The sequence below is a fragment of the Maylandia zebra genome, linkage group LG17, assembly GCF_041146795.1.
Source record: "Maylandia zebra isolate NMK-2024a linkage group LG17, Mzebra_GT3a, whole genome shotgun sequence".
Taxonomy (NCBI): Eukaryota; Metazoa; Chordata; class Actinopteri; order Cichliformes; family Cichlidae; genus Maylandia; species Maylandia zebra.
Genome location: NC_135183.1, coordinates 34,766,425 through 34,900,942, shown reverse-complemented (window position 1 = coordinate 34,900,942; position 134,518 = coordinate 34,766,425). Strand labels below are relative to the sequence as shown.

At 41.5% G+C, this 134,518-nt stretch overlaps 5 protein-coding genes, 1 long non-coding RNA gene and 1 other non-coding gene across 15 annotated transcripts; 2 read left to right on the top strand and 5 right to left on the bottom strand.

The window, feature by feature from the left end:
• Window positions 1-18,631: 18,631 nt before the first annotated feature.
• LOC143413196 (uncharacterized) lies at window positions 18,632-40,219 on the bottom strand. Its single transcript, XR_013093815.1, has 5 exons — window positions 40,085-40,219; window positions 39,192-39,406; window positions 24,065-24,146; window positions 20,814-20,995; window positions 18,632-19,652 (listed from the first exon to the last, which is right to left on the bottom strand). It is a non-coding gene; the product is annotated as an uncharacterized LOC143413196 (long non-coding RNA).
• Window positions 40,220-41,977: 1,758 nt separating this feature from the next.
• brd1a (bromodomain containing 1a) lies at window positions 41,978-60,162 on the bottom strand. 8 transcript variants are annotated; one of them, XM_004553945.3, is made up of 13 exons: window positions 60,068-60,162; window positions 56,669-58,070; window positions 56,423-56,591; window positions 55,965-56,096; window positions 55,712-55,840; window positions 54,029-54,341; window positions 53,603-53,923; window positions 48,368-48,949; window positions 47,833-47,974; window positions 47,509-47,642; window positions 45,103-45,212; window positions 44,538-44,692; window positions 41,978-43,820 (listed from the first exon to the last, which is right to left on the bottom strand). In XM_004553945.3, the coding sequence occupies exons 2-13, from the start codon at window positions 58,051-58,053 to the stop codon at window positions 43,637-43,639; spliced, it is 3,756 nt and encodes a 1,251-aa protein (XP_004554002.2). In that variant the 5' UTR covers window positions 58,054-58,070; window positions 60,068-60,162; the 3' UTR covers window positions 41,978-43,636. The 8 variants fall into 8 exon arrangements, with proteins under 8 accessions (XP_004554002.2, XP_004554003.2, XP_004554001.2 ...); XM_004553946.5 differs by lacking the exon at window positions 60,068-60,162 and adding an exon at window positions 59,296-59,772; XM_004553944.3 differs by lacking the exon at window positions 60,068-60,162 and adding an exon at window positions 58,954-59,274.
• Window positions 54,545-54,617, bottom strand: trnak-cuu (transfer RNA lysine (anticodon CUU)). The gene has a single exon. It is a non-coding gene; the product is annotated as a tRNA-Lys (tRNA).
• On the top strand, window positions 60,153-67,653 carry zbed4 (zinc finger, BED-type containing 4). 2 transcript variants are annotated; one of them, XM_076875865.1, is made up of 2 exons: window positions 60,153-60,281; window positions 62,862-67,653. In XM_076875865.1, exon 2 carries the CDS (start codon window positions 63,046-63,048, stop codon window positions 66,826-66,828), a length of 3,783 nt encoding a protein of 1,260 aa, XP_076731980.1. In that variant the 5' UTR covers window positions 60,153-60,281; window positions 62,862-63,045; the 3' UTR covers window positions 66,829-67,653. The 2 variants fall into 2 exon arrangements, with proteins under 2 accessions (XP_076731980.1, XP_076731981.1); XM_076875866.1 differs by lacking the exon at window positions 60,153-60,281 and having other exon boundaries at window positions 62,834-63,087; window positions 63,286-67,653.
• Window positions 67,654-67,749: 96 nt separating this feature from the next.
• Window positions 67,750-73,224, bottom strand: alg12 (ALG12 alpha-1,6-mannosyltransferase). The gene is made up of 9 exons (XM_076875869.1): window positions 73,036-73,224; window positions 70,724-70,856; window positions 70,445-70,618; window positions 70,150-70,344; window positions 69,952-70,054; window positions 69,259-69,483; window positions 68,927-69,096; window positions 68,712-68,787; window positions 67,750-68,280 (listed from the first exon to the last, which is right to left on the bottom strand). The coding sequence occupies exons 1-9, from the start codon at window positions 73,192-73,194 to the stop codon at window positions 68,043-68,045; spliced, it is 1,473 nt and encodes a 490-aa protein (XP_076731984.1). The 5' UTR covers window positions 73,195-73,224; the 3' UTR covers window positions 67,750-68,042.
• Window positions 73,225-73,479: 255 nt separating this feature from the next.
• Window positions 73,480-81,613, top strand: creld2 (CRELD disulfide isomerase 2). The gene is made up of 10 exons (XM_004553950.3): window positions 73,480-73,883; window positions 74,044-74,126; window positions 74,349-74,459; window positions 74,619-74,710; window positions 74,920-75,096; window positions 75,847-75,945; window positions 80,117-80,200; window positions 80,367-80,462; window positions 80,965-81,105; window positions 81,260-81,613. The coding sequence occupies exons 1-10, from the start codon at window positions 73,740-73,742 to the stop codon at window positions 81,316-81,318; spliced, it is 1,086 nt and encodes a 361-aa protein (XP_004554007.2). The 5' UTR covers window positions 73,480-73,739; the 3' UTR covers window positions 81,319-81,613.
• Window positions 81,614-128,881: 47,268 nt separating this feature from the next.
• pim3 (Pim-3 proto-oncogene, serine/threonine kinase) lies at window positions 128,882-133,780 on the bottom strand. The gene is made up of 6 exons (XM_004553951.6): window positions 133,267-133,780; window positions 132,937-133,046; window positions 132,725-132,775; window positions 132,195-132,558; window positions 131,270-131,446; window positions 128,882-130,855 (listed from the first exon to the last, which is right to left on the bottom strand). Exons 1-6 carry the CDS (start codon window positions 133,352-133,354, stop codon window positions 130,653-130,655), a joined length of 993 nt encoding a protein of 330 aa, XP_004554008.1. The 5' UTR covers window positions 133,355-133,780; the 3' UTR covers window positions 128,882-130,652.
• Between the last annotated feature and the right edge of the window lie 738 nt (window positions 133,781-134,518).

Sequence of the window (134,518 nt, the reverse complement as noted above, 5' to 3'; positions counted from 1 at the left end):
AGGATGCAGGGAGGTCCGGGGAAATACACAAGAAGAGACGCAGGGAGACCGAGGGGAAACAACACAGACGAACCAGCGATTACTAAGACAGAAAATACAACTTAAATACACTCAGAACACAGGGAGATTACACACAGGTGGGAGACACAGCTGGGAGTGATTAACATGACGAGACCAGGGAGGCAAACTGAAAACACTCACATAAGACGCAGACCTTCACAATAAAACAGGAACCCACGGGGGGAACAGGGTAAACACCAATTAGAGAACAGAACCAAAATTGCGAAGAGAAAACACAAAACGCTGGGTCAAAAGGACCCAGGATCATGACAACCACTGCTTTGTCTTTGATTTCATTCCAGCAGCAAAAGGTGCCTCGCTGCAATACCCATCTGTAATGCAAATGAAATTACAAGGTTTATTTCAAGGCACAGTTACTTGAAAAACTCTCCTAACAAATGCATTTGCATTTGAAAGTAGTAAAAAAAAGACAATAGCAAACACTCAGGTGTTTGCACTGTTTTCCTATATATTAAACCAATGCCTGCACTATTACTGTGATGGACAGACAAACAAAGGCATGAATGGAGTCCAATCAATGCTCCCTCCCAAATACACACACACACACACACACACACACACACACACACACACAACTTGATTATGGAGAGGGCATTCATCACACCACATTAGCACATTTTCTGTTATGTTTTTTTGTACATCTGTAGAGCAGAGTACAGGATTTGGAAGAGACAGGGCTTAAATAAACAAATCTATCAGATGCTATCTTTCTGTTTTATGTACTGCACCAAATTTTTCCTTCAGTTTTGTGGGGGTTTTGTACTTGTGTCACCTAGAGAAGCATAAAGCTCATGAGAATGAGGAAACAAAAGCTCCTGTCAGTGAGGATCTGTTTGTATGTCCTGAACGAGCAGCACACTCTTATCTGAGCTCAGCAAAAGTTCCCATCGATTGGCCCGCTGATTGTGCGTCTGTCAGCCTACCTGTCCACTCCTCCCTCCCACCTTCTCCCCCGCTGGCCTCTCTCCTCCATCCATCCTCCTAACTCCTCCTCCTCCTCTCTGCCCAAGGCCTCATTGATCAGTCGTGCCCTGGCTCCTGCCCGCTGATCAGTCAGCTTGATGTCTTTTGTGTCTGGGTGAAGTGAATAAACTATTGGGCCAATCGAACGGGAAGCAAGGGGCCAAGAGAGTCGGTGCTTGGCCCCTTGAATGAGAGACTGAGAGGAAGGTGAGAGGAAGAAATGAAGGTGGGGATAGAGAGATGAAGCGGAGGGCAGGAGAGGTGAAGAGACAAGGATGAAGGGATGAACTGCCTCCCTTCTGAGATCAGAGAAATGGCACAAAAAAGGGTGGAAATTGAAGAAGTATAGGATAACGGATAAAGGGATGGAAGGCAGCATCCCAACCCACAGGGCCCCTAAGTTCAGAAAGCTCAGCAGTCCTCTTCCACCAAATTGAAAGCAGAACATCCATCTCCAATCCACACACTGATGACAAGCTCCTCAGATAAACACTACGAGTGGCAACCAATCCTTCTTGAGACTGTCAGCGTCCCCGAGGCTCTTCAGAGCTGTGGACATACAGAATAATTGCATTCATGATGCTGCATAAATTAGGCACCACCATAGGTGAGTGGAAAAGGCCTGACCACGAGGACCACAAATTTCTGAGCCTTCAAGGCTCAGATATGCCAGATTGACACTAAATACCAGGATAAGCAATCATTTCCATTTCATCCCTGTCAATAAGCATTTGATAAAGGGGGTAAAACAGGAGGAGGGTATTTGTTATTATAATGAGTGAGGCTTTTATGATCATATCTTGTAGCAAGGTGACAGAAGATTGCACTGATGGATGCACAGATAGATGATGCATTTGTGGGGTAATACGGACACTCGGTGGAAGAAAATATTGGCGCTTATCAAAATAAATGGTATCCCGAAGCGCTGTGTGAAGGCATCAAGCATATATTCACATCCGGAAAGTTCCAAGAATTTCTGCTGGCAAAAAAAGGCAATACAATGATTGTTTTCGTTTAAATATTCCCCAAAGAGAAAAAAAATATCCAAGCTAAAAAAAATCTAAGGCACGCAAATAACTTGAGCACAAAATCCACATCGTTTTTAGCCAACTCATAATTGTGGCTTGCAATGACAGCTGATGCATTTTTAATCCCTCTTATAAAAACTGAAGACACAAACAAACATTTACCCTCTTTGGAAGCCCCTGGTTTGCTTGGGAATTGGTGCATTTTCTTTCTGTCCTCCATGTTTTCAGTCAATCGGTCTTTAGATAAAAAGAGCTTAGAAAGATTATCCCCCTGGCTTGAATGCCATTATCATTAATCAGTGTGTTATTGACTGCTCTGTCCTTTCCTGTTTCAAGTTCAGGCCTCCCTTAATCCACAGATTTTGCCCAGAAGACACACACTCAACTCTGGGAGGCTCAGTGCAGCTTGAACCATGCCCACCCTCGCAGGCACGAATCGATTTGCGGCGAGGCTTCTCCTGCCTTCCAATCAAAATGACCAAACATTGTGACTGGAGATGTAAATTCCCCCCTTATGGTGTCTGGAGGCTCATTTAGAAAATCTGTTACAAAGGCTAAAAGACTTTGAAGTCCTTATGTAACATTCAAATATATTATTGCAGACTGTGCAAAAACCGCACACATACATCTTTTAATGTTAATTAATACAAAATGAGCATCCTCAAATATTTTCAGTAAATACTTTTAAGTTAACTTTCAGTTATCTCTTGTGTTGTTTCCTATTTCATTTATCATTTAGCTTGATTTACCTCCTACCTCTCCTTGCTGTGTTTGATTAATTCATTGCATACATTTAGTCTTTCTCCTTGTTGTCTGTCACACTGTCTTTCACCACTCCCTGCTTGCCCCTTTGAATTCCCCAAGTTTACTTTCCCTGTTTGGGCCACTAAAATTGGGGCTTTAATTTTTCTTTAGAATTTACTGCCTGCACACAGCCTTTGTTATGCTCTTTTCATTCAGTTTTATCAAATGTTTTTCCAGTTTTTTCTACCTCCAATCTCAATCACACAACATAATTCTTTGTACAAATATCCATCTTTGTGAGGTTAAATGCAACGCATGTTAAAAATCAACTGAAATTACATTGTACTGATGTCCAGTGCTAGAGCTAATCTCTGCTTACACAGGCGTGCCAGACAAAACCAGTAGTAGAGTACTGCTTACTGTACAACAATGATGCGCAAAACCAATTTAAACAAGAATACAGTACTGCCCAAAAGTCTCGAGTCATTTCTTTACTTACTTTGCTGAAAAAATGGGAGACAGATGCAGCAATTTATTGAAACATGGAAATACAGTGTATAAGTCAAAACAGAGTTTGTTCAGTTCTAACAAGGGTAAATGTAAATTTTTTGAACCACCACCTTTATTCTTCAACATTCCAAGACAAGCTTTCTTTTCATTTCTTTAATTTGTCTTCAGCAGTAGTTCTCCAGGCTTCTGCAAAGACATTGAAAACTCTTATTTGGATGTTGGCTGCCTTTTGTTGCATTTTCTGTCGAGATGATCCCACACTGCTTCAATAATGATAAGTTCCAGGCTCTGATAGACTGATAGTGTTCCACTGTGTATTTTTCAGCAAGCACTGGGAAGATATGTGTGATCATTGTCATGCTAAAAAATTGATGTTTCAATCAGACACTTTTAGAAGTGGTATTAACCCTTTAAGACCTACCATAGAACCAAGTCCGCCAGAGATTATATTATATTTTTACATGTTGTGGAGCCATTTTTGGGAGCATTTCAAGTTGATATACATCAATACAACCATTATAGCCCAAATTGTAATAATATGTATGCATTAAGTGTATAGTAATTACATAAATTGCAAAAAAGTGCAATAAACTACCAAAAAATTGAAAATCGTTTTTGTTTTTTTAACATATATTTCTAATTAGAGAAATTTAAGAGGCTTATCCCTCAAAACTGTAAATACAAAAAAGTTGCACAAAATAGTTTCCCACCACAGGAAATTAATTTTAAGTGTCTTCATATTTTTATTTTTGAAATACACCAATTTTTATATACTGCAGGAAAAACGAAAATAAATATTATAATGCAAATTTGCAAAAAAAACAGCATATGCATCAAAATAAACTATTTCCAGCAGTGCAATTTGAGTCCTAAGCATCCCAGAAACGATACAGTTTCCCTTCCTTAAGAATGGCTTCTTGACAGCGACCAATGAGTCCATTTCTGATTAGGCGTCAGTGAACAGTAGATGGATCAGCTGGAGGGTCAGATTCATCTCTTAGTTCCTGTGCCATGTCTTTGCTGATTTCTTTCCTATTTCTTAAGCATATTACTTAAAAATATCATTTATCTGCTATAGATAGTTTTTTAGACCTGTCACTTCTTTGGTCTTCCACTTGTCCAGTTTCCTCAAATTTTTTTAAGTACACACTGCACACCGTTCCGAGATAGCTCTCTGGAAATCCCTTTTCAGTTGTAAAAATACAATTTTATGCCAAACTGTGTGGTAGTTGGCATTTTTTTAAAGAATGGGAACAAATTAAGCGATTCATTTTTACTCTCAATCCCTTAAGATACAACTTTAAACAGCTTTTTTGCTAAGTTCTCTGTTATGTTAGATACAACACTGATTCATCCCGTGACTTAGATTCCTTTTTAATGCTTTAATGATACAAAGGTTATTGCTAATTCGCTTAGAAAAACAACACAAACATTTTATTGAAAATGGTCAGATAGAACCTCTGGACTGAAAATTAGAGAAAACTTTTGCAAAGACTTTGATTTGTGGTTACCTAGGCAAACACAAACCACATTAAAGTACCAGGAACTTATATAATCCACAGGGGAATGGATGACAGTCATAATCAGCACTAAACAAAGTGCACTTGAGTGAGGCGTTGAACTCGCAGCGGCTCACCAGCTGCGCATTGTGCTACAGTTTAACCTAAAAATGTAAAACACACAGTCACGGGCAATCCCAGGCGCTTCCCAGTCATATCACGGGAATTGATGTTGCCAGGCATGTTTGTGCTGGAGTACAAATCATGCTGTCAGTTTCAGTGCGCCTGTCAAAGAAGCAAGACATCAACACAGCCAGACGGGGACGACAGGAAACACACTGACACAGTATGAGTCAATGGGGAGGGAAGTAGCCTTGAGCGACGATTGGAGAAGCGTGTGTGTTTGTGTATTAAAGGAGCTCGTGTGCAAGCATTGATGTGGTTTCAGTTGTGCCGGACTGGCTGTAGGGGGTATTTATCTGTGCGAGCACATATATCACCTACAGTTCACAGTGTTGTGTATCCATCAGTAAATATGAGCCGTGTCTGATCAATAACCTCAACCGAAGAAAAGCTTAAGGCTTTACTTTATTAACTTTGCCCAGTTGAAATCCTGTGCCTCCCTTGTGTTCCAGTGTGCCTGCTCGCATATTTTATGTCCGCAAACATGTCTGTGTGAGGATGTGTGCAGGCGTGTTTGCTTACAGGCAAGGCGTGTTAGCTTAACTGTGTTTGTGTGCGCCGTTGTTTACGTTGTTTAACACGCGTTGGGTGAGGCTGTGTGCGTTTCAGGCTTTCGCCCGCTCCCTGCTGTTGAATACAGCTATTTACAGACTGCACTTTACTGACACATACAGCCTGGTAAAATAGATGGAGATAATCTATGCAAATGTAACACAGTCTTTTCTCAATCAAAAGCTATTTAGCTGCCTGTGTATCTTCCTGTACGTGTTCATTGAGAACAGTTCCCAGAGGGCTTCTAGTGAAGCTGGTTTGGTAATATGAGGCTGATTAAAAACATTACAAATTGGTTTGTTTAGTTGCAGGAACGCCAGACAAATTGGTGTTCTTTTAATGTCACAAGCTGTTTTTTTTTCATGTTGTTGTTGTGAGTCACAGAATGTGTACCTGCAAAAGCAAAAAGGATCCCAGGTAGGCAGAGTAAAACAGTCAAATAGATGCTGTAGTCAACAGTTCTGTATGGGGGACTTTGTGTAAGGCAAAAAGTGTTGCTTAAAGTGACAAATCCATAGATAATTCGACAGCTTTGCAGCCCATTTTAACCAGCAGGCTTGCTTTGCATACCTGCTCTTTTATAGAAACACCTTGTTAACTGTCGAAAACACTTTCGACAGAGGAGGAGTTGGCCGTCCGACTGCGGTCTGGAGTGTGGGGCCTCCCTGCTGCTGCGGAGTCGGGGCGGTCTGCCTCCCCCCACCGCAGGGAAAAGGGTAACACCACCTGGGTCTGGGTGCAGTTCCCTCTCCAGGGGCAAGGGTACCTAGACCCGGTTTGTAGAGTACGCTTGGAGAGTGTGATCGTGTGTACGTGTGATCTCTTTATGTCTGTCTCCACGTTGGTTGAGTGTGGAGTAAGTGCATATGAGAGCATGAGGGTGGGAATGGATGTTTGTATCTGTGTGTGCCTGTATTTCTGTGTCTATATGTCAGGTTGGGTGTCAGGCGCCACCTCTCTGGGGACATCTTAGGCCCTCCAAGGTTTGGAGGCCTATCTCCCCCTACCACCACTTCCCCTGCCAGTGGCGGACTCCCTCAGACATCGGTGCGTTGGTGGTTCTTTGTGTCCGGGGGTGGGCGTCCAGGTACACACCGGCTCACTCCTTGGCGGCCGCTTATCGGGGCCTGGAGCCTGGGGCTCGCTCGGGCCACTTCGGAGGTGGGGTGCCCCCGGCCTCTCGGCCTGGGGCTCGGTCACTCAGGCACGGCTGGCTGCCGGCGGAGCTCACGGGCGCGTCACTGCAACTCCCCCTGGCTTCTGCTCCGCGGCTGCTGAGTGAGCCCTCATCTGGGACTCTCCTCAGCTCTTTCTGGGACAGTGGCGCGGCTGCCCCTCTGTTGGTCTTCCTTGGTCTCTTGTGTTCTGGGGGCCTCTGGATGTCTGGAGTTTTGATCTCCTCCATACCTGCTTCATGCCCTGGAGGACGGGGCTGTGCCCCCCCCCCCCACACACCCTCTAGCAGATCATTACATGAAGGAACCTTTTAAAAAAACAAGCGCGTCCATGCTCACAGGTGTACACACGGGTGATCACACCCACAAACTACACCCTTTTTGGCTCCTACCTCAAAGCACACTGTGTTCTGTTGATCTTATGTGCTGCACAATAATGTTTGATATTTAGTATTTACTGTGATATTCCCATATATCATTGTGATGTTGTTTATTCTATTACTCTTGTTCTCTTCTGCTTGTTTTCTTTTTTTTCTCAGCAGGTGATCCAGGTGATTGATATATGCATTTTTTTTTCTCTGCCCGTTCTGTTGGTTTTTGTTTTTTGCCCTTCTCCCCCGTCCCTCTTCTCAGCTGTTTCTCTTTCCCTCTTTCTTTCTCCCCTTCTTTCCCCCAGTCAAGTCTGTCCCGTATTCAGTAAGTGAAAATAAAATAAACAATAAAAGGTGAATCAAATGGACCATTATGGCAAGGCTGGGATGGTCAGTTTGGTAAAGTAAATCCGTTGGGCATCTTTCTTTGCCTTTAGACAACAATTCTGATGGCAAAAGAGCCAAACGGGACAGGCAAAAAAAAAAAAAAAAAAAAAAAACTGTCGAAAACACTTATCAGCCACCTTATTATGTTTGTTCCTCATTAACGCAAATATTTAATCAGCCAACCTGCTGAAGTTAAAACTGAATGTGTAAAAAAGTACTTCAGAAACTGCTGATCTTAAGGGATTTCCCCACACAACCATCTCTCTGGGTGAAAATGCGTTGCTGGTGTTCAGAGATCAGATGAGCTTCCTGCTTTTAAGAACCTAATAGTAAACCACTCGTTACAACTAAGGTATGCACACAGTAAGAGAATTTCTGAATGATGAACACATCAAACCTTGTAGCAGATGGGCTACAGCAGCAGAAGACCACACTGGTGCCACCCCTATCACCTATGAGCAGGAAGCTGAGGCTATAGTTCACATTGCCTCGCTAAAATTGGACAATAGAAGACCGGAAAAACAGCGTCTGATCTGGAGTTTAATTTCTGCTGGGGACATTCACATGGTAGATTTCATATTCATCATTTGGCATAAACAAAATAAAAAGCATGAATCCAGACTGCTTTCTTGGTTTAGGTTGTTGCACGTGGTGTAATTTCTAGACACATTTTAGGCCTTTTAGTACCAACTGAGCAATGTTGAAACACCACAGCCTACCTGAGTATTGTTGCTGACGATGCCCATCCTTTTATGAACACAGGAGGATGTCACAAAACTCGAATCATCTCAAACTGGTGTCTTGAACCTTTGGGGAATTCTGAGGAATGTTTCCAGCAGCTTTGAAAGCAGGCATTCAAACTGGTCTTAAAGTTACACAGTGTTACAGACGGGCTCTGAGCTTGATTTTGGTTTTTTACTTCCAAGTGTAAGCAGGTCTAATAATCCCAATAAGTAAGTCAGCAAGTAGACGATGAACACATTGAAGCATTTAGCTCCTAAAGTGCCAGATCATTTTCCTATGGATTACGTGAGACCAAAACAGAGTAAAAAGAGTAATGGCTTTAGACATATTTATCAAACCACCTGGACCACAATGACAAATAAATGATAAAATGCCCATGCACTTCAGTAGATGGCTGTCTGGTAACACATTAGCTGTAAAAGCACCGCTTTAAAAGGTGTTCAGTGCTATAGAGCAGCTTTACAGCTTGTTTAATTGCTCATGGGTCTCCACAAATCAACAGATGCATTTTGAAGAGGACAAATTTGTATTTCACTCTTACATGCAATGTGGAGGTTGAAAGACATAGTAGCTGTCCCTGTTTTCAGTGCTGGCCATGAAGGAACCCTTGTCAGGTACAATGGAGGATATAGTAAAGATTATAATTGGTTAATATGTAACATAGAAAGACTACCTTAGGTATCCTTTTCACAGAAATAGCATATAGGCCTGTTAGTAGTGTTTTCTCTCTTCCAAATGAAAAATGAAGAGGAACTCTGGATTTAAAAAGAATTTTTAAATACATACAACTGACTTGGGATATTAGGCCTGTCCGTCATCTCTTACGCTGGACCTAAATTAGAAAAAGATCACTGTTTAGTCCCATATGGCATATGAATACTGCTGGACTAATGCATAATAAAGCTGCCTCATGCCTTGTGATATTTTCATTAACAACAGCGTGTGATTTAATCAGCTAAAGTCAATGAAAAGCTATTCTGTTTTTAACATATTGCTCATAGCTGTTATGGATTTGGTGTTTTTATTCAATAAACATTTGATCGTGATGATACGGCTTTAACCCTAAGTGGTAGTGGTTCTGTAGAGCAGTTTTCTAAAGTAACCTCTATACATGTAGTGATTCGTTTAGTTTGCACTATTTTTAATTTTCATTAACTGTCATAGTCATCCTGAAAGATTTTTATTGATTGAGGTTCAATGTGTTGCTCAAGGGCAATCTGACAACATCCATGGCTGCTGATGGATACGTACTGCGTAACAGGATAGTTTTTAACTACCACAACGCCCTTCCGCATGTCCATGTCTTCCTTGTCTTTGCCGCAGTCCCCTCTCTGTCTGAAACCCATCAACACCATTCCTTTATGCACGCAAAAATTATTATTTTTTCATCCTACTTTCTGTACAGATTTCCTCTAGTTAACACATGGCTGAGTTCAGAGCCAAAAACCTGCCTCTCCCAAAAAGACCCCCACCTCCCCTCGCCCTGCTGTTCTCGTCTCCCTCTCTCCTTCCCCACCTCTACTATCTCTCCGTCTCCTTGCCCTCCTCCTTCACTCTCCCCCTCTCCTCCCTTCCTGCTACGAACTCCAAAGTCTCCTAATTCCTGTCATGCTAATTGGAGCTGACAGACACAGCTAATTATGCGCAGATAATCTGCTGCATCTGACTAATTATAATTCCCATTAGCTGCCGATAATGCTCATTAGATTAACTTTCTCCAGGAGAAATTGGAAATAATAGGCCTGGCTCTACGCTGCATCTTTCTGGTAATCAAGAGTAGGGGTGCATGTGGCAGGGAGGACCAGTGTTTGTCAAGGAGACGAGCTGTTTGTTCTCAATGGCCATGGTAGAAATGGATGCACCGTCTGATCCAAATGATATCTGATACATCTTGACTGCTGCTGCTGAAGCTGAGAGTGTTACAGAATAACAACATGTGTGCCTGTGTAAGGTCAGAGAAGAACAAGTGCACAAGAACATATATTTCTTTTCAGATATATAATCTTTAAGACACTGAAAATGTTTATAGAACACATCTGCCTTACTTGCTAAAGCTTCTTACTGATGAATCAAGTGATGCAGAGTAAGAAGTCTGTGTAGCACTGCTGGTAATGTCACTGCCACTGGTAATCATAACATAGTTGTACACATCTGTGATGATCCGTGAAAGTTCAAGACGGAAACTAGCTGGCTGCAGTCCATTAGCCCCTCTGCATCATGACTACTATAAACCACCAATCACACGCACTTCCCCATGAACAGGGAAAACTGTTTATTTCTTGCCCACTCAGTTTACCGCTGGGTGAGCCACCCTCACATTTGCTGCATGATATGGCAATTATTCTTCTTTGGTTCACTCAACACCAGTTATCATCTGCTTACATGTGCTTTTATGTACTTCGAAGAGGGATATTATTTACCCCTTGGAAAGTCATGCACCAGCATCAGCATGCAAACTGTAAAAGCAGGTCTATTCACTGCTGCAGCTTTAGTGGTGCCATCAGTTACACACAACACGTTCTCACTCCCAAAGCGTAACATTTTACGCTAGGTGACAAATTGTCAACATATTACGTTTTCGGCTACCCACCACGTTCCTAAATGACGACCTCGGGAAAATGACGACATATGAGAACCGCCTGGACTCAATCTACACATGTTCGCTCTTTTTCTTCAAATCGTGGGCTGCATTGACCTGACGTGTAGTTACATTTCTCTTAAGATGCACGTCAGGTTACGTGAAAGGTTACGCGTAGTGTTAAAAGGAGTTAATTCTTACGTCGTAAGTTATGATGTCGGTTTACCACTGAAGCATAATTCAGGTATCACTGTATCACTCCCTGCATTTATGTAGTGAAAAGAAGACCTATACAGTTTTTTTTAACCAGTTGCCCATAAAATCTAAAGTGTTAAAAATATAAGAATTTTTTTTAACTAATTTTATCTGCTTTTGGTTCATTTCAGTTCAATTTGAAAGTTTTTGCCTATTTGCCTCTGCTCCCTATTGCACCACACCTCTCTACTGCTCTGCAATGAATGTATCATGGAGATAAAAGATGCACACAGATGAAGTGGACAAAAGGTGAAAGCAACCCAGTAAGAGCACTAAAAGACCTGGTGCCAGGAGAATAACCTCCTCCTAAACATCAGCAAGACTGAGGAGCTAATCGTGGACTTCACTACAAAGCAGGCGAGGAATTACAAACCCCTCATCATCAGTGGCCCGCCAGTGGAGAGAGTGGACAGTTTCCGATACCTGGGTGTCCACATCACTCAGGACCTGTCATGGTCCTGCCACATCAACACCCTGGTTAAGAAAGCCCATCAGCGTCTCTTCTTCCTCAGAAGACTTAGAGACTTCCATCTGCCACTGAAGGTGCTCAAGAACTTCTGCTCCTGCACCATCGAGAGCGTCCTGACGGCAAACATCTGCACCTGGTTTGGGAACAGCACCAAGCAGGACAGACGAGATTAGCAAAGAGTGGTGCGCTCAGCCGAACGCATCATTCAATCAGAGCTCCCTGACCTGCTGTCCATCTACACCAAGCGGTGCAAGTCCAAAGCTAGGAAGATTATGATGGACCTCTCCCATCCCAACAATGGACTCTTCTCACTGTTGAGGTCTGGGAAGCACTTCCGCTCCCTTAAGGCCAAAACAGAGAGAATGAGGAGGAGCTTCTTCCCCCAGGCTATTCGGGGCCTGAACCAGGTGTAGGACTGGACTCTCCCAAACACGTCACTATAAGACTGGACTCTCACACACGTCACCACACGCACCACCACACATTTCCTATAATCCTATAATTCCTATAATTTATAATCTTTATAATCTCTTCTGCTATTTGCACATTCTTTACTGTAAATTCCTAAGTTAATTTGTAAATTCTGTAGTAAACTGTAAATTGTAAATATTGTAAAACTTGTAAAGCTTTTTCTTCTGTCATTTAATGGTCGGGCATTGTACAGCTACAAGCATTTCACCCCCATGTCATACTGTGTATGGTTGTGTGTGTGTGACAAATAAAATTTGAATTTGAATTTGATTTGAAGGTTCCCAAGAACTGTTATACTGTGTATGTGGGGACACATACATGGTGTATCTGAAAATCACGCCAAAATATCTGAATATGAGTTGGTTTGACTGGTATGCTAGCTTGTTTCTGGTCTGAAATGCTTCAGTTTTAGTAAAACATCCAGCTGCCCTGTCTGATAGCAAAGTGTACTAACAATGTTAAATTTTTTGTTGAATTATCAATCTGTCATAATTCTGGATTCATACATTGGTTTCTTTTGCCTTACAGTGGTTTCTGTTATACTGATGCATCACTATACATGGAGATATTTTCTTTACTTTTACAGCTGATGAAATAACGCGTTGTTTGAATTAAATCTCAACAAGAGGATGCTATTGAGTTGGCATCAATGCCTTTGGAGTACAAGAAATAGAGAAATCCTCTGTTATGGTTGCTAAAGCTATGAGAGCAATTGGACACAGAAACCAAATGTAATTTATTGATGCAGTGTGGGGCCGAGGAGCCCAAAGCCTGGGGAACACACAGGCCCTAAAACCCACAAATGGGATATTGATCGCTTTGAAAGGCGAGAAGAAAAAAAAAGTTGTATTTAACCATGAAGGGCTCACTTACTCTATCGAGTGGTTAACATTCTCTCTTTCTGCCTCTCTTTTTCTCCCATAGCAATTTACACACACATACATTCAACAGAGTATGTTCCTATGACAACCCATCAATCTGCCCATCGGGAGCTGACAGCACCTCGGGGTGTATAAGATTCTATAGTGAACCTTTGTCTACTGTACTCTTCACTGGTATGGGACAAAGGGAGAGCTCAGTATCCTTTGCTCCAGTTGTGTGTATTCATCTCCTTACTCAGCCCCTGGGGACAGCTATAATCCACTATGTGTGTCTGCTGCCCACATGCCCGCTCGCCTCTGGATGTGCACTCACATTTGCAGTGTCCTGATTTTGATTATTTTCCCCAAAACAAGTACACATAATAAGAAAATAAGCATCAAACAATGAGGAAAAAGAACATCCACTTTGTGCGAACTACTGCCAGCTACAAGCAAGATCTGTTGGCTAATCGCAAGCTTTGCTGCATTGCTCGCTGCCATATATTTTAAAACACAAGTCAGGGCTGAAACCATAGCAACAATGCTTAAGCAACAAGGGAAACAAAACCACACTTATTATCTGCATGAAAATGTTCAAACCTACCGAAACTCTGCTGTCTCCCTGTACATGTGCAGAGAAATGCCTCTAAGTGGTGTTTTCCGGAGGGGGGGTAAAAAACAAAACTAAAGAAACAGGGTAAACAATAAAAGTGTGATTACAGGACTGCTAAGTCAGAGCTTAAAAAAGGAAAGAAAGAAACAGCACACAAAAGGAGTTCAATTTCATTTTGTATTTCATGTTTGGGTAGCTTCAGGCTGTCCAGGTTTCTGTGGTGCAAAACAAAAACAGATCTTGAAAGCCATCCGGCACATAACTTCTACTTTGAAGTGAAGATAAAAAACAAACTACACTTATTCACCTTAACATGTCATGTGGTCACAAAAGTCATGTTTTTCTTACCTAAAACAGATGAAGCCATGCCATACGTGAAAAAGAAAGTTTCTACAGGAAGTTCACCCTTACTGTTGCCATAGGAATTAAGAGGTAGCAGAAATATATTGCTAATCAAATGCACTTGATTAACTGATCAACAGGAAGTGTGAGCACCTCTATAAAAGGAGAGGTATCTGCAGTTTGTAGGTCTTGCAGAAACCCTAGCATGTCCATTATTACAGCCAAGAAGTTCCTTGGAGCCGCAGCCCTAATCTACCACAGTACACACGGCTACACGTCCCTACAACCTGGTCTTGAATGCAGTAGCTAACGTCATCTGCACAGGGATCCAACAGGCCAAGCACCAGATGAGATCACAGCTGGGTGATGCCTTTATCGAGGCAGGGTCCAAACCTCCATATCAGCTCAAGTGCTGAACAGGCTTACTAGCCTTGGCTGGTGATTGGAAGCTACAAGTGGACCTGGGGAACCAACAAAAGTTTTTGGAGTATATCACCACAGCAACACTTAGATCAGTCTTGTTTTTATCATCTGTCTCTCCCAAGCAAGTGTTGCTCTTGGGACTCACAATGCTCTTGGAAGACTGGTTTCAGGAAGCCCATGAATGAGAAAGAAGGCAAAATACCAGGAGCTTGTTGAGATCTGCAGGGGGAATGAGTGGACGGCCCACTGTGAACCCACTGAGTTAGGCTGCAGGGTGTTCCCGGGCAGTTTCTACGCTGCACACTTGGTACCAGAGGGTTGCATGAAAGCCAAAAACATCAAAGCTGCAGAGAGAGCTTCCAGGTAGCTGTGGATCAAAAGAGAGGGGAACCATGGTGTAGAACGCTACTTGGACTCAAGCCGGGACCTGATCGACTCTGGTTGGGTCACCCAGGTGAGGGTGTCTGAAGATCAAAGACCTAAAACACCTGATAACCCTGGGATCTTCACTGATGATGTGTCCAAGCTGCCCATCTGCGCAGATGGTGTTTTTTTTTAAACTTCTTTAAACTAGGAGTGTGTTAACACAATGCCAAACTCTCCCAGGAGTTGAAATCCCAGAAAATCCACTATACAGGGAGTGCAGAATTATTAGGCAAATGAGTATTTTGTCCACATCATCCTCTTCATGCATGTTGTCTTACTCCAAGCTGTATAGGCTCGAAAGCCTACTACCAATTAAGCATATTAGGTGATGTGAATCTCTGTAATGAGAAGGGGTGTGGTCTAATGACATCAACACCCTATATCAGGTGTGCATAATTATTAGGCAACTTCCTTTCCTTTGGCAAAATGGGTCAAAAGAAGGACTTGACAGGCTCAGAAAAGTCAAAAATAGTGAGATATCTTGCAGAGGGATGCAGCAGTCTCAAAATTGCAAAGCTTCTGAAGCGTGATCATCGAACAATCAAGCGTTTCATTCAAAATAGTCAACAGGGTCGCAAGAAGCGTGTGGAAAAACCAATGTGCAAAATAACTGCCCATGAACTGAGAAAAGTCAAGCATGCAGCTGCCAAGATGCCACTTGCCACCAGTTTGGCCATATTTCAGAGCTGCAACATCACTGGAGTGCCCAAAAGCACAAGGTGTGCAATACTCAGAGACATGGCCAAGGTAAGAAAGGCTGAAAGACGACCACCACTGAACAAGATACACAAGCTGAAACGTCAAGACTGGGCCAAGAAATATCTCAAGACTGGTTTTTCTAAGGTTTTATGGACTGATGAAATGAGAGTGAGTCTTGATGGGCCAGATGGATGGGCCCGTGGCTGGATTGGTAAAGGGCAGAGAGCTCCAGTCCGACTCAGACGCCAGCAAGGTGGAGGTGGAGTACTGGTTTGGGCTGGTATCATCAAAGATGAGCTTGTGGGGCCTTTTCGGGTTGAGGATGGAGTCAAGCTCAACTCCCAGTCCTACTGCCAGTTTCTGGAAGACACCTTCTTCAAGCAGTGGTACAGGAAGAAGTCTGCATCCTTCAAGAAAAACATGATTTTCATGCAGGACAATGCTCCATCACACGCGTCCAAGTACTCCACAGCGTGGCTGGCAAGAAAGGGTATAAACGAAGAAAAACTAATGACATGGCCACCTTGTTCACCTGATCTTGAACCCCATTGAGAACCTGTGGTCCATCATCAAATGTGAGATTTACAAGGAGGGAAAACAGTACACCTCTCTGAACAGTGTCTGGGAGGCTGTGGTTGCTGCTGCACGCAATGTTGATGGTGAACAGATCAAAACACTGACAGAATCCATGGATGGCAGGCTTTTGAGTGTCCTTGCAAAGAAAGGTGGCTATATTGGTCGCTGATTTGTTTTTGTTTTGTTTTTGAATGTCAGAAATGTATATTTGTGAATGTGGAGATGTTATATTGGTTTCACTGGTAAAAATAAATAATTGAAATGGGTATATATTTGTTTTTTGTTAAGTTGCCTAATAATTATGCACAGTAATAGTCACCTGCACACACAGATATCCCCCTAAAATAGCTAAAACTAAAAACAAACTGAAAACTACTTCCAAGAACATTCAGCTTTGATATTAATGAGTTTTTTGGGTTCATTGAGAACATGGTTGTTGTTCAATAATAAAATTATTCCTCAAAAATACAACTTGCCTAATAATTCTGCACTCCCTGTAAGATAAATTTTCTGGGATGTCCAGAGAAACTGCAATGGATACTTTAATCCTTCTGTTGGGAAACTGTATTATTTCTCAGTTTCAGAATTTGAGGTTCTCTTTTTGTATCGTTTTCAAGTAGGTACACAGTTGAAATTTTTGTTGAACTCTTTTGAACTGGGTTATGAAACAAATATCTGCCGAGTCCTCACGACTAGACCTTTCCGTTCCACCTTTTTTGACTGACCGCCTTTGTGTCCAAGATGGTTTTTTTTAATCAGCAGTTTGAGGGCAAGCAGCTCATTCTCCAATATCATCCCAAAATTCAACGCACAATTACCAATGTTCAAATCTTCTATATTTTTCACCACAGAATTATGAAAAAAAAGCACATCAAGTTTGACACAGAAAATTTCTAATTTTCACAAATATGAAACACTAATTTAAGTCTTTTAGGTCTGACATAAGTATCTGGGCTTAATCAGCTCACTGAAAAAGGCAAGACTGTAAATTAACAGGGCAGATTTCCCTAATGGAGTACCGGATCACAACAGCTATTTCAGCATTGCTTAGTACAGAAACAGATGTGTCAACTTGCATTTGAAAGGCTATGATACTGTAGCACTCTTTAGCATCTTGTTTTTCACCAACATTCCCATCCAGACTGATAAGAGTGCAGGAGGAAGTGAGATGTAAGCGTCTTAGTCAATTTCATGGAACATGTGATGGATTCTGTTGTTTCCTGTAAAAATGGCTAAACTCACTGTGTGTGTGTGTGTGTGTGTGTGTGTGTGTGTGTGTGTGTGTGTGAGTGAGTGAGAGAGAGAGAGAGAGAGAGAGAGAGATTTGGAGAAGGAGTGTGTATGAAAGGAAGAAAGGATTTTGCTTTGTTGATCATACAAAAACACTAATAAAGCAACTCGTTTTCAAATGAGTGGAGGTCTGGTGAGAAAGATAACCGCTGCACTGAATGTGTTTTGTTTACATCTTCATCAAACCAGCCAAAAGTGTCCTGTGGATGAGGAAGTCACATCCCCACAGACATGCAATATGTGCATGTGGATCATTTTTTAATGTTTGAACTGAGAAATTCCTTTTTTCTTTTAACAGATCGCTGTCATTTAGAAGCATCAAAGACTAAAGCGATGTCTTGAAATTTCTCAACTTAAAATAGTCCAAACCAAGAGGTAATCGGTTTAAGGCTTCTAATACACTTTTAACAATGTTGCAATGTTCCCTGGGAGCCCAGGATCGCATGAAATCATTGTCATGTCCCCAAAACAAGCAATTAACATATCGATGAGGTGAACAGAGAGAGAGAGCAGTTTTGAATCGACGCAACAATGGCGGAAAGTTTTGAAGAAAACATCTTATTACAGCTGTGTCATGTTGCCACTTTCATTTTCTTTGCTGCGTTCTCACAATGCACAATGTTCTAACTACACAAGTACAACCGTGACTTCCATTTACCTCGCACTAAACCAAACACACATAAACAAAGTACTCTGTTTTCAGCAGGAATGATTGGGTCGGCTTCAGACCCCAAGTGGGAACAGAATGTGAAGCTTTGTAATAAGGTGTTAATACCCATCAATTCGTATTTATGAATAATAATAAATATTATTATTATCATATTTATTAATTTTGCCCATTCCAGCAAGAGAAGCAGGAGCCTATCACAGCTGTCATGAAGTGGGAGCTACGGCACACATAGAGACAAAGAACTTCCAATCAATTTATAATATAACATATACAGATGAAAGTAAAATTATTAGCCCCCCATGAACATTTCATTTAAGCATTTATTAAATCGCTGTTAAACAGAATGAGGAATTTGAAAAAAAAAAAAAAAAAAGGTTTTCTAAACATCCTAATTTTATTTTGGATGTTTGCGTTATTTACTTTGCACACGGAGACAAAATGACCACACAAAACTAGTATTTAGAAAAATTTTCTAAAGTAAGCTGCCATGTTTAGTGCTAATAATTTTATCATCTGTATGCAGCAAGCCAGAGTACCTGGAGAGAGCCCGCTCAGATAAGCCCCATCTTGGATTCAAACCCAGGTCTTTCTTGTTTTGAGGTGCTAACCACCGTACCACTCTGTGGGTTAATGTGGAAACAGAAAAATACTGGAACCACATGGAGCACAAAGCCCAGTCCTCAGCATGAAAATCACAGAACCAACAGCAGAACAAACGTATTCACATTTAATACTGCGACTGTAAAGAAAACACTGTTTACTGCATGTTTCAAATCTGGATAAAACATGCAAACGCACCAGTGTGGTCATTTAAGTTTAGAAGTATTCCAAAGATTACAAGCAGAAGGCCAATACAGTGACCAACAGAGAGGCCGCACTGCTAACAGACTGAAATACCAAACTATTGACAGGAAATGCAGAGAAGGTTTGCAGACAGAAAAATTGACATTTGGTCAGAGAATCAGCAGACACATTCACAATCCACTTATGTGGCATTCCTATTCTCATAACTGCCAGATTAGAAGTATTTAACTACTGTGTATCTCGTTGTGGCTGCAATTAAAAGCTACACAGCAACACTTTAAAACGCAGCAATCATTTTCACATCCCCTTAAAGAATAGAGCATGAATTCAGCTTTTATATGTGCTACACCATGAGTTCCAGTTGCTGGTCATCACAGGGGTGGTATCTGAGCCTGTCGTATAGGGGAAACTGTCAGTTTATCAGCAGGGAGGGTCCTCTGTGTTCACGCATGATTCACATCTAATGAGTATTCCCGTCTCTGCCTGGCTCTCGTCCACAGTCGCTGCGTAGTCGGCACACTGCGCTAATGAGAGGTACAATAACCACCTTGAGAGGTGCTTAGCGGCTCTAACGACGAGGCTGACAGAGTGCCGCAATAAGAGGACAGAGAGCAGGCCGTGGGAGTGAAGGACTCTAGCCATCAAATCTAAGTAGACCCCCAGCCCCTTGGTGTTGTGCAGCACGCTTTCAGTCAAACGTGCATACATGCATGGACGTGCAAGCACTCAATGTCAAACTTGCTCTTCATCAAGAAGGCCATTTAATTTTTCCTCAATCTGTCCTCTCAACACTCCATCTTCCTCTTCTCTTCATATTTCTTCTTTACTATCAACTTGAATGTAACAAGAACCGTTTCACACTGTCCAGTCAATCTGTCTCTTTTGATGTGTTCCTCTTCCATTTGCCTCATCTCCTGATCTGGATCCTGGCAGGGAATGCTGCAGGAGAGACATGGAAATTTTCAAAAGGAAGCTCAACTGTCTAAAATTAACTTCCAGCAAGAGAGAAAGGACCATAGCGTCCTATGTGCTTGAGCAGACAGAAGGTTAATAACACGAGCCCTGCTGTGGCAAAGGAGAAAAAGAACATAGAGCAGGTAGGAGGGATGGAAAGTGCTGATCCTCCACTTCCTCCATCTAAGACACAGGGGGAGGGGCATGGACGTAATTAGAGCCCTGGATATATGATGGGTTCTATGTACATCATCACCTCCCTTTTTTCTCTGTGGCACCTCATATCCCAGAATACACGCTGAGATGGGGCGGCAAATCACAAATTTGCAAATGCGTGCGATTTCAAACCAAAGCTACAATCGCAAACTGATGAATTTGTTTTACTTCATGTTTTTTTCAGTGCACTCTCTGATTAGGACATCAAATACTGGCATGTTGACAGAAGCTGCAGGCATCACACAAAAGGTGTTCTTTGGCATCAGTGTGATGACGCGCTCGCTGCGATGATCTGTTTTGAAGAAGCCTCATTAGGAAGCACAGGCGCAACAACTCTGTGATAGGCTCCGGGGCAGACAACTCTTTGGGCCGTTATTGCCACGGTGTACCAGCAGCATCTCTCTCTCTCTCACACACACACACACACACACACACACACACACACACACACACACACACACACACTGTAAATGCAAAAATAGCACACAGCAGAAATCAGTAATATCGAAAGTATCCAGCTTTTGATCAGCACCATGGACAGCAACTGCAGTCTGAGACTGGGAGCATGGACACATTTGAATAAGCCTATGCTACAAATTCATGTTATCTTCTTAAGCTAGGCCCCACAAGCCCAGAACAGATTGAACCTTGCAAGAAAGAAGGAGCCAGGTCAGAAAGTATAAGTAATATATTTCCCAGCATGCCCCTACATCATCAAAACTTTTCAGAAAAGGTGCCTATTTTAATCAATGGAGTCGAAAATGACCAAGTAAAATATATATATACTGCATAAAAAACTAGGTTTTGGTTCAGAAAATAGAACCAAGACTTAAACATATAAATCAATTCAATTTTTCACAACAGCAGTCACCTGAAGGCACTTTACATTGGAAGCTAAAGACTCCACAGTAACACAGAGAACAAACTCACTTTTAACAGGAAGAAACCTCTGACAGAAGCAGGTATAGGGAGGGGCAGTCATCTGCTGATATAGTGGAGAAGTCCCTGTCAAAGTCATGTTGACTGATCCCCTCCTGGCTTCTGTGCCTTGATGTGCTGTCCTGGCTGCATGCTTTAAGTTTCATAAAGTTTCCATGCATTGCTTGCAACACCTGCGGTAGTTTAAGAAAATGTAAGTATCGGTTCTGGTGACATGCCTAATATGGAGTGTGTTCTAAAAGTTCTTGATAAAAGATTACAATTGTTTTAACATTTTTGAAAATTTATTTTTAACATACTTGAAGTGTGGTAGGTGATGGATGTGTGGGCACCCAAGTGCATCTGATACCGCTATAGGGATATGTTAAATACAAAAAATAGGAACCACTGTTTTACATGATACAGGGGAAACTGATGAAAGTTGTTCTTGGTGGCAGGGAAAAAAGCGAGTGTGACAGGGATGCGGTAATGTGGGAAGTGGTATCAAATCAAATGTCTTTTTTGGCTGTTTGTTTTAGGGTGGATACGGAATTACTTCTCGACAAGAAAAGGCTCTTCTAGTCGAGGCCGTCAAGTACAGTTAAAGGAGAAGAAGGGAGGCAATGAAAAACAACCAAACTAAAAATCTGACATCTGTTTATGCAAAGCGAGCTGTGACTGCAGCTCACTCCGGAAAGTTGGAGGATGTTCTTTTATCCTCTGTTTTCCTGCATCGTGGCTTTAGACTGCAGTTCAGAAGTCACCAGAGGGAATTGATTATCAACAGGCAGGGGCTGGATCCTTCTCTGCTCCGGCATAATGAAGCGCTCTATTTCAGGAATATCAGGTGTTTTTCTTTTTTTTTCTTTTTTAGGCTTCTTGTCGCTACATCTAGGCTCACTTTCCTCTTCTCTGTATCCTCAGATAACACCAGCCCAGATATGACTGCACTGGGAATACAGCATGAATACTCTTTTTTTTTTTTAAACTCTAATTCAAAGTTAGAGAGATTTTTTTTTCCTGTCTGGCGACAATGCATTGTGACTGAATCCGCACTGCAATAGTTTGGCTTTGACAGTATTTCGACTGCGCGACGGAAACAAACAAGAGAGGGGGGAACAAAAAAAAGGCGTGTATGCAAACACGTACACAACTTCCAACAATTAAACACACGCACACACGCTTACAAGAAACAAACCCACACAAAGACACGCAAACAATCTATAAATAGCAGAGATCCATGGCAACCTGAGATTTGTTGTTTGCCGTCACATGCTGCTGAGAGCGAGAGAAGAGCTGGGACTTAAATAACACTGGGAGATTGGTTTGTGTGAGAGGCAAAGTCAAAACAAATTACGCCTTTTCTATCACCGCAGGCCCGCCGGTAAAGCATCTGAAATAGCTTTGTGCCTGGGGACGTTTTACCACTGAAAGAATATGGCGGCAATATCCTCTGAGGACCTTTAAAAAAAAACTGAAAAAACAAAGGGATGAGGCGAAGGAGGAGAGGATGGGGAATGAGAGGGTTTAGTTTTACTGCGGATCACAGGTGGCGACTTGACCACCTAACTCTTTTCGCTTTATTCTTGGCCGTCCCTCCTCCGCTCGCCTGTCCCTTCCCATCTCAACACATACGCACTGCTGTCACACTGAAGGTGTCCTCTGCTGAAAAATGAGAAACAGCACCACTCTAACTTCTCTCCTTTTTTTTCTGTTTTTAAAGGTGGTAAGGGCTTGAAATTACAACATTCAAGCATAATGAATATGGAATTCATACTCTTGAGGGGCAGCCCTGAAGGTTTTATCCAATTTCTATCCACTCCAGCTTGTTGATTTAAGTTGTTTTCTAGGCAAACACAAAGTTTTTTCCCCCCATCCTTTTCTCCATTTACGCTGACCTTCAGCAGACCCTCCCCTTCTTCTAATGCAAATAAACAAAAAATACATGCTTTGCTCAGTTCTCCTTAGCAACACGAGCACTGTAGCAGCATGAGGTGTATATCGGTGCTTTAATTGATTTTTTTCATTTTCCTTGGTTGGAGGTGGGGGTTATTCCATAGATAAAGCAATCTGGTGCGACTGTTTCGTTTTGGCGGTGTATTTGCACTCGCTCTCATATGCTGTTCATTAATTTGCAGCTAGTGGGTGATTTATCAACCCATTACACTTGGGCCTGCGCCCTCGCCACACACAGACATGCAACGGCATCTCGACAAGGCATATATGCGGCATCGTGTTGGTGGTTGGTGCTAAAAGGGTTGGGAGTGAGCCAGTGCGTGACAAATAGCAGCTGGATGGATTCACCAGCTGCACCTGCACACACACACAGGGTTCCTGCCCTGGTCTAGACTGGACTGGCCTATTTGGGAGCAGCAGCGAGGCTAAGTGGGGCAAACAGGCCCATGAGTAAAGTGAGATGCTAATATCATAAGATTAAAATCACTCCAAGGGAAAAATGTGCCCCTCTGCTGTGGTGGGGAATACTTAGTGCCCTATATTAATTAATAAGCCATGAATAGGTGTTAATGAATTGAAAAAGAAGTAATTTCAGGCTGCAATCTTGAGATGCTCATGAGCATTCATATTGTTGCTTTCATGATTGCAAAACAATAATCAATGTGGAAAAAAGAGAGTAGAAACTGTTGGAGAAACTGCTGGTGTTTCCACTAAATACACACACTAACATGAAGTATGAAGCAGGAGGGAGAAGGAACAAAGGTTTCAGGCTCCGAGACAACCGAGACATAATTTGTCGAAATTGGGTGACGCGGCTCAATAACAGGACTGTGGTCTTAATATCACACGGCTCTAATTATATTTCCAAATATATTTCATCACCGGTGACGTGTATGGCATTATGTAGTGCTAACCACTGTGCTAAATCCCATGCTGTTGTTTGTGAGAAGCGCTGATAAGGGAAGGAAAACAATTCTGTAATTGTGATTGCTTTGGAGAGCCCGCTAAATGAATTGTTGGTGTTTTTCCTCATTTTTTTTGTAAGTGGCATTTATAGAATTGCACACTGAACAATAAAGCTGTCCCTGGCTGTGATGAGTTTCACGGGTTTGCAGAGTTTCAAAACATGGCGAGCGGTGGCTTTTCAAAAGTGTGTGACACGGCAGACGTGTTTGTTGGACTGGATATCAAAGCCGACTGCCAACAGTTTGCAACAAGTTTTGAATCTTGAAACTAAAAAAACAAGCATCATATGATGGAAGTAAAAGTTTAATTGTGTTATTTTACTGTAAAGGCCTCAATCTTACCTTTTGAGCCGGATGATGTTTCCATAGCTGCTCTGCTCCTGAACTCCTGAACTCTGTCTTGAGCCACTTTCTGTTAATTTCACTGCAAAGACAAGGTTTAATGGAAATATACTGTAGGCAGGTGTAGGTTTGTCAGGTTTATTTACATATTTCTTCATCGCATTGTCATAGTGGTATTTCCAACTGAATCATCCAAATTAATAAAGCAGGAAAATGTATCCATACATGGACTTGGATATCACATCGACTTCGGGATTAACCAAAGCTAAAACAAACAAACAAAAACAAAAAAAAACTGCTGAAAAACAGTTCTAAATCCATGCATTTTTATTAGGGATATGTGCGACTAGCCCACTAGCCAACAATTCGTCGCTGTTGTCACTGTTAAAATTTTAAATTAAGCCCAATGTTAGCACATTATTGTGTCCTACATGTTATGCCACCAGGTGGTGGGTGGTGCATCATTGTTGAGAAACGCCTTTAATGTAGGCCCCATCTTTTTGTTAACATTATTAGATGAGATCACAGACAATGCAGGCTCAAATGAACTTTCTCCAAAAAGCAGATGGGTTCTCTCTTAGCGACAGGGTGAGGAGTTCAGTCCTTCGGGAGGGGCTCAGACTAGAGCCGCCACTCCTCCGAAAGGAGATGGTTCAGGCTTTCATCTCCTGGGCAAGGTTTTCCGGCCATGTATGTCTTATCGGGAGCAGGCCCCGGTGTAGACTGGGACAGATTACATCTGTCGGGTGGACAGGAAAAGGCTCGATGATTCCCCAGATAAGCTGAAGCTGTGACGAGCGGCAGGTCTAGGTTTCCCTGCTGCTGCTGCCCAACTTCAGTTAAGTGGAAGAAAATGGATGGATAATTTATTGTTTTGTTATTTTAGGTTTTAACTTCTACTGAAGTGGTTGTTGTGAAATTGCGAACAGCACCACACTTTTCAGTCGCAAGTTTTTCTGATGGTAATTTGTGAAGTAATACCTGAACATCTTTGTAGTAGCGGGTTTTCCTATCATACGTAACATCATATATTTTTTGAAGTGTTTTTCGTCTTTGTCTGTCTAGATAACGAGGAATTTTAATACACAAGATGTGAGGTGCCACAGAGTGAAGTGCCACGGTTTACTATGATTTACTGAAGAATGTGATAAATGGTTTAAAAAGCCTTTGTTATTAGTTTTTGACATTTTCCACTAAACGGTTCTCAAATGTAACTTAATATCTGAGTCTTTCTTACTTTTAGACTAGCCAGGAACAGAAACATCGCTACTTTTTATAGTATATATTTTGCCTGTTTCCTCTTTTTATGGCTTTAAACCAATTTTCAATAATTTACGACAAATTTATTTGTTTGACAAATTCTTCATTAAGCAGTTCGTTGTCCTTTATAGTGGATGTCTGTATAATGGGAGGAGAAAAAAATAAATTGTATACTCTTCTTGTTTAGGTGCCTAACTTACTTAGGGTTACCACTAGACACTCCCTAGTAGGCCTTGTATCAGATGACGACATGCCCAGCCAATCCATGCTGGTGTTACACTGGTCCATTGGTAAATTTACTGGATGTAGACAACTGTGGAATTAGACTGGGTGGATTGGTGGACAGGTAAACTGCACACACATGATGGGTTTATTCAAATCTTTCCTATTAGGATTTTTTCCCCCTTTATGTTAATGAAAGTCCTGTATATAATGCAATTTAATTCTCAATGAACCTGATGAAGACCGAGACATGCTGGTCTTATGATAAAACTGTTCTATATACTGTAATTGTGGCTGGAGCTTCAACCTCTGAAAACAATCCCAGTAAAAAGATTTACTACACATAGTTCCCACTAAATTTAACTCACATATTTACATAAACAGTCATATGATACTAACCACCAGACTCTGGGCCTGATGGCTTGTATCACAAATCAAAGTTTGTTTGGAAGATGAGGTCCAAACTTTTTAGACAGATATTTTAGAAGAGCCAACCGACAGTAGATCGTCAGATAAAGCCAGAAAGAGTTGAACACTGAAGCTAACAAAAGGCTAACAAAGCCACCCCTGGATATGACTGTAACATCTCCCATCTGCTGGGCCTGTTGATTAGCAGGGCCATAAGGGTGTGATTTACATTCAGCCACCTCTTCCGGTTTTGTGTTTTCAGGTCACCCCCCAGGCCCATTTCTGAGAATCTCAAGATGGCTCAAAGCAATTTCTTTTTTTCTGTGCATTGCTCTGTCTTTTTTTCCTGACGCAGTTGTAGAACAGACGGAGGACTTTCTGAAGCTGCTATAGGCTCCTTTGTCAAGTTACTTTGAGAGCTCTTCCACAGACACATCAAACACGGAGCTACAGCTGTGTCCCGATGCATATGCATAAATCTCCACGTGTCCGTTCGCAAACCTTTGTTTGGTTGCCCGACGGGAGCAGAAGATTCCTGCAGAAAGCCCATGCTTTCCAAATCAATGGGGGAAAAAAGAAAATGATTCAGCTTTTTTCTACTGAGACAATCCATCAAATGTAATGAAAGCATTTACTAGGATGAGAATCCTGTCACTGCTGTATTGTGTGTGACAATGAATAACCTTCAGGTAAGTGCAATGTACATTCTCGGCGAGACTTCTGAAAACATGAGAACCAGCAGAGACACCTCCTGACAGATTGCAGAGAGCTCCACAAGTCATTTCATTCTTTCCTGGCACAAGTCTGGGTCTGAGGACATGTTTGCTGGGTCCAAACATGCCATCTGCCTGACAATGGTGTGCTCATGGTGCTTGTCTTGCATTTTCTGGATGATGTTAGCGAAACAGTCCACACAGTCTCTTCTAAACTCAAACACAAGAAAAAAAGCTTGGATTTTCTGTACACAAGCAATTGTGTGATCTTTCTCCACAATCCCTTTAAGGATTTTAAATATTTCAGGTGAACATTTGGCTTTTACTCGTTTTTGTCCAGCTTGATCATCTACATTTGAATGTAAATCTATTAATATTATAATGGTTTCTCATGTTGCAATGTTTCATCACATTTTAAATCAACTTCGCTGTGATTACCGAACTGTGACTTTGCATTATCTGTCTGAAAAAAACTGCAGTTGGATATTTCCCCCGAAATCACCGTTGACAGTTATTGAAATGGAAATGTACTTTATATCCATGGTGAGTTATTCATTACCTTCTTGAGCAGAGACAGGTCTTTACTGATGAATATCATTACAGGCTCATCTGTCCTGGAGATGCCATAAAGAAGAGGGCCAACTCATGCCTCTTCAAGCAATATGTTCTAGGATTTGTACAGCACTCTGTAAAAGTCTTCAGCCAACCCTCGTTTGCTGCTAAATATTTTGCTTCCAAGGTGCAAGACTTTCTTGTACTTTTTTTAAGTTGTGCAATAGTTCTCTGCGCTATTTTCAGCATGACAATGACCCTAAGCACACTGCCAAATCATTAAAAACACACAGTGGAACACTAACAGTCTGGGATTGACCTCCCTAGAGCTTGGACCTGAACATCACTAAAGCAGTGTGGGATCAGAGAAAAAAATAAAAGAAAGCCAAAATCCAAAGAGAAGCTTTGAACAACCTTTGAGAACAATATTTAAAGAAATGATAAGAAAACTTGCGCAAGAGACTTTAGGCTTTGCTGAAAGATAAAAGTGGTCAAGACTCTTGCACTGTACATCGACATGGCAGGCAAAAGCACGATCTACTTCCTTGCTGATAAGGGCCACGTTTTCTATTCAGTTATTCTCAAAAAGCAGTTGAAGAATCAAAAATTTCTTGAACAAAGTGCACAAAATCTTGTCCACTAGCAGGGGTATTAAGGAAGATTGCACGCAATGCTTTGAGCACTTTCTCCAGCTATGTGGAGCACATGCAGCCCACAGCTCTCGAGCACACACATACAGCTGAGCACCTCCGAACGCCTCTGCATGTTCCTGCTGGAGCAACTCAAAAACTTCCAGCTAACACTGGGTCTGTCTTTTGAGACTAAACTCATATTTCTCAGGTCAAGTAACTGCAGACATTCCTGGTATTAAAAAAAGATTCAGACATTAGTCATACAGTCAACACATCTCAGCTCTGACATTCTACCTCAAATTAATGTTAGACTTAAATAAATGCCATCACACACATAAAGCAACACGATCAACTTATGTTATAAGGAAACAAGAATTGCAGCTTTCGATAGCTATAGTGTGGGAGCCATTACCAGACATACGCTGTTAAGCTTCTCCAGGGCTGTTTATATACTCTATTTTCACACTTTGGCAGGTAAACAACCAGACTCTCTTAAAATGCAATTTAGCTGGTAGACTAATTAAAGTGTCTGGCGAATTAATGAATCTACCAACTACTGATGCAGCTAAAAATTCAGTTTTGTGCCCTTGCAATAGCTGTTCATCACTTACCTAATTAATCAAGCTTGCCTAAGCAGTACACTAATGTACATAAGATATAAGTTAATAGATAGAGTGATGAACAGCAAACTTACTGTGAAACACTGAAGTCCTTTGTGTAGTCTTGTAAGCAATGACGTACATGCAGGTCCAATCATGTGCCTTTAACTCTCCGGTTCAGTGTCTCGTTAAACATGTACTGCTTCTATTGACTTAAACTTTTTTTTTTTTGTATACAGGGCAAATCTGAATGTATCTCCAAATACGGTCTTGTATTTTCATTATTAAATATCTGTACAGCCTCTGAGCCTGGAATGTTTGACCTGCACGAACAGTGGCTTGTCATAGTACACATCACCCAAATGACCTCTGCCCTGAGAGCTGGCATAGAACAAAATGTTCAGACTTTGGATTTTCCAGTGTAAAATCTGCGGTAGCGTCCGTGTTAGTAGAGGAACAGTGTGTAGCAGAAATGAACATCTGGGATCTGCTGACAGACCTTTTCATACTGTCAGTGCTTCCTGGTCTGTATGTGTGATACCACCGCCGTGATTCGGATAGTTCCATTTCTGAAATACATTTAACACGCAGCACAGAGTAATTGAGCGAAACAAACACCAAGAGTAATAATTAAGCTCAAGTCATTTGCTAAGCCTGTATTTTAACATTTCCATAAACTAATGATCAGTGTGGATGCAAATGCCCGCCTATTCCCTCTCCAACAGCCTCCTCACCAAGTAGGTGGTGAGGAGGGATTACCATAGCAAACATTCCACTTAATTGGGGAATCATCAGTTACATTTTTTTTAGGAAGGGGCACAGTGGAGGAGTCCAGGATGAAGCTTTGTCATGTCAATATCTTTTCTTAAAAACCTAAAACAGTGCCGTTACAGAGTTTGTCTTTTGTTATCAGTACTCTCAGCACTGTCTACAGCACATATATTTGGAATGTTCTATTTGAGTTTAGTTTTCTCCTGAAAATATTTGGATTTGCTGAATGAAATTCTAAATCCTCTATTGCAGGGCAGTTCTGCAATGTTTCCAAGCACCCTCTAACAACTAAAGAGCCACCCCCTGTAGAGCGAGTTGCTGCGAATGACTGTAATATCAAATCAAAAGTTTCCCTTCGGAGAATCTGAATCAGACATCAGAGCGGACAAATTGCAATTATGTGCTCCATGAAAAAGAAAAATAGTGTAGTGCAAATACCTCACAAATGTCTGAAAGTACACAAAATCCATTTTGACGCTTTGGTAAATCAATCTGAAATTGCAGGCTGTGATCATATATTCTTATTACCTCAGTGAGATGGCCTTCCTTCAGCTAAGCAACTGGACATTGATGTTAAGCCCAATAGCATCCTCCTCCACGCTACCTTAAAAACCTTCCAAGCCAATTCATACAACACAAAATGCTTTAAATGCTCAGGCAAAGATACCTCTAAGCCAAAAGTTCTTTTATTCCTTTCTGTGTAAATTACTTGCAACAGTTTAATGAGCCTTTATTATTTTTGGGGTTTTTTAAAGACAAAATCTTACGCCCAAACAACTTCCTTGCTGGAGAGTACAACCTGTTTCACATGTGGGTTCTAGTGACAAGGGCTTCACTTTCAGCTCCTAATGCATTATATAGAGTAGGATTAAGCCTCCACCACAGATGTATAGACACAGCGGCCCAGTATGCAGATGGAATCATAACTGACATTAATATGTAAACACAACAAAGTAAATAAACTCCATTAAAAACCTGGCATGTTTCATTTAACCCAGCCCCCCCGCATCATCTGTTTGGCTTGTGGAGAGAGGGCTGGTGAAAGGATGTGAGTAAAGAGTGAGGACAAAGCACTGCAGGTAATTATACTCTGCACACTTGTAATGCGGGGGTCAGCCCAAGTCCCTCCCCTTTGTTCTACAATCAATAGCCACGAAGGAGGGTGGCAAGCAAGGAACGTGGACAGGGAGGAAGAGGTGGGGAACGTGTTGAGTGAGAAAGTTGGTAGGTCCTTATATTAAGTATTAATCATTTAACAGTATGAGTGTGGGCTGCTGGGAGTGTTAAAACACAGTAGTACACAAACACTTAAGGAGTCAGGTGCAACGGGGAAATATCTAGTGGCGTTAACAGGTCCCTACAGGAAAAACAGGTAGTACACTCTGCAAAAGGATTGGCTGGAGGAGGGGTACAATAAAAGAGCTGAAGAGGGCTACAAAAAGAGAATGAATCACTTTGACTTAATCCAGCAATCTGTGGGAAAAGAAACCGCAGTGGCTTTATTGTTACCATCTAGCAAGATAACTTAGTGCGCTTATTTGACAGGAGAACGGTGCCAGATCCAGTGATAAAAACAACAACAAGCAGAGCATGAAAGAAAGCACATCGCTGGTCCTTCTCTAACGTGTCCGACAGACCATCCTTTATTTTTTAACAATCTCTGACCTGAGCACTGCATTCCCCTGAAGCGGCACCCTGAGGATTGAAAACCACTGGACATTCAACTTATAGCCTATCCAAAGTATAAAACCTCACAGCGTAGCCCTCTCTAAATGCCTTCCATGTAGAATGCAGAGTTGTTTTCTGATTTTCATGGCCCAAGTTCTGCAGTAGCTTTTATTAAAAAAGAAAACCAATTTTTTTTTGTCTACTGTTAGATTGTCTCAATAATACTTTTGGGTCAAAGTTCTTAGTAGCCATTAACTAGGCCCGTTGCATTACAAATCATAATACGAAAAGTGATAATATTGTTCAAAAATTTTATATCATTGCGTTTCCTCAATTGTACAAACAAGTCTCTGATGATGATTCAGTAAAAAGTGCAAAAAAACTGTTCCAGCTAAAGGAAGAAACACAACTTACTATTAGCATGTTCCAACAGGTGTATTTGCATCACACAAACCTAGAGAACACTCAGCAACCGCTAACAACCGTTGGTTTCTAGGGAAAGGTTTGTATTCTCAAACTAGTTGGTAAGTGGTTGCTGGAGGTTGTTTGGTGAAATCAGTCACAAGGGGGATGCTGCACCAAGAACCTCCTTTTGATTGCTTTGGTTGTTAGCAAATTGCTGTTTGCATGTAGCAAATGCCAGTAAGACTCACCAATCAGACATTTTTTCTCTCACAGCTAGTTGCTAGATAGTTGTTGACCAGGCTCTAGGCCTGCGTGGCTGTGATCTAAGTCAACCTTGGTCCTTAGACCACACTGTGTAGTGTTATGAACAATCCAATTATTTTCTTAGTTAAATAATTCAAAATAATAATATCTTAAAAGCTAATATACACAGTAGCAGCAGATTTAATGTAATAACATAGAAAAAAGAAAACAAGATCTTGGTGAGTAATAAAAAACAAAGTCCAACCAAATTCTTCAAAGAATGCCAGGTTCAGTTTTAATATGAGCTTTAGGCTTCTTCTTCATCCTGCCGTTGTTCTCGCTGATACAAGGTCCGCTCTTCCGCAAAGGTTTCTCCATTTGGTTCTGTCCAAGGCGTCCTCAGGTGATGCGTTGACAGTCTTAATGTCTTCCTTAATTTTGTCCATCCACCGTTTCTGTGGTCTGCCTCGAGGCTGGCATCCTTCTGGGTCGATCACCATAGCCGTTTTTGCTACAGAGTTCTCATAGCTTCGAATTACGTGTCCACACCACCTCAGACGGGACTCGAGTATATTTTCCTTAATTGGAGCTACACCTAGTCGCTTCTGTATGTCTTTGATTGTAACACGGTCCCGCCTTGTAATTCCCAGGCTCCATCTGAGCATGTGCATCTCCATGGTGTTTAGGGCCTGTTCATGTGTGGTCAATGCGGGAAAACATGCGGAGCCATATAGGGCTACTGGGTAGACCACCGTTTTGTAGATTTTCAATAATCAATCTGTGTGAACCGTCCTCCACTGGCGTAAGTTATCAGGTGAGATAGCCGCTTTTTGAAGTAGGTGTTCGCTACGATGAGGTTGTGGGCTTTGGCAAAATCCAGGATTCTGCAGCCTTCTTCGTTTCGCACACCGTGTCCTTGTCCACCATGGTGTTGTTCATAACCATCTCTTCTGGTCCCACATGACCATTCAGGTCACCGCCTATGACCAAGCATTCTTCTGGCCGGACTGAGCAAAGATGATCTTTAAGTTGTACCCAAAATTCATCTTTGGACTCATCTGAGCACCGCACTTGTGGGGCGTAGCAGCAGACCACTCGCAGAGTTGTCTTTCCAGAGTCTATTTCAATGAGACATGAGACGATCACACAATCGGTTGACGGTCACGACGCTGCCTTTGAGTTTTGCAGCAATCGCGATACCCACACCATTTTGGATTTTTGTTTCTCCATTGTAATAAAGCTTGTACCCTTCACCAGTTTCCTTGGCTTTTGCTCTGCTCCATTTTGTCTCTTGGACACAGGCAATGTCGATGCAGCGGGTCTTCAGGGCAGCAGTCAATTCACGACTTCTTCCAGTCATGGTTCCGATATTGATTGTTCCAAAACGAAGATGGACTCGTCTCTTTAGCCCACTCCGTCAATGAGTGGGTAGCCCTCGCTGATTTCCCATGTCGTTTGGGCGACGCCTGTGGGGGACGCCCTAGCATTTCCCGAATTTTGACATTCCATTGCCATTTGATGCGACAATTTGAAGCTTTGATCAACTTGTCACACCGCCTGACATCGAAGACCATCACCATTGGTTGGTTATCCAGGAGGCACCGCGAGGAGGTGGTGATTGGATTTTGCCTCCCTTAATATGAGCTTTAGGCTAATGCAGAGAAATGTGGGGCTATACCTAGTTTGACCTTTTTTTGTGCCAAATTGCAGGTATTTAAAAAACATCCAGGCTCCTAGAACTTTCTAGTTACATTGTTTACATGGAAATTCCAAAAGACCAATCAATGTATGTATGTATGTGTGTGTGTGTTTGCTATGCTAGGACGCAAACACAGATTAAAAACAGCTCATCACACTGTGCCTTCATACATGAGAATGGATAAAAGATGGCGCTTCAGCAGTGCCTACACATGAAACCATTGTTTCTTTTCTTTTTTTCCCCCAGATGAAATAGTAGTCTGTCTTGTTCTGCATTTTCTTCCTCAGCCTCAGAAACAGATAAGAAGGGACACTATTGCAGTAATGTCAGTCTTCAGCCAAATGGATAAACCTGGATGGCAGGCTTTTTGCTGCAGATAAGGATGTTACCACCACAGATCTGCGGGAGACAAGAGTCAGCTATCTAAAAGCCGGGGAGAATGGGGCCCCGCTGGTTTGCTCACAGCTTCACAACATGGAGACTCATGAACTGATGCTACTATTGTGTATCTAAGCGGTATCACAGTGACAACAAGCCCGAGGTATCTTTATTCTCGCCGTCTTCTGGATTAATGATAGCTTGGTATAAAATGTAGATTATTTACACATATGCTGACAGCTAATGTGAATGTGGAGACAGTTCAGATGCCTCAGACTCAAGCATGGCTTTATTTCACATACGTGCTGCCTTTTATGGATATGATTAGGCCTTTAGGTATAAAGAGTAGGGAAAAGTTTTTGGCTGGTTATGCAACCAGTTGCCATGCCAACTCACCCTAGACAGAGTGGGAAGGTGTGGCGTTTCCGACAATCACGCCCCAAATCGACGCTTTTTTCCATTTCATCGGTGCTTTGAAGCACGATGCGCCAGCAGGGAAAGCACGATTATTCGGCTAAATTCTGCGAGGGAAATTACAGCTTTGTGGCAGCAGGTGCATCTACGATTCCCCCCACTCTTGTCCCCAAGTGTAAACAGGCATGCAAACGAGTACAGGGAGGCACATATTCTACAACACACACCTGTACATAAAATATATACGCAGGCGTCAAAACAAGCTCACAGAGTCACACCTGCTCTTTGTTTTCTTGCTTGCCTGTTTCCACACACAAATCCTCCCCTTCTCCTCCATTGTTGGGAAAAACACACAAAGCACTCGGCGACACAGATCCGTACATGATCTTGTCACAATGCAGCAATCGAACAGGCGGGAGCTCCAGAAGAGGCAATTCTGCTTCTGTTTGTTTGACACGGAAAAAGAGAGGGGGGAGATAGAAGTGTGATGGGGGTGAGGGTGGGGAGTAAATCTAACATAGGGGGGCCTCGTGGCAGAGTCCCCAGGATCAAATCCAATTCTGGCAAGATACACATTAAGCCCTGTCTATCACAACAGTGTCCTTGGAATGTGGCAGGATGGTGATCCCAGCAGTGGGGGGCTCTGTTTTCCATAAGAGCCAGGATGAACCTGCTTAAATGTGTGCAGGCACATCCAAGATCCTGCATCACCTTGTAAGGGTTCTTGTTTCTAAAGGGTTTGTAACACTCTGTGAAACAAAGTTTGTGACCTTAACATTTCTTCTGATGGATAAAGAAAACCAAATGCTCTATTTAGACTCTTAATACAGTGGCGACAATAGTCAACTGGCTCCTTTAAAAGCATCAATAGAGCTGAGTAGGTAGCAGCCTAATTTTAGCAGAAAGTAATGTTTTGACAGCAGGAAAGTATAACAGGCTTTACCTCATCCACAGCACGAGCAGTGACACTAACACTGTAATCCTGCCTGCTGGTAATTTACAAATGGCTACAGCACGTAGCTCGTCCAGCAGCGGGCTTCGACTCTGAATTTTACAATACCTTCAGCACGTACTGCTTCATATGCAGCAGGCACAAAATCGCAGCCGAGAAGGTCGTGTGAATATTGGCCCATAAATCAATACCGCTTTTGTTTTACTCCCTAAAAATGGATGAAAATTTCACAGACAAAAACTCAGCGTTGCTGTCCATACTTTGCATAGGATGGAAAGCTAAGGAACAACACCCAAAAAGAGCAGAGCCTGTGATGCAGCTCGTGTATTGATACCAGTGAGATTATCGAGTCGACTTAAAGGTCAGATTCATAGTCGATTCCCTTGTTGATTCCCAATCAATTTTTCTGTTTGGGAGCAGAGGAGAAAAAAAGGCAACTTTTTTTTTAATCATCTCAAAGTTCGCACACAGGGTAGGAATACGGTTGAAAAAACATATGCACATAAATCCTGGGTGCAAAGGCTCCACTGATAGATTAGGGAAAAGCTGCTTTGCGATGAGCAAGTGTCATAAAGGAGTAACAGCATTGATAAAGTAGCTCAGGAGCCTGGAGGGCATAGAATTTCAATGGATTGGATGATCTGAAAACTGTTCTCGATCCTAATCCTGACATGGCGTCTTCTTTTTTTGTTGTTTATCCCTCAAATGTTAAAACACGGATAATGCATGACCCACCCTGCAACCCTATTCCCCATATAACCATCAGATGTGCCAATAATGGCCAACAATCAATTTGTTGAATTTACAGATTCTGCCCCAGCTGAGGTGACTCTAAATAACATCACCTTCTACAACTTTTATGCAGTTTCAAAGCACGCATCCAAAATGCAAATGCACACAATACACACCGCACAAAGTCCGAGTGCTCGTTCCGAATCTTATTTCACTTTCAGCTGTGAGGAAAATCACACGCTGTTTGCCTCGCAGCTTGAGTTCATTCAGGCTAGAGTGGAAGCGACAGTTAGCCTATTTACTTTTATTCTGGACTTGTGCTAATTATCTTAACTACACAAGTAATTATCTTTCACATCAAAGGGCTGTGCTCCGAGGCCTGCTGATCCCCCACCTCCCACCTTCCCTCCCCCGCAACTCACCAACCAGCCAGCCCGCCCCAGACGCGCGCCATCATCGGCACGTTTCCGGAGCCAGCTGAATCATGACATTAGCAGATAATTAGACGATCGCCTGACTGCGTTTGATGGGGGCACATGTGACGAGCAGCCGTCTGCGAGCTGAATTATTGAACGGGATTCCAGAGAGATATTATCCCCCAGATTTAACCGTAGCTATTAGATCTCAGGTGTTAAGCTGCAGCCTCAGTGAAAAGCCTGCATAGCATTTTACAGATTAGCAGTAAATAAATGACATCCCAGAGGATCGTTGATTTTTTTCTTCTTTTCTTTTTTTTTACTCTCTTTGGTTTATTCCGTGCTGAGCATCTCTTTCATCTCATCCATTAGCACTGTTGTTTCTGATCACAGTCCACTCTGATCAATGAATAATGCAGCTGCTGGTTTGACTGCTGCCCAGAAGCCATGACTTAATGACATAACCTTATGGCTAGGAATGTACGGCGCATGTTTGTGTGTGCATGCTTTCATTAGCTTCATCTTCGCCAGTGCCTCTGGGCTCCAGCTCCAGCAAACAGACAATAATCAGGTCATCTGGCATCAGGCGCAAAATCCTTCATTAACAATATAACGATAATCTTTGCAGAAACATGTGACTGTGGGAGAAAATTTACATGAACTGCATTTAAATTCCTTTGAAGTTGTTTGTTTTGCTCACCTTGGAAACACTATTTCTACTTGTCCTCTGTGGTAAGAAGTAAACGCACCCCATAAATATTTATCTACCTAGGGCCCGTGCTATTCTGGCCCAGTGTTTTGAACATAGCCACTGGAGACTGGGCCTATCAGGGGCCTGCTGAGAGAGACCGAGAGAGAGAGAAGGAAAGAAGCAGGGAGGGAGCGGTGGAGGATAATATTTGTGTGTGTTCCAAAATGGAAAGTGGATAGTTTGCGCAATGTTTAATGCAGGAGGATCGGGGCACAGTTCATAGTGTTTCCTTTACGAGTCACCTCACACACCTCTGAGCTTTCAGTCACAAACAAGATGATTCTCATCTGCATTTTTGAGGCTTTTGTGCTGGTTGGAGAAATATTTTTGCCACAAATTCACAGTAAAACCCAAGATTTTTAACCTCTCCGGCATGTCTGGCAATGTGATTCAAAAGAACTTTAAAGCGTGACTTTTGAATCGAATGTCATTTTGAGCCAACACTGAAGCATGCCCGTGCTGACATATCCATTTTGCCAGGTATTTAAGAGCAGACCAGAGCACTTATTAAACATCTTCTGTTTAAAGAACAATCACAAAGCGCCGTTTAAGAAAAGGAATATTATCAAAGATTCCTTTAAAGGGTAAATACGCATGGAATGAAGATTTGGAAACTAAAATCCCAGCAGAGGATTGGAAATCAGCTTGTGATGGGAGCACTATGTTGGGCAGTGCATAAACGCTATAACATTTTAGGAAGCGGTCAGAGTGACATGAAAACATCTCAAAAGAAAGTCACTCCTGCTTAGTTTCACAGCTACACAAATGTGATGAAAATGAACAAAAGCTATTAAACTCGAAATTAAAATTTCATGCAAAAATACAATTATTACTACTTTTGCTGAAAATTAATCAGCTACTCTTCAAAAACTGCACTCAAAGAACTGTGTGACATGTGGCATGCTGGCTGGAACCTAACCAATTTCTTGGCAGACTGATGGTATTGCCTGATATTAGCCATTTTTATCAGCATTCATAACTGCTGTTAAATGAAAACCTGAAAAGCAAATAAGAAATGGGCAAAACACCCTACACAATGTTAAGAGTGTTGACATTGCACTTTATTCACTAGGGGGAACATCTGCGACTGCAACACGTTTGAAACGTCCCAAACAACAACCAGCTGACTGTACATACACATAACAAATGTTAGCTACACATAACAAATATTAGAGGTTTTTTGTTTCATTTGTATGAAAGGAAAAAGGATTTTTAAGTCACCAAATATCAATTTCAAAAAAGCTTAACTAGTAGAATTTACACAAATCCACAAAAACTTTTTTTGTAACAAAATATCAATTTCTGCTGTCCCTGTATCGATACATTATTAGCAAATAAAATATCACGATACTACGCAGTATCGATTTTTTCCCCCACCCCTAGTTTTTAGTAGATGCCAATCTGAAAATCCCAGGTAACATCTTTCCCAAGTTATCATGTTCACAAGATTTTCAGAAAGCTTGACCTTTGACCTTAACCTTGAGATCATGGTCACCGGGATTTTAAGTCATCCAAAAATTTTTGCAGATGGGCCTACGGTATGAATTTGAAAATCCTACGTTGCCTCTTTCTCCAGTTACCGTGTTCACTGCTCTTTGTATCCGCGCCGCACACCTGGGTGATCACAATGCCTCATCGGCTTTTTTTAAAACAATTAAAGTGTGAGTGAAGTGCAGACTTAAAGCTTTACAGCCAAGGGGTAAAATCTGATATGATTAGCCAATTATCAATTAGCCGTTGTTTTTTTCTTTTTCCTCTGCTTGCTTTACCTTAACTTCATGAACAAAAAACAATAAAAATATCTTCAAAGCCATAAAAAGGCAAATGCCAAATAACAACATCTCTGCTGTGGGTTTGCTGACAGAGAACGTGCGACACCAGCTCAGATACAAGATGCATCTGCTTGACATTCTTCCTTCTTGATCTGGTGAAAGAAGTCAAAAATGCCAGGCGCAATATTCTACCCCCCCTCCCCAAGAAAATCTTGGCGGCAGGGTGGGAAAAGTTAGTTGCCAGGTCTGACACCTGTGTGCAACGCAGGCAATTCTTGCTGTCACTTGCTGACATGGAGCCAGGAAAAAAGGGCAAAAGAAAAAAATAAATAAAGCTGGTGGCACAAGCTCATAACAATCGGCTGCATGACTACGGGATGCACATTTACACCTACGAACTTGTGCTGTTCCTCACGCCTTCATGCAGAGGAGCACGCCTATGTGGGGAATGTGACATTTCCTCCCTGAACCCTGTTGACACTTCTGTGAGGGCTGGGTTTGGGGAGTGGAGCTTGGATTATACATCCGCAGGCCTGTTACCTGGTGAGCTCTGCAGACTTCCAGAACATCAGAGCCCTACGCCTGGATGTTATTGCCACCCGCAGCACCCCTGCCTGAACCACATCTCTAATGAGGCCTGCCTTCAACTCAGTCAAAGTCATCTGATGACACTGATGTGGGGAGATTGATATTCACGCTTGACTCGCCGTCCTCTCCACTTGACTGCCGTGTTTACCTCCCCGCGCAATTAGTATCTGGTGAAGACAGACAGACAAAAGAGAGGAGCGAGGGATGGAGTCAGACTCTGCTGTGCGACTGCATTAGCTCCAATTGTTTATGAAGATGGGAGATGTCTTTCAACAGCGGCTTGAAGGTGGCCTTCTATATCACAGGGCCATTACTAGCTCATTTAATCCCCATAAAACTGCTTTACCTCTCTGAATGTCAGGAGCCTGAAATATCAGAAACTGTATTGGCTTAAGTAAAATGCATATTTCAACAGTTTTTCTGCTAAATTTGCATCGAAGACGTGCCTCGCTTTGGCCTTTTAAGATGCACTTAGGAAAAAAGAACCCACAGAGCAAAACTCCACAAGCGTGACGGTGCAGGTTCAACTCCAGCCCACACAAAGCAGTTTACATGCCCCCCTCTCTGTGAGCTAACTTCATCGCACTATTAGCATATGAACAAATAAAACACTTAAGATAGAAATTGTCTGCCCACTCGCTGTGGAAAAAAAAGGAGAATGGAGTTAATGGTAGAGATGGACAAGGATTGGCATTAGCAGACTTTTTATCTGAGCTGTTGGAGAGAAGCGCCAAACCCATGTCTTCGAAGTGATTTAGCGTTAATTGACAGTCTTCTAATCGGCCGCATTCACCATTTGAACACAGTAATAAAAAACTGTTTGTATGCTGAATACAGATGCCTACCCGAGAGGAGAAACGACCGGAGCTGAGCAAAGCAGGTGGACACTCGGCTACGCCGGGTGTTGTCACGGCGGAGGGTGTTCGGATGTGTGTGTGTGTGTGGAGCAACAGCGCCTCCCTGTGGAAAGTGGCTGCCTTAATCAGAACAGATGCAAAACTTGTATCCACTAGTTAGCTTAACTGCTAGGGACTCCGACTGTAATTTAACTTTTTGTAAATAGTACTTTAGTACGTTTCATAGGTAATTATATAACTTTTATTACATTTATTTATCTTGAGCGTTACTTTTATGTTATTTTTAAGTCCCATGTTTAACTCCACCAAGGAGAGGAGATACAGTGTGGGACTTTAAAAGAGACAGAAGCTAAAACAGGTAGCTTAGGATAGAGAATTGTGACACATTAAGGACGAGTACATAAGTGCGCTTGATTTTTAACTGTTGGGGCCATAATTTGTTAGAAGGCGAAGCAGTTTTTGTCGTTTTTTCCTTTGTATATCACCACAATGTATTTTAAATCAGTTAAGGCGTGAGTGAAGTGCAGACTTTAAGCTTTAATTTGTATATTTAAATTAACTGCTTAGGACAGGTATATCAAACATAAGGCCCAATTGGCCCCTGGCCCCCGAATCGATTCCAAGCTGGCCTACTGGACAGGTTTGCCAAATCTGACGGCATGTGGAAAATGGATTTTGAAATTTCATCTGTATTTTTGTAGGTTTCATTTGTGGCCGTTTGTAGTACACCAAAGTAAACAATTAAATGACAGAAAGCTTCCAAAAAAGGACCTTTGTTGTGGATTAATGAAAATCTTTTGCTTTATAAATACAGGACAGTCTGCACAATCTTCTGTTTCTTATATTAAGACATCTCAGGGATAATACATTAGTTAAAATTCTTTGCACTGGCAGAAGAGGCAGCTTCCAGTCCACCCCACTTACACACGGCAATTATTGATGTGGAAATTATTTCTATGGTTAAGAAAAACACAACAGCTAACATTGTGCGGGGCATTATTATGCCATGGGCATGTATGTCTGCCAGTGAAATCGGGTCACTAGTGTTTATTAATGATTTGACTGCTGGTGGAAGCAGAAGTAGTCCCAGTTTCTCATGGCAAAGAAATGGGATATTTTTCAATGCCCAAGTTAAGCCACAATTTCAATCCACCTGACGCAGTAAAGGCCTTAAAGAATTCAAAGGAAGAAACGCAACATTTGGTGAGGTTCAAGATCAGAAAATGCAAAAGGATTTCATTCAACAATTGAAAACAGCCATTATGAAATTATGCTAGTCTAAGCCTCTGATGTATTAAAAGGTTGTAATTAGTTGACAGTCAATACAAATTATTCTTAATCCCTTGAATTCAAGTCTTTAAAGTCTGCACATCAATCTTTGATTTAAAATCTACTACGGTGATTCACAGAGGCAAAACTACAAAGATTGTGTCTTTATTCAGCAAATTATGGATCTAACAGTATAAATGCACTCCAAGAGAGCTGAGAGCTTCATGTGGACCAGCAGTAAAACACCACTTACACACTGATGTATTAGCAACAATCTAATAACCATATCCACGATGGGCAACATTTTTCACAAGCACTTTAAGTGTAACAAATAATTAATTTTACTAGAGAGAGCATAATAAAAGGCTTGTTCAAGTAGCTTTAGATTATTAAACAGGTTTATTACCTATATGACTGTACAGTATGTACTAATATACATCCAGAAGCTGCATAAAAATTAAATTGATAAAACTTCTTGAATGCAATTTTGTACAGCAACGGATTTTTTTTCAGTTGCAGATCAATTAGAAAAAACTGAATGAGGCTTTAAAAAAATAAAATAAATGTGCACTAGCTTGACAGTATACCTAAAAAAAGAAAAAAAAGGCTAAATGAGTTCTTATTTGTATGTTTTATTTTTTGCTTTACTACAAAAAACAAAAACAAAAAACAGTCCCAGCAATATTTTTTGCATCATCTGATTAAAAAAACAAAACAAACAAAAAAACTACTACAGTTAAATACAAAATGAAATATACCAAAACTACCCAATGCTACCCAGAAAGAAAGAAACAAAAACAGGCAAGAGTATAAAATAAAATATCTGGAAGTCTACAACTACAAAAAAAAGTTAGAAAAACATTACTTAAAAAGAAGGCAAGTATCCACCACAAAATGTGCCACTTTACCACAATCAGCTTGCACATCTTTCCTCGAATATAAAGTAATGCAAATACTTTACAATAAGTTAACGCAGGCGCATCTCCCTATGACTACAGCAAAACAGTCTAATGTATCACATGGAAATACACTTTTTTTTCTCCTTTTTTGTTTTGTTTTTGGCAACAGTTTCAACACATCACACAGAGAAATCAATCTAAGACTTCTGGGTAGCAATGTTTTTGTTTTATGTTATTTTCTTGTTTTTCTTTTCTTCTTTTGGTTTCTTGAGAACATATGTTGTGTCCACAACATCACACACTGCCTGTATGAGTTTCAGAGGCTTACAAACTGTATACTATGTATTCAAATCATATAAATATATAATATAATATATATATATAGATATATATATATATGTGTGTGTATATATATGAACAAAAATATACTAAAACTATTTGTAATACAAAATGATTTAATGCCAAATGGAAGCTTACGATAGAAACTTCAATAACTTAAAAAAAATGAATAGGTTGATACTTTTCAGAAACATGACAATTTAGCCCTAATCTCCTTATTACAAAGGTTTTTGCGTTTGTTTTACTTTTTAAATTCTTGTTCACACAGCACTGGCAAAACAGCACTCCCCCTAGTGCCAAGAATGCGTCAAGTATAAATACTAAGAAAACACCTGTACAGTACTGATTCCTGTCAAACCTACAAAATAAGTTAATGTCAGCCAACTGTACACAGTATTTACATTTACAATACAAATGGAGCTGACTTGAGAATGTAAAGATAAGCATAACATCAACACAGGCTTTGGCCACAAATTTGATGCCAGTAAAAAGCCTCTGTGAAAGCATGAAATGTACGATCTCGACCGCTTGAGAAGTTTTGCGGCCCACTTTTAGCATGAGGACGACTGTGGCTGGATGCCAAATTAACGGTTTAAAGTTTAAGTCAGTGTGACAGTTTTCGTTTTACTCCGAGTCTTGACACCACAGACTGATTTGGTAAAAGGCTACCAAAAACGTATGAAATTAATCACTGACACTTTTTTTTTTTGCCTTGAAATGATAAAACGACAGTCATGGGTGACTAGAGTGAGGGTGGCAAGGTAGGATGACAAAAATAGCAGTCTCTAAGCATGGAGGTGGTGAGGAGAGATCGACACATTCATTTCAGCAGCAGCCGTATCCCGTCGGGACGTGGTAGGAGCGTGTACAGACAGGAATGGATAAGGAAGAGACACCACCTGTTACAGCAGGTGCCCAGTAAACATTTTAGTCTCCTGCAGAGACAGAGGGGGTCCGGGATGGGTGTGAGGGTAGTCACAAGCTATTTGGTACAGGAGAGGTACAAATCTGTGTGTGTGGCAGAGAGTCAGAGTCAGTCTACGTCGCTGAGGTCGCTGACTGGCTCGTCCTGCACTATGCTCAGGTGGTTCATGGCACGGCTGAAGGCGATCTGGACAGCCTTACGGATGCTGGATGTGCGTCCTTCCATCATTTTAATCTTGTCTATGGTCTTGTCTATCCCCAGAGGAACCATCTTGGATCTAGGAAGCCATTGCCTGAAGGGGAAAGCAACACTAGTGTCACATCATTGGAAAAGCAGCTAGAGGTCAATATTTCCTATGATTCTTGACAGGAAAATAGCACCCTGCTCACAGGAAAAAGCAGAAGAAAAGCTAAAAACACAACCTTAACATGACAACAACCATATATATTCTGGGTTTTGTTTATTTATTTTAAAGTAACTGACCACAAAAAACTCTTTAAAAAAAAGTTTAATATTTATGGAATACAATAAGCATCTATAATTATTTTTCCCTTCACAAACAGCTTTAATTATGACCGTTTTATCATTATTAGAAATGTTAATGTCTACACTGGCCCTGCGACGTATCAGCAAATATCTTGGTATTTACCAGCATCAGTGGAGACTAAGCTGTTGTGTCATATCAACTTTGTGCTTGGTTTAAAAAAAAAAAAAAAAAAGAAAAAGAAAGAAAAAGATGTGATGAACAGCTGAAAGACTAACACAGGTCAGTTCTGTCTAATATAGAAAATGTTCTTGTAAGAAAGCACAAAAAAATACATTTTGCAATCAGTGCATCCCAAGTGTACATACAGGAAAGCTAAAAGGTTTTCTGCACGGTGACGGGAGTCATGCCAAAATAAATGTGTGTGTTTAGGAAGGTGTGAGGTTTTGGAGGGTTTTTTGTACACTATTTAAATGATCCAACTACCCACTTTACTGACTGATAAATACAGACACTGGCACTCACCAACTGCGCTTGTTGTCGAAGAAGAGGACGAGGTAGAGTTTCTCTTCTGCTTTGTACTGCATCTGTTCTCCAATGCGCAGCACGTCCAGGGGAGGCATGGGGATGGAGACCCCATTGTGCTGGCAGCCCACACGTGGCATGTGGGGGTCGATGATCTATTTGCAGTAGGGGAGGTAAAAAGGGACGTTACAAACACACACACTTATAAAACATGCAAAGATATAGCAGAGAGACGTTTGCAATTTACACACACATGCACCTCCACTACCAGCTTGTGCCACTAAAATTTTGCTTCCTCATTTGTCCCTTCATGCAAAGCTCAAATTGCTGGTTTACAGAGAAATGCTGCCACCTAGAGCAAAAACTGAATATTTTTACAAGCAGCAATCTAGCCACGTTGCTGCTGAAAACAACAGCTGTAGTGAAAGGATTGCTTCGTCCTGTGGATAAAAGTGTCATAAATTTGCTATCAGTGTGTCCTCAGACTGGGAAGGAGGCAAGAAAACGTCAGAATAAAAAGATTACAGTCAGCGACTGTCATGCTTTCTCTCCCACAAGCACTCACCAAGGCAGGGTAGGAAGGGTATCCACTACATTTGGCCCAAACTAGCTTTAGGGGTTCCAATGCAACAGTTGCAGCACTAGCAGGCATCCAAATATTGCTGTTGCCAACCTCTATGGAAGTGGGAACAACACCAGACAAGTTATGTGTGAGAGTTTAAATGCACACAGAAACACATTTCAAAAAAATAAAGCCATGCTGCAAGTGCAGGGGCACCAAATCAGGGTGGGAAATTAACTTTGGGAGCCACGGTGAGAGACAGATATTAAAATTTACCAGCCACCCTCAGCTGTTAATTAACCAAAAGGGAATTTCAGATGAGGGCCGAGTCTCCAGATGCTGACTGGTTAGATGCCACGGTGGCAGCAGCGTATAAAGACTAGCCAGTCAGTGCCAAAATTCACAAGAACTTGGCTGGTAGCTGCAGTTAATTTCCAACCCTGATTTTATATGTATGTATGAATACCAGGTGTCTGCTGGTTAAATCAAGTTAAACCTCTGAGAGTGCTTTGACACACAGTAGCACAAAAACACAGTTCAGCCACATTATTTAATTTCAGAGACGTTTTGAAACGTACGGGACCAGCAGACAACTGGGAGTATACATAACGATGTTACTTATTAGTCGTACCAATTCAAACAGACTACAATACATATTTTGTTAATGTTGTTAATATAATCCCATTTTCACATATTTACACTGGATTGTCACGATACACACTGTATATTTTGGTCAAGAAGAAATTGGAGCCTTTTAACCCTTTAATACTAAGTTAATCATATTTTATGCAGTTTTTTTGTGAAACTTTGGGACATCTATATCATCAGGGTAATTATTTTTCCTGAGAAGGCTGCAAATTCACACGTTCACATATAATCAACCATGTCAACGACTCATTTTGAATGCCTTTTGAAAAAGAAAAAAAATCCATTGTTATTCAGTATTTTTTTTTGCACCTGCCTTATTAAGAAACGGTTAATAGCCAGGAGGCATGGCCGACAAGAGCAAATATAAGAAATTCCCTAAATGTAGGCTGTCAAAATAACGTGGACAGTTAACCTGCCATTGTCTGTCATATGTTTATTATAATAATAATAATAATGGATTGGATTTATATAGCGCTTTTCAAGGCACCCAAAGCGCTTTACAATTCCACTATTCATTCACACACTGGTGGAGGCAAGCTACGGTTGTAGCCACAGCTGCCCTGGGGCAGACTGACAGAAGCGAGGCTGCCATATCGTGCCATCGGCCCCTCTGGCCAACACCAGTAGGCGGTAGGGTAAAGTGTCTTGCCCAAGGACACAACGACCAGGACAGAGAGCCCGGGGATCGAACCGGCGACCTTCCGGGTACAGATACGCTTCCCAACCCCCTGAGCCACGGTCGCCTGTTTAGTTAAGGGTAATGTTTTAATCCAATAAAAACAGGAATTTTATCGCCACTTTTTCAAAACCATGTTGATTCTCATCCGATTAGTTTGTTTGCTTTAATCCCATCTGGTTGCAGTTTAACAATAAAAGCTGTCTTTAATATTTGAAATGAATACTAGGATCCCCAAACACCAGCTTCGTCAAAAATAAACTTCTCTAAAGGGATCTTATTTTCTGCTTTTAAGGTAAATGACCTGCTCGGCATTGTTTTCAGCAATATTAATCTTTGGCTCTATTCTACAGTGCGTCTTTTTCCCCGTCTCCCTCCCCTCACCACCAACCGTTCACAGCAGCCTGGACCTGCCAGGGGCTTCTTCCTGTTAAAGTTTTTTTTCTTCCCACTGTCACCAAGTGCTTTGCTCACAGGGGGCAGTCTGATTCTTGGAGTTTTCTTTGTATAACTTAGAGCAGAGGTTGGGGAAATCCAGGCTTCAAGGGCCGGTGTCCTGCAGGTTTAAGATGTGTCCTTGATCCAACACAGCCGATTTAAATGCCTACATTACCTCCTCAACATGTCTTGAAGTTCTCCAGAGGCCTGGTAATGACCTAATCATTTGATTCAGGTGTGTTGACCCAGGGTGCTATCTACACTGGCCCCTGATGACCCCTGACTTAGAGGATATTTATCTTACAATAAATCACCTTGAGGTGACTATTGCTGTGATTTTGGATATATAAATAAAAGTGAACAGAACTGAAAAGACTGATAATAACCAAGTTTAAAGACTACTCGTAAAATCTGTTTACACCCTAAAGTTGTTTAAAAAAAAAAAAAAGTTTCCTCTCTGTTGTTAACCTTGCATTTACCTCAAAAACCCAGTTTCACTATGGTTTTAATAGATTTTGTTTGCAGGACTGAGTAAGTTAATAAAGTATATTACAATTTAAAATAGTTAATATTTGTATTTCTGTGAAAGATGTCTACCCACTCCCCACACATGCATAAAAATTATTTTGACAATCTGGTCACGTTACCAGCAGCGATTCGTGCAGCTTTTGCAAAATTCCCAGTTTCGATGCAGGCGATTAATTCGCTCTTGTCATCCACAGTGTTTCTCCGGACTAAGGCGGGTTTTCCCTTCCCACATTTTGGAAGACTGAGAATGGTGCTAAAGGAAAAACACAACACAAAGTCAACTTTCAAAAATATCTGGTGGCACGCATGCTTTGATAATATAGATCAGATACACAGCTGCCTAAACAGGCAAACTGCCTGCAGCAGGCCTGTGTTACATTATCTGCTCCTTCATTTGTATTCAGCTGCAGATTATCAATGGGGAGGGGAACAAAAATTTTTACCTGGTGTTTCCTTGCAGACTGCTACATGAGGATATGGATGACTCAGAGGCGCAGCGTCTTCGAGGCTCCGCAGGTCTACTAGTTCTGCTGGTTTCTTCTACTTTTTTCTGCTCCTCAACCTGAAGAGCACCACTTGGCAGGCCTAAAAGAAGCAGAGCAGCGAATTCCAAAAATATTAGACTGAGATCTAAAGGCCACAATCAAATGACGATGATCAAGCTACAGATTGTTAAGCCATTCTCTGATTAAAGCCAACAGATAAAAAGGAGTAAACAAGGGAAGTTAATTAGGACTGACTGAGATGACTTTTATGACAACTCTCTGCATTGTTTGTGATGATAGATTAAGAGGTTGGAGGTATAGCTCAATATTAATGTAGTAATTTAATCAGAACCTTTCTATTTGTTAAATACCAGAACACAAAAGCAGAATTTACCCCATGTAAGAACGTTAAAACAAGAGACCATATGCAGAATCAATCAATGTTTATTTAAAATCTTGTGTTTTCAGAGGACTTCCTCAGTAAACTTCTCACCAGTGTCGAGTCGTTTAACTGGAGACTCGCCTGACTCTTCACGCTCTTCCTCTCCACCCTCCTCCTCTGCATCCCTGCTGCCGCTGTGCTTCCTCTTCTTGCCATGAAGCAGAGTCTCCAGCCTGGGTATGACCACTGACAGGAAGGACTTGGAACCTAGCTGTGCGTCATCTTCATCTTGCTCCTCCTCGCCCTCTTTTCCGTCAGTCCTGTCGGACTCTTCGTCTCCGCTCCTGGGTAGCTTCTGCGGGCTGGCTGCCTTCGACTTGCGGAAGAGAACGGCGGTTCTGCGGTTAACTGCGCCTGTGGGCTCTGCGAGGGTCGACGTTGCCACCACGCTCACATCACCTTCTAACAAAGGGTCCTGGAGGCTGTTGTGTGCGTGGCCATTGAGACATGCGGGAGAGGAGAGCAGGTCTGGTATTTCCCCATCCAGCTTGGCTCGCTTGCCATGAACCTTGTCTTCACAGTCAGGGGCGGCATCTATTGGTTTTAGGGTTGGGGGTTCGGGATCTGTGTCTGAGTGGATGAGGGGAGGAATGGTATCCGATGGCTCCAGTTTTGGAGGAAGAGACTTATCTCCTGTGGGGCAGAGAACAATGAAACAATAAACAGTGGTGAGCTTTATCATCACACAGGGTTCTAACAGTGTAGTGGTAGCTCAGTCGCCTGCCAGGCTTAAGTGAACCACTAAGCACAGTGGATATTTTTTAAAGACCAAAGCAACTACTATTTAGTTAGCTATTGTATAGGTCTCTCTGTGTCTCTCCTCCTGGGTGCAGGACTGTTCTGGTTGAGGCACTGCACAATTACCAATTAGCATTACAGTGATGGAGGGCTGCACATGAGTCAAATACAAAATTAAACTATATATGAACCACTAGCGCTTCCCAGTGCTGCAGCAGCAGACGGGTCTAACAGTATTCCTTGTGGAAAAATGATTTTAAACATCTAAGTTTTATACATTGTATTTAATGTAAAGGAATGTTAAATTACTAACCACTGACACAATGAGTTCAACTTACATCCTAAAGTGTCCATGACGGAGACCTTTCACTAACAATAATTTGCTGCAGTGCCCACACTTTCTCCTTGTGTTTGCACAAATGCTGATGTTGCACATTATTATATGACCTTTTGTTTATCATACAAGTAAAACAAGCAGTGTTTAGCATAAACAGGGTGATCTTTATAAAAAAAATGAACAATGAATTTTTCCTTTGCACAAGCAAAGGATGTAATGCCATCTTTGAATTGCAAACTCTTAATTTCAATAAGTGGCTTTAAGCTTGAGAAAGCCACTGCAGTCACACTCTGTGTGTGTGTGTGTGTGTGTGTGTGTGTGTGTGTGTGTGTGTGTGTGTGTGTGTGTGTGTGAGAGAGTGTGTGAGAGAGAGAGTGATCATGTCAAAATGCTGGAAGGTTATTTTTCCATAGATGTGGACAATGCCACTTCCTCAGACCCATTAGGGGTTTGAGTTCCAAGAGGGAACACGCTTGTTTTCGGGATTTAGCAATAACACCATTTATCTGATGCTAAAGCACAACCACCACTGACAAGTAAACCTCGAGTTGTTCCGATTTGGTTCAGCGAGTCGGAATAAAGACTTCGCAAATCGCTTTGTGTATCAGAAAGCACTTTGAACAATTCTAGTTTTAAAGTTTAGCCATCCTTTACAGAGTATAGATCAAAGCTAGTGAGTTTTGTTTTTCACACATCTACAGTTTTTTTTAACCACCTGTGAAACTCTTCCTGAATAAAAATGAAACAATACTGTATTTTTATACATTTTGTTTCTACAGTCAGACTCGTGGGAGTCTGCAGTAACTATTTAGTGTTTTATTTCATATTATTTATTTATCAAAATATACACTCATGGTGTCCTTAAAGCAAGGAACATTTCTGTGACTGAAATTAGAGGGGAGAGGGTGCAAAGGTCTGAGCATCTTTTTTCTCCCCTTACATTCAGGTCAATTTTTATGCACCAATTTGTGGCTTTTCTGCTGCAGTCTTTTTGGTCACATGTTCCAAAACCCTGGACTTTAATAGCTTGTATTGGTTTCTTCGAGATTGCTGCTCATGTTCAAAGACGTTTAGCATAGTAACAAAATCCTAATCACATGTTTCAGATATGTTAGTCAAACTATTATTTTACAATTAATGAGCAAATAAGGAAGGAACCAATCCAAGTTTGAAAAATATCACCTAATAGATAGCTTTGTTGTATTTGAATTAGAGCTGGGCGATAGAACGATAACGATATGTATCGCGATATAACTTTTACTCGATAGAGAAATTAAGCTATCGCGATAGACCTCGCCGCTCTTGTCCTCTTATAAAAAAAAAAAAAAGGGTCAGCCGATCCAAATTCAGTACCGCAGAGCCGAACCAATCACAGCCGCAGCGTCACGTCGCGTGACTTGTTACGTACAGCGCAAGTGCCAAGCCGCACGTGTTTGTTTGGGAAGCAGCCAGCAGGTAATGGAGCCAGCGCATAATGGAGGAAATGAGCGTGACCGAAGAGAAAACAGATGATGGTTCCAACGCCGGAGAGATTGTCGAACGGAAGAGCCATAGAAGTTCCGTAGTGTGAAGGTATTTTGGCTATTTCAAGTCTGACAAAAAACAGAGTAGCGCGCACTGTAAATTGTGCCGAAAGCAAGTCTGGAAATACAGTAAACTGGTGCATGCGTCACACTGTGCGCCACGTTATTGTTTCGGTGAAATGAATTTCTACAATACTGTTACTGTTACTTCTACTCTCTGCAGTGTTTAAATGCTTACATATACACACAGTTACTGTCCGTCCACACATACGACTCGGTTCTGCTTCTATGCCCCAGCTTTGTTTACTTTTTCCCACCGAGGCTTCTAGACTTCTGATTGGCCAACATTTCTGCACGGTTAGGAATCTAGCGCCACCTGCTGCTTTGGCATGTTCATAGCACCGTTTTCCTTCATTTCTGCCTTTATGTGTGGACGGGATTATTTTTTAAAACGGAAACGGAAAATCTCAGTTTTCAAAAATACCCGTGTACGTGTGGACGTAGCCTCAGTCTCTGACTGGAAGCGCTAATTCGTCATTCGGCTTTTGTCAGACTAAAGTAACTGTTTGAAAAGCTAAGCTATACAATAAGGAGAGATTGAGAATTTCCTTTTAGTTCTCAGTTTATTTGATACTGACAAAAGTTAGTCAGTTTTGTCTGTTCTTCTGTAAAACAAACTAAGATTTATTTTTAGAATTAATATTTTGTTTCTAAGTGGAATTGACAATTTAGTCTGTTTCATTTGTTCTATTTTGAAACTTAAACGCTTTAGCGGCTGCCTTTTGTGTAGTTTGCAATATTTGCCTTTATTTATCTGAAAAAGTCTCATGTTCCTTAAGTACATCTACCCTGTTGAACTTATTATGGGAAATAAATATTTAAATAAAAACAAGCTGCTGATTATTTCACATTTTACTTGTGAGCAACGGCACATTTAAATCTTACAAATATAGTTATTTGGCTTATATCGTGATAGATATAGTTATCGCCTGAAATGAAAAAAACATATCGTGATATGAAAAAATCTCATATCGCCCAGCTCTAATTTGAATGTTTTATTATGGATACCTATGATTATACAAAGCACATACAAATGTTATTATTAAATGAGTAGGGAATATTGGTCTCCTGTGGCTGTAAACATACATAGTTAGCCATCATCTTGCTGGATGACAGACTGTTTTTGGGATCAAAATTCAGATAAATGCAACAACACATGTGTTTTAGTATTATAGGTAGCAGCGTATGTATTGAGCCTGCAGTTCTCCTAGGAAATGACAGGGGCCACCTACACCTTTAAGGAGTCTAATCTAGCCTCACAAAATTAAGAGGGAGGGGGACACCACAAATAGTGTAGATACCACAATAGCTCCACTCCAATTTGCTGATAACAAAGACAGTATGAAAATATTTTTCTTGTTGTCCATTTTGTTTGTTATTGTGAAATCTGCTTTGTTCCATAGGCTAGAATGTTTGCAATGCCTAACAATAGTTTTTGTTGGGTTCTTTGCAGCCAAGTGACCGTGAGCCATGTGATGTTCAATTGTCTGCCATTTCGATGAGTGTGACAGTGTAGTGACAGAGAATAAAGTGTCTGTTACACAGAGTAGTCTGGTGCATGACCATCTGGCAGCTACTGGTCGCTAGGAAAAACATGTACTCTCTGACCAAATGGGAGAAAGCCTCCCTGGGATTGTTTTGCTCACTTACAGATATCTGCATTTACCTGCCACTAGCAGGAAATATGCAGACTTGTCTGAGAACGCTTGTCACACACTCTGAGTGATAGTGAAGCTGTAAAAAAAAAAAGAAAAAAAGTTTGACTTCAAAGTAAAAGCTCTGTCTCGGGGCTGCAGCCAACACGTGCAACTTTTACTTTGTAACTGAGTTTTCTTCCTTTCTGGTTTGTGTGACATTTTTTAGTATCTCTCAGCTAGTAGTTAGAGAATGTTTGCAGACAAAGGCTCATCTTCCTACAGGTGACTGGAACAAAGCAACCACATGGAGGATGATTGTATGTTTGGGGATGTGTAAACATTCTCCAATTCTACCCAGCAGCAGACAGCATCCTCCAGGAACCCACCAACCAGTCAGGGAATGCACGTTTTACCTTTGTGGTTGCATCACATCCAATATTAATTAAATAGTCTGTCACCAACATGTCAGTGATTTAACACGAGTAATTACTACTTATTTTGATACTGATTACTACACCTGTATTGTAACCTCTCTACTAGAAGTATATCTATTTATCTGTCCATTTATGAATTTGAAAAAGCTTCCTGGGTGGAAAAATTACCAAATTTTACTCTAAACTTGTGTTAAACATTAATATAAAGTAGCTACTTGTTAGAAAATAATATAATAATCAAAATGCTCTAAGAGTTTTCACCTCATCAACATAGTATACAATTTACAAACATCACCATATCTGAAAGTACACTTCCGTATAAACAGAGCAGGTTTCATAATCATTCTTAAAACTAAACTGTGATATTGTGATTTTCCCGTCCTCCCGACATGCTTTATAGAGAGAACATCATGGGACTTTCTGGTTGTGGTTAGGCTAGGTTAAGACTTAGGTCTGACCTTTGACCTATACTCGTGATTCTCTTTACAATCGCAGAGACTGTGACGACCAGTGGGTCAAGCAGAAAACCAACTTCAAAATAAAGCATTCACACATACCGTCATCCTCGGAGAAATGCCCATTGGGCTTCAGTCTTTCTTCCTTAGCTGTAACCAGCTCTGGGAGGGAGAGAGCTGTTGAAGACGATGCTGAAGTTGTTGGAGATGACGAGGAAGAACAGTGGTGGTGAGAGGGTAGAACTCTCTTCAGGCTCATTTCGTTGCGCACATCATTGATGGTCTTTTTCAGCAACTTGAGCCGCTTGCTGCGGGAGGGGCTGGACTTCATGGCACAGGTGAGATCAAACTTCTCAAGTAGCTGCTGCAGCTGCTTGTCCAGAGGCAGCTGCTCCCGATTAGCTGGTACTAGTAAACGGTCCACTAAGAAGATAATTAAAACAAAAAACAAACAAGGAATCATTAGAAGATAGATTGACCATAACTACTTTATAACTAGTTATTCAGAGAGGCGTGCTCTTCCCTTACCATCCTCCCAAGAAAACGATGGTGGTGCTTTGACTTCCGGAGCATCTGCAAAATGCATGCCGCTCTCCGTGTCAAAGCCAATTTTCTCTGCATCTCGACGGGCCTTTCTGAGCAAGGCCCCACCCTGGTCTCGGAGTCGCACAGCAGCCCGATAGAAGTAGGTGTCCTTTGAGTTATATTTCATACAATTTTCAATAATGAGGTTAAAGTCATCCTCAAATTGATCAAAGTTGTTGTAGCCTTGGGCATCGATGCGTTTCCGCATGGTGGAAAAGTCCATCGGGTGTTTGATGTGGTCGAGATAATCAGGCACCTACGAGAAAGCATCAGAAATATGAATATTTTGTAAATTACTTTTAATAATGTTTAAAAAAAAAGTAAGCAATGTTTGAACTTGGCTTTTTAAATTAAAGATTCTTGACAGCAATTCAACCATATAGAAATTCCACCCACCCAATAACAGAGTCTATTCCAAGAATCAGGAACCTACTCAAACAGATTCAAGATCAAAAGCTGCGCCCAACGTGGGGCTCGAACCCACGACCCTGAGATTAAGAGTCTCATGCTCTACCGACTGAGCTAGCCGGGCTTATGAGGAAGAGCACCCTTCACCTCTAAGGCCTCCCGACCATGCAGCAGACCATGAGCTCTTGTTACACATTCACCCTAACAGGAAGTCACATTGCTTAACACTTTTGCAGAATGGGGGGTGGGGTGGAGTAATGTCTAACATGAGTCACAGAGATCAGAACATGTGACTGGAGCAAGCAGTTGAGCGCTGGTTGCTTGCGTGAAGCTTCTAACAAATGTTTGAGAAAATGCAGAATAGAAAATTCTTTAGTAATTTTAAAAAGTCTTATTTTGTGTGCCGACGATTTATAGTCAAGATGTTCACAGACATAAAATGTACTTTCCCAGAGTACAAAAGTGATCAAATTGACTTCCACAAATAATTTATGTCAATGTACCATTTCTGGTACACTCATCTGACAGTCAGGAAAAAGAACTAAAGGCAAAACACAAGGGAAAGTGTAGAAATCTGAACCAATAAGCCCTCTTTATAGCCAAATTTTACAGTTCTTTTGACCAATAGTCTTCTGGCATCTTAACTCCCTCTGTTCTCTTTTTTTCCCCCTTCAGCTTCAACAAGTTGCAGCAGATGGCTGCCCCTCCCTGAGCCTGGTTCTGTCAGAGGTTTCTTCCTTTTAAAAAGGAGTTTTTCCTTCCCACTGTCACCAAGTGCTTGCTCATAAGGAGTTGTCAGATTGTTGTGGTTTCCCTCTGACATTGTAGGATCTTCATCCTACAATACAAAATGCCTTGAGGCAGCAGTTTTTGTGATTTCGTGCTATATAAATCCCAACCAGCACACACCTTAACTATCTATCTGTTGCCAGATATTACAGTTGTTCCTACAAGCATGTCAGCACTTTTTCTTATCCACTATTCTTCTTCGAGGAGCTGGCATAATGATACATGGCACATCCCATGTGTTAATCAGTGTTTGAATTGTATGTGTCATTAGTGAAAACACAGCAAGGGACTTGGCAGAAACAAGGCAGAGCCAGAAAGAAGCTTACAGTTTTAAACTTCTGCACAGAATAATTGACAGTACTACAGAGTGAATCAAAGTACAATCATGGATAGAATAGATGGAAAGTGTTTGAATATTTGCTGCATCACCTCAGTGACATCGACAGGCTGGGTGAAGATCCTGGCCTGATCTTTTGCCTGGAGCTGGTCCAAGAGGGCTCTGAGCAAAATGCTAAAGGGTGTTAACTGCATCTCTAGAAGAGTCTCCTGCAGTTTAATCTACAAACAAACAAACAAAAGATAACAGTGAGCATCATCACATTTTTGTTTTGTTTGAACTTTTTCTTAAGATATTAAGACAAGCACAACTCTGTCCAACCATGCATCACTCCCCTGTCCTTACCTCTTCCCGCTTGAGCTTCTCCCTCTTGCGAATTAGTTCCAGCAGCAGTCTGGCTCTCTCTAGGTCATGTCGGAGGCGGTGCCATTCCTTCAGCTGTTCCTTAAGTGCCCTGCTTTCCTCTTCACTCTGCCTCTGGGGAACGCATGGAAATAAAAAAAATATAAAGGCACATAAAAGAACTGAACACCAGAAAATTATCAACTTGCACAAATTCTCAACAAACAAATGCAACAGCAACTTCTTTCATTTGGCACATAAGATGCCCATTTCACAGCAAACTGCTATTGATTCACACAGCATGATCAAAAATCTCATTAACACAAGCAATAAAGTGTTGAACGAAAACATTAAATTGTAACAAAAGCATAATTTATGACTGTGCAAATAATGAGACAACATATTTGAAAACCTTGGGGAAAAGATAAATGAAGGCTACAAGTCTTGTGCGCTTAACTGACAGAGGAACAAACCGGTTGCACATTCTTCTGTGACTGCAGTCTTGTCTGAAGGCGTCTGATGAGGGGAAACCCATTCCTGGACTGCCGTTTCAGTCTCCAGTAACTGAGGACCAGCTCTACAAAGACTTTCTTCTTCTGTATTGATACTTGATTCAGAATGGTTTGTAACCTAGAGGGATGAAAATGAGGGATTTTAGAAAACCAAAGCCATTTCCCACTTAAGTAGAAGGTTGTAGAAAAATATACCTGTGAGCAGGAAAAGTAGGCACAGTAGCAGGCGGTACAGCTTCACTTTCCACATCAGGCTCGGGCTTCTTGCTCTTACTCTTCCGTTTCTGTTTTCCTTTGGACTGTCCTTTGCCCTTGTCCCCTTTCTTACAAAGTCCATTTCTGAGTTTGGCTTCATCATACATGGCAAGAGGTCTCCTCACACACCCGTTAGGTGTGTGGGCGCCACAATAGGCCGTCTTTTTCACAGAGAAGGTGGGCTCTCCTGTTTCTGTCACCTCTTTGATTGGCTCCATCCTCATGAATAGACCAGCCTTTTGGGCACAGCTGACATGGAAGGCAGTGTAACAGTTGGCTTTGTGGCACTGGATGCAAGCGCCGACCCCTTTCTCCTTGCAGAGGTAGCACGTGAGCTTCCAGCGTGCTGGAGGAATGTGGCTGATGCCGTCGATGGGCTCAATGAAGGTGGTATTGGAGAAGCCCACCTCTGGGACCCAGAGGGCACAGACTACATGGCCCCAGCGGTCATCATCAGTCTTTTTTACTGCTCCGCCCTTATTAGGGCAAAGGATGCACTCTGCTGGCTGAGTCGGCAACTGAAGGCAGTGTCTGCAGTGCCACTGACCCTCGGGAATGTAGGGCACTCCGTAACACTCTTGGTGTACGGCCACGTTGCACATGTCACAAAACAGGATCGCGTTGCTGTTGTGACACTCTCCGTCCATGCAGATGCAGCAGACAGCATCATCATCGATAGGAGCTTGCCTTTCGCTCCCTTTGTCCAGACTCTCCAGGTACAATTCTTTCTCAAAGCGATCAATAAGGAACTCAAAAACATTGTGAGACACCTGACTAACCCCTTCGCTTCGTCGTTTTTCATTGACCAAATCCAGCCAGGCGTAATCTTCTTCATCCATGTCATACTCTGTTTCCTCATCTAGTTCTTCCTCCGTCTTATCTATATATTTATAAAAGGCAGATGGGCGTTTAGGAACAGCTGGAAGATTATATTCTACAGTTCGGAATTTAGGCTCTGGAAGTTTTGGGCTAGCGTGGCTACCAGCGTGGTGTCCTCCTCCCTCTACATGGCCTGCGATGGCAAGTGCGGCATTCTTCTTCTCCTTGTTTTTCAGTCTCACTGACCTCAGGAGGACCTGCTGTTTCGATTTTTCCGCATTCTCCTTATTGCTGGTGCATTCCATTATCTCTTGCACCATGGGGTCATCATCCGAGATCACGTCCAGCTTGTCATATATGCTGAGCCGGTGGATGCGGCCATCGAGTTCGAACTCTACCATGCGCTGCGCCTGGGCATAGGTCAAGATCTGCTTGTTGGGCGAGGGCTTGATAGGAGATGGCGGCCTCTGCACCGCAACCCGGTGCTGCCGAGCCTTCTTCTTCATCTTGACGCTCCGTGTTGCTGTGGAGATACACGACAGGGATAGCGGTTAGACATGTGTATGGGATGCCTGGAAGCATCCCAGTTGAATTTTCAAATAAAGGTAATAACAGTTACATTAGAAAATTAGGTTATTTACCTAATCACAGTAAAATACAATAATTTCACTGCAAACTTAAAGACAGACTTAATTCTCTGATACAGCTTCTTTTATGCTCAACATTGCGACGAAAATAAAGTGTTAATACGCAAATAAGACGTCTGGTAAAAATCAGTGTACCTGTTTAACTGACAAGCAACATCTTCTTATTCCAACTGATGTCTTTTAAATGAGAACGGGAGGGGGGAGTTAAACACTCTGCGGGTTAAATGTATTAGAAAGTAACAGAGTTTTGGTGACTAAGAGGGCAAAAGAAACTTACAGTTTTCACCGATGCCCCCTGCCCCCCCCCCCCCCCCCCCAAAAAAAAAAAAAAAAAAACACAGATTAGCTGTTGTAAATTAGAACATAGCAGCCAGTTTTTACGTTACAATTTTGTCAATGAGCCCATGCATTTAAATGGGGGAGGGAGGCGGTTACACGGGGCAATATGGGAGCGCAGGAGTTAGCACTTGCCCATTTGCTGCAGAGGTATAACGCCTTTTCAGCAAAGACTCGCAGCCAAAGTGACCAAGGTGCTAACAATAACATTAGCTAGCCAGCTAACTAGCAGACGGAGCTAACCGTCTGCTAAAACGGAGCGAATCGCGTAAAAAACAAAAACAATAAAAAACAGTAGCCCTTAAAAGGCCGCACTATAGCTAGTTAAGCCTATACATATTTTTTTCTTTTTGCATTTGCACAGCATGTCCCCTTTTCGCCAACGCACCGACCACAGCATAGCAAATAAAACCCAGCACATACCTCAAATTCACGAGCAGTTTTGCTAGCCAGCAGTCCTACAAAGCAATGGCAATACGGCCTACTAAGTGGCGCTAATTCCGGGCACAATGTTCTCATCCAACGGGCGATACGGGGCTCTTTTCAGTTGCTAATAGAGGAAGAGGCCGCTTTGTACCTTGAAGTTTCGATATTAAACTCTACACAAAGCACACAAGTATTTGCTGTGTGGGCCATTTACTGGCTAGAGTCACTCGTTAGCCACAGTCGAGCAGAGGCAAATAGCAGTAAGAGCAGCAGCCGCACGAACGGATCATCCCCCAACACAACAATGCGTTTCAGCAGACAACTCCCACCCGTACGCACCGGTCTACGTGTGACGCTGGAGGTCATGTCTGTGGTGAGTCGTAGATTTCACACAAAAGCCCATCTGTCACACAATCAGTGCGTTGCCTTTTGTAATAACCATACTAGCATTGCAAAGACAAAGCTGCAAACCTAACAAAGCGCGAATACGGACAGTAGCGCTATGTAAGGAACGCTGAGACATGTCTGTTTTGACTCTGGGGGCCGTGGCTATCAAGTCATAAGAGCAGCGGATAAGACGACTTTCAGAGTGTCATGCTCTGGCGTTATTATTTGCTCTTGTAGTAATAGAGGCCAGGTTGGAGGACACAAGCAGAACATGCCACACCCCAGTGACCGGTCCGCTGGGCCCAGACGTCTTTTTTAAGGGCAAGAACCCCCCTCGGTTTAGCGCAGTTATAATTTGCATTGATTAAAATATTTTGCATTTACTTTTTTTGGACCCCAACGTGGCACTCCAGACCGTGAACGCAACACACGCGAAAAGTTATTTATTAACTGATGTATTATTTCGCAATAACAAATGGATGTGTTAGTTTTTGGTCCTGTTACACCGGCAGCATGCGTAAATTTCTAAAAAAAAATCTAATTATTTTAATTTCTGTGAAAATAGGTTATTAGGTCGTGTAAACGGGTCGACAAGTTAACTGAATATGCAAATGAAGTAATTGAATCTATCATTAGAACGGACTAGTTAAACATTTCTGTTTATAATTAGTGAAACGTCAAAGTAAAACACCGTTTTATGCAACTTAATACTAAAATTTATTACCCCCTTCGCCATACTGGAGACCCAGTGCCCGGTGACATCATTAAAACCTGTTCCTTCCGTCCGTCGCTGTGTGGAGCTGCTTCGGCCGAACGCGAACTGCTAGCAAACCAGGAGACAAAAGCAACAAAAGTGAACCCCCCTCCGGATCAATCAAATGTGTCATATTTAACCGTTTAGGAACCGAAACCCAGTGAACAAGTCGTCGTACCCAACAGTAAGTATACTGAACTCGTATGTGTGTGTGAAAGGGGCTGAATGTGGTGAGGACGTCGCGGTGAGTCTAGGTCTGATTCGGATCCCGTGTGGTTCGTGTGTCGCCACGGCTGGGTTCTGCCTCGCCAGGTTAGCTAGTGTGTCCTGTGTGTGGCCTAGCTGGCAGCTAACCAGCTAGCAGTCATGGTGTGGTCCGAAATGTGCTGAACGTGTTCCTCGGGGTAATGCAAGGCTAATAAGATAGTTGTAAATGCTGTTATTTTTTGTGATACAAATCCACGCCACACAAGTGTTGTGTCTGCGTGGTTTTTTGTCTGTTATTAGCCTTGCGGCTAAGACAGTTAGCACCAGGATAGCCACCGTGGTGTTTGCTGATGATGTAGCGTAACTGCCAGTAATGTTTATTATAGAACGTATTGGCATATATTGGTGGTGCAAGTTTAATGGTAAGTGTGACTTTTTGTTCGTTAGGGGTCGAGTCGAACGCCGGTGTGTAAATACCTATTCACAAGTTCTCTGCTAAGAGAAGATGCAGGCTAGTTAGCGTTGGCTATTTCTGCTGTCCTCTCGCATCTTCCTGACTAGCGCTTTAGCCAAACCCGGAAAACTGGTTTGCCACTGCTCACGTAGAAAATTACTTGGTTACATTTAAAAGCCCCATCTCGTACTAGTATTTCGTTTTAAAGTTGGTTGTTTTTGGACACATTTTAATGTGTGATTTATGTCTAATCTAAATTTGAATTTTAGATATATTTTTCTCTTTTTTTTGTTTGTTTTACTTTGTATTAGAAAGCTCATATTTAAAATAACCAGATTTACATTTGAGCGAGTACTTAAGCTAATGTTCTCAGAGCTGATGTATTTTTTTTTAGTTGCACACATTTGGGTGTTAACACTGAGTGAGTTTTGTAGTTAAGGAAAAATTGCTTCAACACTGACCCTAGTTTCTTTTATTTGGTTTACACAGCATTCTCTCAGTTAGCTGGCACATAGAGGCACTATGTTATTATATGTTATTGTAAATTTGGCAGTAAATATTACTGCCAAATTATGGAACAGAGGCATAACATAAATTTGTCATTCTTAATGGACCACATTAGACCTGACCCCATGGCCTATTATGTGTCTGCAGTTAGGTTGAATTATATTTTTTTTAACACCTTTCAGAATGAAAATGCCTCCACCAATAAGGCTCAAGAGGCTCACAGGAATGATTTGAATATTGAAAGTATGAATGAATCCTATGCTATGGCTTTCCTAGTAACAGAATATAACACTCGAGGGAGATTTTGTGCTGATGTGATAGAAAGCTACTGTTATGAAAACACCAAATGGCAGCACATATTGGACAAGACAATAATAAGAATTTTTCTGTGTTTTTCCTTTAATTTTTCACTTGCTTGTTGCACCTGGGTATATAAAATTGTATTATATCAGATTATCATACTTTTATACCAAAAAAGGTTATTACATTGTTGGTTAGTACTCTCAAAAGTGTTTTGCTTGCAGTTGTACAGGTTTGTTTTTGCTCATAAACTGCTCAAGGATTTCAATACAATTCAATCTACATACTCAAGAATGTACTTGAGTAAAGTTTTAAACAGCTTGGCTGTTGTGCAGCATATTTTTAGTGGTACATAAATGTGATGTGTTACTTAATACAATCAGACAAATGGTAAATGGCCTATATTTGTATAGCGCTTTACTTAGTCCCTAAGGACCCCAAAGCGCTTTACACTACATTCATTCACCCATTCACACACACATTTACACACTGGTGATGGCAAGCTACATTGTAGCCACTGACAGAGGTGAGGCTGCCAGACACTGGCGCCACCGGGCCCTCTGACCACCACCAGTAGGCAACGGGTGAAGTGTCTTGTTCAAGGACACATCGACTGAGACCGTCCGAGCTGGGGCTCAAACCGGCAACCTTCCGATTACAAGACGAACTGCCAACTCTTGAGCCACGACCGCCCCATATAAGCCAGATACGGGGCGACGATGAGGAAACTGTTCAAATCATTACATGTGTCAAAAGATTTTTTTATCAAGTCTTGCGCTGTGGAAGTATGGGATTTTGCAACTTGGAACAATGATCGCGTGAAGCAGCAATTCAACGGAATACACTTTGAGCAGTGCTCTGCTCATGAATTTCCTAGGTAGCCAAGTGCATTTAAAAGCTATGACGCAATACTTGAGCATCACAATGATCCTTAAAAGTGCAAGCTGCACCTGAATACTGCAAGACTAAGCCTCAACCCGTCTGTCTATTCCGACAGAATGGTTTACCCCTTACAAAATCAAAATTTCTATGTTTACTAAAACTGTGCTTGCAGAGTCAAATCAATTAGCAGTCCTTCTTGTAAATTGTACGTTTAATGAAACCTGATTTTACTTAAGTGCTTTTGTTTTTCAATCTCTGTACTTTCTTGTGGCTGTGTGTGGCTAAATGAAAGTACAATCTGCTGTTTATGGCACAACATGTTGTGTTACTGGTTTTTGGAGTCGTGTTTATTTTTAGAATACCCTTATCTGATCTATTTTTCTCTCGCTTCCTATCTTTCTCTGGGTCTTGTAGGGAGGAGTGGAGCTACTCCAGTCATAAATGGAGAGGGACGAGCACACGCTCTGTGTCCTGGACGGCAACACCCACATCCCAACACCTGCTTGAGAGCTGCTGTATCGATGACCACAGTTGAAAAAAGCGATTGCATTTGACACCGCAGACCTGACTATTCTACAGAAACACTTGGGCTGCTGCCATGGATGGGGAGGAAGAGGTCTCACATATGGGCGAGGAAATGGTCAGTGAACCTAATGGCTCCATAGAACGCAGAAAAAGAGAGGCAAAGGGGACCTGCCTGAAAATTGAAGGGCAGGATGGCTATGTGTTCAAATCCTACAGCATTAGCCCCCGTGAAACTGCTGATGCAAAGTCACCTGCTTGCTCCTCAATAACACTGGATAAAGACTCTCTTCCTTGTTTCAACTTTTCTTCTCAGGGTGACGGACTGTTTGAGACAGACATGGCAAATAAGAGTGCTGCAGCTTCTCCCACTCTTTCAGACAAATGCCTAAACATTGACACCGAGGGAAATGGAGAGAGTGAAAAGTATGAAAATGGCAGCGAATTGAGTGAACATGGCAAAGGGGAGATCCAGGATGCTAATGGAATGGAGGAAGAAACCCAGGATGATGACAGACTACCCTTTGGCAGCTCAGTTGGCCCTTTTGTAACTAAAGATGGCGATGACTATAGCAATTTACTAAGTGGATACACAAGCACCCTTTATGATGTCGCCATGGACGCTGTCACTCAGAGTCTTTTGTCATCTATGAGGAGTCAGACCAACCCACGGAAAAAATCTCCAGCATGGAATCATTTCTGCATATCACCACGAGACAGTACCAAAGCAATCTGTTTATACTGCATGAAAGAGTTCAGTCGGGGTAAGAACGAAAAAGACCTCAGCACGAGTTGTTTAATGAGGCACGTACGAAGGGCTCACCCCACTGTGCTTTTGCAAGACGGAGCCGACGCATCCTCAAATAATCTGACTAGCCCTCTTGCCTCATCTTTGATACCTCCCTCCCCAAACTCACCAAAAAACGGAGACTTGACAAATAGCATTGTTAGCTCTGCCTCAAAAAACACTTCACCGTCCACCTCCTCAGCTGAAAATTCAGACCTGTCATCCAAAGAAGTGTTACCCAAAGTCGAACCAAAACTAGAACCGTATGCCAATGCCGACGCTGTTTGCAGCACCCTCCCATCCTCACATTCCAATGAAAACAATGCCGAAGACATGTCAGACGGAGGGCCTGAGCGCCTTCCAGGGACCCCAAAAAGCTCTAGCTCCCGTCGCAGGTCAGCTGTATGGAAACATTTCTACCTGTCGCCTGCTGATAATTCCAAAGCAGTATGCATTCATTGCATGAATGAATTCAGTAGGGGTAAAAATGGAAAGGATCTGGGGACAAGCTGTCTTATCCGGCATATGTGGAGAGCCCACAAAGAGGTTGTAATTGAGGAGAATGGACAGGGAAATCACATTCCGCCACCCTATACTAACCCGCCCTCGCTGCTGTCCCGCACTCAACTACAGGATCCACTGGAACTCAAAAAAGAATCACCCCTTCTTCCATCATCACCAGAAACCATATCAGATGAACTACCCCAAAGCATGGAGGAAAGCATGGATATAAAGGAAGAATCTGATGAGGTGATGCATCTCTCAGGGCAGGAGACCACACTCAACCTCTCCTTCAAAACTCATGGGGAGGACACACCCCTGACTTCATCACCATGTGACCTCTCTGAAGGCCCCAGCCTCAATCAGGATCATTCAGTTTTTCAGCAAAACAAAAAGATCATGAAACGGGTTAAATCAGAAGTGTGGCACCATTTCATAGTGTCACCTGTTGACCAGTTAAAAGCACTGTGCCGTTACTGTCCGTGTGTCATCAGTCGGGGGAAACGGGGCGATTTTGGTACAAGCTGCTTAATGAGACATCTAATGAGACGTCACCCAGATGTCCTCAAAAACCAAAAAAGCACAGATGATAAGGAATCTTCCCCTCATCCCTACACCAATCTCACTGCAACAGATCCAGTTTCAGCCAAAGAAACTGAGAATCCCCTTGGTGAGAAAAAAACACAAACCATGCCTGTTTTCAGTAAAAAGACGTCAAAACTGTGGAATCATTTTTCCATTTCGCCTGCTGACCCTACAAAGGTGGTTTGTTTGCACTGTAGCCGCACAATTAGCAGAGGCAAAAAGACTACAAACCTCGGCACAAGCTGCCTTTTCAGGCACATGCAGAGGTTTCACGGACATGTTCTTGAAAGTAACAATACTATCTCAGGTGATGTGCCGTCTGCTGAAATTCATGTTAAACAAGAGCTCATGGACACTTCTGTTTATGAAACGGAACAGAATCGTGAGAGATTTGATGAACACCACCCGGTTGCCAAAAAAATCACCAAACTTATTGCAGAAATGCTCGCACTGGATCTTCAGCCATCAGCTATGGTGGAGAATGCTGGACTGAATCGACTGCTAGAGTACCTCCAGCCTCAGTATTCTCTACCACCCTCTTCTTACTTTACCAGCACTGCCATACCAGATATGTACGAAAGGGTGAAGGAGGTTGTGTTGACCCACCTGAAAGAAGCTGAAGGTGGTGTTGTCCACTTCACAACTAGTATTTGGGTCAGTAGCCAGACAAGGGAATACCTAACCCTTACCGCCCACTGGGCGACGTACGAGTCAAGTGTCAGACCCCAAGGTCAAGACTTTCACTGTTCTGCTCTCCTAAGTGTCTCACAAATAGACTCTGATCACGATATGCATGACATCCCAAAGCAGCTCGAGTATCTGTGGGATTCTTGGATCAACTCATCAGGGCTGAAAAAGGGGTTCACTGTAACAGACAACACCACCATCAAAAACACTTTGGAGGACCACGGTCACTTCACCATGCAGTGTTTTGGACACACCATCGACCTCATTGTTAGTGAAGCCATAAAAAGCCAGCGAATGGTTCAGAACCTTCTGAGTATTGCACGAAAGATCTGTGAGCGTGTGCACCGCTCAGCAAAGGCCAAGGAGAAGCTGGCTGAGCTCCAGAGGGTCCATCAGCTGCCAGAGAACCAGCTCATTCAGGACGTCCCTTCCAAATGGATGACCTCCTTTTTCATGCTGGAGCGACTGGTTGAGCAAAAGAAAGCCATCGACGAGATGTCGATCGAGTGCAATTTCAGGGAAATGATCAGCTGCGATCAGTGGGAAGTAATGTTGTCAGTCTGCAATGCACTGAAACCTTTTGAAGTTGCCTGCAGGGAGATGAGCAACCGCACTGCCACTCTGGGACAAGTGATACCACTCATTCATATTCTCAACAGAAAAATAGACTTGCTGTTTGACGAGACCGTGGGAATAGACAACATGCTCAAGTCTCTAAAGGAAGCGATGGTGAGCAGGATGTCTGCAACTCTTCACGACCCTCAGTACATATGGGCAACCATGCTGGACCCACGATACAAAACGTCATTGTTCACAGAGGAAGAAGCTGAAAGATGTAAACAAGACCTGATCCGGGAGCTGGACATGTCCTGTTCTACCTCAGTTGCAGTCAAGCCTCTGCTGCACAACGGCTGCAATGAGGCCAACGTTTCATCCAGCACCGCAAATTCAAACAAGGACAACCTCTGGTCCTTGATGGCTGACATCAGGCAAAAGATAAAAAACGAGGAGAAGCCAAAGTCCTCAGAGCTGGCAGTGCTGGAGTATCTTGAGGAAGACATACTTGATCAAAGCTGTGACCCCCTTGACTACTGGAACCTGAAAAAGTTCCTATGGCCTGATCTTGCCAAAGTAGCCGCCCGCTACGTGGGTTGCCCTCCGAGCATTGTCCCAGCAGAGACACTGTTCAGCACAGCTAGTGTCAACTGTGCCCTGAATCAGCCCAGGCCTTTGCTAGAAAACATGGAGGGTCTGCTGTTCCTCAAGGTCAACCTCCCCTTGATTTATTTTCAGTACTGATCATAATTATTTTGTTGAGCATTAACTTGAAAACCCTTTATTTAAGGACCAAGTTGCATAGCTGTGAAATGGGGGGTGGGGTTCTGTCGGGCAAAATGTAAAATATCATTGAATACACTGATTTTCAATGCAAAGGCCAGATCGAGGCTTTATTGTATTCTCTGTACTACTGTTAAAACACTTTGGAGCTGTTGTGATGAAAAGTCTCAGAAGTGTATCAGGGAGGGAGGGTTTTTCTAGCTGTAGGGGTTGGTGATAATGTGTTTGCTTCTAAATCAATGTTTTTCCTTTGTCTACTCTCTCCTTGTGCCTTATCCAAAACTACTTCAGGTCAAAAACGCTGTAAATATTGTTGAAATTGCGCAGATCACGTCAGGATGCTTTTTTTTAAATATTATGATTAAAGATAAGAGTTGTTTTCTGAATGAAAACATGGCCCCCAAAAAATAAATAAATGCTGTGACTGAAAGATATTTTAAGTTTATATTATTTAATTTCCATTGTGAATTTGTGGCTCACGGTACTGTCATTTAGAATTAGTTTTTTTTTTTTTTTTTTTAACTTGCTGATATGTTTTCGAGATCATGTATAATATTGCTGTATTTTCTGAATAATGGGGTTTGTTTGGAATATACAATTTGTCTCTCAAGCACAATTTAAGTTTATGTCCAGGGGTTTAAATTATGGGTTTATTATTGAGTAAAACAATGTACTGTACATTTTTATATTAAATGACTTCTGAACCTAATTTCATAAATGTTTTAGCATTGAGACTGGAAACATGCAAATTTTAGTCATTTGTAAATAAAGGTTTTCCTTACACAATATCGTAGTCTTGTTCTTATCAATGAGACCGAAAAGCTGGTGTTTAGTGTGGAGCCTTAAGGCACACGAGTACAAGAATTCAATGTTTTCACTTCATTTTAAGCATCTCCAGTGTTCAGTGAACTTTATTTTTTTTGTTATCCTCTGAGCTAAAAAATAATAATACAAAGATTTATTCAGAAGACAAAATAATTTCACGGAGAACGTGTGGTAGCTCGTTTCCTTGCATGAGAGCAGATAAGATTTAGATTCATGACTATGTTAATGCAACACTGATAATCTTTTGTAGTGGAAATGTGATACCTGGAGAGATACTTTTTATTATTCTGTAAAAGCACTGGTTTCACAGTAGTGGTCAGCAAATTTAAAGAAAAAAATCCAACACTTGTTTAAGTCACTGTTTTGATGGCCTTTCTCTCCATCAGCACAGTTTTTCTCTCCAAGTGCACTCTGACAGGAGGGAAGTGAAACACACTGAAGGCAATGTTGCGGTAACCTTCTATGAAGGTCAGAGGCTGATGGGTGTCCTGGAGTAATTCTATCTTGGTCGCATTAGCCTCCATCAATAGGTGCGAGTACATCTGCATAGCTGGGCTCGTGGGGCTCAAGTCCTCACGTTTGTCATATCTGTTGAAAATGGGAAGTAAAGTGTTAAAAATGTTTAAAATAATATTTTAAGTTTACTTAAAAAGCTAAGATAAAAAAATAAAGCTGTATTTATTTTTGTCACTTTGATGATGTAACCTGCTTCATAAGGCTTTCACAGACATGTTTATTGAGGTCCAGCATGTCTGACCTGCCTTTCCAAAGTATTTGTACTGCAGTACCTATTCTGAGATTGTAACAATTTCCCCATTTCCAAATGTTACCCATGTTATAATATTTGAAAAAAGCTAAAACTGACAATACAGATACTGAAAACTGAAGTGAGGCCAAATTTTTTTCTGAATTCTAAGCTTAACTCAAAACACACACAAAAAAATAGAAAATTTAAAACTGTATATAAAAAAAAAAAAGAAGATTGGTGGACAGATTTCAGATCAAAATAAAACACCAACCTCCAGTTTTTGTTTAGTTGTAGGAAGCGTGAAACTCCAGTCTCAGCAGTGTAGGTGTCAATGTGAACAAATACATCTGAGGAAAGACAGCAACAATGAGAGTTCACTAGAAAACCACGATTCTTTATCTCCTGCATTTCTGACAGACTTTTAAATATGTAACTGTGTGAGCGCTCCCTTCAGAAAGAAAAAAAAAAGCTTGATGTGATTCCAACCTGCTGAGGCTGGCAACAGCCGGTGTAGTTCCTGCATTCCTCTGCCTCCAGGGTAGTTGTGGTGAGAAACATAGAGGCAAATACCAGAGTATGCCGTGTTTGCCAACAGCTGGCCAACCACAAATGCAGAACCCAGTTTGTATATCCAGGATTTCTGGTAGTTGCACAAACTAAATCACATAGAAGGAGGAAAAAACAAACAAAACAGTAAAAAGCATGACAAACAGCTTCAGCTCTCCAAATTTCAATGTCAATTTTAAGAGAAAGGAAACTTTTTAGGATCATTCACTCTTCTTTCAATATAAGGACAGGTGCCGTACGTTTCAGCTTACATGAAAGAGCAACCACGCGCAGCCACCAAACTGAGCACGGGAAAAGTGTATATGATGAAACGCAGCTCTTTGTGGGGCAACAGTGAGTAGAGCAGAATGAAGCCCACTGTGGGCAGCAGCAGTGCTCTCATTCGCCTGTCAAGGAGGCCAAGGGGGACAAAGAACAGCGTGCAGCCCAGGGCGCGAGGTACAGCAGAGTAGAAGTACCAGAGAAATGGAGAGGTTTACTGGGGAGAATAGTCAAGGACTGCTATAACCAACCAACAATAAACCAACAACAATGTCATAAAATTACCTGAATTTTAACTGAGCTAGAATGATAAAGGAGACTGGACTCATACAGGAATATTTTAACAAAGGGCATCAACATGCTGTTCATCAACACGCTTTTAAGATACCATGAAACTAAAACATTTATTAAATTAACAGTTATAAACTAAGAAATCTGTTGCTGTGAAATTGTGCAATACAAATAAAATGACTGAAATATTCAGTCCAACAAGGAAAGTAATTTTTCCACAGTCAACAAAGTCCTAACTCTAACAGTTATCCTCTCCTACTATTTCCATAAAGTGAAATGTCACATTTTCTAATACATTGTGTTTTTCTTGTGGTTGTCATTTCCCCCCCATAGTTTCCCAACTATCAAACAGCTAAGCAAACAGGATGTGCTGGAATAAATCAAAGGATATTCCCCAGTTGGAACTTTTGTTGAGAATGGTGTTGTACCACAAAACCTGGCCTTCAGGCCACAGGAGCTTCCTCCAGAAGAAGGTATCAACAGCCACTGTCAGAGCTGCAGGAGACAAAGGAAAGCAAACACAAACAGTGATCAGCACGTTTTTAATATTGTTAGACATACACTGTATTTATTATAGATGAACCACTAACCTAATGACAATATCCCAGCAGGAACAGTATATTTCAGCAGCTGCAGCAGCCCCAGCTTCCTGCTCAGGAGCGACATCAGTAACATGAGGCCCATAAAGATGCACAACTCTGACCGGAACACAATGATGACCAAAGCAGACAGGGAGATGAACCGGCCATATCTCTGAGCCATCCATGATGTGAATGCTATAAGAACTGGGCCGAGAATTTTACTCATCATTATAATGCTCGATTATTTAAGTTCCAAAAATAACAAAGAAAGAAACTAGAACTCAAATGAGAGCTGATGGGTTACCTAATGGCAGGGCGAATACATTGGGCAGTGTCCTTGTGCTGTAGAACATTAAATGAAACTGAGATGCACATATAAGGCAGAAAAGGTCTGCAACTGTGGAGCCAAACTGCCTCCTTGCTTCTCTCTGCATGTGCCACAGTGCACCGATGACGCACACTCCCAGGGAAGCTCGGACTGTGCAGAAAGAACAGCACATTAAACATCTCTTTAGAGCTTTTAATTACCTTTACATCTCAGTGGTTTGGATACTAAACAACAAAAAGTGAGATGGTACGCTACCTATAAGCTGTGTGTAGAATTTTGGTGCATCCAGCAGGGAAGAAAGAAAAACAACAGGGGAGGAGAGCGTGGAGAGGAAGAGGGGGCCAAGGAAAGTCCGCGGCACCACACCGGGGAACTCATGATGGTCATACTGAAAAGAAAAAAAAAAAAAGGTACTTTCTAAGACTTATACAGCCACAAATCACTGTGATTTAAAGTGATTTAAAATCCTTTAAATCACCGTATAAGTGATTTAAAGGAGCTCAAAAACAAGAGTAGATAAAACAATCTAATCTCTCGCTTTCAATCAAATCACATGACCCTAAGCAAGACCTGGAATTTACCCAGATGTCATGGATTTTTTTCTCCCTTTTTATCAGAACAAACAAGTAAACTGTCTAAAGCATCTCTGTTATGTTAAAGTCAGGACTCTCTTGGCTGTTCTAAAACATGGATTTCTTCTTTCTAATCATCCTATAGTTGGTTTTTCATTGTCTTGACTCTTCTAAGCTTCAAATCATGGAGTGATGCCCCAGTATTTTACTGTATGTATGTTTTTGACTGAATTTTGAATTTATTACTCTCTGCATGTCCAGATATCCAGACCATAAAAAAACAAAAATAAAAAGCCAAACCATGATCCTCCCTCCACCGTGCTTTACAATGTCTTCACAGCATTGTTTCACCCCCTACACTGTACAGTGCATGCTTCTTATAAAGGTAAACCTTTGTCTAATCTTCCCAGAGAAGATTTATCTAGTAAAATTGAGCAACATTCAGGCATTCTCATGCAAATTTGAGATGTGTTGCAATGTATTTTTAAGTCATTCTCACAGTTACTCTGTCATCTGTGGAAGAATACTACTGACAGCTCTGTACCATGTAGTTCATCTTGTAGTGAACACCTAATTAAAAATATCACAAGCTGTAAAGACTGCTGCAAATATTTTTGCTGTCTATTGGGTTCGTTTTTGTTTTTCCTTTTTGGGGGGTCCAAGTTTCCTAAGCCCTAGTCCAGTCCTAAGTTTCAGGACTGCTTACTGTGCTCTTGACTTATTATTTTTCAGGACACCCTCATCACAGGGAACACAACAGTCCTGCATGTTATCAAGTTGTAATATATTGTGATAAGCAACATTGTAATAAACAATAAAATAGAACAAAAGCATTGATGCCACAACAGAACAGAATAAAGCCCAATAGATACTGATATTGAGTAATTTAAAAATTCCGATATATCAACTTATTGTTTTTCTTTCAGGCACACAAAACATAATAAATGTCAGGGAAATCTGTTTATGTGTAGTTGTTTATGAGTCTTTACGAAGGTTATAAGACATTTCTGTTTAAAAATGTTTTATTGTCATAACAAGATCAGCTGGTTGTTGAGTTTGTGGCATTTCAAACAGGTTTTGCCAGGCTAGCTTCAGAGTGCCCTCTGGTGTACATGCAATGCAACATCAATACTCCGAAAGGTGATTCTCCAGTCTCTTCTTTGGATTTTTTAAATTTTAAATTTCTTATAAATCTTGATAGTGATATATCAGAGCACTACAATGAAGGCAGAAAAGAACTGCAAAGCAATGTTAATGCTGAAAGCCAACGCTGTAGGTCAAGTCTAGTCAGTTACAAAATTTAGTGACCCTAATATTAGTCCTCATTAGGACCACAGTTATTGGTGGCCTCCATGGCATAAATCCAATAGGTCTCTCTTTGTTTGAGGCTTTGATTTTATCCCCAACCCTGGCATCAAAGCTCGTAGTTCCCAGTAGGGTCGAGTTACTCCCATGATGTGCTTATGTGTAGTGCCTTACAATAAATCAGGTTAAATAGGAACAGTATACCTATGTTCAGCCACCCTGTCCCTCAGTTTTGGTCATATTTTTCCCCATGTTTCAACAGAGCTCCTGTTATGTTCTCTTGTTTTATTGTGAATGAATGTATTTTTCTAATATTGTGACGTGAATGGGTGAGGATAAGACCACATTTATTTTTTTCTTGTAGCTATAGGTTTACGATGGAACAGTCCACACCGCAGTATAGCTGTCAAACTACTGGTGTGTATGATTTTTATAGCAAGCATCAATAGCAAGCAGAATGTTTGGGACGTAGCATTACATCAAAAGTAGGATTTAAACTGTACCCGCAGCTGTCACATTTTTTTTTTCATAATGTACCTTATATTTAACATCTTTAGGGCCGTAAGAATGGTATTCTATTTTTTAAAATGACAAAAAGGGAAATTGAATATTACGAATGTTTTATTTACATCCACGGGTGCTTTCTGTGTCCACTTAGCTTATTAACACATCAAATGGCTGCATGCTTACCTTGTCAAAGTCAAGTCTGTGATACAGAAGGTCGTGTGCCGCCTGTAAGTTGAAGCTCTCCTCAACCTTAGTGAACGGGCAAATAAATAAATGCAAGAGAGCCACGGAAGCTAATAAAAACAACAGTGGTAGCCCCAAAACAGTCCTCTTTTCAGCCATGACAGCTGAAAAAAAAGAGAAAAGGCTAGTTTTCACTTCCGGCAGTCACAGGAAGTGAACGATGCAACTTTTACTTTGGCTAAGACGTTGAGGGGTTTTTATTAGTAGGGCTTTTGAGAAATATTATTGAAACCTAATTTTAAAAAAATGAAAAAAAATTATTTTGAATTTACCTGCGAGCTTCCTGAATTTTCCACGTGGGGATGGGTTTTTTTTCTATTGTCCCGCGCGTGGCGACTCACGATTGGTTTTCCATTTTATTGACAGGCGGTTACAGCCAATCACCACAAGCCACAATTCGATTAAGACGCTGACGCGGAAAACCAGAACCGCTTCAGGGTTGTTGTTTTTTTCCCATGTAACCGGCATGTAAATACCATTTTGTCACGCTTTGCATAGATAACGCTATTTTTCATCTAATGTTAGGAACACCTCGCATAGATGTGTCCGACCGCTGCAGCACTTTAACATCAGTGAAAAGCTTGCGTGCTAGTGGCTGGAGCGCTCGTCTCCTGATATGAAATTGTGTGAATTGATCTGCTGAGATGCTGTCCACCGGTCCAGAGCTGCGGCTGCTGCGCCTTTTGTCTTGCTTAACTCTTGTCTTACTTTGTCAAGTTACTGACGCCAAGAAGGATTTAAAAAGCGCCTGCAACACCTGCCGGCAAATCACCGAGAACTTCAACAAGGTCAGTGAGCGTTTGCAGACCTTCTTCCTTTGTGTTGTTTTTCATTGTGTTGACATGAACATACGTCAGTCTAATGTAAGATGCCTGGGTGTCCTTTACTCAGTGCAGGGTCCTTCTTATTTCTGGGCTCAAAAATTAAAATGTCTGCGTTGTATGTCAGGGCTTCGAGAGAACAGCAAACCAGAACTTTGGAGGAGGAAACACAGCCTGGGAGGAGAGGAAATTGTCTAAATATGAGACGAGGTGAGACAGCCAAGAGCCCAGCCTACAGGTCACCCTGCCACAGGTCCTGTGATCTGAGCTGTTTACTTGTTTACTTTTCACCAGACCTGCTTTCCATCAAATGAAGTTGTTTTCTTTTCTTTTCATGCAAATATAAATCTTCTTGTACATTTTGAGATGTATGTTTACAATCTCAAACTAACTTGTGCACTTGTCTCGTCTGCTGCTTTCCTTCCACCCCAGCGAGATTCGGCTGATGGAGATCGTGGAGGGGCTGTGCGACAGCAGCAGCTTTGAGTGCAACCACATGGTTGAGGAGCACGAGGAGCATTTCGAGACTTGGTGGTTCAAGAGGTGGGTTGATGCAAATGACGTGGTTGGATTTTAAAGGGGACCTAATGAGTGATGGACACATGGTCAGGCAGGCTGGCAGATGCTGATCAGGGTTGTTTGCGTTGTTAACCTGCTGTTAAACCTCGTCTCTTCCTGCCTTGTTTTCCTGTTGCAACACAGGAAAACGAAACATCCCGATCTGCACAAGTGGTTCTGCATAGAGACCATCAAAGTGTGCTGTCCAAAGGGAACATTTGGACCCGACTGCAATGGTGAGAATTTACAGATACACCCCCCAGTGCTCCAGTTATTCCCCCAGTGGCATTGAGTGTTTTTGGGTTTTTTTTGTTTTTTTAAAAAGAAAAAAATCTACCAAAAAAGCTGCAGAAGCTACCGTGCACAGAAAAAGAGAGATCCCAAGAGCGAGTTGTAAAATTTGGTTTAAAAGCACAAAAATAATTTGTCTGTCTTCATTTTTAAGCCTGTGTGGGGGGTTCTGAGCGACCCTGTCACGGGAATGGTGCGTGCGATGGAGACGGGACCCGTGGGGGAAACGGGAAGTGCAGCTGCCACCACGGTTATACGGGCGAGTTCTGCCTAGACTGCATCGACGGCTACTTCAACGAAGTGAGGAACGACAGCTTTTCTCTGTGCACAGGTAAAAAAAATAAATAATAAAAAACTCAGTTTAACTAAATAATAGAGGTGGGGATCACCATACATCCCACGATACGATATTATCACAATACTTAACGCACGATACGATATAAAAAAATTTTTTTTTAAATATTTTGTGATATTCAGATTCTGTACATAAAGGTAAACTTTATCAATATTCATTTTATCTAATATCAAAGTCTCACTCTCAGTCTTTCTCTCATTTCAGTCAGTTTTATTGTTGACAAACTGAACGGTTTGTATTACAGTCTAGTCCAACTTAACTGAATGCAACCATCTGGTACAATTATAGCTATTCTGAACTATGCAATTTATGAAAACTATGCAGCCCATTCAGCAACTGAAGAATTTGAAAGTAAATTAAAACAAAATATAATTTTACGTTAAATAAAAAAGTTTTAAACTTAATTAAAATAAAACATGTCTTAAATTAAAATAAGTAAACTGTCATGTTGGTGCCAAAAAAAAGTTAAACACATTTGGACAGTGAAGGAATGTCAGGATTCTTGCTCAGAAAAAGGAGCTGATCAGTCCACAAAAACTTTTTTTGTAACAAAATATCGATTTCTGCTGTCCCTGTAATGATACATTATTAGCAAACAAAATATCACGATACTACACAGTATCGATTTTTTTCCCCCACCCCTACTAAATAAGTTACCTGCTGTTGCACCAGAAACTCATCACCAACATGAACGTACTGATGGAAATTTGGTCTTCACTTCTGCAGAATGTCACTTCTCTTGCAAGACCTGCACTGGAGCAAACAATCAGGACTGTGATGAGTGCAAGGAAGGCTGGGAGGAAGACGACCAGGAAACTTGTGTAGGTAAGACAACGTGTACTGGCTCTCCATGCTACATGACATTCTCTTAACAAAAGTACTCCGATAAAGAGGTCATCTGAGCTATTGTTCTTGCTGTTTGGGTTCCATCATTGTTCCAACTTTGATTATTATACCACTGGTTGGATAAACCTGCAAATCTCCGATCTTTTTGCTGTTTCATAACAATTTATTGACTACACAAATTGTTGCGAAATCAACCATTAATGGACGGGTTAGTTATATTTTAAACTCAGAACAGTACCAGACCTCGTAAATTCTTGAAAATGTTATTTTTAAGTACATTTATGTTCATTTTAAAACTTGATGCTAGTAGCACAAGTCAGAATGCTAGCACAGGTTCGTCCAATTTAGCCTCAGTTTTCTGTTCTTGGCTAATACCCGGTGTGGTCTTCTGCTTCTCCGAGGTTTGATCTGCTGTTTTAGAGATGCTCTTCTGCATACCTTGGTTGTTTGTTTGAGTTAATCTTGCCTTCTTGAAGGCTTGAAGCAGTCTGAGGGGTATATTATGAAGTGAGATTAATGGCCATGTCAAGCTAAAAGTGGACTAAAAGGCTACATGTATAAAGGCCAATTTATACACCATGGAGTCCTACTTTAAAGAACTGTCATAGGTTTAACATTGTCTATTAGCTTGGATTTAAGAATTAAGAGTTTAAAATCATAACTCAGTGGAAAAATGAGACTAAAACTAAAACGTGGTGTTTCATGTCTACTTTAAAGCAGGGTGACGCGCCTTCACCCGTACCTCTGCCAACCCCTGCTTGATTCGTTCCTTTATGTACATTTTCCAGTGTCTCACACACACTCTTTTGGCTGTGTACACAAATTATGGGGGCATACGCCATAATAAGTAGGTTTGGTTGAGCACAAGAATGACAACATTACAGGGCGCAAGTTTGATAACATCATGGAGAAGCTAACGGCTCTCCAACGGGAGATTTAGAGACCAGTGTTGGACTGTTAGAATTGCTTTGAAATTCATATGAGCTGTTCGCACTAAAGTAAAAAGCACCATCACTTCATGTGGATACCCTTTCAGCGCCAGCTGCGGTCGCAAGGCTGGAGCCGAACAAAAACACCCTGATAACGACTGTGTTTAGACTGTTCCTTCCCATTCCATGCAAGGCCACCTGGGTTGGCTGGAAGACTGTTTGCTTAGCCTAGCAGGGCGAAGGACACTGTCTCGCACACACATACATATACACTGATATGCACACACTCATCGCCCCTCCCTTTGCAAACGCCTTCGATGCTTGTTCCCTCCTGGGAACACGGCGGGTCTGAGCCCGCGCTGGAATGGTAGCGCTGGGCAGGATGGCTGCTGTGTTTGCTTCGGATTACTCCTCACCCCCCACCCGACCCTGTGGCTTGTCACGTGTTCCATAATGTTGTGCTGTGGACATGTATGTGCTTTTTGTGCAGAGGAGTTTTTTAGTTTCCTGTTCTTATGCTGTCCTCCCAGGAGCCCAGCATGAGTAGAGGTCTCTCCTTTTTTTTTTTTTTCTTTTTTTTTTCTTTTTTTTTTCCTCTTGTACTTTCCCATTGTAGTGTATATTTCAGTGTTTTTTTTTGTTTGTTTTTTTCTGTAACGCTACCGATCTCCGACCTGTATCCCCATGTGATGTCTGTGTTGTGTGTGTGTAAGGTCGGGGGGGGGGGGGGGGTGTCCCATTTCACTGCAGGGCAACCTGCACGTGTCGAATAAAGCCTTGATTGATTGGTTTAATTATGATCAGAATCATCTAAATCTTATATACATTAAATACAGGATGACAGAAGTGAATAAATACCACAGAAATGGAATGAAAGGGGAAAAAAACACCAAAATCATATTTGAACAATTTCATAATCAATACTTCGTTAAAATGCTACACTAGTGTAATTACAATCAAATGAGGTGTGTGTTAAGTTGCCTTAACCAGATCCTATACGTCAGCGGTCCCCAACCCACCTGTTGGGGACCTGTAGTGGGTTGCAAGAGGTCAGGGTGTGAAATTTACCGCTGCTATGTGTGGTGTGAAAATGAATGTTGACCTTTTGGCTGGGGTCAAAGAAGGCATGCCCAAGAACATCCAAGGGTTCGATCCGCCGGTTAGCATCCAAGTCCAGCATTAGTTTAATCAGGCTTACCAACAAATGCTGATCACTGTGGCATCCTGTTCTCATTTTCAATCAGGTCAACAAGACACTTAAGCTTTAAGTATCGGGTTTCTTGTGGGTGAGTCCTGTCTGATATTCAAATTATTCTTTTGTTTTAAATATATTCAGCAGTGAACACTGCAGCTTTCTTCTTTTTCTCAAGGACAGTCTCAAGGATAGCCTGGTGGCTGGCCCTGAGTGTGTATGATGAACCGGATTACCCGGGTAAAGCAGCAGCCTCGTAGCACGCTCCAAAGCTATTTAGCCCAGAGACCACGTTTCAATAATTAAATGGAATCTGAAGCATATCCTCTGGTGGCCTGTACCAAAGAGCCTGTGCACAGACACGAGGAACTACTGCGGACACATGACATGATAGGCCAAAGTCCATAACTTTGACTTTGATGGGACACTGATAGTGGTCCACAACCATTATGTTATCAGGTTTGCAGGCAGCACGTATGATTCTCATAGAACTCAAGTGGGATAGGTCAAACGGGTTTTATTCCCGGAGTTCATAATTTAAGAATATACATTGCTCAATGTCAAAGGAAAAAGCCGTCTCACTTTACAACATTGGAAGTGTCTGGATCCAAGCGTTTCAACTTCTCCAGGATGGAAATGTCACATTTTACCTGTTTACAAAAGTTTCATGGTGATTCTTGCTGTATTTGATAGTCACACATTGTGTTGTGGCATTTGGTTACAAAACAAAGTTGCCTTCTGTAAGCAAAGCCTCCACCAAAACGGGACCTTGACACTGTCAGGAGAGTGACTGATGTCCATTTGATCAGGTTCCCCTGGAGACGGGCACCAACTGCTCTTTGAATGGTCACAGGTGAATCTTGAGGCAGTGTAATAGTCAAACATTTTTGCTTTCACCCTCATTCTGCACCCACAATAGATAAAGCCAGAAGAAAAATGTTTTTGAACACAATTAAAATATAATGATCTATATCATATATATGATGCATATAAGAACTCTTTGAGGTTTACAGAGAACGGTCTGAAACATAGAAAATGTCCAGTGAGCTGCAGTTCTCTTGATGAAAATGCCAAAGTTCAGAAGAGAATGGCCAGACTGCTTTGAGCGAGTGGAAAGGCAACAGTAACTCAAATACCCGCTTGTTATAACCAAGATATGCATAAGAGCATTTCTGAACGCACAACACATTGAAGTTTGAAGCAGGTGGGCTACAGCAGCAGAAAACCACACCGTGTGCTACCCCTGTGACCTAAGAACAGGAATCTGAGTTCTCACCGGCTCACCAGAAGTTGGAAACTAGGAGTTTGGAAAGATGTTTCCTGGTCTGACGAGTCTCAATTTCTGCGGCAACATTCAGATGTTGGGGTCATAACTTGGTGTCGTAAAATGATAAGTCCTCAGTATCCACAATGTTCAGAAAACCTTGGAAAATACTGATACTGAATATGATCGCAATTTCATATTGGCACTGATGGGCTGCCCCAAACACACCCATGTGAAGACTTAGCATTACCTATTGACTGTGATGATCATCAGTTCATCATTATTAATAGGTGGATTTAATGCTAGTTCAGTCCCTCTAAGTGTTATATAGGAAGCATTTCCTATAAACAAAACTCAGGTCGGTCAAAATGAAAACCTACGTGACAGTTTTATAAACTGCCATTTTTAAATAGTTATATAGTATGATTCATTTTGCATTCACTCAATCAAAATTAATTTCCTATCTTTTTGGGAATACAGTATAGCATATGTACACACAGAGCCTGAATCAAACGCCTGGCTTAACAGGGAAAGTTGATAACCACAGAGGTAATACTTATTATGTCCAGCCAAGGTTTTAATTTTGTCAAACCATTCCCCTCTGACCTCCACCATTAACATCCAGTTTTGCCCCTGAGATCTAATCTGCAGACACTCACATTTTTTTGTGTTTTCACTCTGTGGTAAAGCACACAAAGAATGATCAGCAGATGGCGCTGTGTGGTTGCCAGCCTGTTTGATGGCTCTCTGTCTGATGTGTTGCAGATGTAAATGAGTGTTCCAAAGACCCTGTTCCATGCAAAGAAGATCAGTACTGCCTCAACACAGAAGGTTCCTACTCTTGCAAGGGTAAGAGGTCATATGCCAAACAGTAGCTTTTGGAGCAGTGTGGAAATTTGCTTCCAGTGAACTTATCGCTGTTAGGTGTTTCATATTACAATGTCTGATTGTTATCCATTTACTGACAGTTTTGTGAGACCTATCTAACTTTATTCGGTATGTTTGTTCCTCAAAGCCTGTGATAAAGTTTGCTCCGGCTGCACTGGAGCCGGTCCCGATAACTGCCAGGCTTGTGCCAGCGGGTACCAAGACACAGAGGGAACCTGCACAGGTATTATTCACTATTTGAAAGATTTCTGACACTACGTTAAAGTATCAGTCTCCACTTTGAGTTTAATACAAATGAAGCCAAAAGAAGCAGTCCTTGGAAGTAAATTCTTAGTGCTTCCATGCTGGCGACCTGTCCAGGGTGGACCCTGCCTCTCGCCCTATGACATGTCATTGATGTGCATACTGTAAGCATGAGTCTCTCATCACAGTAGGATGCAGGCTTAACTTTAGATCACTTTATATTTGCATATTTACATCTTCCCTTTATGTGTCTTTAATTGTTGTAATAAAAAAAGATATTGTGAGCTCCAGACTGCTGTGGATGGACAGAACCTCTTAATTCTACCCTTGGAAAGTCTGTTTTAGTTCCCCTTAACTGATGTCACATTTGTAAGGATAATGCATTTTTGGGTTGCACCCATGAAAAACTTCTCTATACATTTTATCTATATATTCGATTTTTATTTATTTTTTTTTAATGTATTTATTTAAATCTTTGCCAGATGTGGATGAGTGTTTGCAGTCAGAGCCAGTGTGCACAAAAGAGCACCAGGAGTGTGTCAACAATCAAGGCAGCTACACGTGCATCTGCTTTGAAGGCTACAAGGAGCAAGATGGGGAGTGTGTGCAAACACAACAGCCAGGTGAGGATGAGTGTTGGCATGAGGTAGCACAATACCCATTCTAACAAGTTTTCAGTAGTAATGTAGGATGTGAGGATGTTATTTAAGCAACATGTTTACTTTGTGTGCTTCACTGACTGCAGTGTGATTAATTCTATAAGTTTTCCTATGTTAGATACAGCCGAGGAGTCGGAAGCATCTGAGGCAACCGCGAGTCCACACGGAGAGCTTTGATGTCACAAACGGGGACCAGGAAGAACAAACTGTTGACATTGCTGCACATTCGAAGCCCCTCCTTCATAAAACTGTCAACCACATGCACTTAACGAAACAACGAGAGCCGAGAGGACGTCGATTTCCAGCAGAGGATGATTAACAGAGAAAAAAAAACACACACCTTTTACGCTCTCACCATGCTGGGTGTTGCTTTTCTCCAGTGTGCTCAGACTCGTTGTCTTTGTCTTATATGGTTTTAAAAAGCAACAATGTTTCAATAAAGATTCATTATGTGAAGTTTATCAAAAACTGACCGACGTCATCGGAATGTGGACGCTTTCAGCTTTGGGAGTTTTTGTGTATGTTGCAGCAATCATGCATTACCACAGGATGGCAGTATAGTCTTATGAAATAAAGACGCTCCAGCTTTAAACCATCTGGACAGGACTAGACGGTGCTTCTCTTGCCCTGATATCGCATAAATATTTTGAAGCTAGGCCAGATCACAGCTGTGTATTGTCCATTATATTCAATATCAACATCATTCTTATTTCCACCAACATTAACCCTCACTTATACCACACGGCCCGGTTCTACATGACGTCTGCTTGGTCTTGCAAACCCGAACCATCACCTACCCTTGATTGGCATGCTTTTTGGAAAGGCCCTTCCTCTGGCCCTGTGGGGATCAAAACACATTTTTCTAACCTAAGTCTCACCTTGCGGTAAATCTTCCCAGCTTCCTCTGTGATGATGTCAGCTGTTTTGACTGCAAGGCCCTCTAAGACATAAGAAAGGGCAAGTAAAGGCCTGTCTAATCTAGCAGTGAGGCAGCAGAGAGCCCACCTCTCTGCCTACTGTTAACTCCACCATATGGAAAGGGGTTTTCTGGAGGCATAGGAATATGGGGTTCACCAAACATATAGATATATATATATATATATATAGATAGATAGATAGATAGATAGATAATTGCCAAAGCAGAAAATTAGTAGAAGGAAAAAAATGAGCAAACTTGTCCTTCTTTAAAATTCATGACTTATAGCTCTAGCAAGACTGTTTTTTCTTTAGGAGAGCACCAGTATGAGTCAGCGTACTGACTAATACATGAGTCAGTGTACCTATTATTGATGCTACAACACCCATCTAGGTGAGTTTAGCTGTTATGAGATGTACACTGTATTTGTTATGATGCTTCCACCGCCGCCTCAGCCGCAGACCAGCTCAAGCGGGGATCATCATGTCGCGGCGAGCTGATGCAGAGTGACCAGGCACCATGAGTAATCACTGTAAATTCACCTGTTTTTTTTTTTTTTCTCTGACGCACAGGGCTTTTCTTATTTATTGCACTCCGAGGCAGTGGCGCAGCAGAGATTTTGTGATTCACTCACAGCGCCCGTCTTATCAGGCTGTGGCACAAAGTGGGATTCATTTCACTTATCTAAGATGCACAGTCACTCTGTTTGGACTGCTGACTTTCTGGAGTCGGGGGTATTTCTTGAAGCTGAATGCCAAAATGTGAGATAATTTTCTGCGATTATCAATGTGGTTCTTGTTGTCACAGTTTGTGAATGTTCTGTGGTTCATGCTCACTTTACTTCCCCTGGAAGTTAATCATCAGTGTCTCAACAAAGTCAGAGAAGCAAGTTTCACAGGTCTGAGGCTATCTTGTATTACATCTGTAGAGTCATTTCAGATTCTTAGTACCCTTTCCTGTAGTAGGTTTTACACGTCATGTTAAATACTGTGCAAAAGTCTCAACCCGCCTATCATTTCTTAAAATATTTTGTTTCCAAAGAGCCAGACCTTCTTCTCACTTTAAAAGTGGCTTTGAGCAATAGCTCTCCAAAGGTGTCTGAAGGTCTTTCAAAGTTTTCTTTGTCCATTGGTTAGTTTTTCACTTATGGTCAGGAACTTTGCGTTTTTAGGGCTTTGGAAATCGAAGTGAGTGACATTAGGTTGAGGGTCTGAGGACACCTGAGGAATGGAGAAGAAGTGTACTGGTGTGTGAGCATCATTCTTGTCTCAGGAACAAGAGTGATTTGAAAAGCTGTAGTGACTACAGAAGGTTTTGATGAGCTGTACCATGAAGACATGGGAAAGAGTTTTCCAGGTTAAGAAGAGGTGACGAGTTGCACTGTGTCTTTCTGGATCTGTAGTACTGTAGTGCAGGGCATTTTTGAGGACAGTGGTAAGGTGTGCAGTAGGAGTGATGGATGGATTCGAGTTGGGGGTGGGACTATATCAGGGATCGGCTTTGTAAGAGAGTGCCAGGAGGGTGGTGACTGCTTGAAGGATAGCAGATTTACAAAGACGGTAGTGAGAGCTGCTATGATGCATGGTTTTGAGATGTTGGTCAGATTGAAAGACTGAGGTGGCAGAATTGAAGATGTTATGGTTTTAGTTAGGAGTGGGCATGACAGACAGGATGAGAAATGAGTACATCAGAGGGTCAGCTCAGGTCGAGCAATTTGGAGACAAAGTTGCAGAGACAAGGATGAGATGGTTTGGAATGAGAGGAGAGATAGTGGATATGTTGGACAAAGGATGCTGAAGGTGGAGATGCCAAGCAAAGGGAAGACCACAGAGAAGGTTAATGGATGTAGTGGGATGATCTGATATCATCGTGTTGGTGTTGTTCCCAGATCATCATGAAAATGTTGTTCCAGGTTCAACATTGCAAGTGACCAATCACATTGTTGTGACGTTATTCTTTTGCGCACCAAGCTATTCGTGCATTTATGAAATTCCAATGTTGCAAGGACAATATCAATTCTGCTTACCGTTTATTAAAGGGTTAGGGTCAGGGTCCGTTGATCGGCGAACAGAGGCGGTTTCTCGCAGTTTAAGTACAGTTTTTTTGTTTTACGGTGGTTTTTCTCGAAGTTGCAAAAGTCTGACGTCACAACATTCTGATTGGTCACTTGCAATGTTGATCCTGGAACACCATTTAGTATGATGATCTGGGAACAACACCAACACGACGATATCAGGTCGTGCGATGTAGTGAGGCGGGATTGGCATGATACAGGAAGATATTGGGGATAAGGTGAGGCAGATATATCGCTATGGTGACCCCTAAAGGGAGCAGCTAAAAGAAGTGTCTCTAGGCACTTTATTACTAGCAACCTGTTACAAAAAATCATTGTTTTCTTGTCACTTCTTTAGTTGAATCTATGAAAAGGTTTGTACACTAGTACAGTAATAGAACATTAGTTCAGTTGATAAATCTACTGTTCACCGAAGCCTCATCAGAAATAGTTTCGGTGAAAGGGAAGAAAACACTGAGGAACACTGCCTCAGTGAAGACCTGTTGTCACTGCCAAATTGTCACCAGTATGTATGTAGGAGGTCCAGAGTGATGTAGAACAGTGTCTATGGCCATCTGTAAAGCACAGTGAAGGCTTGTGATGGTTTGGTACTGCAGTTCAGCCTGTGGTGTTGGGATTTGTCAAAATTGATGGAATTCTAAACACAGAAAAATAATACCTGGAAAACACCTGATTGGCAGTGGCTTCATTTTTCAGAGTGACAATGCTGTCAAACACACTGCCAATGTGGTAAAACCATAGAAAACCATAAAATGAACCACTATCAGTCATGGATTGGCCTCCCCAGAGCCCTGAAGTCAACATTATTGAATCAGTGTGTGATCATCTTGATGGAGAACAGAACAAAAGTCAGACAACATCAAAAAGAACTCAGAATGTCCTTCAAGAAGCCTGCTCACAACTACTTAAAGAAATGCAAAAAGAGAGTTCAGACTGTGTTGAAGAATAAAGGTGATCCTGCCTCTGATAATACATAACACTTCAGGTCTTGATGCATGCTCAATCATCCAGGTAAGTAAATCCATATCTTTTTCAGTGGGAGAAACATTTCGTCACTCATCCAAGTGACTTCTTCAGTCTCAGCTGACTAAGCCGGACATTAAGGAGTGTGCAGAATCTCACACTCAACTTTTACCTGGTACCTGGTGGCAGGAGCACCTGTTCCAAACACTTTTTTGATTGGAGCAACATTTCAGTGTTTTGCACTTGTGATCTTTCAGATACAGGCCTTCTGATCACAGGACTCGCCCACTTGTCTGCTGTTTAAATGAGGGTATTGTTTATTCCTGATGCTGGCCTTCATTTTCGTGCAGTGTAGTGAATCCCTGGTCAGTCTCCACACACACACGCAAGAAAAAAAAAGAACTAAAACGTGCATCAAGATGTGTTTATGTGTCTACTCATGCATGTGGACCAATCCTCTGTGGTTGGAGGGGCACCCTGCTCAATTTTCTCTCGACTTTGTGGTGGTTTTTTCTCCTGCCAGTAAACTCAGCTGTGAAACACATGGTCCGGCTGTAGCGGGGTGACTGCGAGGACGCTGACGGGGTTACCGAGAAAGCCTAGCATCAAGCAGAGCAGGAAAATACACTGACAGTAAGCTGATGGCACCAGGATCTTCTACACTCAGAAATGCCTTTTCTTTTTCTTTTTTTGTTTTAGCCTGCCAGGACACTGTGCCCTCTATTTCCTGGCATCTCTGATTCTCCTCCTCCTGCTCATTCATCAGCGGTTAGATCGCAGGGCTGCTGTTTCTAAAAGCTATCCTTAGACAACAATCTTCATTGTTCCATTGTAAGGCAGTGGGACAGCGATAATCACAGTCCTGAGGTACACTGAGGGAAACTGCATGCTTAACTAGAAGCCAGATGTGGCACCATGTGTTTTTGTTGTCTGTTAGTGGTCTGCGCCGCCTCTGATGTGAGGCACTCCTTAAACTTGGTTCCCTCTCTGATGCGGTTGGGTTTGCCTTCCTTTTACCCAGCTGGATGCTCAGCCGCCAACAATTAAGCCTGACAAAGTGGAAACTCTGCAGGGCTGACCCAAACTGGATGCAGGACTCCTCAAGGTGCCGCTTGGTTGGTCACTTTGAGGACCCTTCAAAAGATGTGCAATGAGCCTGAGTGAAAGAAACCAGCACTCCTGCTTTAGTATGCTTCATAAAATGTAGGCTTTGGAGAGAAGTGAAAGCATGGGATAGATTACAGAGAAGCAGCTGGGGCCTAGCTATAGCTGTTTGCTTCAGGTGAAGGAGGGGGAAATTAGAAATTTGGTCTGTGTGAAACAGAGAAATAACGCACTGACTTGCAGTCTGTATGACCCTTGAAACACAAATGACCAAAAATCCAGTTTGGCAGTTTATTATAAAGTCTGTATCCGAGGCTCCAAACAGGGAAGTGTGTGCACTTTTGTAACCAAATAAAGGCTTCAGATGAGAAGGTTTAATGGTTTAAAGTATATTGGTGATCTAGACTGCAACATGAAAGACTCCTGGGATAGCTCATCTGATATGAAATATATAAATCTGAAATTAACTTAGTTTTCACTCGTATGTACTTATTTGTAGGGAGCAGACTATCATATTACACAACAATACCAATCCAGCACACAGTGATATTTAGCAGTCAGTTTAAACAGCTCCCATTTGAATATGTTTATTTGTTTCATATACTTTGGTTAATCTCCCCTTCAAGTTTGCCTTTTTTGTTCACCTTGATGATTGGATTTTCACTGTGTGCCTAAACTAGAGCCTGATGAATATATGGTTTGTAAGACCAACACCCGATATTTGTTCCTTTCCAATGTTCCAATACATTGGCCAATTTTTATTTCTAGACATATGAACTGTAAAAATATTTACCTAACCTTTGTTTTTTGACTCATGTACACTGCGTGACTGTGCTCTGATCAGCTGCTTGGTGTGTTTGTGTTGTTCCAAATATGTGTTGTCATCAGGGACGAACTAGACAACATCAACACTTGTAACATGGCTGAAGCGTGTTTCTTCTTTACTCTTTAAAATTTTCATTTATCAACTGTTAGAAATGCTGATATCAGTACATCAGTAAATAGTTGACGTCTGTCCATAACATGAGTGTGCCGATAAATCAGTTAGACTCTAGCCTCAGCTTCTGTGTCACACTAATCGCACTGCTCATGGGAGCAATTTTGGTAAAGAATTCAAAGCATCCAAACATGAATGTGGTGCATCAGGTAAGAAACAACCTTGTCTTAATCCTCAAAATGCAATTAAAACACCCACCATTTTGAGAATGGATGAGTTCCAATGAGATTCATCTTAGATGCACCAGTGCAAATGCTCAGTGGGCTTTGTAACTGCACATCCTATGCCATCCATAGCATCTACTACAACTGCCTGTTAAGAGGAGCCTGTGTGGAAGTGTAAAGTTGTATCGTTACACAAAAACACTAAACTAGAAGACGCTAAAATGCTGATGATAAAAATGTAAAATCTGTTTATATCAGGGAGAAAAAGTGGGAAATTACCACTAAATTTATTTTAGTGGTACGTTTGCAGCCCAGTCTAAAGATGAATGTTGAAATGTCACCCCCAAAATACTTTTGTTTGTGTACCAAAAAGCCATCCTTTCATTTCCTGCTTTTCCAATTCAGGATTTCGGGGTTGCTGGGGCGTGTCCCAGCTGCCATAGGGAAAAAGGGGTCAACCCTGGACAGGTTATCTGTTTCTTGTAGGGTTTATACATGTGCATGGACATGAATCATCCCATCCATCCATCTGTACATCCATTTTTTTCCCACTTATCCAATTCTGGGGCTGGAGTCTATCCCAGCTGTCGTACAGCGAGAGGCTTGGTACCCTCTGGACAGATCGCCAATCTGCTGCAGGGCACGGCCATGAATGAATCATCCCTACCATCACGAATCATCAGTTTTTGTTTTTTGTTTTTATTTTAACAGACAGCTCAGCTTTGAAGTGAATGTTTCAGTTGGCAGGATGTTTCATGTTCGTGTGGTGATGGATGTTCTTGAGACTCCTTATAGCGCTGTCACACTAGTATGAAAATGCCCTGTAATGAGGAAAAATTAGTGTTTGACTTTGAATGCATTGCAATTTTTCATATTTAGAAACCTAATTTATAAACGCAGACAGATTTCCAACATGTTACAATCAATATGAGTCAGTCTGGACCGATGAGTGCGTACCTCCTTGCAACTCAGTTGATTGCCACCCAGGTTTCTTCTAGTTAAAATAGTATAAAACCAAGGTTGAAGAGCGTGTGAATCTTTCTGCAGTTGAATATCAACCAAGTCAATATTTGTGAAGGAATTTCAGAATTTCTCTTTCAAATCTATCAGGTTTTGTCTGGTCTCCAATTGTAAGTAGTTAAAATGAATTTTTTCGAATGTAGCTGACAGCAGATTTGCAGCAGATGGCAACAGATTTGCGATTTTCACTGATTTATCACAGTTAATTGCTTTATTTGTCATGGTCCTGGGTCGTTAACCCAGCGTTTTGTGTTTTGTGACTATTTCCCTCTGTTCTAGTTATTCTGTGTCCTCCCCCCTTGTGTCCGGTTTGGGTTCTAGATTTCCTGTTTTACTTTGTAGGTCTGTGTCTCGTTATGCCCATTAAGTTCCAGCTGTGTCCCCTCCTGTGTGCCATTTCCTCATTACCTGGTGTGTGTATTTATAGTTGGTGTCTGCCTGTGCTCCTCGTCGGCTCGTCTGCGTTCATCCATGTATCACTGCGTTCCTCCGTGTAGCTCTGCATTCTATGGTGTTTCGTTCCTGTCTCTGCGTCTCTCTGCCCCGCACCCCTTTTGTATGGTCTCAGGTTTGTCTTTAGTTTCTCCCAGTTTAGGTTTGTAATTGCTCATGTTGAGTTGCCTGTTTTTGCCACCACCACCACCTTGTAAATAAACATCACTCTGTCATCAGTTCGCTGCATCTTGGGTCCTCCTTTTCCTCCACACCACACGGCTCCCTCCGCCAGCCGTGACATTATTATCACAGATTACATATAACTGTCATTTTGACCCCATGCACACGAGACTGATTCCATTCTTTCTCTGTTTTTTGCAATAAAATGCCAAAAAGACAAACAAAAGTTGGTCTGAAGACAGTAACTGACGGTGAGCGGTCAACCAATGGGACTTCAGCATTACTGGGGCCTTGCTGTCCTGGCAACCAAGAAAACACGAAATAAGTGGCAACTCTCATTTTTAATCTAAAACGCTGTCTTTTTCTAACCCAAGCCATGTAGTTTTATTTCTTAAACCTAAGCAAACAAAGAATGACAAAGTAATTGGAGATGAAGTATCTGAATTTCAGGAGTGGGACCACGCCTCCAAACAAGCTCCTTCCGGTTCTCATCTATATATGTTCCCCCAGTTCTACAAGCTGTTCGCTTTCATTTACGTGCCCCACAGTCCCTCCCCTTTTCAATTCTTCTGTTTAGTACGTGGGGATCTGCCAGGCCCAAGCGCTGGCGCCAGTCCCCTTCGAGGCCTTCCCCAAACCGCAGCTCAATTCATGTCCAAGCCATTCACCTTTATCTACTATAATCAGGGCTGCACATAAGTGGTCCGCAGGTGCGCTGTCAAAATAAAAGACGCGCACCAGATAAGAAGTTGCAACGCGCGTTTGCGTACATAAGATTTTCTGGAGGAGGACAGACATTTGTTTAGAACTCTTAAAGATGTCGAAGACGCTCCTTTAAGCAATTACTTTGGTGTTCCTCCACCTCCACAGAAATGTCAGGAGTCCGAACCGCAAAAGAAGCGCGTATTCTCAGAAAAGTGGTTGCAGGTGGTGAGCTGGCTTCAAACAAATGATGAACGCACAGAGATGTGGTGCAGAATGTGCCGTGAAAATCCCACTCTAGCTGACAAAAACAGTGCCTTTTATATGTCTTTTATTTTGACAGCGAATGCGCACCTGCAGACCACTTATGTGCACCCCTGACTATAATCCTGTCAAAACTAAAATGAGGACCGTTAGAAATACTGTTAGTATTTCAGTTTTTTATATGAATCAAATGAAAATCTAAGTGATCAAAGGTTAGTTTTGCTTAGAATATTCAGCTGCTGATGCTAAAAGTTAATATGTAAGACATCTGGAATCAAGCACAGCTGCACAGTCTGCTGACTTCTGTGTTTTTGGACTGATAAACATGTTTTTCTTTAGCAGATTCAGTTCACTTCTGATGAAAACAAACAGGGAAACAAGATGTAAATCTGAATTATTTAGGTTGATGACTTTTTTTCCCCTTTCCCCCACAACATGTGCCGGTATCTGATGCATTAGCCAAGCATTCAATAACACTGCACTTTTCCTTTCATGTGTAAAAACGATACTCTACCTGGGACTGCTTGGTTCAATAAGAGAAATCCAAACATTTTTAATTATTCAACATGTTATTTGGCTGTGTTGGTTCATCGGGCTGAGAACAGGAAGTCAATGAGAAAATGGTCACTTTTGTATTTTTCTTTTTTTAAATGTAACCCCAGCTTCTTTTTTACCTGCTGATATAGAGTATGAGTAGTAAAAGTGACACTAGGTGTTTTGCTGTTTTCTTTTATTAAAAGCACAATGATAGCACGAGTTTAGGACTCATCATTTTCTCACTACATCTCAGAGCTGCGTTTATCAGCCGAGCAGGAGGAGGATGAGGAGGAGGGGAGGGTGGGAGAAGACAGGGAGTGGAGCTGCAGTAGCAGGAACACTCTGTGCCGTGCAGAGATTTCACAGACAGGTTGAACAGACTGACACTACCCACCTTTGTTTGATCTTGAAGCCAGCGCCCATGTCTGTTTGTGTCTTTGTGCGCATGCAGGTATCTGTGTGTATTCTGCGCCTGCATATAGCAGTATGATGAGATTTGGCTTGCGTGCGTATGTGCGCAGCACCACCGTGCGACTCGGTCGTCTGGCCTCTGATCTCTCGCGCCCGTCAGGAATGAGAGGAGACAGAAGGGCGACTTTGATCTCGTTTTAAAGAGATCGCAGAGACGGAGAAGTCAAGAGAGAACGAGCACTTGAATGAATCTCCTCCCTGCAGTGTGTTGTCTCGTTTTTCACACTGACTCAAATCAAACATTCAGATTAGTGGCTGGCCAGATGTGCACGTGCGACACATTCTCGCTCCCACCTTGCCACATTCTGATGCTTGGTCTGAAACGGCTGCTTTGTTTCATTTTAAAGTGTCACTTAATATTAGCCTTAAAACACTCAATTCCTATCATGTACCAATGTTTTCTTTGCACTTCCACTTGTCACTCATTCTCTCTCCCCCCCCGTTTGGTTAGGTATGGGCACTAGGGACATTCAATTATGCATGTAGGCTATAACAATAGAAACACAGTGGTGCAGTAGTTAGCACGATAACCTCATGCCCAGAATAGTCTGGGTTCAAATCCAGGTGTGACCATTGTTGTCTTCCACACTTCAAAGATGTGCATGGGATTAGGTTATGTGATGGCTAGGTTTAAGAGGGAACTCACAGTTTTGGTTCAAATATGTACTTTCACTTCATTAAAGACGAATGGCTAAAAGATAAACATGTCCTGTTTGAAGCATTCATTGGTTATCACAGTGATAACCACGGGTCTCGCTGCATCCATTTTAGATTTCCTATCAGGATTGTAGTTTATCATCCAGGAGACCGCGGTGAAGAATCTAATGTTATAATGCTGTGTTTAGATCTATTATTTTAAAAATGAAATACATAGCATGCAAATATAGCAAATTAAAATGTAACGACATCGTGCATTTGCTGAGCCATATGGCCCCTCTGTTGAAGTCCACCATATCACTTCATAACTAATCGAACAGATTTTGATGCTGAAAAGATGACTCGTGCTTGGATATCTCCAGAGCCTAACAAGAAGCTCGCATAAGTAAACCCAGCTGACAGTTCCAAGCAGATGTTCAGCACCTGGTTGGTTAGATAAACGCAGGACTCCACAGTGAGGCATGTGCTTATTGCTGGGAGCTGCATACCATTTGAATGCTCTTTCCCCGTTAGTTGATCAAAATGATCAGTTTAAAGGTAAAACCTAAGCCTGACAATAGGCATGTCACTCACCTGTGATAGCACGACCTGCTTCACACTGAGGCTGTAAAACTTTTTGCTATGAGTAGGCAGAATTTTGCACTGTTAACCATTTTAACACCTGCAGTAACATAAAACATGAGCTAGCAAGCCACATCAAAGGCATTTTTCTCTCTTGCTGTTGGACCCGACTTCAAAGTTGTTTCTTTTTTTTTTTAACCGGCGGAGGCTGGTGTTCCTTTCTCCTCACACTGGTGTGTGTTGCCATGGTGCTGAGCCGCTGTTGACACTGGAGGGTGTAAACAGGGAGGAGAAGGAACAAGGTGGTGGTGTGTAAGGAGGCGTCAAAAAGACGATACAGTCTGGGCGCTAAGGTGGAGGGGCGAGGCTGGAAGGTCACAGGTTTGATTCTGTGTTTAGCTTCAAGCATTTTTTTTCTTATGTAACTGATTTATGGTTAAACTCTAACAGCATGCACTGTGAATACTTCTGTACTTTGATAATCGGTGAGCATGTATACAAAAGATGGCCATCATTGAAATACCTTATTTTCTTTCTGATGACCAACAGAGAGCAACACCTCTGGTTTCAAAAATGAGTTATGACCTCTGTAAACATTTTGCTGATGAGTTTATAGACGAATCATCTTAGTCACCAGTTCCAGCTTTTATTTAGTACACCAAGCATTAAACACAATATTCAGCTCATAAAATTACTCAACTGGGCCATTTCTGCTGGTTCCTTTTCCAGCATTGACTTAAATGTCCACATTTGTGGATCATTAAATCAGGATCAGCAACAGCATGGCTTGAATCTCCGCCATGTGGACTTATTAAACTGGAGCAATCTGTTGTATAGTTGCATGATGACAGTTTCGTGGGTCTTTTAGATCCTTGCAAAAAGTCCCTTTTACAAAGATTTCTTGGTACTTTTGGGTAAAAACGTGGCTCGATAAAACAACTAACATACACTGTGCTTTTGATCATGTTGTTATCTCCACCATTTCCATAGAGAGTTATGTTGCATTTTAAGCTAAATGCTTTACTTTTTGAACCATTCACTTGTGTGTATTGACTGTGTATCACAATCAAGTTGTGAGTCTGACTATAGATAACATATGATAACAACTAACAGCTTTATCAACTATTTTTTGCTTGAACATCATGTTTTGCTAAATGAGTTTGAGACCATAACTAAGGTCATAAATCCAGTGGGCACGCCCCATTATACTACAATACTAAGGAGATAGTTGTTGAGGTTTTGGAAACACGTGACTGAAAAGGTGACATTAACATGTCTCATTTGGACGTGGAAGAGTGTGCTTCACCATTATTCCAATCCCAACATCACCAAATACATCTGCAACCATCTATTATCTACAAAGGAAAAATATACCACAATGACATCTAAAAAATGAAAACAAACAAACATCACATGAACCCAAAGATCCCAAGCAGCTTTAACGTACAGTGAAGATCAAGATCTAGTTGCAATGGAGATCATCATCTAGAACCAGATATCATGCAGAAAAGCCTCCCCAAGAGCCAAACACACACCTACCAAGATCTAGCAGAGGCGAGACAGCTCATCCTGGACCCATACTGGCAGCACAGACAACCAGGAAACAGATCCCACAGCACCAGAACCCAGGAAGGACACCAGCTGGCACAGCCCTGGTGGCACCACAGGGCATCCACCCAGCCCCCGATGAAGCAGAAAGGACACACTCAACCTACAGGGGCCAGGCAGTAGGACCTTAGGCACGCACTGCCAGGCCAGCACGACTCAAGGAGGAAGAACAAGGGAAGTGAAGAGACAGTTGGCAGGAAGCTGGGAACAAGGAGGATGGGACCAGTGCGACTGACCCAGAACCTCCACCAATGAGCAACCCTTCTCATAGCATATGCAGCTGTTTGATCGATTTACTCAAAAATATTTAGATTCATGCAGCTTTGACATTTGTGTCATTTAAAGCAGCGGTCCCCAACCCCCGGGCCTCGGACCGGTACCGGTCCGTGAGTCGTTTGGTACCGGGCCGCGAGAGTTGAGGTGTGAAATGTATGGTTTTCAGGGTTTTTATCGGTTTTCAGCATCATTTTGTTATCGTTTTTATCGTTAACTCGGTTTCCCTGGGTCTTTTCATGTGTGTTATGAATAAATCTTCTTTTTTTCGGTACCGGTACTAGTTTTATTTTGTTGTATTTATCCGCGACACCTTAAAGGCCGGTCCGTGAAAATATTGTCGGGCATAAACCGGTCCGTGGCGCAAAAAAGGTTGGAGACCGCTGATTTAAAGAAATCATATAAGGGTGAGAAAACACCCTTGGCTCCTTGTTGCAAACTGTGATGGACTTGCATGTTGATCTGGAGGCAGGCTTTTTGGCTGATGAATAGGTTGCTGAATGACCATATGTATATATAACTTCACTTATAAGTCTAATTAGTGGAGTTTTTTTAAATGTCAGAAATGGACTCAATTCCCCAGACAGCTGCAGAGTCAAAATATGGCCTTCTGCTTCTGGTCGGTCCCCAAATCACTGTCACATCTTCATCCAGCTTCCTAAACGTGACTCAAGTTGATCCATGTTTTATTGGTCAGTTTAGTGGATTTGTCTCATTGCGACATAATAAGAGAGGACAAGAGTCTCTTATGAATCTTCAAAGCCACGTGGCCACATGAAAGCAAGCAGCAGCCTTTTGCAACAGCCATCAATTCCATTTTCCCCTTATTATAATCGCCTGGATATGAAACAGGCCCGGCTTCTGTGTCGTTCTGTATGAAACTCATTTCCTGGCTGTTATCGGTTCATATGGTTTTGTTTTTTCTGGATGGGAACCCTAGAAAAGAGAGAGCAGCGATCACAGGAGGGCTAGGCAGCTTAGCCACGCTGACCACCCCACTGATGGCAGTTATGCAACCGGCAGGGCTACTTTCGGTCAGCGCAATGGGTGATTCACGTTCAGGTCAACAACCTCAGGGTAAAAGCAAAAATCCTCGCTTTGTGACTACAGCTCTTGTGAAGGAAACGGTGCCTGCTTTAGGCTGAAGGTTTGATGGTTTATTAATACCAATCACACTCAGTCTTTTTTTTTTATTATGAAGTGTGGCTCAGACAGTTTGCAGGAAACCTAACTTTTGTGCATTTTGTATTGAGGGCTATGCTTGATGAGTCTGCAGTTAGACAGAGTGAGGCGGAGACAGGGCAGCACTGCTGGGTCAGCTAAGCGCTGGCTGTCACCTCTCTGTCAGCTCAGCACTTTTAGACGTATATCTGCCACATAGAGCCGCAGGTCCAGCGACATGCCACTCATTCCCCACTTAGGCCTGCTCTGCTAAAGCCTCTTACTTCCCGCATCGCTCTGATGATAACTCTGCTATCTCTACAGTTTTTCTTTATTATGGAGGGCAATGTTACTTATTGGACATAATGATGCTAATTGGGTACTGACTGGAGAAGAAGATAAGACACCTTAACTTTAAATCAGCTGAAGCACCTACTTCACTTAAATGAATTATTTGTTTCTTTTTTGTTATTTCTTTTAAAAAAATATTACAGAAAAAATATTGAAATTATGCAATTACTTATAAAATCTAACAAAGTGTGTCCAATTCCCATGGTAGGTATGTTAACTGCCTCATTTTTATCTCTTGATTGCTGATATTGTACATTTGGACCAAACCCCTGATGATTTCTGGGAAAGCTGCTCTTCCACCTAAGCCACAGCAGCTTTAAATGTTCCAAGTGTAATGATCTTATAGATCAGAATCACAAAACACATGATTTGAGTGTACACTGAGCGAAATTAATTTTATGTGCAAAATCAGGGGAGCGCTGCTTTAATGGAGAATGGCAGATTTTCCTCAGGGTGCTTTCCGAATACCCCTGTCTTTGTATAGCTGACCACTAGGGGGCAACCTTTTTGGAAGACGCAGACTGTCCGCTGTCCCACTGTGGCCCAGAGTTAATAGCTGGGAACATCTGGACACACGTGCAATTCAAAGGCTGGACACAGCTGTAGACAGAAATCATCCAGCTTTACTGCTCTGTGTTGCTGCCTGCACGAGCTTCTTTGCCTGAGGACCTGAATTTTTTAGTTTACAACACGCTGGTAAAGGACACCAAGAACACCATGACTTCCTGTTATGTTCTCTTGTGTTAGAACATGCCCTTGGGGTAATGATCTTGAGTTGGATAAGCCTTGAGTTTGTGCTCGTTTAAAGAGGCACATGTAAGGAGTCTGATGTGGCCTAACTGAAGCAATGACTGGATCCTTGCATAAAACGCTGTGCATACGAGGTGCCGCTTTGGGTGAAAGGTCTTCAGTGTTATCTGGTAACAGAGGAAAAATGTGTATTCTGCAACCAGTTGGTTAGTGGTTGCTGGCTGTTGGTAGATGACATCAGTCAGAAAGTGGGTGCTGCATCAAAACACTCCTTGTGATTTCCAAGGTCACTAGAAGATTGCTGCAAACCATTTCTGCAAACACTTGCCTTATAACGACTGATCAATAATGAAACTGGAAATAGAGAATGTTTATTTTCAAAGTCAAAGCTCCACTTTACCAGCATGTTGCAAAAAGTGTGGCTTTTACTTTGAAGGGGAACGATATCTGCTTCTGTTTTTTGTGTGATTCTTAGCAAGGAGTTGGCAAATGTTTGCAGAGAAGTCAGCATCTTCCATAAAAACCTCCTGGCTACCAAAGCAATGGTCACCAGAGCGGTTCAAAGCTGCACTGTATACCTCTTTGCAAGCAATTTCAGCCAACAATGGGCAAGCAACTTCCGACAACCACTTGCCATTTAGCTGGAGAATACACATTTTTCCCTAGCAACCTGTGTTTGGTGGCAATAACTGGTCTCTAGACCAACACGATTAGGGTCTTAACAGTCAATTTCACAGCGAATGCCAGCAACCACTTCAGGGAATACACAGTTTGTTCCTGGCAACTGGTGGTTTCAAGGAGCGTTCAACTGGTCTCTTGTGAGATGAGTTTGTCACCACTGGATTGAGCTGTTAATGAAGCTGTAAGATGAACTGAGCATGTGCAATTGAATTATACCTTGTGGAAAAATAAAGCTTTTTTTCATTAGGTTTGATTGGTGATACTATATGTGCACTTTTGACAGCTAAAGTTTAGAAAATTTTAGATGGGAGCTTCTAAATACCTGCCCAGATACATTGCCAAGATGGAGTGTGGTACTGCCTAGAGGAAGTACTTCTAGAAGGAAATTCACTGATTAAAAAAATAAACAAAGAAAAAACGATTAAATTAGGTGTGTGACTACAAAGCTTTAGCTGGCAGGTTTACGTAATGCTTGAATCTAGGCTGGCTCCTGCGGCCAATAGCAGCTCCTGTTTGGCCTACATCCTGTTTCTGAGGCTCTTTAGTGATAGCTGTGAATGGCTTTGGTAGAAAACGCAGTGGAAGTGATTGTGAAGAGAATGGAAGGCAGTGAACAGCCCACTCACCAGCCTGCTGCTGCCCCCGCACACAGAAGCGCACACACAAACATAAAAAATACATACACGCGCACGATGGAGTATTTGCATGCTGGCAACAAGGATGACGCTGATGCTCGGCCATTCAAATCGTCAGGTGGAAAATTAGAATTAACTAAATTCGATTCTGAAGTGAATTTGATTTAATCGATTGGACTCAAAGCAGAAGGGAGCTGGTGCGCACACACATACACAGAAGCACTCTAAAAACACACACATTCACTCACTTGACTCTTTCAATCTTGCTGTCGCCCACACACTGACACACTCTTGCACATGTTTGTACGTGCCAATACAATAGTCCCAGATGGACTACTACCAGAGCAGGGATTACATAACATGAGCCTGTTTCAAACGGCAAACTTTAAACTTAAACAGCGAGAAGCAGTAAGAACATTTTCTTCCACGTGAAGAAACATTTATCATTAACAGCTGACACTGAGCACCTGAGAAATGTACTCTATTTGTAGTTCAAGGAGTAGTGACTTATTTATTTTTAGCCAACTTTGATTGGATGGAGGTAAACAGTCCATATGGAAATACAATAGGCAAAATGCAATTGCATTTAATGATGGTGATGATGATGATGATGATGATGGTTGGAGGGGAAATGCCTTTGCACGGTCTGCCCAGCTACAAAGATGAATTGATTTAAATTTGCAGTCTCACAAAACAAGGGTTTGGCTGTAACATACCAAATCATACACTAGAAAACAAAAGTTCACCAATAAAAATACTAACACACTAAACAATAAACAGATAACATCATGAAGTTGTGTAACCATGCAGTCAATTTCCATGTGACATCTCGATGTTCGAAAACATTTCTCTGGCCGTTATTGAACTCGGGAACAGAAGGGAACATTGTGACCATATTTGTTTTGTTTCATTAATCTCAGCTAACTCCCTCTAAGTCTTCTACTACATACTGGATATTATATGAGTCTAGACAATCAGTGGCGAAACCTGCAACTTGAGTGGTTGGCAGAGGCGTATAACTACAGATAATCCGTCTGGCTCTCAAACTGAGTGGAAACAATTTATCTGGCTAGTTTGGCCTACTTTTCATTGAATTAAGGTGATTTGTGCATCCAAAAGGGTTACCTACATTCTGCCAGGAGCAGTAGCAAAGAAGTACACAGTCAACAGTGTTGCAGTTTGCAGTATTCACCAAATAAAAGTTATACACAGGTACACAATGCCTGTGCAAAACATCATAAGAAACGATATGCATGCCTGGATTTCTAATTTTGGGCTTTTAGCCTTTTTTGAAAGCAAATGGGAAAAAACCCATACAGTGTTAGAGTCCTAGGATGGAATTTAACCCAGCCCCCTGACATAGCCTTTCAGCACATTAGGCACTTGCAGGTGGCAGTGGGTAATAGCTGTGGGCCCAGCTCTCTGAGAACTTAATGTTTGAATTTGACATCTTATTTGGACATGACCAAAATGGTGACGTTGAAGAAGACCAATTTTAATTTAGGTATGTTTTTGGATTTTTATAGGCCTGTTAGTAGAACCTTTTTAATCACATCACGTACACATACAGCACATACAGCTTGTCCCTTGTTCTTTGGATATAAGTCTCTGTGATGTCAACTACCAAAATATACATAAACCCACTTATAGATCATGTATCAAAAAAGATGCTTCCTACACTGCTGACCCAAAACTCCCTGCATAATTATTTTTTAGCATTCAAATAATATATGTACGGTTGTAAGGATGCTGCATAACAAACAGAAACTGGTAATAGCAAAGCATTTGCACGACTTTCGAGCTATCACCCATAGCTACGATTTGGTTGCATAACTAGCAGTTGTTAGAAATCAAGATTTCCCTCCAAATTGGACGCATCTTGCCACATCTCACCCCAAGCAGCAAGGCCCTTGTCCCACACAGTGCAATTTAAGATATTGAGGAAAAGGGTGACTGAGAACAGAGGTAGCTTAAGCCTCACACAAACACACACACACACATACAAGAATGCTCAGGCCTTTGAATCCTGCTCACTCTCGCTCACGTTTCCTCACAGCATTATATCAATATCATCTGCATCTGTTTCCATTTTTGTTTGTTTTTTAAATTCTGAACCTTCCCACATTTCTTTCCTGGTAACATCAAGTTTCACCTTCCTCCTCCACTGGACATACAGCTGAATTTATGTGAAAGAGAACCAAAGAATAAATCTTGGGAGGTGCAGGCGAAATTTAGATGATATTTCTGCTTTATCCTTTTTTGGCATCTCCACTGTAACACACCTTCACTCAAGCACCTGTTGAACAATGTCCATGCTGTCAAGGGCGTAACACTGGAAGGGGTTGTTTGAAGGGGAATTTTCCCTCCCTGTCTCTTCCTTCTCTTTCCTGGGATATGTTACATAAAGAGTAAGACAATAACCTTGTTGTTAACTCACTCTGGAGGGAAATGCAAGGTTTCTGGCTGTTATTCAAGCCTAATGCAAACTATAATCTGAACAGTTGTTCTTTTATGAAACCTGTAATTTACTACAGCTGTATGCAGATCATGGGGATCATATTTGGTCTTTTGGTACTAAATGAAATGCATCCTGCTTGTGCTTTTGAAATGTTGGTTTGGCCTTAAAGACATTTTGCCACTCTGATGAATCTCACATGAGTGCCATCTGACCTCAGTTGCTCTCATGTGACATCAAAGCTTTGGCAGAGCATAGAGGTTAAAATGCCTGAGATTGTGTTACAGTCAGCAGAGGAAACCTCTCAGATAAGTGAAAAATAAGAGCCATGCTTCAAGTCTAGTTGTGCTGGACCTGCAGATACTCCTCATTGATTTCAATTAAATGTATGCTAATCCTAAGTGAAGACATCAAATGAAGTGAAGTAAGGTTAAAAGGGGATTTGTATCATTAAGTGATTAAGTCATTTAATTTGTGCAGAAGTTGCAGCAGTAAAAGGTTTTGTTGACTAATTTCTCTGTTTTGTAATAGTATTGTCAATTAAAAAGACTCAATTTCTCCATATCATGCAGGACTGTGTCAAAGTCTTGAGCCAACCCTCATTTTCTTTATATCTTGCTTCCAAAGAGCCAGGCTTTCTTGTCATTTTCTTAACGTCATCTTAAGCAATAGTTCTCAAGGCTTTCTGTAGGTCTATCAAAGGTTTTCTTTGGACATCAGCTGGTGCTTCATGTAGTTACAGTCCACAGCTTACAGCTGAATATTTTCAGAAAATCTTTATTTCATTTTTTTGATAAGTCACTTAACACTGACCTATGACTCATTTAAGCATAAAAAACAGCACCTTAACCAAGGGATGAACCAGTGTTGTGTCTACATTTAAAAACAACTTAACAATTAATAAATTTCAACATAAGACAGTTTAATATTCATTACATTGGTATTAGTATTTTTGCACCAACAAAGTGATTCCCAAAGAGCTGCTAGATGAAAGTGTAACATATCAGCACAGCGTGCAGTGTGTAACAGCAGTCTGGCGAGTAAGGAGCGGCTAGCAGGTACAGCGGGCATGTGGTGCGGAGGTTAGCCGGATAACTCGAAGCCAGTCAGTTAAATCGAACAACAGACTTTTATTTGACGTTAGCAACATCAGACGATACAAGCCAGGTCTCCACGGCTCTACTCCGTCCGTGCATACATGTGCGGGGATGTGTAGTTGCGGGCGCCAGCCCGTTACAACGGTAAGGTCTCTCTGAACAGACACAAGAAACTTTTTTGAGGAAACTGGACAAGCAGAGGACAAAAAAGAAGTTGGTAAAAACATGAAAGAAAGGACATGAAAACAAGCAACATATGTATAGCTTCTTTCTACAGCCCATCACTCTGATGAACACTAAAGACTCTAGTATGCTGTATATGACAATACTGTAAAGTGTACTGTATCTACTGTTTTGTTCTATTGTACATATCTCTATATCTATATATTGCTATTGCCAGCATTGCCTAGAAGTAACAGGTGCCCAGTTGCTTGTATGTGTATTCACGTTTGATTGGTGCAGATACTGAGGCAGCAGACTGGTTAGTGTTTATCAGCAAAAGGAGTAAAAGTGAGAAGAGTCACTTTGCTGTACGCCTGCACGAATGTGACTTCGACTGACAGCTGTGAATGAGCCAGTCATTGTGAACTGTGAATGAAACAGCTGATGCTAATCAGCTAACACATGCACAAACCTTCAAAACTGTGTAATTTTAAAACTGTATATTCTGTGTATTTATTATTTCACTCTTATTGCCTGTTCTTATTGTCCTTATCTTCAACGTTATGCTGCTCTGTTGTTTGTTAATTGCACCTTGGGGATAAATAAAGTCTTTCTGATTCTGATGACAGCTTCAGTCCGCTGCTAATGCTTTGTTTGTCACCAGGGACAATTTTGAAAACATTTTTTGCTAGGATGTTCACAGTGAAGATTTAACAGGTGAGACACCAACTACTTACAGCAGCTAAAAATACTTCTTAACAAAGCTTTTTGTATTACTTTTCCCCAACTAACTAGCCTGTGAATGCAATGGTATTTCACAGCTGATGCTGAAATCGTAAAGATGCACACTGACGGATACTCATAGACACACTTTGAATATCTTGTTATAATGGATTGTTTTGTTTGGAAACCTTTGGGTCCTGACACTCATTAAGCTGTTACTTTGACATGCACCTAAACATTATTACCGACCAAGAAAACCTTCCTTATAGCAACAACACTTCCCGGAGGGAGCAGTTTCCAGCATCTCGAGAACACAACAAAGATCTAGAGGCTTTGCCTCAAAATCCCCAGGTGGCAATCCAATTGAGCACCTATGGGATGAACCTGAAGAAGACAGGTACATGAAGGCCCCACCCTGCAACCCACAGGACCCAAAGGATTCCCTTCTAGCAACATCACAGGGTCCACTCAGGGCTAGATGCCTAGATGAGCTGGAGTTATTGAATCTGTAGTATTTGGTTTTTATATGGCTGATGACTCTGTAAGGCAGATTTTTTTCTCCTGAATTTAAACTTCCATCAGGGCAAGAAAAAGGATTTTTCACTGATTTTATTTCCTTTGCTGATGGACTACAGAGGCCTGGACGGAAAAGAGAAGCCATGACAGCTAAAAAAAAATGAGGGCCATCTTCTGCTCCCCGCTCTCTCTGGTATTACATCAGGTGACAGGCGCTTCCATGCTACAAGAATGCATCCTGCACTCCCTGATGAAAAAAGCAGGATGTTGCTGATGCTCATAGGTTCTTTCAGCCATCAGGCCCCACCCAGTGCCCCAGCTAATAACAAAAGACTCTGCTGCCTGCTCTAACCGATTAACCAAACAAATGCTCCCGGTGGCACAAAAAACATGTCTGTAAATGCACGTGGGCATTCCAGACATGCCTGCCTGTTTATGTGGCAGAGGTTCAGGGGGGTTCATTCATTTGTGTGCGTGTCTGTGTGACTGAGGGCAAACGTGCTGGATGGATGCTGCCAGTGAACGGCCTGAGTGAACTCTCTGGCTGAATTCTGCTTTTCTCTTGACCTCCTGTTGTAACTATTGTATTTGTGCCACAGGGAACAGATTGAAGAGAGCATCTTCTACTGATGGTAATGATAGCTGTGTGGATACTCACAATCAGCATGAATCAATATGGAGTCATTGTAAAAAATAAATAAATAATAAAAGTGAATGCTCTTTAAATTCTAAAGCAAAAATAAAAATAATCTGGACCTTATCAGGACTTAAAATTAGATAAATACAACCTCAGATGACCTACAAAACACGACATATTAGACCATGTGATTATTTATTTAACCCTCTGGAGTCTGGGGTCTAATTGGCCCTTTTTTGACTACTTTTGAGTTTACCTTTATACTTCACCATTTGAAAAACTCTTAACCTGGCCTTGTTTGGTATCATTCTTTTCAGCACAACCTCGTGTGTCTGAATTTACGGTCATTATTTGTCATTTTGACATACTGTATTCACACAACTGACCTAAAATTGCAGAAAAAAACTAGAATCTGAGTAGCAAAAGGTGAGATTTTGCTCACCTTGCAGCCATTAAGTTGACCACGAACACTGCTGTATGTTAGAGTATTCTGGAGCTAATGCTAAAATTAGGTCAAAGAACAAGGAGCATCATATGTTCAGAGTTTCAGTTTAAAGTTATCTGGAAACGCCACGTTTTCATGTTTACAGTATAGATTCTCTGCTTGGGGAATACGCACCTTTTGATCACTTCCATTGCCGCTGTTATTTTTAGATCATTGAGTACATCATTACCACTTAGTGAAAAACTCACTGTGTTTGAACTGACAGCACTAAAATGCAAGCACTCAACAAAGTACGAGTGCACTACAAAGACGTGTACTAATTGAGTATATGAACTGATAAACAAAGAAAACGTGACGCTTGTGATGTGAATGAATTTGCGCAGCTGGAAGACAGAGGCTGTCAGCATAAATTATGGGGGAATATGCATTTATTAGACCTGTTTCTCATATGCTAATGCTTCTTGAATGAAAGAAATATATTTTTCTGCAACTCCCATTCTCTTCCTCATTCATAACCGTAGCTAATATGACAAAGACTGACGTGAAACCGGGCGTTACCCAACAGAAGGGAGAGATCCGGAAAAAAAAGGCTAAGAAAGTGAAAGTAAACAGTCATGGAGAGGTGAGACGTGTTAACCTTACAAGAGGTGACAGCTAAAGAACAAAATGTGATATGGTGGGGGTGGACATAATGCAACGGTGTGCACGCATAAAATCTGTTCGCCAGACAGTGACTTCTCTCGTTGATGGCTTCCATGGATGACGAGGAGGTTTATTCACACAGGGCGAGTGACATCAAACAATGTCATTCAAGGGTCCTTTAGTATTCAGGTTGTGTGACTGTGTGGAGCTTGTTACACAATTTCCTTCAACAACTTTATTATTCTGATACACTGGAGCTCAGAATCAGAATCCATTTATTATCATTAAACATCAGCTGTTTAACAAAATGATTAGCTCTGTGCAAGCAACATTTAGAAGACATAGCATAAAAAAACATAAATAGTTGACAATAATACCAAAGAATCTGACTAATGTTATTCAGTATATTTTATCAACAAAATGACAAGACCTAAACATCCAATGAGCTGTCAGTCTGAGATGCTCTGACAAACCCCTCAGTAAACATGAAGCATTAATCTCTAGTCTGAAAGATAACGCGCGAGTGAAAGTTTTGGTTCTTCAAGCAGCCACTTGAAGTTGTCTCCCAAAGCAAGTTAATTTCTATACTCTGATGTTAAAATCTTTTTAACCCAGTGCAAGTGTTTTTGGTCTCTGTAGGTGACCTTTTCATACCAAGGTAACTGTATTTTGTTGGGGTTTAGTCAGATTTGTGGTAATTTTGACTGATCTGTGCAGACACAGGTAGATGTAGCCGATAACTGTTTGCTAGCCTTTTCTCTAATAAATAATATGGCTTGCCACAGTGCACCCAAGACGTTTGTGGTCCAGTCTTGATGAGTAAAATTCAACTATTTAATTAGTGTGTTAACAGGTTTTGATGCTAACCAAGCTAGCTACTGTTTACTAATTATCCAGCAGTTTGTAACAAACTAATCACGTACTAATAGTACATTTTACTATACTACAATAGTGCAGAACTTAATCAAAAGGCATCTGGAAATAACATCCATACAGTTTAAAGATGCAGCTAGGCTAGCTAGCAAAGATTGCTAGGTTCCTTGCTAACTTTGCGCTCCCCCTTGTCTAAATGTCGCTTTTAGCTCCAGAAAGTGAAGACTTATATATTTTTTATACACTCTGGTGTAAATATCCACTCAATGGATATGGACATATGTTGAAGCCACTGTGTTAGTGTTTTAAATCTGCATTCTGTCTGAAGGCCACCATAGCATGGTAGCGAAAAGACTTCCAGTGCTAAGAAAGTGAATGAGGAAACAGATTTCTTGACCTCATTAACTACTTTCCTGTTCATATTATGTTCTCAATAAATTAAAAATGTAAAAGAATAAATGTCTGTTTTCTACTTTTTTTGGCCATACTATGTATAAAAATGAGAATTATCTGTGGAATGCTCATTGGCTCCAACACCATGAAGCATTATTTGCAGTCAGATGCACCCTTACACATTGCATCTGTTTTTATGAAATCAAGAGGCAAACAGCTGTAATGCGGATTTCAAGGCTTTAAAATGGGACTTCACAAACCAGTGGATAACTTCACGATAGCTGTATCCATCTTACTTATACTCTCTGTGGCTTACAATCATTAGTAGTTATGTATGATTGCTCTTTCTGCGAGACTCCTTTTCTCCTTTCTCAGTTTTCTTGAAGATTTTAACTGGATCGGGTCAAACTTTGAAGGCAGACTGTTGGACTGAGTCAGAGGGAATAATGTAATGAAAAAAATTAAATCACAAATTGAAATCACAAAAAGTGTGAGGCTTAACTGTTTTTAGAGAATAATGCTGGTACAATATGCAATACTGGTTGGTTGCGTAAGAAGTACTTTAAGGACTAACTCAAATTCTCGCCTTTCCACTTATTGATAATGCTAGCTTGATTTTACTGGGATGTCAGGCACACTCTTATATAAATCTGTGCCCAGAAGCGAGATCACCATCACTACTAAAACCAAGGGAATTGCAGCCCATTTCCATTTTAAGTGAGACAAGATATCCTGCCAATCTCAGCAAGAGATCTTTTGGGTCTCATTTTGTAACTAAGGCCTGGATAAAATCAGAACTATGATTTAATGAATGCTTTGTGAAGATTCAGGCATTTAATAGTGCATATTATAGTCAGTTTTCGGCATCAGTGAAGCCAAATGGGAACAAGCATGTGAGTGCACACTGCCTACTCCTCTGACGTTGGATGTTATTCATGAGCAGCGTGAACGCGGATACGCACGCAGAGCGTGATAAGGGGAAAAGCCTAGAAGATATTATTATCTTCCAGCAGCGAGTGAATGACACAGTGACACGCACTCAGTGGTGACGCAGGGGCTTTCATCCGTCTAACACTTCATGTAACTGGAAACAAAACACAGTCAGCAGGAGGAAGGAAGCGAAAGAGAGGCAGAAAATGGCAGTCCTCAGCCTTTTCCACATCGTGAATAATTAAGCAATGCTGAGCAGTTCACTGAGCAGACAACTACAATTCTATTTTTAGTCATCCTGAGCAACGCTGACTGTTCATGACAACTTAAAACATGAGAGGCGGAGCTCATGCAAGCACGCAAGTAAGCGCACAAGCATATACAGTATCTACGTGGAAAGCTAAGCTTGTTCTCAGTTTGTATATATGCATGCCTCTGTTACTGTAGCAGCAGCCAGGTGGATGTTCCATATTCCACAAATGTTCAATCTGCTTGCGATCTGATGAATTAGGAGGTGATTTTACCATCTTGATCTCCTTGTTTTTATACTGAACAGTGTTGTCAGTGTCATGCATTAACCCGATTAAAGGGAGTACCATTGGGAGTTCTACAATGTTTAGGCAGGTGGTACGTGTGAATTTACTTCCCTATGTGTTTCAAAGCCAAGTAGCAACCTCATGGGCAATGTTCCCTCTAAGCAATCGCGCACTGCTGACAAGGTCTCTGCACACAGAAAATCTGCGTTGCGCACCAAAAAAAATCTAACCTGAATTGAAATTAAGTGAGTCAGTGTGAGTCAGTAAGTGACTGGCTGCTCCCGTATGGGATTAGAACGATGCCACCTTATCCCATAGTCCAGCCAATGATGCGATTCACATTCGTATATACGCAGCTAATCAACGTCGTCCTTATGTGCAGACACCAGTGTTTTAGCGAGCAAAGCGGCGTGGCTGATGTGGAGCGAAGCCACGTTAATGACAATGTGAACAACCATTGGAGATGTGAGCAGGACAGACGGAACAACTGAGTGTGGAGTTTCTACCAGTTTTTAAATTGTGTTGATAGGCCACGTAAAACCGGAGTTATGATAAAAATATATGGAATGTTTGGTTTTCTTCCTGAATACTATCGTTGTTTATATTTACTGCGGGAAGAAACGGTAAAAACTGTGTTTTGTAAGGAAAACGCTCGAAATCACTCTCCGCCTGTGAGCAAAAACAACACCAAAAAACCCACCCTACCCTTTCCTATTGGTCGAAAAATGTACCATGTCGACCAATCAAAAAAATGATAAAGCAACATGGCGTTTAGTTGTTTAGGAAGGGGGGAAGTTTTAGGAGTGACGGCGGTGTTTTGAGACGTGAGAGATTTGCAACGTTTAGCGCAAATCTTGTGTAGTTAGTGTGTAGCGTAGCCAATAGTTTTGTGTGTGTCAGAACAATGAGGCGACTGCTGAATGTTACAGGTGTTACAGCAGTGATACATCTCCTGTTGTCAGGCCTGCAGGTATCAGGCTGTTGTTCTCCTTTATCTCATAGTGGACAGAAATTATTTTTGGAGCGGCACAAATAATTTGTGTGGCATCAGATTTGATGCAGAACAGCTGATTGTTCTGTAAATAGTTTGAAATATTTATTTTAAAAAAAAAACGCCTTGGCTGCATTTTTAGGTAAATAGCTGCAAAAAACTGTTGTTTGCATATCTCAGTTACTTTTTTGAAGAAGTAACTATATAATTAATTGTCCAACATTGGTCATTATATGCTGTATTTTGCAGACAGAGAGTTACAGGAATCTCTCCCAGACCACAGACTCATAATACAAGTCACAGCTTTATAAAAAAAGAAAAGAAAAAGAAAGTTTTGTTTTCAAAATTGGAGTTCAAGTTATTTTTACTTCCAGTAGTGTTAACATACTACATCATGAACAAGATTTTTTTTTAAAATTTTCATTGTAAGTGGGCTAATCTATTTCTGATGTTCAAGTCCCCATCACAGGGCACTGGGAATGAACTGAGGGATTTTAACTGCAGAATTGCACAGCTACAAATAACAATACCTTTTTTTAGTATAATTTGCAGTAATATTTGCATTACTATAACACCCAAGCCCCAGTATTAACCATGACTTGTTACTTTCTGCAAGCGATTTTATAAAGAAAAGGCTTGTAGTGTAAAAGTAGTCCTGTAGTCCAAAGCAGGGAGTGTGATACATAAATAGCAGTCCATTTACGCAATACAATAAAACACAGAATAAATAATTCATTTTTAATATAAGAGAGCATGCTGCCTGAACTCTTGCCCTCATGCTCCTGTAAACAATAGTAATTTCATCCAACTGAAAACTACAGCACTTCCCATGTTTTTTGCAGCTTCTTATCCCCTCCTATCCACAAACGAATATTGCCCTGTGTTACAGGGTTTTATTCACGCTTCATGTTATATGTTCAGAGAAATAAATTAAACCGTAACAGGCTAAAAATAACTGTCACAATGATAATATCCATGCATGTAGGACTTTTCATGTATGGTCACAGTAGATATTCTTTTCCCTTCAAGCGTCTTGTGACTTGCGTTTGTACTCTGGCCCACGAATGAACCCCAAAAGCCTGCTGAGTATTTCAGAATAAGCTTTTTACATATATAGGCCTCTTAACAAGTAGAAGCTCAGTTTGAAAGTTGCTGACCTGTGGGTATCCCCCCCCCCCCCTCCCCATTCAAGCATGCCTCATATTTGTCCTCTGCGCTTCAGTAACCAGCACGATCCATCTGTCATATCATGTCTTATCATATTCCTGCAAAGAATGTTTTTTCCAAGAGTTTGTGTGGAATATCAAAGCATGTATGTGTTCTTATACATGCGTGCATATAACATTCAAGCATATAGCACGGGTGGTGAAAAGGGTGGGTGTGTGCTTCAGGGCGACAAGGGAATGTAGGAAAATGTAATGGGCGATGTTGACACACTCCAGTGTCTTAGAAATACACGCACGCAAAATTTGCCTCCCCATGATGTCATCAGTATGCTCCGTGACTCAGGTGCTGACAGGTGGGTCTTTGCATACCAAAGTCACCAACGGTTGACCTGCAGTGATGTCACTCACTCACTCACTCACTGCTAAGCAAATAAAAGGACTGAGCAGTGGTTAGAGATGATAACTTATCATCATGTTAATCCTCATGACACAGTTTTTGACAGCATGTCATCCGGATGTTTTAAGCCCCAGCGTGTTTATTAAGTCTAACTTTTGGCTACAAGATGCACTTTCCTTCTAGAAAGAGCTGCAACATTTGAATGGCACTGGTTTCTTGCAGAGGCATATACTGTCTGCATGGTGTAAGACTACAGGTGTACTTATGTAAGAATATAAATATTGACCTAAGAATGAAATATGGGTCCATAAGTAGACCCAGAAGTGGAACTTAATGTTATGAGTAATGTATTTACGTTGCATTAAATACTGTCTTCAAGTCTTTTTCCAAGTTTATTGCAGTGCTATCAGCCATAAAGAAAAACCCAGGCAGTTGCAGTCAATGCATGTTGTAACGACACCACGGAATGAGGTCTGGCTCTTCTGCCTGCAGCCTAAATGTCACAGAAATAGCATTGTACTTTATGTAAATGTTGCATGTACCACATATCTCTCTCAACAGAGATTTACGTAAGTCCAGGTTAAATACATTGTTTATTCACAATGGAAACCTCCAAAAATAGATCCAAAACAAAACAGGTAGAACACCCGATCCTCACAACCGTTTATACTGACACACTTTGTTGGTAAGCCATTGAGGCAGATAAGTCAACAAGGAGTTCAATATATATAGAGTAGGTTTAAATTAAACATGGAAAAATCCATAGGCTGTAAATAAAAGATAACAAAAGCTACCATAACAACATCTATTAAATTGTGAAGCCTCAACATTTGCATTTTAGCTACCACAATTTTAATTGGTTAATTAGAGCCAGAAATGACCATATTTGGAAAATATGAAAGGGTGAAGTACCAAGTTATTGCCTAACACTTTCAAGCTGCATACAGATAATAGTTAGTGCAAAGTAACATACAACTAATACAAATATAATTAACATGCAACTAAATATTTTTAAAAAGCTTTGAAGAAAAAACATCAAATTTCTCAGCACTGTGTGTGCATAGCTAGTAAGCTAATAGACCACCACTACCATCAGATGGCAGCTCATCAACTCTACTCCAGGCATCCAATTTCACCAGAGGCTTCAAAGCAGCACTCTGTAAACCAATGTAATTAACTCTAGACAGTCAATGAGCAGCAGCAGGGTAGGCCTACTTGCAAGTAGCTTACTGTAGAAGCCTTGAAAAGTAGCTGAACTGGACCATACGACAGATGGGCATGGCCACCATGATATCACCCATTGGTTAGTGGCTTCCAACCACTTGTGACAAGTGGTTGGCTAATGAGCTTACCTCAGTTGCAACTGGGCCCATAAAATCATCAGGAAAGTATTACTGAGGTCAGAAAGGGAGCCAGAAGCCATTTTCCAAAAAGCGTGTTTATAACAGGAAGTCTTCTTGCAAACAGAAAAGTCACCATTTTTTCTGTGACCTTTTTGACCATTAAACGAAAAGAGATTTAAGGTACTCTCATGTTCGCAGAAGTTACATCAGTCTTTCTGCTGTCAAGTTAAGAAAGCAGCAATAAATAGCCAGCAGAGATCAGGATGAGCAAACAGAGAATTCAAACACATGCATTACTGAAGGGGTAAAGAAACATCAAAGTGCAGAGTCATAGAAAATCACTGAATCAAATTCACTTTGGAATTATTATAATTATGCTTCAGCGAATAGCCTACAATACCTGAACTATTTCCCTCCAAACAGTGATCCTGTTGTAATTCTGGTTTCCCCCTCTTACTTACTTAAATCTTCTTCTTCTTCTTTTTAATCTGATCCCCTTTAAGCTTTCTACTCTTTCTAAACAATATCTTAGAAAAGATCTGGAAGTGTCCACAGCCCTGGCAGCATCATTGCCTGTTAGGTAACAAGGTCACCTGGGACCTTTGCCATCCACCTGAACACGGAAACGCCCACATTAGTATTTGTCTTTGGCTGTCTTACAGAGTTTTCCTGTATTACTCTGACACTTTGTGTTCCTCTGTGTTTTTTATTTATTTTTTAGCAAATACTTGGCAGAAAGCAGGAGTGCAAGGTGATTTATTTTGAGTTTATGTGCTCTCACTCGACCTCCAAACAGAATACAAAAAAACCCATAAAAAAGAAAACTATCCTCATCTTTAAGTAGGCTGCATTGATCCGCTGACCCCTCTGTGCTTTTGGTTGTTTACCTCTGGATATAAAAAGAGAACCCTTCTTAAATAGCCATCTAGTGAATCAAATGTACATGCCATCCTTGGAATATAGGTCTATAGTCCTTAAGTGGCTGTCTCTAAGCTGGAATGCCATTGTTTGTGCATAAAAGCAGGCTGCTCTAAATGAGGGTTATATATTCTGTGTCAAACCTCTTCTGTGAGCCATATAACTTTTGAAAACAGCAAGATTGCAGAAAGAGACAGAAAGTAGGCCGTAATCAGTCGCCTCACTGCTCAACCATATTTCCACTTCGCCGTTGTGACGCTGGATGTGACCTACTTCTGCTTGGCCAGCATCTGAGCTCCCTGGTGCAGGTTATACTGCATTGCACTCACTCACTTCATATTAAACAAAAGCCTTTGCGATCCAGCTCAGCTTCCTGTGGTAGGATGGGTTATAGAGAAAAGCCTGTGGGACTTTGTGCCAGGCTGCAGTGAAGCCCGAGGAGCAGCTGCATCTTTTACGCAGCAGCGTGAGTGAAAATCTACCGCTCAGCAGCACCCTCAGCTCTGTAGCCTTGTATTTGCTTCATATGTTTATTTCAGCTCAGCATTTTTCCCATGCACTAAATGTGGCTGCTGTGGCTCTGTGGGCTGTACTAACTTTTTACAAATTCAGGAAAATGAAGACCTGAACAAAGCAAATGAAGGTTATTAGAGCTTTTAAAACAAACACGGTTTTTACAAGGTTTTGAAGGTCTTGTCTCCAAGAATGACAAGAAGAAAGTACAAAAATAGTTAAACATGGTGATAGCAATGTGCAATCTTGACCTGCTCTAAGAAGCAAAATTCAATAATAAAATGAGACTATACATGTCTATGCAATGACTGTTTTGAGTTTTGTTCAATGGTAGCATGCAGTCATGGTCGAAAAAAAGTATGCCCTCTTTAAATTCTCAGGTTTGAGGTATCAAGACATAAAAATAATTTGGATCTTAGCAGGTCTTAAAAGAAACTAAGACAAGGCAAAGTACAACAAACTAAGACCTACAAATCATGAATATTACATAGTAAAATAAAGCAAGACACATGCTAATCAAATGAAGTTGATAGCACTAGACTTGCAACTGATCTTTATCAAGTGTGAGTTTTCCAAATGGAAACGGTGTCCATCAACCGGCAGTGAGAAAGATTCACAAATGCAAAACATTTAAGGTGGTTGCCAATCTTCCCAGGAGTGGATATGCTACATTCACCCTGAGGTCGGACTGTGCAATGTTCAGAAGAAGTGCAAGAAAGCCAAGCGCTACATCTTAAAGAAAAAAACGGACATGGCAGCAGCCAAGGGTTTGCAAAGTTTGGCTATAAAATACAGTGCCACGTTTGTTGAAAACTAAACACAGCATATTAGCACAAACACCCCGTGCTAGCTGTCAATGTATATGTGTAAGAATCCAGAACTGTGTCTGATAGGATCATATGCAATACGCAAGTGCCCCACAGGGAACAGTTCCATGGCTCCATTTCTATTCACCATATACACCACAGACATCTGTGTGGTGAAATCTCTCCTGCTTCCTGCAACAGTTCTTAAATGACTCAGCAATTGTTGGCTTCATCGCTGACAGGGACAGCAGGGAGTACAGAGAACTGACCAAGGACTTTGTCAACTGGTACCAGTTGAACCGTCTCCAAATCAACACTGGGAAAATCAAGCAGTTGCTGGTGGACTTTCACGTTCCCAAAAAATCTTGTGCCAATGCAATGGCATCAGCCATCTTTTAATGTGTGGTCTACTGTTATAACAGTATCTCCAATGAACAGGGTGATCATTAGTCCATCATTACTTTAAAAACTGAAGGTCAGTCAGTCCGGAAAATTGCTAAAACTTTAGATGTATTCAAAAGTGTAGTCGCAAAAATCATCAAGGGCTACGATGACGCTGGCTCACATGAGGACCGTACCAGGAAAGAAAACAAAGAGTCACCTCTGCTGCTGAGGATACATTCATCCAAGTCACCATCCTCAGAAACTGCAAGTTAACAGCACCTCAGATTAGAGCCCAGATAAATGCCACAACAGATTTCAAGTAGCAGACACACCTTTACATCAGCTGTTCAGAAGAGACTCAGCAAATCAGCCTTTTATGGTCAAATAGCTGCTAATGAACCACGACTAAGGAAAAGCAACAAACAGAAGACATTTGTTTGGGCCAAGAAACACAAAGAATGGACATTAGACCAGTGGAAAGCTGTGCTTTGGTCTGATGATTCCAAATTTGAGATCTTTGGTTTCACCTGCCGTGTCTTTGTGCGACAGAGAAAAGGTGAATGGATGGTCTCAGCATGTATGGTTCCCACTGTGAAGCATGGAGGAGGAGGTGTGATGGTGTGGGGTGCTTTTCTGGCGACACTGTAGGAGATTTATTCAAAATTGAAGGCACACTGAACCAGCATGGATACCACAGCATCCTGCACCATCCCATCCGCTTGTGTTTAATTGAACCATCATTTTATTTTCAACAGGAAAATGACCCCAAACACACTTCCAGGCTGTATAAGGGCTATTTGACCAAGAAGGAGAGTGATAGAGTGCTGCGCCTGATGGCCTGGCCTCCACAGTCACCTGACCTAAACCCAATGGAGATGGTTTAGGATGGTTTGGGATGAGATTGGACTGAAGGCAAAAAGGCCGACAAGCGCTCAGCATCTCTGGGAACCCCTTCAAAATTGTTGGAGAACCATTTCAATTCTATTTTGAAGAATCTAAAATATAAAACATGTTTTGAGTTATTTGACACTTATTTGTTTACTACATAATTCCATATGTGTTCATTTATAGTTTGATGACTTCAATGAGAACCTACAATGTAAATAGTCATTTAAATAAAGAAAAACCATTAAATGAGAAGGTGTGTCCAAACTTTTGACTGGTACAGTATATATCTCAATGTGCAATATCTTTCAATCAGATTGTACAATGTTTTTCACTCCCTCTTGCTAATAACGATCATTCACTTATCAAACTGTATCTTTTGTGTCATATATACACAATTTCCCAACTGTGGGACTAATAAACACTCTTACCTTGTATTTTGTATAGCTATAAATCTGTTGTTTGCATGCTCTGGAAAATAAAAACATTTCATTGGAAGCATCCAAGCCTTCTTAAAAACTTCCCAAACCAGCCCATACATGGAACAAGTGAATGCACTGTTAGCGTTAGGTATGAAAATGGGACACAGTTTGAAGTTAAGGTTGCCTGAAGGGATCCTTGGAATTCTGTTCCTTTTACCTCTTAACGGTGCATGCCAGGTGTGAAACTGTGATTGCGTGACGTGATATGACTGGTTTGTTTGTGCATGTGCTTGTGTGTACATATTTGCACCTTTCTTGTGCAGGTGTGTATCTGGTGTCTCTTTCCTGGTGCATGTGTGTGGTCTTGTGTGTGTGAGCACACTGTGGGAATAGAGTGGCACTGAGAGAGCCTTTTGGGAACAATAGCAGCTTATTATTGGGAATCCCTTGTTTCCTGTTTCTCAGAACTAGCTGTCCTAGTTGTAACACAATCACCGTGACAACCGCAGCTATCGCCATAGCTACGAGTTACCGGTAAACAAGGAGAAGGGGGGTGAGGAGTGATGGGGAGTTGAGGAAAAGCAGGTAGAGGTAAGGAAAAAGGAAAAAAAAGAGGGAGCAGAAGAGGAGGATGGAGCGATAAACACGAGACGAGACGAGGGACCGTGAAAGTGGGCAGAAAAGAGGAAGCAGCACAGGTTACCTTACCCTTGTGATTAATGAAATTGACCCCCATCCCACCACACACACGCACACACACACACACACACACACACACACACACACACACACACACACACACACACACACACACACACACACACACACACACACACACACAAACAAACAAAAATATTTTTTTTTAAAAACCCTGTGGGAAAGAAGAAAACCACCTTTGTTTATGCAGTACTACTCCCAAAACCTGTTGGGTGACTCCTATTTTGTTTACAATGGAAATGTTCTCAGGTTAGTGCGAGTTTCTTGTGTAAACCACTGCTGGCATGAGTGAGAAACTTCTGAGGAAAAAGAAAACCACTGATCGCGTTGACGAAATAACCCAAGGGTGAGAGCATACGCTAGTGCGCACATGCTCCTCTTTTAAGTAGAATTGAAAATGTCTCAAGCTATTTTCCTGCAGTGAGCACTCACTGTCAGGTGTTTCTTAGAGTTTTGACGCTATTTTTATGAATGAATGGACCCTAGTAAAAGACAGAGGGAGAGAAACAGAGGCCAGAGAACGTGGCAGCTTGCGTCACTATTCCAACTCCTTGGGGGTTTTTACCTGTGACGCACTGGCACTGCATCGGGGTCACACTGTTCTAGAGTTCTATGACGGACTGCTCCCACCACCCCACACACTTCTTCTTTCATAAGAGGGAGCCGAGCTGATGTTTACACACAATGATGCTGAGTCACTGTTTGAGCGCTGAGGCGCTGATGCTCAGGTGAACAGAGTCACCTTGAGCAGAGCAGGAAGAACGGCCTATTGTGGCAACAGAGATATGCATCTGCAATTTCTGACACCAACAAAGGCAAACATATGATATTCACACCACTATTTTTTCAGAATTCTAGGAAAAGATTGTATCAGATACTTGCTTTCCGATCTGAATGTTGAAGATTGTTACCCTTGAGCTCCTTTCAGTCATGGGACAGGTAACATTGCCAGTTTCATAGGTCTAATAGAATGATGACTTTATGTCATACTTGGGTCACAACACCTGCCTCCATCCCACCCTCCATCTTTTCCTTCTGCTTAGCAGCTCCATTTCATTAATGTTCCTCACCACACCATTCACACATTCACGCAGTATGAGCCACATGCAATCACGGGAACACACCCACGCATAAATCCATCCATCCATCCATCAGCTCTACTCTGAGCTACCTTGAATTATTGTTTAGTCCAATTAAATGCTTTCCTTGTTTGTGCAGATGTAATCAGCCCAGTCTCACTCAGGTATGGACCAAAACAACCACAACAAGATCCTTTTCAGGATGTTGTCAAGGACTGGTTCCCCACTTTCTCATAGCTGGGTATGTGTTTCACTGACACTGGGTTAGATGAGTGAATTTGTCATCTCCATGTTGTCTTTTGTTTTAAAGTAAATACCGTAAACAATTACCTGTCCAAAGTTTTGAGAAATTGACAAAAGAAGGCAACTGGACATCTTTAGGTTTGCAAAGACCATAAAACTTCTTCAGTTTAAAAAAAAATGGTGGGGAGTCGTGGGTTTTTAATGTTGGGGGTTTCCTTTGGAGGGGGTCATACAGATCTTTTTCTGATCATCACAGGAGTCATTATATGATTTGACTCCTGGTGTGAAATATGGTGTGGGTCACTATCATCACCAGGTGTTAAGGATAATACACCTGGCAGAAGCTGTGACAATACAGTTTTAAAAAATTGTTAAATGTTTCTTTGAAACTATTACAAAAAGTCTGTACCTAGTCATTACAGATATCATCAAAAGCTCTCTCTTTAACTTCTCAGCACATTCAGTTCTTAGAAGACAAAATAGCGCCCTTTCCTCTTCCCTCTCAATCCCAGGGTCCTCCCAAGCTCATATATTCTCAGGCTGAACGAGCGGTGAAAATGCAGCCTGATCGTGGACCTGCTGCATGCGGTTGAGCGAGAAGCCTGTAGGAGGGACACAAATGAAGGAGTAGTTTCTCTACACAGTGGTAGTTTTCTCCCCTTTCTAAGCAGCTCCCATACATTCTTGGTAGCGTGAGGGGAGCCAAGTTCATCTTGAAGTGGTTGTTACATACCTGTGGCAAACATGTGCCCTTTAATCATAGTCATCAAGGAGAAGTGCAAGCTTTTGTGACCGTCCTGAATGGGAGGATGAATGCCCTGTCATTCCCATAGTTTGTTATCGGAGCCCCGTTTTTATAAGTTTTATAAGTCTTTAAATTATCCTAAAGAATCTAAAATATAAAATTAAGGGTCTTTCTCCAGTGAAGGAAAAACAAACAAGAACAAAAGGGCTTGAAGGTTAGTGATCATGCAAAATGATACATTTAGCTTGATTGTTGTATACAGGAGTTATGAGTCATAACAAAAATGAATTTCTTAAATACAGGTGTCCATTCGCTGAACTTCTTTGCTTCTTTTTCTGCTAACCAGAGAAGAAGAGACACTCTGGTCCAAACCTCGCTCTCTAAGTTTCACTGTCACGTCTTTGGTATGACTCTAATCCCGTTTTTCCAAAATATTGGATGTATTTGCGCATGTCTATCAAACACTGCTTTCATTTTCATTTTGAGTCAGTTAAGGCTATCAGAAAGGAGGGAGGTGAAAGCGGTAAAGAAGTAAAAGCAAAAGATACACAGAAAAGCGTTTGCCAAAACAAAACATGAAGACAAAGACAGAAACATCGAGCCGTAAATAGAAACAGATGGCAACGATATGTAAATCTCATAAACCTATTTATTATTCACAGTGGAACTTTTTTAGCTAATTCTTTCAGCAACCAAACATTTGAAATTTGCAGTGGATGTGTCAACTAAGATGTGACCTTTGCTTAGGCTTACAACTAAAATGACAAAGACAAATGACTAGTTAATGTTAATTTGTTTTGTGTTTCATTGTCGAGTAGACTAGAGTGGACCCTTCACCGGCATGCGTATAACTGAAGACAACTGGCGCTTTTTCATGGTTAAGTAAATAGGCAACTCATAGTCATGGAGTTCAGACAGGTTCATCTTTACTGAAGACGAACAAAGAAACAAACAAGGAAAATGGAGAAGAGCTGAGTTCAGGGAAGGTATTAACTGGAAGAAATCAAAAGCCAAAGGACCAAAAATTGACAGGCCAAAGTTAAAGTCCAGTGAACACCCAGGTTTAGGGAATCAGGTAACTCTAAATGGTGGGAAAAGTTGGTGTTACTGCAGGGCAAGTGGGAGTGGTAGGATCTGAAATGACAGGAGAGTTAGTGAATGCGGAAACGGGAAGAAATTAATACGACTGTGACAGTTAGACTGGCAGAATTGAGTTCACCAGTTTTTAAGCTGAAGACAGATGGCATCTGATAAAAATGACAGATGAAAGCAGTGAAATGACCAAATAAAAGGCTCTGCCTTAACAATACAATAATAAGTAAAAAAATATCTTTAAAACTATGTACGATAAGTTAAAAAGGCATTGAGGAAGTGAGTGTAGCTCACACCAGAGAGTCACAGAGGAGCAGATATTTATTTCAACTTTATACTTCTACTGACACTGTATCCAGGATCTGTACTCTCACAATGAATTTTTGATAGCTGCAGGGGCCATGTTTGTCTTGAATTTAAGGAAACAATTGCGAACTGTTATTTTGAAACTAAACCTGACTTAAATGCAGGCCTGCGGCACTCTTGACCAGCAGAGTTGTTCATTGTCATCCTCCCATACATTGTGGAAAAAAGGAAGACCTCACGCCTGGGTGCCATGCACCACAGGGCTCAGTTCTGTTGTACTGACCTGATTGTCTGGAATTGGTTTGACAGAAATCTGAGCATCGAGTGAGAAGTTGAATGGTCAGAGCCAAGGCATTAGTCACAGAGTCACTAAGCCACTGATCAAAGACTGTGTATAAAAGATGGAAGACGTTGTAGGTACATTGTTAAAATTCAGTTCAATTCAGTTTAATTTATACAGTGCCAAATCCAACAACAGTTACATCAAAGTCCTTAATGCGTTCAATCTATTGTCAAACAAAGGTCTTAATGTAATAGACTAGAAAGTTCTTCAATATTATATTTTTAGGGTTTGTTACTTGTGGTCTTCGTCAACACGCTATGATTTCCAACCATTTTTAACTGCTTCTCTAACTAGCATAGCTTGAGCTTATCCTAGCTAACACAGAACAAAAGTGGAGCATACCAAGAAGAATTCACCAGTCTTTCACAGGCCTAGAAAAAAAGAGATAGACTATTGTTCCTGCAGACAATCTATAATCACCAGATAACCTACTATGCATGTGTGCAAGAAGAGCTCTGGAGAGTTCTGAACCCAGAACTTTGATAACTGCTCCATCAATGCCCATAGCACGATGTGCATTTCATAAATTATGATCCCACTTAGATTGAAATAAATAATAATTTTGAGCAGGGAATACTTGAGCTAATCAGCTGTTGAGTTAGCTGGTTGCTGCATACACTTTCTTTTAAGCCTATTTTATCTAGACCAGGGGTAGGGGAACTCCAGGCCTCAAGAGCCTGCAGGTCCTAGATGTGTCCATGATCCAACACAGCTGATTTAAATGGCTAAATTACCTCCTCAACATGTCTTGACGTCCTCCAGAGGCCTGGTAATGAACTAATCATTTGATTCAGGTGTGCTAACCCAGGGTGATATCTAAAACCTGCAGGACACAGGCCGTTGAGGCCTGGAGTTCCCCACTCCTGATCTAGACAGACCTAGCATTTCAGTTAATAACATGGACATAATAGCACTGCCCTTAGCTGATATGCTCAACCCTCTTGTCCAAATATGGTGAGGCTTATTTATTTCAAAATGTTCAATTTTACAATTTTCAGAAACCAATGACTGATGTCATCATGACTACTTTCGTCTTTTATTTACAGTTTATGCTTCTAACTGGGATGAGTTTTGTGGGGGGAGTTATTTCAATTTTAGATAATCAAGCTCAAAGTCACACATGCTCGAATCACTGAAAACCTCCTAGAGTACTCTGAATGACAAATAGAACTGAGTGAAACATTAGCAGACATAATGTTAGTCCCTCGCCATGTTTGGCATTTTAAAATACAACCACTTGCCAAAAAGCACTTAACACAAAGTGCAGGTGAGGCTGAATGCCATTGATTTGGGAGGCGTTTGCACATAAACAAAGTACTGAACGTTTCTGCAAGAGTACATCCTGAAACAACTTTCTATGTTGTTTTTTTGGTTAATATTTCCAAAGATAGTGTCCTGTTTCATCAACAGAAAGACTGTTCTCATGCCGGAGAAACAGATAACAGCCCCAGGGCTAAATGAGCACCAGGTCAATGATTCCTTTGATCATATTACAAGCTTGTAAAAAAAACTTTAACGATTAAGATCTTTTTTTTTCTCTCTTTCCCTCTCTGCACACACATGCATTCTTTCTTTCATCCCTTTTCATCCCTCCTTTTCTCTCACCTTCTGCTTTTCCTTTGTTTTCCTCTCCATTCTTGCCTTCCCGATCAACCCTTTCTCTCTGCAAACACACACATTAAGTTGCTACAGTCACCTCAGTTCACCTGCAGTTGTTGGTGTTGTTTGGAAGCTAGGCAACACAAACAGGGTGCACAGAAATGGTTGGAGCATTGTAGCCTTGTTTCTGTTTCATCTCAAGAATCTGTTGGTGGGCTTGAGTGTGTGTGTCTCATGTCTTGGTACAATTGCGCATGTGTTTTGCCTGTCTGTATTAAAGTCTCTGCATGAGTCTCCCTGTTCTCTCAGTGTCTCTTAAAACACACTCTACCCTTTATGTTTACAGCATGTCTTCTTGACCCAGAACAATGAGTTCCTTCACGGTGTGCGGTGATGGCAGCAGGTTCCCACCATACAAGCAGCCAGGTTCTCCTCTCTGGCAGCGGCACAGTTTCTAATGAATGCTGAGCCAGACCACTGGAAAGTCCCCGTGGAGGCTCTGCTCTGGGTAACAGAGCAGGAGGCCTCTAGAGTAGGCAGCCAGGCATCCAGCAACCTTGACAGCTAAAAACAAAGCCGTACACACAACACAAGTCCTTGAAGATGTTTCAAGGCAAAGGACACATACGCTACTAAATAATATTTACTTACTGTGTTTAAGAGTTCAAAACAGCAACAACTGCTGGTATTGTTTTTACACTTATCAAAATTAACATATTATTAAATTATTAATACTAGTATAATCTGGTGGGTGGATCCATCCAAATATCGACAGTATCAATGCCAACACTGGTACTTGTATGGGATCAATACTAGTGCGGTAAGATCGATACTTGTTTTTCTATCATCTAAGTTCAGTATGTAGCCCAGTAAATTTTGTCAAATACATTTTTGAAAGTAAAAACATATACCTCAAACATGCACTATGAAAATTGTCTGAACCTTTTTGTGTTGACTGATCACATCTGTTTAATTTATAGCTTCCTTAGGAAAACAGAAGTTTCCAAAAAACCCAGTTTCAAAATATCTGAAAAGCTGAAAGATGTGTCTTTTTATTGTGTTTTATTGTATTAACAAATTGTTGTGGAAAATAAAAATCCTAGTGATTCAGTAACAATCTAGCTACAAGCACAGTCATGTGGTATTGGCACTGGCAGCATCTGAAACATCACACACATATACAGGTCTACTGGTGGAAGAGCTATTGATTTTACAAAAAAACAGATAAAATTGTGATATTAGAAAATTCAGAGAGGTTAAACACTCCATAGAGACTGAAAGCCACACAGCTGCTGCAGATAAAGCAGCAGTATGAGTGCAACAGGAAAAGCACTGCTGACGGTAGAGCCTACAATAGACCTACTATATTACTAAAGCTTAGCATATTTGAAGCCAAGAAGGAAATTTGCAAAAATGCATTGCTCTGTCATTAACAATTTGATTGATTGCAGGTATTATGCTGTTGAATTAGTGTTCATGATGTGCATAAGAGGGTTTTAGTTTGTATTATTTCAGCAGGAGCTTCTATGGTGTTTAATGGTTTTTGAGGATATATGAAGGGTAGCATGGTGGTGCGGTGGTTAGGACAGCTGCCTCACATCAACCCACAAGGACCTAAATCAACCTGGCTGAGGCCTTTCTCTGTGGTTTGCATGCTTTCCCTGTTTGTGTTGGTTCTCTCTGGGTACTCCAGCTTCCTCCCACAGTCTAAAGACATGCAATCAGTGGGGTTAGGTTAATTGGTTATTGCCCATAGGTGTGAGTGTGAATGATTGTCTGTCTCTCTGTGACAGACTGGTGATCTGTCCAGGGTGTACCCTGCCCTATCGTAGCTGGGATAGACTCCAGCCTCACCACCACCCCAACTCTGATAAGGATAAGCGAAAGAGAATGAATGAATAGATGGTTCAGTCTTGGACACAGCTGGGTGTTCCATTAGGACAATGATGTTAAACATCCGTCAAAACTGGTTTCAGAATTGGTAGTCAATTATCAGGGATAGAACACTGACAAGAATACACAAAGACCAACAATAAGAAAATAAAACAGGAAATGACTCGACAAACTCAACATAATGACAAATATTAGAAAAGCAAGAAGAGCTTAACCTAATCACACAAGCTACTCTAAAGCAACTTATCCACTGCAGCAAGTATGTGAGATACAAAGAGTGTGTAGATGTGTGAATGCTGTTGGCAGTGTGGTCAGTAAGACTGGAAACGTGCGATATAAATAAAGTCTATTTAATGCCAGGAAGGAACACTGGTGAGAAAAGAAGCATGCCTCAGAAGCATCATAACCCCATCATTAGGTAAGATCTGAAAGATCTGGCTATATTTGTAAGTGCATATCCTGTTATAGCTTGCACATTCATTTATAAGTTAATGTGCTGCAGATGTGTTTTAGCATCTTCCGAGGTCTAACTGACCGACCGGTACAAGCTCAGACGAGCTGAAATGCAGCTCTAAAGAACCTGCACTTGTCACAAAGATGAATCACAGGATATATTTGTTTCCCTTCAGAATATTTATGTGGGAGAGGTGTGTGAGCGCACAACAGACTCGGGCAGGCAGGCATCCAAAAAGTACAGCGTGCACACATACACGCATGGACACTGCAGTCAACAGCATGCACTTATGTAAACTCGTGCATACAAATGACCACGTCCTTATTCAAAAGGTCAGATGCTCAGGCATGGATACACAGAGAAAGAGTGAGAAGTGTAGTATCACTGGCTTTGGTGTGATCTTTATCACTTTCCCTCTCTCTCTGTCCCTTTTTTTTTTTCATGTCTTGGTGCTGCCGCATGTCCTTCCTGTGTGGGCGCCACCCACCCACCCATCTGTGCCCATCAGGGCCCTCAGGCCCAGAGTCCATCTGGCATCTTCCTCTGTGTCTGTCGAGTTGTCACCTACGACGGCCACCACCGACAGCCTTAATGCGCCGGCAAGTTTATTCTGAGAGTACACACACACACACACACACACACACACACACACACACACACACACACACACACACACACACAAAACGCCTATGAATTCAGTGACCTCAGCTTCAACTCAAGGCTTTGTGTACATTCACAAAAATACACAACCATTTAATTCATAGATTGTTAAATTAATTTTCAGGCTCATAAAAGAGATAAACTGCCAATTTGAATGCCTCAAAATCTCTTTAAAAGCATTAAAGAGGTAAAAAGAAAAAGTTACAAGCTAAGAAATGTGTTCAGCAGAATTTTATTTTTCCTGGCCAACTTATCAACTCGCCATAACTGTCTAGCACCACTGATGCCTGTTTCGAAGACAAAAGCGGTTGCATAATTGCAGCACAACAGGCTGTTAAAGGAATAGCTCAACTGCTTCTTGGTAGCACGGGAGGTTTTATATCGCTCTGATCTCTACACGCCAAATATGTAGACTAAACCAGCAGGCGATTAGCTTAGCTTTGCATAATCTCTGTAAACATATATCTGCATATATGTAAGCCGATAAGTTCCCATATTGAGCTCTGCATAAACATTGGAATTAGAGAGAAACAGCTTGCCTGACTGTCCACGTGTATTACTGTGACATTGTTCTCACAGGTGAAGCAAGGTTCATGGAAACCTGTGCTCTGAGTGTATGCAGTCATACATATCAAAACATATATAATGTTTTAAGTAGCAAGCCACAGAAAGGCAGATGTGTGTACCTTTGGACAGACCTTGTGCTGTGATAAATGTGTTTTTTGTGACAACTTTATTCTCAAGCCACCTTCTATCTCAGCAAAGATCTACTGTTTTTGCTCTTCTACTTGTCAAAAGCTGAAAGCTGCATCCCTTGTCACCTGTGAAGAATAGAGCATGTAGGGCAAGGCCGTGCTGTTAAGTGGACTGAATGGAAACTTACTGGGACTCAAGTTATACATCTAAAATACTACAAGAGTTTTATGAGACATTCCACAGCTGAAGGAGTGCCTGAGGCTACGTCCACACTAGCTCGGATAAATTTGACATCGGCGTATACGTCCGAAAACGCTCCGCATCCACACTATCGTTGTCATTCTTTTTCACAGAGTTGTTCATCCACATTGAAACGGCCGAAAACGCTTACGTTCCAGTACTGCGCATGCGCGAAATGCAAGACGAGTCGACCTGCCTCATTTCTGTCTGCCGTTTATTTTCTTGAAACGTCGCGGCAAAATGTTGAGGAAAAGCACTGAGTTTTTTAAATGGACTAACAATGAGGTGGAGTTGTTGCTGTGAGTAACACAAAAGTACAAAGTTGCAAAAGCGATTGAGAATTAAAGGATTTGAAGAAAAGCTATCTGGAGCATGTACAGACTGATATTAATCTTAAATAGGGCTGTCAAAATTGAGAGCAAACAAAACAATGCAATGCCCTCTGCCATCTTAGTTTAATCGGTCACATGACTAAAATGTGTCATCGTTTTCGAAAAGGCTCTGGGTTCTCTGTCCACACTGCCATGAAAAAACTGCATTTTCAAATGTATCCACTTTGGAGAGCGTTGTCAAAACGCTCTGTTTTCCTTGTCCGAAAACGCCATCTCAGTGTGGGCGGAAGGCCAAAAAAAGGTGCGTTTTCAAACAAAAACATATTAGTGTGGACATGGTTGATCAGTTCTTGAGAGAGTACATGTAAGACTCAAGGGAAATGTATCTGAGTCATGACTGAAGGACAGCAGCACTGAATTTTTCTCGAACACAGTTTCAGCTATGGGCTGGAAGACATTCCTCTGAGATTTTGGTCCATGCTGACATGGTAGACGCTCCACATTTGTCGGTTGAACACACATGATAAGAATTTCCCATTCCACCACAGATGTGGTGACTGTGGAGGCCATTTGAGTACAATGAAGTCACTGTTATGATCAAGAAACCAGTTTGAGATGATTGTTGTGATGGCACAAACAACAGTGCCATGTTCAAAGTCACTTAAATCACCTTCCTTCCCCATTCTGATGTAGCGTTTGAACGCAAACAAGCGACCATGACCATGGCTACATACCTAAATGAGTTGATGCCATGTGGTTTGTTGACTAGATATGTGCATTAACAAGCAGTTGAACAAAGAAAAAAAGGAAAACTGGTAAATACACTGACATGGTTCCAATTCTAAAGTTAGTGTATGAAAATGCCTTAAATGAGAGATTCGCACCTCCGTCAGATTAGTTGCTGGTGATATGATTTCATGCAAACAAGAGGCTAAAAAGTTTCTCAGGAAATTAGAAAAAGATTTATGGTGAAATGAATAAAAGAAACCTCCTTTGCACTGTGACCTCAGTAAATCCTTTCATGATGGCTTTATGGACTTGATTAGTATTTGTAGGTCAAAAACACCAACGTGGCTTCGAAACACCAAAATTGAAACTGGGAAAACGGCTTGAGTTCACTGAGCAGTGGGATACATCACAGTGGTTACGCCTATCTTTTCCACTGCCTATATCCTAGCTTAATGTCATATTTAGCATACAGAGCTAATTACAGGTGCTTTAAGCAAGTGATTTTGTAGATACAACTTAGATAAAGATGAATAAGATTATCTTCCTCCCATCACCCTCAACCAGTCGTGGCCCCTTGCTGAGCACGGTTCATCTGGAGGTTTCTTCTTGTTAGAATGGAGTTCTTCCTTCCCACTGTCACCAAGTGCTTTCTCATAGGGGTCCATCTGACTTTTGGGTTTTTACCTGTATTATTCTAGGGTCTTACAATATAAAGCACCTTTCAGCACTATATAAATTGTATAAACACAATTAAATTGAATTGAAAACAAAGATAAATGTAATCAATCCTAAGCCCTCATAGACTTACAGTTTTATGCACTCAAAAATCAAAAAGTGTCAAGTGGGAATGACTGATATGACCTCTTTTAATAGTTTGACACACCAGACCCACACACATCAAGTATCAAAAAAAAAAAAAAGAAAAGAAAGAAAAATCATACATTTTGGACATTTGAATACTCCCTCGCTGCCACAGCTAAGTGGCAGTGATGGATGATATTAATCAGCCTGTGGGATCAGACTTCAACTCAAGGAGACAATAGTGTGGCATATGCCCCTGCTACATTTAATGAGGATTTTACAGTGAGAGTGGATGAGCCTCATTCCGAGGAGAGAGGGGATTCTGATGAAGACAAGTTGGAGGGCATTTGCATGTCAAAAAGCCCAGAGACACAAAGACAATAGAGGGATTAGCTCGGAGTCTTATAGAAACAGATGTCAATGTATGGAGTCTGACACCAGCCACTGTTTCTGGCTCTGTGTTGCATCGCACCGTGGTTTAGATGTGCTTGTTAGACTGATTTAATAGAGGCGTCTCCAGTTGCGGTGTGTCTGGATGTTATCCTGGTTTATAAATAATAATATTAAAGGGACAGTTTAATGTTATTTGCTTCTTTTTTTGCCAAAGGTTAACATGTTGCTTTAGCCAGCCCAGCTGAGAAGAAAGCTGGAACTTGGGGAAATACGGTAGCTGGGCTGTCATATCATGGTCATTTCATCTATTTAAATGAGATTTATTCTGTAGACTGTAGGGCTTTGACATGTAGTGTTATCATTTAGAAACCCACTGACGCAAAGAACGAATATAGTCAGACGACTCTTGAGTGGCTGCTTCAAATCTACATATCAACATGTATATTTCAAGTGGATTTTTTTAAGGAATGCCTTCTCCTTCTTTCCCCAGCATCAGTCTTTCTTGATGACTTAGATCCTTGAGAAAATTTAGGGACCAGCTGTATCGCACAGTCTTGAAGTACCCATATGTCTCCACTCAAGTGAAATTGGAAGCAGCCAGTCAAGTAAAAATTGGACATGTGTGGGTGAGTGTTTGAGATGACTCTCGTTTGCAGGGATAATGGCTTTCTTGGTGTGAGGCCCTGTGATTGGCTGATTTCCACGTAGAGATAAAATTATATCTCAAATTGAAAAATCAACATTATATACTTCAAACAATCCTGATACAAGATTTGCAAAATTGCATTTACACTGTTGACATGCATTTGTTGTGTATAATGACAGAGAGAACACTGATTGGCCAGCGGGGGCAGCACCTCCCTAAAAAAAAAAGCATACCCTACACGCCTTATGCTTCTCACTCCTAGTCCCTGTACACCATCAGCCTGCCGTGGGCTTTCCGAGTCCTGTAATGGAATGAGTTGTGTTTTTGCAGAGCAGACAGGCAAGCAGGGGGAATAAAAATGAAAAAGCAATCACTTAAATTTAAGAGGATGCATGTGTTGTGTGTGCGTGATGATGCATAGCATTGTTCTGTCATGCCGCCATCACTGTCTCCTCCCCTAAGCTCCAGAGGCACATCTATCCCTTATTAGCCCCACTGGTTGCTGCAGGTTGTCACCCAGTTAATGGCTCCTGTTAGATTTGTCTTCAGCCACTCAGACAGCAGCCGCTGCCACCGCGTGCTGCAGCGCTGTTATTATCACTATAGGCGGTGTAAATGAAGCGTGCTGTATACTGGACATGTATATTAGCTTCACCCCGCCTCCTTGGGGGGGGGGAATTGCTGTCAAGCAGATGAACAACACTGGGTCTGAATCTCACCATCTTCTGCAAATGGTGGTAATCTAAAGGAAACCTATTAGAATTTTTATTTTTATTAATATTTTCTGTGAGTAATCAGCTATTACGTTGGTGCACGCTCATATTAACTATAGCCAAATATTAAAATAATAAGGCCAGTGTACCTAAAAGTGATCATATGCATTGTTGACTTTGCAGATGTCAGAGTGGGAAAACACAGCTCTGGCTGACGGCACAGAAGCCCCACCCACCTGCTGTTTAAACTTTGTGAGGGGCAACCAGTAAGAAAGCTGCCTGTATGCAATGGTTTTGCTCAAAAAGATCAGGACACCAGAGTTATTTTCTGTACATAAAAATGAGCTTTTATTGAAACTTTTGTATAAAAAAAATAGCGACATCCATCCTTCACAGCCACAAGTCACACAGCTAAACTGAAAGGGTCTCTGAATATGAGGCTATGTGACGAGTACGAGCTCCCCATAGAACTCAAATGAATCTCGACAGCACAGAAAACCAGGTGGATTTCTCTGAAACTTAGTCATTCGACATTAACAGACTTCTTAAGTATTTAAATAACATTCAAAAATCCTCTTTTTCAAATTTAAGTAAACGTTTTATTCTGCTTTTACAATGACAACTGCTTTCAGTGCATCTTCCACATCTAAAAAAAACAAAAAAAAAAAAAAAAAGTTGAAATGTAAAAATAAGTTATAAAGGAATGCAAACCAAAGGCCAAGTAGGATATGCAAAAACAAAAACAGAAAGAAAAAAAAAAAACAAAAAAAAAAAAAACTGGGGGATTTTTTAAGCATAGACAATAAATAAATAAATAACCACAGAGTGTGGGAATGTCTACATGTTTACGAATAAATTAAATCCAAATGGGGGGAGGGAAGAAAATGTACACACAAATAAGAGGAAAAAAACAAACAAACTACACACTATACAATATTTGTTTGAAGAAAAAAAAAACAAAACAAAAAAAACAAAAAACATTTGAGTCCATGAATATTGCATTGATTGTGCATTTCACACCCCAAACCCTGAGGAAGGCCAGGGGTGGGGGCTATGTAGTGTCAAGCAGTGAGATGATGGGAGGCAAAAAAAAAATATAAAAAATGTATGCGTATATATAGAACAGACAAGTCAGGAGGGCTATGAACCCTGGAACAGGCATTTGAGGCCAGAGCGGGAGAAAAGGGTGGGCTGTGTGTTGACATTTTGTAGACATTCAGAAAAGACAGGATCCAGTTTCCAAACACCTGTTCAGGCTATAGAGTGAGTGAGCAGCGTTAAAGAGAGCGACACAGAGTCAAGTTGAGTGTGTTTCAAGTATTCCATTGCCAGGAAGAGCCCCCATGCCCCCAACCTCCTTCTCTCCTGACTATTTCTACTTTAGCCTCTCAGCTAGGTGCTGGTTGGCTTACAGTGATGGAGAGAGGGAGGACAGAAGAAGGAAGGGGAACAAAACAAAAACAAACAAAAAAAAAAAAGAGCTTAAACACCCCTTCCATCACAGCAGAGACAACTTAACTGTCACGCTGAGGGCTATTCCAAGAAGAAGGAGAAAAAAAAAAAAAAAAAAAAAAAAAAAAAAGGAAAAGAGAACAGTTTCTGACAAAAGTCCCCCTGCCCCTGAAAAGCAGCTTTCCAAAAAAAGGCACTCCAAAATCAAAATTAAAACATTTAAATAAAAGGGTTATGTCCATGCTCTATGAGAGCAGCCATGTCTGAATAGGAGGGCCTTGCCAGCTGTGTATACCAGCCTAGTAACAAAACAAGTAAAATTAAAATTTAAAAGTGGGGAGGGGGGGAATAAATAGTGCTGGTAAGACCGCCCAAACAGCAAAATGTTTCCCATTAGGAAACAAGTAAAAATCAACTGAAAGGAAAAGAGGGGATGGGACTATAAGATAAAAAGAACACATAAGTAATAAATTAGAAATTCCCTACAAAAGAGGAAAATTAAAGTACATTTTTCTTGCCGGGCCTGCTGGGTCAGAGGGTCCGGTTGCAGATCAGTCCTATCCCCACCCCTTCTTTTCCCACAAAGTCTTATTTGTTTTTTTGCCCCCCCCCCACAAAAAAAAGTCTATCAGAGCCTCCCTCAGAGGCTCTCCTTGCTCGAGCTTGTGCTTGATGAAGAATCTGTGTCGATGGTCCTGAGGCGGATGTCGCTGCCCACAGGCTCCTCCGGTGACTTGGGTGATTCTGCCACTGCCCTCATCCAGGGGTGGTCGCAGATCTGCTCCAGAGTGGGCCGGTCTGAGGGCCGCAGGGCCAGACACCATTTGATCAGCTGCTGGCACTCTGGAGGAGAAAACAAGAAAAAAAAATTAGTAAGAAAAAAAAAGAAAAAAGGGCCAACAAACTGAAAGAGAGAACCTGATATTTTGGATTCATCTCTACAGCTTATGTATACAATCACAGCACCAGAACACACATCCCCTTTTATTAAGGTTAGCTCTCTAGGGTGAGTGGGACTGGTACAGAGTGCACCAAGGGAAATCAAAAACAGACAAAAAAAAAAAAATATCCCAAAAATAAAAAACCTCAATTTTATTTATGACAGATAAATCTGTTTACCAGCCATTTGATCAGGTCATCCATTATGATTACAAGGTCTTACTCTAATGTGAATTGATTTATAAATATAGACCTCATGAGCTATACCAGTAACCATGGCTAGAGGGCAACAGAGTGAACTCATGTGTTAACACTCACCAGCTGAGATCCTCCTCCTGAAATACAGTCTCCCTCTTAGGATCTCCTCGTCCTGCTCAAAGGGGATGTCTCCGCACACCATGTCGTAGAGCAGCACGCCTAATGACCAAACCGTCGCAGAGCGTCCGTGGTATCTGTGAAAGCGGATCCACTCTGGTGGGCTGTAGACTCTTGTACCTGTGAGAGAACAAAGAGGGGAAAAGAGGGAGGTGAGTTACGAAACAGCAGGCGGGAGAGAAAAAGAAAATTGAGAATAATGTGTCTGAAATAGCTGAGTCATGGTAGTAAAGCTTTCCATCTTTTCCTACGCCACAAAACACAAACTGAGTGACCTGCCTCCATCTCCCCTCCTCCCTTCCCTCCTGGAAGGAGGAACTTGGTTACCAAACATGAAAAAAAAAGCAACGTGAGCCCATCACGTGAACTACAGTCTCCGGTTTCACAACAAACAGATGTTACGTGGCACTGACCAAGCATCCACAAAACACAACAGTGACTCAACCTTTACTGAAAGGGAAAAAACATTAAAAGTAGTCTCCCTATCACAAGACGAGGATGATTCACAGATTAAAAAATGGCCACCAATATGATCATTATGCTGTGAGTCATATCTGCGATATGAGAGATCTTTTATTTACTTTTAAATTAGCAACATCCTTTAATAGATCATCGATAAGGAAAACGCAGAGAGACTCTGGGAGAAGAAAACCCTCGACCAAAAACAGACGACTGCGTCAGCGCCTCGTGAACGCCTCCATATCTGAATATAGCACAGCGGGGCACCAAGGGCAAACACAACGCAGCCCACACGGATGCGTATTCATCAAAACAATACACACGTCCAGCACTGAAGCCTCTCGCATAAGCGATGAATTAAATTAGACAATTTTGTTAACACACACACAAAAAAGGAGCGCTTACTTACCATCGAAATCGGTGTAGACTGTGTCCTTGAGAATCGCCCCTGAGCCGAAATCGATAAGCTTGAGCTCCCCGGTGCGTAGATCAACCAGCAGGTTTTCATCTTTGATGTCTCTGTGTACCACGCCGCAGCTGTAGCAGTGTCTGACCGCCTCCAAAACCTGTCGAAAAAAGCCTCGAGCCGTGTCCTCGTCCAGGGCACCCTTCTCAGTAATAAAGTCGAACAGATCCTTCACGAGCTCCGGCCTCTCCATGACGACGAGCCAGCCGTCCGCGCGCTCGTAATAGTCCAGCAATTTGATAACTCCGCGAAAAGACGAGCTGACCTTCTTTAGCAGCAGGATCTCCAAAGGCACCATAGTACCGTTCTGTAAGGGGGCAAATTGAGGCATTCATTAACCATGGAAAAAATTATTTTTTTCTTGAATGGGGGAAAAAATACAATATAGTTATATAAAACCACCCAGCAACAGCCGGGGAGGGGGGTGGGGATGTTTGCAAAACAAACAAAATCGTCGGCGGATGACTACTTACAATTGTGCCCCACTCCGTCACCCGCTCCTTGGCGACATGCTTCACGGCAACCTGAAATCACACAGAAAAGAATACAATGTGAGCGTTAATTATAGGGGACACACATCGTGTTTCCTGACAGAGAGAACTAGGGAGCTGAGAAATACCCCACTTTCATGGCGCCACATGCAAGACCAAAACATAGACCCCCCCCCCCTCGATCCCGTACTTACCGGTGTGCCGTCAGAAAGACGGTTGCCGGCGTACACAGTTCCGAATCCGCCACTTCCCAGTACGGATCCCACTTGGTAAACCTTCTCGAAAGGCTCCTTCTCCACTTTAACTGCAAGGGGGGAAAAACAAAATAAAACGGGGAATGTTATTTTAAAAAAATGTGAATGCAGCATTGCGAGGTTAAACTTGTTAGCTGTACGAACTGGTCAGCTGCAACCGTAGTAGCACACTTTGTTCAATTAAGAATATGCTTCCGATTTATTAGCCATTACATTACAAATCCAATATAAATGAAGTTAAAAGACGCCTCAAGTGTAACGGTAACCTACCCGGCTGAAGCTGTATTTTCACTGGTAGATGGTCCATACTCGAGTGATTGCAAATATGCGAAAATGAACCAAACTTTGACAGCAACATATTCGAGCTGAAACGACCGTGTAGACGACCTCTATTCAATCGCTGTGAGTCCGAAGAAACAATATAAGTAAGAAAAGAAGTGGGTTCAGACGCAGTGTAAATGGTGGCGCGAACCGTTTTGGCTGCGAGCAACTGTTAAATCCAGTCCAGCAGTGCGCCAACTCCGCCGCACCGCGCCCGTCAAAGTCGTGTCACGACCGCGAAGTCGCACACCGTTCCCCAAAAACCAGCATCAAATATGACTCCTGTGTCTCGACTCAGGTATCTCCGATAAAAACAGTCCTCTTAAGAATTAAAAAAAAAGAAGAAGAAAGGGAAGCCGACCACTCCGATGTGTATAGTAGTCGTGCCGACAGAAGAGTGCGTTTAAAGGGCCTCTGCGGCGGACTGTTGTACTGAACAGTGGCCGCTGTCTGAGCTTTGGCGCGGTCTTCCCAAGCCAATATTTTGACGCGCACTAGGAAAACGATATCCCTCCGCCACCAACACAAGTAGACACTATCGTTTAATTCGCGCGTACTTTTGGGACCTTTTGCCACGTATGCATTCCCATGTAGCTACTTAACACGCGCCACAATTGTATCATACTTTTATTCGAAAATATCCTTGCAATATTAATTTTCGCGGCGCACTACTTTCTCGTAGTACGAGACGCCCATGAACATCGTCTGGAAGCTTTGCGCTGTGTTCGCTATGAAGTTGAAAGGCAACGACCAATTAGATATCATCTATAAATACCATGTTTCGCATTTGGACCAATCCTGGAAAAGTTATTCTAATAAAGCAGGCATTTGAGCTCACGTGGCGGTAATTCTGATAGGTCCTCTGCCGTCCCTCTGCAGAAACGCATATTTTGTATGGCTGGAGGGGAAAGTTCAGCCTTAAGTGTTATTCACCGCCTGCTGATTACACGTTGTTATGCAGCAGTGTGTACTCACTCATGTTATTTGTTTTGTTTTTACAACCCAGGAGAATTCCCATCACTTAAAAATGAGCAGTTTTTTTTATTTGTGAGACCTATAATTTAATGTTTTTTTGTTTTGTTTTTTAAATGAGCATGGTCATATATCCAAGATAAGAAAATTATTATTTCTGTTTAAAAAATAAAGTGTTATTAATGCTGCAAAAACATTTTCAATAGAGTTTGGTTATATGTGTGTGTGT

What these genes read in the sequence shown, in the direction of transcription:
- brd1a (XM_004553945.3), bottom strand. Translation starts at nt 58,053, where the DNA reads ATGAAGAAGAAGGCTCGGCAGCACCGGGTTGCGGTGCAGAGGCCGCCA. An exon ending in ATCGTTTTCTTGGGAGGATG is followed by an intron (nt 53,924 to 54,028) that starts GTAAGGGAAGAG and finishes TTATCTTCTTAG; the next exon opens with TGGACCGTTTACTAGTACCA. An exon ending in AGCTGCACGAATCGCTGCTG is followed by an intron (nt 45,213 to 47,508) that starts GTAACGTGACCA and finishes CCACTTCCATAG; the next exon opens with AGGTTGGCAACAGCAATATT.
- zbed4 (XM_076875865.1), top strand. Translation starts at nt 63,046, where the DNA reads ATGGATGGGGAGGAAGAGGTCTCACATATGGGCGAGGAAATGGTCAGT.
- alg12 (XM_076875869.1), bottom strand. Translation starts at nt 73,194, where the DNA reads ATGGCTGAAAAGAGGACTGTTTTGGGGCTACCACTGTTGTTTTTATTA. An exon ending in ACAGACTTGACTTTGACAAG is followed by an intron (nt 70,857 to 73,035) that starts GTAAGCATGCAG and finishes TTTTCTTTTCAG; the next exon opens with TATGACCATCATGAGTTCCC. An exon ending in TGTATTCGCCCTGCCATTAG is followed by an intron (nt 70,345 to 70,444) that starts GTAACCCATCAG and finishes TTCTCGGCCCAG; the next exon opens with TTCTTATAGCATTCACATCA.
- creld2 (XM_004553950.3), top strand. Translation starts at nt 73,740, where the DNA reads ATGCTGTCCACCGGTCCAGAGCTGCGGCTGCTGCGCCTTTTGTCTTGC. An exon ending in CACAGAGGGAACCTGCACAG is followed by an intron (nt 80,463 to 80,964) that starts GTATTATTCACT and finishes AATCTTTGCCAG; the next exon opens with ATGTGGATGAGTGTTTGCAG. An exon ending in TGTGCAAACACAACAGCCAG is followed by an intron (nt 81,106 to 81,259) that starts GTGAGGATGAGT and finishes TTCCTATGTTAG; the next exon opens with ATACAGCCGAGGAGTCGGAA.
- pim3 (XM_004553951.6), bottom strand. Translation starts at nt 133,354, where the DNA reads ATGTTGCTGTCAAAGTTTGGTTCATTTTCGCATATTTGCAATCACTCG. An exon ending in GTCTTTCTGACGGCACACCG is followed by an intron (nt 132,776 to 132,936) that starts GTAAGTACGGGA and finishes GTGTGATTTCAG; the next exon opens with GTTGCCGTGAAGCATGTCGC. An exon ending in CAGGAGGAGGATCTCAGCTG is followed by an intron (nt 130,856 to 131,269) that starts GTGAGTGTTAAC and finishes TTTCTCCTCCAG; the next exon opens with AGTGCCAGCAGCTGATCAAA.